Source organism: Telopea speciosissima, chromosome 7 (assembly GCF_018873765.1).
Source record: "Telopea speciosissima isolate NSW1024214 ecotype Mountain lineage chromosome 7, Tspe_v1, whole genome shotgun sequence".
In the NCBI taxonomy this organism is placed as follows: domain Eukaryota; kingdom Viridiplantae; phylum Streptophyta; class Magnoliopsida; order Proteales; family Proteaceae; genus Telopea; species Telopea speciosissima.
In genome coordinates, this window is record NC_057922.1 from 64,130,991 (window position 1) to 64,261,272 (window position 130,282).

General features: G+C 39.9%; 4 protein-coding genes and 1 long non-coding RNA gene across 10 annotated transcripts; 2 read left to right on the top strand and 3 right to left on the bottom strand.

Moving 5' to 3' along the window:
• Window positions 1-3,304: 3,304 nt before the first annotated feature.
• LOC122669140 (E3 ubiquitin ligase PQT3-like) lies at window positions 3,305-42,821 on the bottom strand. Of its 4 annotated transcripts, XR_006333968.1 has the most exons (16): window positions 42,526-42,821; window positions 42,340-42,433; window positions 32,996-33,074; window positions 15,715-15,851; window positions 9,756-9,826; window positions 9,258-9,333; window positions 9,034-9,164; window positions 8,154-8,324; window positions 7,697-8,068; window positions 7,519-7,569; window positions 7,380-7,420; window positions 6,075-6,165; window positions 5,768-5,969; window positions 5,516-5,641; window positions 3,768-4,549; window positions 3,305-3,532 (listed from the first exon to the last, which is right to left on the bottom strand). XR_006333968.1 is itself a non-coding variant. In XM_043865822.1 (15 exons), the coding sequence occupies exons 1-15, from the start codon at window positions 42,692-42,694 to the stop codon at window positions 3,877-3,879; spliced, it is 2,460 nt and encodes an 819-aa protein (XP_043721757.1). In that variant the 5' UTR covers window positions 42,695-42,821; the 3' UTR covers window positions 3,536-3,876. The 4 variants fall into 4 exon arrangements, 3 of the variants coding, with proteins under 3 accessions (XP_043721757.1, XP_043721756.1, XP_043721755.1); XM_043865822.1 differs by lacking the exon at window positions 3,305-3,532 and having other exon boundaries at window positions 3,536-4,549; window positions 9,258-9,309; XM_043865821.1 differs by lacking the exon at window positions 3,305-3,532 and having other exon boundaries at window positions 3,536-4,546.
• Window positions 42,822-50,906: 8,085 nt separating this feature from the next.
• LOC122666621 (protein ELF4-LIKE 4-like) lies at window positions 50,907-52,706 on the bottom strand. 3 transcript variants are annotated; one of them, XM_043862652.1, is made up of 3 exons: window positions 52,469-52,706; window positions 51,112-51,487; window positions 50,907-51,076 (listed from the first exon to the last, which is right to left on the bottom strand). In XM_043862652.1, the coding sequence occupies exon 2, from the start codon at window positions 51,449-51,451 to the stop codon at window positions 51,116-51,118; it is 336 nt and encodes a 111-aa protein (XP_043718587.1). In that variant the 5' UTR covers window positions 51,452-51,487; window positions 52,469-52,706; the 3' UTR covers window positions 50,907-51,076; window positions 51,112-51,115. The 3 variants fall into 3 exon arrangements, with proteins under 3 accessions (XP_043718587.1, XP_043718588.1, XP_043718586.1); XM_043862653.1 differs by having other exon boundaries at window positions 50,907-51,472; XM_043862651.1 differs by having other exon boundaries at window positions 50,907-51,487.
• Window positions 52,707-64,734: 12,028 nt separating this feature from the next.
• On the bottom strand, window positions 64,735-86,264 carry LOC122669920. The gene is made up of 3 exons (XR_006334099.1): window positions 86,252-86,264; window positions 77,073-77,076; window positions 64,735-64,928 (listed from the first exon to the last, which is right to left on the bottom strand). It is a non-coding gene; the product is annotated as an uncharacterized LOC122669920 (long non-coding RNA).
• LOC122669918 (transcription factor MYB1-like) lies at window positions 78,388-79,749 on the top strand. Its single transcript, XM_043866834.1, has 3 exons — window positions 78,388-78,547; window positions 78,630-78,759; window positions 79,121-79,749. The coding sequence occupies exons 1-3, from the start codon at window positions 78,415-78,417 to the stop codon at window positions 79,743-79,745; spliced, it is 888 nt and encodes a 295-aa protein (XP_043722769.1). The 5' UTR covers window positions 78,388-78,414; the 3' UTR covers window positions 79,746-79,749.
• A 16,583-nt stretch (window positions 86,265-102,847) lies between the features above and the next one.
• LOC122669919 (transcription factor MYB123-like) lies at window positions 102,848-104,075 on the top strand. The gene is made up of 3 exons (XM_043866835.1): window positions 102,848-102,992; window positions 103,075-103,204; window positions 103,428-104,075. Exons 1-3 carry the CDS (start codon window positions 102,860-102,862, stop codon window positions 104,047-104,049), a joined length of 885 nt encoding a protein of 294 aa, XP_043722770.1. The 5' UTR covers window positions 102,848-102,859; the 3' UTR covers window positions 104,050-104,075.
• Window positions 104,076-130,282: the final 26,207 nt, after the last annotated feature.

Here is a 130,282-nt window from a genome sequence, read left to right on the forward strand (position 1 = left end):
AAGAGAGAATTGCTCACCAAAAGGGGAAAAAGTTCAAAAAATTTTATACCTATGGCCAAGCATTTGTTTGTCTAAATATTTTTACCAGTATCCTATTACTGGAGGACGAGTCTCTACTCTATGCTACAAGGGCGCAGGCCCCTTGAACCATTGTAATGTTGAACAAATTTTTATACAAGTAGGCATGCTGTCTTATTATTATTTTTTTTAAATGGAGGGAGGGGGAGAAATGAAGACAATAGGTTTTTTTATTTTTTTTTGGGGTAAAAAAGCCAATAGATCAAACATTAAAGAAAAAGAACAGATATAATCTCCCCCCAATTTTTCTACCCTAGCTTTGTTTTGCTAACCTATGGGCAATTTTTCATCTCATGCTTAAACAAGACTGTAAAATTGAGGACATGAAGACTGAAAATCTCTCGTTAGAGTGTGTGTGTGCAGACATGATAAGTTTCAACCCAACCTTGGTTTGCCATATGACAACACAAGATATTGAAAAATCTGAGACTACCAATAGAATGCAGGGGGGACTACTGCGAGTTGCATGAATTCATGGAAAGATATGCCTATTCTGTTTGGAATTTGACACGAGAGCAATCAACATCACTCCCTAAGACATCTAATAATCAGACGTACCACATCACTCTTCCAAGCAGCAAAGACATTGTAAATGCTAATATGGAAATTATATCGGGGCATGCAAACCTACTTTTTTTTTAAATAACAATGATAAGAAGATGAGATATAGTTGACTATGGTACAAAACAGGACTCTAGGCACGCATACCTTACCTATTTCTACAGCTATAGCAATTTCAACCATCAGATACCCAAGAAAATTGTCTGAATGGCTTACGGGATAAATTTTAAAAAACAAATGGACTCCAAAACTAATCATTAAGTTTCGCAGTCAGTCCCCATTTATAACATTCTTATAGTGCTTAAGAAAACAAGTGCACAATAAGCCCCAGATTAATGGATAGGTCACTGTAAAGTTAGATCCCAAACATTACCACTCAACCCAACCTCCCCCCCACCCCCAATTTTTTTTCTTTATTTACAAGGAAAATTGAAGAAAGGAAATTTAATTTAAAAAATAAGTAAAAATTTATTACGACATAGTAAGTTAATGATTATAAGAGTTCTAAACAAAAATAGAATAAATTTCCTTCTCATTAGCAACATTGATAAATTATGTTTATGACGTTTCTACTTCACTTTTCACGGAGGTGGTAAGACATACAACGCTGTAAAATATTGTGAATCATTAAGAAGAAAAGAACAATGTTTTAATATTTTCTCTGGTTCTAGATAATCAGAATGGTTTCATTACTGGTTCCGGTCCCAAAGACCCAACCCCAGAATCCTCCCGTTTACTGCGGTCCAGATCCATTTAATAATAAGACAGATAGTTCTGGCTCTCAAAGTCTTCAACACTCAAATAAGTTCATCAGATTAATGATTTAATCCTCAATCCATCAATTCTCATTATTATTTAGTAATAACAATTAGCAACATAACTAATACCCCTCTATTTTTCCTTGTAATTACAATAAAAATTTTATATAGGAGATAACCATTATGTATTAATTAACCCTAAATAAGTAATATATGACTGTTAAAAGGAACTTAGTAGTTCCAGTTTTAGTCAGTTCTTTATTAGGCTTTCGGTTCTGGACCCATTAGGAAACTCATCCGAAAACCATCCCATCTCTCAAAACCAGCTCCCTAAACCATCCCATTTAGTAATGAGATCAGTCTCACAAGTCGGTTCAAGGACTGTTCCTTACCCAAATTGACACCCTCAGTAACACTGATGGTTGTTGAAAGCAAAAGTACAATGTTTCTTGTTGAATAAATCAAAAAAAAATCTGAATAATTTAGTTGGAATTTTTAGTTAATATATTTAATGAAGTTTTCCAGTTAGCCATGCAAATATTATTATTATTATTAGTAGTATTTTTATTTGGAATTCAATTTATTATCTTTTTCTAAGTTTCTCAGAGTTGCATGTTCCAAAACATAATAAAGAATGGGATACAACAAATAAATTGCATAGAAAATTTCAAGAGAACCACCTTCAAATGGAAATGTAAAGTAACCGAGGTGTCATAGTTTGGGATGTTTTCTGACTTTTCCTTGTGAGTTAGAAAGTTTCTATGTTTTAGTAGGCTCCATCCGGTTGCCGGGGTGAAATAAAGGGAAGGGAAGAGAAATAAAATCAATACTAAAGTGAGCACTTATAATAATTACCTCACATGATTGTGTAACTAACTCTAACATATTCCAAATATGGTTATTAAATTTTACTTTTACTTTGCAATCCAATCCCTTTGATTTTTTTATTTGACAAGTAAATAAATATTCTCTCTGAAAAATATAATTGCCAAATATGGAAAGAGTATTAGGTAGGTTACACAATCAATGATTCCAAAACTTACCCTTTTTTAATGAGAACAAAACTTTCCTTTTCTTTTTAAAACTGATTTCCCTTCCCTTCCCTTTACTTGCAACCAGACGGAGACATAATTTATTTTATTTCCCCAAAAGGCCAAAACAAACAAATTCTATGCAGTAGCAAAGTTTGGAGTAAACCCAGAATCACTTCCCAGCACTTAAACTAAAACATATCTGTTGCCAGTCAAAAATTCCAAATATTAGGTTTCAAGAACGGACTAGCATTAACCAAATACTTGGTGGTAATGATGAAGTCAGGCTGATCTGGCCAACATGATATCAATGCCAAAAAACCATGGCAAATGTCATAAAAATGCCAAATTGACAGTGTTGCATTATTTTATCATTATCCCTGGCAATTTTATACTGAAATAAAATGTTCCATGCTAGCTTCCTCCAAACCAAACCAACCCCCCCCCCCCCCCCCAAAAGAGAAAACTTCCAATCAAACCAAACATGCAACCTAGAAGAAATGGAAAAGAATAAATTTCATTTTCCTTCATTTTGCACAAATTCCTTGCAATCAGACAGATATAGCCCAGGTATTTTCTCTATTTTTGTGGGTACTAGTATAAGTAGAATAAAGTGTGGGTCCTGTAGTAAAACAAGACAAAAGTTTTCTCTGGATAGATGAGTCTAGGTGTATAAAAGATTAGGGGACAATTTTGATTTCTAAAAATGGTTTTCTACCTCATTCTGTAATATGCATTTCTCTCAAGGAGATATCTCCTTTTTCACTTTATTTTACATCACCTTACCATTTTCTTACCTGCCCAAGCGGATAGGTTCTGCCTGTAAGCGTTAGGTGTTTGGTTGGGCTCATTTACTTGAGGGGTAAAAGGAGTCGTGATCATATCCATAAAGCATTTGGTTGAGTAATAATAGCGGAAAACATACCTCAACTGGCTTCAGAAATCTCACAAACTGGTTCAGAGCTAAAATTCATCCCATTCCTGTGCCATGTTCCCAGGTAAATCTCAATCTTCCTATCCTTCACAGAAAAATATTAGAATGGCAGAAATCAATAAAATGTCAAACATGATATTACTGTCCAAATGCCGACCACTGTACAAGATCTGTATCAACAAAACCAACAGACAGTTACATTAGATGAAAATAACCGCTGTGTGTTTAAAACAGTTAAGACATCTTAACAAATCCATGAATTCTATGTAAACAAGATGAAGCAGAACTAATCAAAATCAACTTCATACAATTTCTTGACATCAAATAAAAAATGATGGGAAACGGTAATACTACCACAAGGACTGACCAAGTGGAGCACTCTTATGGTCTTATGTACATGTTTACCTCATAAGCCATGTTTGCTGTAGCTGTCTCTGCATCTTCAGCAGTCTGGTACACCCTGCTGCTATAATTCCTAGTATATCCACATGGAAGAACATCAGTTTTCTACGCTTTAATGTATTCTCTTGCGCTTGTGGTGATGATGACCATCTTCTCTGTAGCCCTCATCCAAGCCTTCGACCATTTCCCATCTGTCATGACCCAATTGATCTTCTGATGGCTTCAACTTGCGATTGGAATGCCTGGAACTGTGACTGCATTCTTTATCCCTTCGCTGTCTTTTCCGGTCTCCAGATGAACTTGGTTCCAAACCTAATTCTGAGCGGCTATGATTTTTATGCTTGCATCTCTTGGCATCACTCACATTCCTCTGTCTGTTTATTTCTTTTTGGCTTCCATGGTGATTCCTGTGACTGGTATTGCTCCCACATTCTCCCCTTCTTTCAGTATGCTGCTTCGAACTTCTTTTATTGTGTTTGTGTCTCTTTTTCCTATGCCAGTTAGAGCTATCAGAGCTATCCTGCATTTCTGAACTTGACCTATCTGAGTTGTGTGGCTTGTGATCTCTTCCAGAAGAACTGTGAACCAAATCATCTCTCCGAACAAGTACATGGACGTCTTCATCTGGACATTTATCACCAGCACTTTTCTGTTTCGATCTTCGAGTTACGGTATCCACAGAGAAGTTCCCATCGTATTCCCTGTCTATTTTTTGTTTGCAGTCGAGTGATCTTTCTGGTCGATTGTACAGGTAGTGGTCATCACCATCATACGAGCGATCCCTGTTGAAAATAGAATGAAAATACACAAATTGCACATCACTGTGACTGCATAACCAGCAATTTTACAATATCAAAGTAATGGAAAAAGTGGTGTATCAGGCAGCATCAATCATTTATGGTTAAAAGTTAAAACTAATTCTAGCTATAATGTCAGGTATTGCAAGGATATGAGTCGGGTACGGTTTTGTACCAAAAAGAGTGCTCATACAGGTAAATCTCCTTTTTACTGTGTTCAGGTAGCACAGATTTAGCATATTCACAAAATACAAATTTAAACTGAACTCATCAACTATCATATTAGAATTTTCAAGCTACCTTGTCATGAGAACTACAAAGTAAAATTCATCAAATGATAAAACACAGGTTTGAATATCATGCATACACATTCAACACAATTTTGAGGTTCAAATAACACTGATCCCAGCACAAGGGATGTTTAAATCTCTGATTATTACAGTGTGGCTTAAAGCCACATTTGCAGGCCTAGGACAACATAGCACATTTCTTCAAGCCATGCATTTTAAATTCTTATCGGCCAAACTCATTACTAAGTCCAAACAGAGTGCAAATTATGCCCATAACTTCAAAAAAATTGTCAACCACTGGAAAACATAAACCCTGCAATGAACATTGAAAGTAACATAATCCATGAGTAAAAAGGTACAGAAAATCTAACCAATGCTCCATTCCTCATCAAGTATATGAAGATGAGGGCAACAGGAATTGCAGAAACTTTTCTTTTGTAATATATATTATATTTAAAATGAGATGAAAGCTAGAAATCAGGCCTTCATGTTTTAATTTGGCATGTCCAAAGAGCAGCACCATTGAAAGCATGTTTAAAAAAATTAATGTTATTACTTCCCATTCTAAATTCATTTTGAACACATATTATTTGAAAACTGACATTATCCAAAAATATATGCATTTATAACTTATTGAAAAATATGTATAAATATGCATATATACCTTTGTTGTTGCTTAAGTTTTTGTCTCTGTTCAGAATCCTGAAGCTCCATAAATTCTGAATGGCTCAAAGCACACTCTGCTCCCGACATAACTGGAGGCACCAGCCCTACCATCCTCATAGGTCCACTGCAAAGTACTTCTATATGAATTCACTAAAACAAATACTACATAAAGCAAAAAAAAAATGATTTGGAGAATATTTATTAAGTGCATTATATTAGGTGCAATAAAATAAAAATAAAATGAACTTACTAGGGGACTGCCAACCCAGAATACATGGATGGCATATAAGAAGACATAGCAAAAGGGGTTACAGGGACCATGGCTGGATCAAAGGGCATCAGCCCTGCATTGCCATATATGTTTGTGAAGGGCCTAATATGAGGGGACAACGAAGACCCCTGCCAGTAAGATGGTCCATAAGTCGACATGCCTCCCGGGAATACAGCATCCCCTGAAATCAGAATGCAAAGAAAAGTGTCACTCATTTAGAGAACTTTCTGCAATATAAGTACCTCTATAAAATGGATGTGCGGCACAAACCCACATTTGCATTTACCTGTCTGAAGCATAGGATGTGGACTAGAAGCAGCGGGGCAGTTCCGTATGAAATGATCAGGAGAACCACACATGTAACAGGTACGGTCCCCCTGTTTATAAACAACATAGAGCAGGATTTAGATGGCTAATCATTACAATGTCACTTGAAAAGGAAACAAAAAATTTGCAAACTCATTATGATGCCAAGTTTTGAACTTGAGGAGACGGAAGAAAAAGAGGGGAGACTCAATAGAATTCCACAAAACTCAGTCTAATGTACCCAAGGATTGTTCAAAGTACACTGGAATTTTAGGTAATGTATCAAAGGCGACGAAAAAAGTATTTACACTTGCAGTAAATTCAACTCAACATATCCATATCCATATCCATATCCAAACTAGAGCAGAGATACACAATATGTTCAACAAAAATAGGTAATAAGATATTTAGGGTAAAACAAAAATGATAAACGTGGTAGCAATAGGATATCAATGTTGAAGTAATATTTCTGACAATTTCTGAGCCTATGACTACTCCCTCCCTCCCTCCCTCCCTCCCTCCCCGGGGCAGTACTTTGGCATAGGACATTGTAGTCATAGGCTCATAGCAGTAGACATTACGTTTCAACAAGAATAAGTTCCAACATATTTAAGGTGACAAAAAGTTGATAACCAATTCAGCAAATCAAATGCTGGGATAATATTTTACACTACTCTAGCACTAATAATAGCATGGGTTAGTAGCAGTATTGAGAACATGAAATGCAGAAAAGCGATATCTTTAACAGTCAAAATGCTGGAACTTGAGTACAACACAATGGGAAGAATGTACAGTCGATTATACTTAACTGAAATAGGCATCTCCCCAGCTAAAGTATATAAAATCAATATGTTCAATAGAAAGAAGTATCATCTTATTTTTATACCACCAAAAAAAATTGATAGACTAGTAATAGTAGTAGTAGTAGTAGTAATTTGAATAGCAAATGAAGTTATTTTCCCCTCTATAGCCTGAGGAATCATATAATACTGGAACTTGAACTACCCCCCCCCCTACAAAAAAAAGGTGGGGAAAGGGAAGTGTAAACATGGAACTAAATCTCGGTTGAAACTGATCGAAATCTCCAAGTTATCTTGGTTCGGGCCTAGCCGAAACAAAACCCAGTGTCAAAACCTCAAACAAGATCCCAGCACATCTTGGTTTCGAGCCTGACCGAAACCAGCCTTGAAACCAAGATTTAGACCCTTGAGTGTAAACACACCAAAAATTAGTATCGAGATACTTTGGATGAAAAAAATCAAGATTTTTTGTATAAAAGATTTACCTTTCTGTGTCTGCTTGTAGCCATAAAACTTCCAATCCCATCTGAAAAGCCAAATGACATTCTTAGTAAGGATATACTCGATATCTGGTAAACTATCCACAACAGACCTCAGGTAACATTATAGAGATTAGAGCATTACCTGTGGTATTAACCCAAAATCCTTTTTCTTTCATGTTTGTGGTACTACCTGCTATGTCATCAGAACAGAATAGAAATATTACAATACCAGAAAATAGAATGGAAACTGATAAAGACAAAAAACATCAATATAAAGCAATGCTCAGAACAGGGATTGCTTTATATTACAGAAACCATACCTTCCTTCTCTCTAAAAGTTTGCCGCAATTTAACGGGCTGGTTTTCCCCTTGAAACTCAGTTACAGACTTCATGCCTTCTGGTCCATATTCAAAATTTACAGCACAACCAGGTGCACCATTTTCTCCATTCACCTGTTTTATATTTTGCAGTGGAACTGATTTCCCAGATTTACTAGCACCTAAGTTGATATGTCGAGAACTGGTTCCAGCAGCAGATGCATTGCTTTTGATGACCGACTCAGATGCATATTCCGCCATTACTATATTTGATCCTTTCCCTGTTCCAGATGGTGAATGGGGCATAACTGGTTCTCTTTGGCATATTGACATAGCACAAGAAAGTTCCTTTGCTTGGATTCCAGATTCTCCATCTGATTATACAAAACTTTTAAGTGCTATGATTCATTCCAAGATAAAGCATCTTTGGTATGCAGTTGAATCAATTTATGATCTTACCAGGGGCATATTGAGGAAGAATATTGTCTGAACCACTGAGAAGCATTTGAGACTCAAGAAAATGATCAATTGCATGCCTAAGAGAAACATTTGGCAACAAATCTTCTACACCACATCTGGTGGAAGAACACTTCGGGCACCTTGCCTTCTCAATCAACACCAGACGAATACCTGTAGCCAGAATCTACATTGGAATTGTGCAGATGACAGAAACATGGGGAAATAAGCTAGTTAATCATATCTCACTAAAACTAAATTAGAGGATATTATTAAATTTCTTAGTTGCTGAATGCACTTTACTCTCTGCTTTTATGTTGTAAATTTGATTGGACTCATGCCATTAACAGTGTTGTCAAGGCAACACCTAGATATCACCTGGGCCCTAGGAAACCAGGCGGTCCAGGAAGGGCTAACCAACAAAGGACTAGGCAAGATCTGAAAAGATACCTAGGTAACTCTCTGGCAATTCACCTAGGCAACTGCCTAGTTAATACAAATATCTGTAGATACTCTGTCATTTCTATTAGTTGTGCTGCATATAAGAAGTGTGAAAAACATAAGCCGGATACTCTTTTCATTGGTTTTTTATCTATTGTTATACACATTACACATACTATATATGTATCATACATTCATACTAAATAATATGTTATTTGGGATTCTTAAGGAGGGGCCTCCAAGCATTTGCCAAAGTTTCATCTGTTAAGGTACTGGGGTGTTTCCTAGGCCTGACTCAGCCTATAAAATTACTATCAGTCGGTCACAAGAGCTGAGGGTTCTCTTATATTTTGAGCCTGAGAACGTTTTTACTTCAAATTAGAAAATGCAAATAATTATACTCAAATTCAGGGGAAAGATTTTTCTTAACGAAGAACTTTACATTTTTCACAAAAACTATGCTGGCAACATCGAATCATCACAGCCTCCTTGAATATGGTGTTGCAAAGGGAACATTTAAGCTCCGATGGTAAATCAACATTCAGTAACGCAGGAGAATTGGCCTTCACCGCTCTATAAGATTCCATAATAACAGTAAGTAATAAATGTGTGACATCAAATGACCATTAGAAGAATGATGCAAAATGACCAAGCAAGAAATCTTACTCTTCCAGCTTCTTAGGTTCTTCCATTTTATGCCTTAAGTTCATCTGTGAACCTTCAATACCAAAAGAAGTAACACCTGATATTCACGCACATACACAAAGAAGGGAAAATGTAAAGACTAGCATTTCGGACTTGATCAGGGATTGGGGATATCAGTATAGGAATCGGTATCGGTCTCTGCTGATGCCGATCTGGACCAGCCAGTATCGGCACGGATCAAACAATTTTACCTGTAATTTTCGTTAGAAATTGGGTTTTTTTTTTACAATTTTACCCTTGATCCAATACTGATATCCAATCTAGCATCGGCCAAGCACTGGTATCAGCCTCAAACGATACGATCCGGCCGATCAGATACTGCTACCTCATTCCATGGGCATGATTGCCCGAATACCCCCTCCCCCCCCCCCCAGCCAGCCACCCACACACCCCAAGAAAGAGGGGGGATTTGCTTGGATCATTCAATAAAGATTCAACAAAGAAAATAACACCACATACCTTTAGGATTAGCCTGAATGATATCACCAGGTACAATGTTTTGACATCTTGCTGTGGATGGTTCAGAGCTTCTGATTATACAGCAATTGCATTAATCTTGTGAACAACAGCACTTTGACAAAAAAGAAAAAGAAAGATGCACCAAAGTTATTTTCCAAAATCATTATTCTACATTTCAGACAATACTTTTTGATACCACACCAAATCTTAAAAAGATACTTTGCCATGCCTTCTATACTTTATTCAACCTTCAAAATTAAGAGAAAGGACCAAGGCATTGCACCAGTACAACTTCTCTAAATGGGCTCCGAATACAGGTCAAAAACCAACGAATACTAGGAAACAAAAGTAAGGAACAATAAGACCTTCACTTCAGTCACAAGCAATTAAGCTTCTATCCTGAAAAGTGGAAACCAAAGTCCAGAAATAATAAAAGATGTCGCCACGAATGAACTTTGACTGTACAATTCAAAAGCATCACACAATTCTTGTTACTGTTAGATATAGAATAAGAGAACTCATGTAAAAACATGGGAATAGCTCTACATTTCTCTATCTTTTCTTTCTTCTTTATTTTCCTCAGCAGACTTAGGCCCTGAAATTGTATCGAACTGCCTAATACTGTCCATATGGCACTAAGGAGGGTTTCACAGGCGGACATGATGCAATAAGAAGTGAAGAAAAGAGCCTGTTTTCTAGGCTGATAATTTTTGTAGATTTATTTGCAATGAACCAAAATATAAGCTCCAAATACGGGGTGTTAAGGGGGAATACAAATTTTTCTTTTATTTTAGGAGTTATAATTAGTGGGGCCCAGTTGGACAAGTTGTTAGGTTAAAATAGTAGTCTTAATAAGTTTAGTTTGAGTTGGTTGCTTAGTGTCCATTTCAGTCTTATGAGATCTTGCTATTATTTCTTACATAGAGATTAGTCTAAGAGACCAAGTGCTTTAGTTCAAATAGTCCTTTATGTTTGTGACGCAGATCCAAGCATCCGCAAGAAGAAGAAGCCCTAAGATTAGGGCCTAGTGTTTGGAGCCTTAGTTTACTTTCATACTTAGGAGTTATTTTCTATACTTAGTTTTTTTCAGTTTAATTGTAAACTTGAATTGAACAGGTTCAGACCATGGTTCAATTTAAGTGAATTAATCTTATTCGTTGTTAGGTTCTTATTTCCTATTGGTAGATAGGGAATCTTTTAAGTTTTAGCTTTTAATTTAAGTGTCCCACCCCCTCCACGATTTTAGAAGGGGAATGATTCATATTTGTAATAGGAATTGGGCCTTGGGCCATATTATACATTAATAAAATCATGGGAGGCTCCCCCACAGTTCAGATTTTAAAAAAACAAAAACTCTTTTGTTTGCTGCTGCTGTTTAGCTCCACGTGAGTATGCCTTGTGGGTAATATCAAGGTGAAGGGATTGGTGAACTCCGATCGACTCCTTGCATCTTGTAGATCGGGAGGTCCTTCTTCTAGTTCTTCGAAGCTGCTGCCATTGAAGAACCTGTATTCAAGTAATTTACAATTACAGCATTTACCTTTCTTCTTCTAATCCTCCAGCCTAAGCCTACTTATTACCAATCGATCCCCATTAAACCCTAGAATCCCTGTCCAGCCTTCTTCCACCATCAAAATCCCATCAAATTTGGATCACAACCCGCTCTCACCTCACCCTACACTCAATCCAGGTTGCTGCCCCAAAACATCAACCAAACCCTAATCCCCCCTCATCTCCATTAAACCTAGAAACCTTAAAAGCTACTCAGAACAATCCAGCCATGGAAATTTGTCCAAATTACAGCCGAACCTCACTGATATTACCCGTAACACTCGACCTTAAGCCCTCTCCCAAATTCCAACTCTAAACCCTAAAACTCACACTCTCCTCTTTCCCAAAACCCGAAACCCTAACACTAATTTTTCTAAATTTTAATTCTTCACTTAAACCGTACCAACCCTACATCATTAGGTTCCTAAAAACCTGCCTAGTTTATTCAAATAAGATTCAACCTTTTTTACCCTAAACCTAACCCTAATTCTGCCCTGATTTCCCAATTCTGTCCCAATCGGCCAGCAAGTTGTGAGATCCTGATTTACTTGGCTCCTAGTAGACCCTTGTCTATCTAGGACTACATTAGTTTGTTATATCTTTGTATACCAACTGTTTGTGTGGCCACATGAAGGCTCTCTCTCTCTCTCTCTCTCTCTCTAAGAGACCAACGCTTTAGTTCAAATAGTCCTTTATGTTTGTTATATCTTTGTATACTAACTGTTTGTATGGCCACATGGAGGCTCTCTTATCTTATTTTTATTTTCTATCTTCTTCCTCTACCATCAAATCTCACCCGCTTCTTCATCTTTCCTTCCAGATTCTGGTTTCTCCTTCTATAAAACCTGATTTCATTCCAGCTGTGTATCAGACCTTATCTGCAGGAGCAAAATTATGGTCTTCGAAGTCAGTGATTAAAATAAAATTGTTATACTGTTTGATCTGTTATTTGTTTAAAGTTACTGCTCATGGGTACATGATACATTTTATTCCTACCTTCATTTCTCCTACTTTCAACCCTAATCTGCCCTAACCCTTTCCAATATCCCTAGTAGTTCAACCCCACAAATCTAAATCCTAGACTATAACCTGCATCAGGCCATAATGGCTCCATTAGAACACGTTGAGTCAGCCATGAAATGGGATAGAACCATTATCACAGTTATAGGTCATTCTAGACTAGAATTAAGGGATGTAGCACACAACCAGGCAGTAACACAAAACTGATACTAGATCTTGGAACTATTAAGAAAATCATGAAGCTCTTATAATAAACAAAAAAAGATGGTATTGATTTGGCAAAAGTATCTCTGTAATGGCACGTCTATAGAGTTTTCTGAACAAGCATGTTAATTTTGCCATGTGGAAGGGTGATTTGGGGATTCTGACAATTGGATATGTAGGAAATGGTCTAGATTGTCCATGTGTAAAATTCAGACTGAAATTAATTCATTCATCCCCTAGTAATGGGATACCCTCACGTGTATGTCCATCCATCTCCTTGGTGGTCCTTAATTTTCCATGCTTTATTTTTCTACTTGGCAATGAGCAGGTGACATAGGGGTCTACCCATCCACAAAATTTGGGTCTCATCCAACTTGGCTAGGGCCTAGGTGGACATAAAGAGGTGCTCGTCCAGAGAAACCGGACTCTATTTTTTTTTTTTTTTTGGGTGAATAAAAATTTCATTACTGAAGAAGGAGAGAGAATATACAAGGCCCCCAAAAGGGGAAGAAACAAAACAGCCCACTCAAAAAGGAGGGCTAGAAGGAACTAAAGAGACAGAAGAGAGACCCCAGGATATAACAATGTGCCTGTTCCTTGGGGAATCAATACAAGAAGAAGGGGGAGCAAAAGACAACTTGGCTTTAATTTCGAAGGAAATGGATTCCCAAATCTGGTTGTAGGACCGAGATTTGGAGGTCCATTTCCTGATATTACGCTCCATCCAAATATGGTTGAGGGCTGCACAGAAAGCCATCTTGCCAACAAAGTCACAGATAAAGGAGCCTCCGAAAGTCATATCAATCCATATCCACTCACGCGAAAAAGGGAGGATGCTTCTTGGAGAAGGCCAGCATTTGGCAAGGATGCCTTTCCAAATAGCAGAAGTTGTAGGGCATCCAAAGAAGAGGTGATCCAGATCTTCCATATTGTTCCAACAGAGGCAGCAGTTGGGAGGGACTGAAATCTGACGGCTTCTGAGGAAGGCTTGAGTGGGAAGGCAATTCGAGAAGATCCTCTAGGCAGTAAAGCAGTGACGGGGGATATGATGTTTGAACCAAAGAAGCTTCCTCCAAGGGGCTAAGGAGCCTCTCATGCGGACTAAGTTCCAGACTCCTTTGGCGGAGAAGGTGGTGGAAGTGTTTGAGGACCAACTGATGCAATCACCTCTGTTCGGAGGCCTTCTGGTGATGAGATGAAGGTCATTCCAAAGGAGGTTCAGCTCAGGAATGGAAGTAGAAGGAAGAGCCCAACCAGCTTGACCAATGATATCAGCAACCAGGGAGAGCCTGTGGAGACCCGAGGCATAGATGATTCTTGGAGTGACAGAGTGGAGGAGAACCCCTCTTGGGTGCTAGTGATCTAACCAAAGGAAAGAACAGAGACCATCGCCAATCTGAGAGCGAATGGGGAGAATCACCAAGTGACGATTGGCAAGGATCTTACGCCAAACCCAAGAGGAGTCAGACAGAGCTGAAGCAATCCAAATAGAATCTTGGCGAAGAGGCCCAGAGTAAATCCAATCAACCCAAATGCTCTTCTTTTTTGTGACTAGCTTCTAGATTAGCTTGATGATACCTGCAGTGTTCACATCTTTGATCCTGCTGATTCCCAAACCACCTTCCTTCTTGGGTAAGCAAACCGAAGCCCAGCTTAGAGGATGGAGGAATCTAGAAGAGTCGTTGCCCTTCTAAAGAAAGGAGGCAAGGAGGGATTCCAAAGACTTGATAGTAGAGCGCGGGAGGCCATAGATACCAGACTAGTAGATGTAAGAGGCCTCCAAGACTGATTTGATAAGAACCAACCTGCCTGCATAAGATAGTAACTTGCCTTTCCACAACTGAAGTCTTTTCCTGATAAGGTCCAGCATAAGGGTGCAATGGTGAGTTGAAAGCCTGGCTGGAATCAAAGGCAGCCCCAGATATTTGGCAGGCAGATGACCCTCAAGGAAGCCTGATTTGAAAATTTGCTTTGTCTGAGGCAGGGACACTAGCAAAAAATAAGAGAGACTTGGCCGGATTGCTGCAGAGGCCAGAAAGCTCATGAAATTGCTGCAGGCAAAGCAATATAGACTCAAGCGAACTAATGGAGGCCTTAGAGAAGATCATAAGGTCGTCAGCAAAAGCCAAGTGAGTCAGCTTGAGAGCCCTACACTTTGGCATAGGAGAGATGAGCTGCTGGTCAGTGCACAGTTGGATTTTCCGAGAGAGAACCTCCAAAGCCAAAGCGAACAAATAAGGAGATAGGGGGCAGCCTTGCCTAATGCCCACCGTAGCCCCAAAATACCCCGCCGGGCTACCATTAACCAAAACAGAGAACACTGGGGAGGAAATGCAATAGTGGAACATTGGAGAAACCGGACTCTTAAAACTCCTAAATCAAGTTTTCCCCTTATTTTAGAAATTGAAACATAGAAGACAATGCTTTAGAACTCTTCTGGGTTGATCATGGAGCACTTTTTTTGGGGAAGGAGGGGATTGGAGGAGGTTTCTGGAATGCAGGATTTAGATGGCACATTTCGTGTACCAAGGGACTAACCGACCGGACCTGCTCCCAAGGCTACAAGTCAAAATTCTTCTGAAATACCTACACCAATTACAGGAAATAAAAATGGTGCCTCCCCTGCCCTCTCCCAATCACATCTGGACTTCATATTGCTATAAAAATGAAAATATTTGAGAGAATTTGTGGTGGAAATATGAAAATTTTTTTAAAGCGCAAGTGGACCACACTAATTTCTAGAGCATGAAATCTGTCATGAGAGTTTGGACGTCCACTGGATCTTACAGATGGGTTATTAAATTTTACCCCTTTTTGAGGTTGCTAAGGTATTTTCAATACAAAGTCCACATTATCACAGAACTGTGTCTGCTTTGCAAAGAGACACAGAGAATGCTATCCTTCATTGATGCATTGCTCTTCACTCAAGAGGTCTGTGCATCTAGTGGATTTTGCAATTATCTTGAAAATGCACAATATGGTTAGAGATCTTTTCAAGTTGCTTGTATACAAATTAATTGGATGTCCATAAGTAAAAAAGTGGGAAATTATAGGTAGTTGACATCGTTGGAACATCTGGTTAGAAAGAAACTAGAGGAAGCACAGTAAGAATGACATTATAAGCAAAACTAAATGAACTGAAAGTGCAGCTGTAACTGTTGGAAAGTCCGGAGAAATGCAATACCTTTGAAAAGCATTATCAGCCTTTTCGCTACTGATGCAATTCATTTTATCAACATCAAGATCCGAGTCCAATAAAGCTTCCTCAGGAGCGGAATACAAATCAATTCCAAAGTCATCAAAATTATCCACATCAACATTCTGCAAAATAGGTAAAAAAATGTCAATAACTAAAATTTAAAACAGAAAAATGAACAAAATAACAAAGCTCTTGAGAGTATATGCATACTTCATAGCTACAAAAGCATATAGTGCTTACCAAACAGCAGAGCAGGTAAACTCTACAGTATCAATCAGGGTCAGTTCGAGGCAGAAGTCGCTTCATTTTCTGCCTTCGAGTTCCCCATAAGAATAGTTTACCCAGGGGCTACCTCTGAATTCAGTTTACTTTCTTTTTATAGTTTAATGGACAAATTTTTTGCTTCTTTTTTTCCTCCTGGTGGGAAGAGGAGGAGGAAGTGTGGGAAGTTTCAATGCCTATTAGTTTAGTGCCAAAAAGAACTAAGGTCGTTTATAACTACAACTAAAAAATTCTGAAATGGATTCTACAGAAATTCTGGAAACTAGGAATTTTGCCCATTAGTCATCAAAGTTTAAGACTTCAATTGCATATGAATTCTACAGAAATTCTGGAAACTAGGAACTTTGCCCATTAGTCATCAAAGTTTAAGACTTCAATTGCATATGGATGGGTACCCTTGTCAATGCTGTGATGTGTGTTAGAGTTTTGGTAATAAGGGTACTCTAGGTACTGAGATATTATGTTGTATTTTGTTTTTACTTTTTACCTTCATCCCTCCCTTAGCTACCTTATGTTAGTATGGGGTGTAGGTACCTCCTACTCTCACCTTCTCCCTTCTCTATTGTTCTCTTACAACCTTTGGATTCCAACTTGATATCAGAGCCCACGGTTTTGGTTTGAGAGTCGTACTTCAAGCTCTTTGCTACCATTCTATCTTTGGAACCCTAGGTTACAAAGGGGTTCTAGGGCAGAGGTACCATGTGAAAAGTTTGAAGAAATCATGAGATAAGTCTTGAATGAAGACTATAGAAGCACCAATGGATCTCACATGAAGAAGTGGCTGATTGGAGCTCAAGGCAGAATATACAAGGGTACCGCCAGCTTTACACTCTCTCTCTCTCTCATATCTGACATTTGTTGGAGTTGGAACAAGGCTTATTTGAATCGCCCAAGGGTCCCTTCCAACCCTCCCATGGTCTCAGTTAGTGAAGAACTGAATTGTTGGAGCACAACTCACTTTTTTTTATGGGTTGACAAGCATGGTTGTCAAGGTGTCCAGGCGCCTTGGTCGCCTAATTGGTGTCGCCTGGAATTTGGACCCTCTCCAGCGCCCTGGGTCGCCGAGACGCCGTGACAACTATGTTGACTAGTATCACAGACTCGCTGTTTTTTGCTCTTTCTTATATTTGAAATGCTATGTGTGATGCTTCCGGCCGCATTGCGTTGGTAAGATACTTTGTTTGGATTTCTTGAGTTGTCATGAGATTATGCTACACTTTGAAGGGTGTATTTCAGTTGGGTTTCTTCAAGTTGTGTGGTTTTCTTTCTTGCTGGGTTTTTTCTGAGCACTGAAAATTTGTATTTGGGTTGAGTGTGTACTCTCCTTTTGGTTTGGGTATCATCCCCACACTTCTAAGTGTATTTTTACATTATGTCCGAGGTCAGTGGACCTGCGGAAGCTTCGGCTAGTGGTTTGAGTGGTTCCCACCCTACTCAGATTGCCTTTGAGAACCCCAATACTCAGATCTCCATTGTCAAGTTGGACATCACCAACTATTTGAATTGGGGCCATTCAGTGAAGTTCTCCTTGCGAAGTACCATTCAGACTCCTAACTCAAGTAGTCCAACATATTAGAGATGGAAGACCAACAACACCACTGTTATGACCTGGTTGATTTTCTTTATGAAACCTGGGAGGAGGTTTATGAGGGCTACTGTCTCTAAAACTTTAACCGAGTGGGTGACTCAGAAAAGGTCTACCAACTCCTCCAGAACGTCATCAAAATGAAGCAAGGTGACTAGACCATTTCTGGGTCCTATAACACAATTATTGGCCTCTAGGAGGAGTATGATCACTATAGGGACCTCCAATTGTCCAACTTCGAGGATGAAGCAAAGGTATATAGAACACTTGAGAAGGAACGTGTCTTGATTCTCCTTGGTGGACTGAACACCTCTTCCCTCTCTAGATGAAGTATATAGCTACTTGCAAAGAGAGGACACTCGAAAAGTGGCCATGAAAACTGTACCATACCTGGTGTGATCTGCTCTTACCTCTAACACCCACAAAGACTGGCAAGGTGGAGGAATAGGCCAAGGGCCAAACAGAGTCAGACTCAATATGATCACTATCTGAAATCTGGGCACACTAGAGAGAGGTGTTAGGTTGCTCCATGGTCGTCCCCTTGGTATACGTGGTGGACCTACTAGTATGTGTGGTGGCAAGAGAGGGGGCGCCAGAGCACACACCGTGACAGCTGAGACTGAGCTTATAAGGTACTCATCTGGACTACAGGCTGATCACAATTTCCACAAGAGGATATTGCATCATTTCAATGGGTTGTCACAGTTGGGTAGCTCTTCTTCCACAGTGTCAGATCCTTCCTTTCAGCCTTGTAGGTCTCTACATTTGCTCCTTCCACTACCTCTTCTTAGGTCATTGACTGTGGCGCCACCGATAATATGATATTTTGTCTACTCTGGTAGGGTAAGATTAGGGAAGCTAATGGTAACCTTTCCTTTATTTCTGGTAAGAGTAGTGTTCATGTCACTTCTTCTATTTCTCTCAACTCTGTTTTCATGTTCCTAACTTTGCCATTAATTTCTTATTTGTGAGTCACCTAACCAAATCCTTGAATTGTTGTGTCACCTTCTTTCCTTTTCATTATCTTTTCAGGTCTTGGTGATGAAGAAGATTAAAATGAGCTCTGAAATCAAGAACTGAAGAAGGGGACTGAGAACCACATTGGTCACTGAATCGGATTCATTGGATCATGTCCATGGTTTTAAAAATTCAGATCCGAATCAATGGAACCAGTTGATTCAAATAGGAAATTGACTGACCATGATTTCTCAATCCCTCTTTTTCATTGGCCATGAATGCACCCATATCTTCAACTTTTTTTTTTTTATTAATTTTACTTTATTTTAATTAGTAAAATAGTAGAAAATTAATATAACATATATGTTGTAGCAAGATTAAAAAAAAAAAACTCAAAAAATTACATGTTTATGAAAATTTCTGTTTCTTCTTTCTGATTCCATTTTCTAGGATTTCGGTTGATTTTGAACTAATTTGAATCATACTCGATGGAGATCACCGATCCCATTTCCAATTCTAGATTTTAAAACCTTGATGATGTCCACTCAATAAGATTGTTGTCCTTTTTTCATTCAATTTGATCTTATTATTATCTTTATTTATTTATTTATAGGTAAATCAATTTCATTAAGCAAAGAGGAGGTCAACAAATACAGAAATTTCAAGGCTTTCTAAGGAGGAGAAGATAAAAGAACAAGAGATCCTTAACCCAAATTTACTTACAGCTCAGTCCTCTGTGTGTGAACGTAGTGACAGCAACATTGTTGATTTTGTGATGCTTTGGCATCAACGTTTAGGCCATCGTTCTTTTGTTGTTATGAAAAAACAGTTGCCACACTTTTTCTTCTTCCCATGTTTTTTCCAGTGTGAACCATATATGTTTGCTAAACATTGTCATTTCTCTTATCCCTATCATAGTAATAGATCTATTGTTCCTTTTCATATAATATATTCTAATATTTGGGGACCCGCTCCCACTAGTTCTTTATTTGGCTATCGTTATTTTGTTTCACTTGTTGATGATTTTTCCAGCACAACCTGGACTTTTTTAATGAAACACAAGAGTGATGCCTAGGATCCTTCCAAAATTTCTATCAAATGATTTATACTCAATTTGTACTAGAATTAAAATTGTTCATTTTGATAAGGGGGATTCCAATACTTTGATAAAGGGAGTACATGTATGGTAGACTTCAAAACTTTATTACTAATAATAGCATTATCTATCAACTTGCTTGTGTTGACACACCCCAACAGAATGGGGTAGCTAAGAGGAAAATTTGCCATTTCTTGGAAGTCACTCGGAGTCTGCTATTTGGCATGTATGTCCCTAAGACTTCTATGTTTGATGCCTTTCTTACTACTGCCTTCTTAATCAACTGTATGCCCACCAAACTCCTTGATTCCAAATCCCCTTTAGAAATTCTATCCACTCGGGTTTCTGCTTTCTATCTTCACCCCAAGGTGTTTGGGTGTGTATGTTATGTTCATATTAATAAGTTTGCTCGGACTAAGCTTGACCCTAAGGCCCTCAAATGTCTTTTACTTGGGTATTCCCACTCTACTAAAGGCTATAAGTAATCATCCCTCTTCTCGAGGGTGACTTCTCTCCAAAAATATCATCTTCTTTGAATTTGCACCTTTCTTTACTTATCAGAATCCTCATTAGAAGGAGAATAATAAGAGTGAAAAGGCTGCTGACGTCACCTCCTTTCTTCCACCCAGGCCTATTCCTCCATTTCTTTTTGATGTGGGGAAACACAAAGAAGTGGATGTTGTTAATCATTCTGAGGGTTTTGATAATGAGGAGTTACTTGTGTATAAAAGAAAGGGAAAGAAGACCTGTCAGGAGTCCTCTTTGGCTCCACGGCCTGAGACCGACCTTCCTCAGTCAAGTAACATTCCTTCCCCTCCTTTTGAGTTAGATCTTCCCATTACTATTCGAAAGGGAAAGAGAACTTACACTAATCCTATAGGTAAGTTTGTTTCCTATGATACTATCTCTCCTATAGGTATTGCTTTTTTTGTTTCTCTTTCCTCCATTTCCATTCCCAAGAATGTCACTGAGGCCATGTCTAACCCAAAGTGGAAGGAAGTCATGTCTGAGGAAATGACAGCACTTAAGAATTGTACTTGGAAGCTGGTTGGCCTTCCCAAAGGGAGAGTTCCAATTAGATGTAGATGGGTCTTTTCAATCAAGTACCAATCAGATGGCACTATTGAGAGGTATAAGGCTTCAAGTTTCTCTCTCCTAAAGTGAAAGAGTGTAAGGGTGTACCAAGTGCACAAGGCTCCAGCCACTGCGAGGTCTAGGAGGGTTATAATATACGTAGCCTTACCCCTGCTTTCGCAGAGAGGCTGTTTCCAGACTCAAATCTGTGACTACTTTGTCACAATGGAGCAACATTTACCGTTGCACCAAGGCCTGCTAAAGGGAAAGAGTGTCTTCTCAAGAAAGCCTTATATGGCCTCAAACAGTCCCTGAAGGCTTGGTTAAGAGATTTAGACAGGCTATTCTGAAAATCAGATACACCCAGAGTGAAGTTAACCATACTCTATATACCCGGCGAGGTAATGGCTATCATAATCCTAATTGTCTATGTGGATGATATTGTTGTGACTGGAAATGATAGGGTTGAGATAAACAAACTAAAGTCCTACTTAGCTCAACAATTTGAAATCATGGACCTTGGACCCTTGAAATACTTCTTGGGGATTGAAGCGTCATGCTCATAGAAGGGAATAAATATCTATTAAATGAAGTTTGAGCTGGATTTGTTAGAAGAGACAAGACTGTTGGGCTTAAAACCAGCAAACTCTCCTATTGAGCAAAATCAAAAAATTGGGAAAAGACTGTCTCATCCCTTATAGATGCAGGGAAGTACCAGAGACTAGTGGGGAAGCTGATCTATCTCCCTTTGACTCACCCAAATATCATGCAACTGGGGTAGTGAGTCAGTTTATGCATGCCCCCAAGAGTGGGCACATGGATGTTGTAAATCGCATCCTCAGGTACTTGATGTCCACACAAGGAAAATGGTTATTATATACCAGGCACAACCATTTGCAGATAGAAGGCTACACTGATGTTTATTGGGCTAGTTCAGTTTCGGACAAAGGGTCTACATCAGACTATTGAACAATTACGGTTGGTAACCTGCTCACATGGAGGAGCAAAAAACAACTTGTAGCTCGATCGAGTGCAGAAACAGAATTTAGTGCTATGGCTCATGGAGTATGTGAACTCCTAGGGTTAAGAAGGCTGGTCCGGATTTGACATTGAGGTACCTATGAGGCTTTATTGTGATAACAAAGCTGCTATAAGTATAGTCCATAATCCTGTGCAATGACCAGACAAAGCATATTGAGGTGGACTGACCCTTCATTAAAGAAAAGATTGATGTTAGCCACATATGCAGCCCTTTTGTGAGGACATGTGACTAGTTGGCTGAAATCTCCACCAAAGGGCTCATCTCTCATCAGTTTAGTACCCTTTTATGCAAGCTAGGAATGTATGACATTTATTCTCCAACTTGAAGTGTAGTGTTAAAAGTTCATGTAATTAGGGTACTTTGGAACTTGGGATATTATCAAAGATATGTATGATGGTGTAGTGACTAGCATAAGAATTGTTGGGGGGTCAAGGTAGTGAATTCCCAATTACAATTGGGTTACACCCATGGTATAAAATCTTACGAAATTTCGGCGATATATCGCCACATTTCGTATATCTCGACATGTCCGAAATACGAAACACATCCGAAACCAAAAAATACAATATCTCGTCGATATATCGTGAGATATCAACGAAATATCGTGGATCTCACGATATATCGCGAGATATTGAAAAAATGACAAATAGTGTGACACTAGGGGCCATTTTATACCATATTTCGCAGCTCTTGGTCGATATTTCGACTGAGAGCTACTAAAACTCTATTTTTCTCTCTTCTTCCTCATTTTTTGCTCTTCTTCCTCCCTTCCAAGCCTCATCCAAGCATTGTTGAAGCTCCTTGTCGCCGGGAAGACGTCGGAGGGTCATCTAAGCTCATCATCCAAGCCTATTTTCATTATTTAAGGTAAATTCTATTTCTCTAAAACTTTTTTTTTTAAAAATACTTTATACAAATGTTGTTGGATGTTGATGATATTAATATATGTTCGACACCGGAGGCCGATCTACAGCCTCACGGTGTCGAAATTTTTTTCCCATATGTATTTTTTTTATTTTTTTCTGGTTTTAAAAATTTATTTTCCTACAACTAAAATAGGAAATAATTAGGGGTAATATGACTTAGATGGTAATGAATTAAATATATGTTAGACACCAATGGCCAATCTACGGCTTCACAGTGTCGGATTTATTTTTCTGCTCTTAAATAATTCTTTTAATTTTCGAAAATTAAGAAAAATATATAAAAAATTAAAAAAATAGAACTAAATAAGGAAAAATATGAGTTTTAAGTTTAAAAAATATGAAAGCTATTTCTATATGTTTTGAGATGCATTACATGTATATTATGTTTACTAATTTTTGGTTTTGTTGTGTTAGGTCAATACTTATATTAACATTATATATAAAAAATTGGTTTTAATTATGTGAAAAATATAAGGGTTAGGGAAAAAATATTAAATAACTATACAAGTGTATTAGTAATCTAAAAGTGTCAATTGAAGTGCATCTACATTAAGTTTTTTAATTATTTGTGTTACTTACATTCATATAAACAAGTATCATTATGGCGGATCGTGATAGACAACGTACGAAGGGCAAGCAAAAGGTGGGGGAAAGTAGTCAACAAAGGGGGCGGAGGGAACAAAGAGAACAGAGGGAACAAGAGAGACCAACCAGCCAGCATAGGGGTGACATTGCATGGTTACATGGTACTCCCATTGATGGGGATAAGAGAAAATCTATATGTAACTATTGTCACATGCAATTTATGGGAGGTGGGTCCAGTAGACTTAAACAACATCTGACTGGAGGATCTAAAGATGTTGTAGGTTGTCATATGGTCCCTACTGAAGTAGCCAGGGAGATTGGTGATAGTTTGAGGGGAAGAAAGAAGAGGAAGGCTGACAAGCAAAGGATAAGAGAACAACTTGAGGATACAGTGAGGAGTTCGATGGGAGGAGGAAGACGATACAATGATGAGATGATGATGATAATGATGATGATGATAAGCAGTAGAGGAGGTTAGGGATTTTAGGCGGACTGTTTCAAGGAGTAGAGTAAGTTTTCAAGATGATCAGCAGAGACAAAGAGTAGAGGGTAGTGGAGGAGCTGGTAGTTCTGGAGGTCCTAGAACTTTGAATCCTTTCAAAAGATCACAAAGTGTGAGGCAGCCCCAACACCTCTATCAGTACCAGTACCACCATCAACATTTGATCCTAAATTGCATAAGAAGAAAGGAAGCAGTCAACCCAGAATCAAAGGAGCATGGAAGGTGATGAAGGGATTAGTTAAAGAATCAATAGCTAAGTGGATGCTATACCATACCATCCCAGCAAACACTGCACAAGGCCCCCATTATGATACCATAATAGATACCATTGCAGAGGCTGGCCCAGGATTCAAGGGCCCCACCCCATATGAGGTAATGAATGTTTATCTACCTCAACAAAAGAGTGAGATTGATGAGTACATTAGTGAGATGAGGAATATGTGGGAGACATATGGGGTGATTATAATGGCAGATGGATGGACTGGGCCTACAAGAAAGTCCATCATCAATTTCATGGTTTATTGTGATGGGAGGACGGTGTTCCTCAAATCGTGGATGCATCCAAAGAGATAAAGGATGCAAAATATATTTCTGATTGTTAAAGGAAGTAGTGGAAAAAGATGTGGGTATTGAGAATGTTGTCAGTTAGTAACAGACAATGGAAGTAACTAAGTGGCGGTGAGAAGATGATGAACAATAGTAAGTACCGGCTCTTCTGGACTCCTTGTGCAGCCCATTGCATTGACTTAATGCTAAAAGATATGGGAAAGTTAAAGTTGGTGAAGACGTGGTTGAAAGTGCGAAGACAAGTCACCAACTTTGTATACAACCACTCCTATGCACTCAATCTATTGAGGAAAAAAAGTGGGGGTGACTTGGTTAGGCCTGGCATCACAAGATTTGCCACCAACTACATTACCCTCAAAAGCATTGAGACAAAGAAGGCGGGTGAGAAGCATGTTTGCTTCCGAGGAGTGGTTTGAATGGAAGGGTTCCAAGATCGCAAATGGGAGGGAAGCACAAGCAACGATGTCATCGAGGACTTGGACCAAACTAAGCAAAGTGGCGAAAGTTTTGGAGCCGAGAGTTAAAGTTCTACATGTTGCGACTCTCGCTCGAAGGACCCAACCATGCCAGTCCTATATCCAATAGACTTGATGAAAGATAGTGTCTATAGTGTGACTCCTCGCAGTAGCAAACACTTCTTAGATATCATAAATGCTCGCTGGGAGAATCAACTTATACATCCACTGCATAAGGCTGGTGAGTAAATTTGTTTTATGTTTACTAATTCATAGTATTATTATTTACCAATTACCTATGCATTTGACAATACATCTATTATATATGTCATATTTCAGCATACTACTTGAACCCTAAGTATCAATATAACAATAGGCTTGGGTTGGAAACTCAACTTATTGATGTTGTGAAACAAGTAGTGAAGAAGTTGGAGCCAGATGGTGCACTACAAGCAATTTGCAACAATGAGGTGAGTTCATTTGGAAACTCAACTTGTTGATGCTTTCAAATAAGTAGTGAAGAAGTACTTACTAATTTTCCACATGGGTGTAGATCAAGGTATTTAGGGATGCATTGGGAAGTTTTGGAACTGAGGCTGCGATACAAGGCAGAGCACGTGGTGATGTTGGTAATTCTTTTAAGTTTTAAATTACATATGTATTGAAATTTGAAAGTTGAAAGTAGAAACAACATTTGACACATGTCTTTTTTGTTGTAAACTTGTAATGCAGCTGAATGGTAGGTGTTGTATGGGAATCGGTGAAAACTTAAGAAGAATAGCAATTAAAGTCCTTGCCCAAACATGTTCTCGCATCCGGTTGTGAGAGGAACTGAGTACCTTTCGCACTCATCCACTCCAAGAGGCGCAATGATTGGGGTCTTAACGTTTATCGACATGGTGTATGCACTACAACTTGAGGCAAACCGCAACACATACGCATGGGACATGAGGGGCACCATTGATCTAGTGACATCTTTCAAGTTGACTCAGACGATGAGGACCCTATTGTGGATTGGGTGAGGGATAGAGGTGAGCCAGTGTTGGATGAGGAGGGAGGTAAGCCCGACCCCATGATAGCTTCTGAGATTGGTGCTGATGTGGACGAGTATATGGCTAACGAGGGTCAGATACATGCAAGGGAAGCCTCACCATACCATTCCAGCCCACTGGTGGCAATGTTGCTGATGATGAAGACTGGTCTAAGTCCTCAAATGATGATGATGGTGATGCTGGTGGTGGTGATGTTGGTGGTGGTGATGCTGGTGAAGAATTTGACAGCATGCGAGAGCGTTATGTGGTAGGCCAGGAGGCCCAGGATACGGCACTCTGTAGAGCCACTCCGATTCACCTGAGAGACAGGCTGATCATGCCACACAAGATACGGACCACTTGAGCACGTGCCCCGCACCCCCACTCCTCAAGAGGCCCCCTACATACATACAACAGAAGAGTGGGTCGACAAACACACTAAAGCTTGCAACCTCGATCACATGGACATTGAGTAACCTATCTAGCTCTATTGGTGGTTTGAGTATGGGTGATAGGGAGGGAGGACCGACTGGACATTGGCGTGCCCCATCTTTTGACGCACATACTACTCCATTGGCATCGGATTATGGTGCATCACAACCTTACGGTTGATATGGATATGGATCATCATCATATGGGCAGTTTAGTGGGGTAGGGGACTATGACTACCAATCCCAGTCCCAGGGACATACTGAATCATCTTTTGTAGATAACATCTTTGCATACCCTAGCGGACCTAGCTACCAACCTCACTACCCATACATGCACCAATGCCATCGCCTTCTGCGCAGGGGCCAACATCATATCACAAGTGGATCATCTTCTTCACTGATGGATCGATTGGTAACCTTAGTTTATATCCTAGGATAGGTTACCTACGAGTATGTTGATGATTCCATTTACGTGACACTTGTGGATGACTACACTCGTTTCTTCTCCGATTCTATACCGTGGTCCACATATGTCCTTCAAACAGAGAGCAATGGACGTTGACTCCAGCGAGGCATGAGTGGGATTGATCCAAGGAGGCACAGCAACTACTATTAGCAGTTTAGCACTTGTAATTTGTAACTTAAGTTCTGATTTCATTGATCTATGAACTTGTGAGTTGTGACTTGCGAGTTGCGAGTCTTGTGACTTACTAACTTTGACACTTAGTGTAATGCCTTTAAGGCTTTAAGCGAGTTATTGAATATTATGGAGTTTATGAGAACATAGTACTATATCTCGCGATATATCGGTATCTCGGGCCTACCGAGATATCCGAAATATCCGAGATATCGCGAAATATGCCCAAGATATTGCATTTTTTCTCGCAATATTTCGGGGTCCATCTCGGGGGTATTTGGCCATATCTAGGCCCTGAAACTTCATGGACAGCCTTATTTAAGCTTAATAAACACATTTAAACCATAAAATTGTAAAAATGTGAATTCAAATTGGTGTTTGGGCTAGCACCCTTGATTGACATACTGGTACCGACCCTAATGTATAAATAGTTAAATACACATGGATTCATGAAATCACAACTTAAGTTACAAATTACAAGTGCTAAGCTGCTAATAGTAGTTGTTGTGCCTCCCCTGATCAATCCCACTCATGCCTCATTTGCCGAGTCGACGCCCATTCGCTCTCTGTTTGAAGGACATATGTGGACCACGGTATAGAATCGGAGAAGAAACGAGTGTAATCATCCCTGAGTGCCACGTAAATGGAATCAACATACTCGTAGGTAACCTATCCTAGGATATAAACTAGGGTTACCAATCGATCCGATCCGTGAAGAAGATGATCCACTATGATATGATGTTGCGCCGTACAAGTAGCAGGCGATGGCATCAAGCGCATGCTATGGCTGTAAGGTTGGTAGCAGTCCGCTAGGGTATGCAAAGATGTTATCTACAAAAAGATGATCCAAGATGTCCCCGGGACAGGGACTGTAGTCATAGTCCCCTACCCCACTAAACGCCTATATGATGATGATCCATATCCATATCCACCGTGAAGGTTGTGGATGCACCATAATCCGATGCCAATGGAGCGGCATGTGCGTCAAAAGATGGGGCACGCCAATGTCCGCCGGTCCTCCCTCCCTATCACCCATACTCAAACCACCAACAGAGCTAGATAGGTTATCAATGTCCATGTGATCGTTTCAGAATCGGCTTCGGCATTACCTTCCCTACGCTTCTCGTTGTACGGTATGTAGGGGCCTCCGAGGGGCGGGGGCGCGCGGGCACGTGCCCGCGGGTCCGTGATCTCAGGTGGTGGCGATCAAACGTGTCTCTCCAAATAATCAGAGCCGCTCTCCACCGATCCTCGTGGGCCTCCCGCCTACCACATAACGCCTCGCACGTCACAAATTCTTCATCAAAGATCACCACCACCAACATCACCACCACCAAAGATTACCACCACCAAGATCACCATCACCACCACCAAAGATCACCATCATCACCATCCTCATCATCATCATTCTCGAGGACTTGCACTCAGCCTTCATCAAGAACATTGCCACCGCTGGGCCGAATGGTACGAGCGAGGCTTCCTCGCATGTATCTCGGACCCCTCGCTCGCCCATATACCGCCCACATCCACCAATCTCAGTGGTTATCACGGGTCGGGCCTACCTCCCTCCTCATCCAACACTGCTCACCTCTATCCTCACCCAATCCACAATAAAGGTCCTCTACTGCCTGAGTCAACTCTGAATGATGTCACTAGATCAATGGCGCTTCTCCGTCCCACATGTCCCACGCGATGTGGTTGCAGCTTCAAATTTCAAGTCAGAGCGCATATACACCATGTCGGATAAACGCTGAGACCCCAACTGCTTGCGCTACTTTGGAGTGGATGAGCAGCAAAGGTACTCCGCTTCCTCTCACAACCGGATGCGTAACATGTTCGGGGCAAGGACTTTAATTGCTATTCTTCTTAAGTTTTCACCGATTCCCATCTACAACACCCACCATTCACCGCATTACAAGTTTACAACAAAAAAAGACATGTGCCAAATGTTGCTTTCTACTTTCAACTTTCAAATTTCAATACATATGTAATTTAAAACTTAAAAGAATTACCAAGATCACCACGCGTCGCCTCAGACGCAACCCCGGGCCTCCAAAACTTTCCAATGCATCCCTAAATACCTTGATCTACACCCATATGGAAAATTAATAAGTACTTCTTCACTACTTATTTGAAAGCATCAACAAGTCGAGTTTCCAAATGAACTCACCACCATCAATTGCAAATTGCTCAGTAGCCGACCATCTGGCCCAACTTCTTCACTACTGTTTCACAACATCAATAAGTCGAGTTTCCAACCCAAGCCTATTGTTATATCGATACTTAGGTTCAAGTAGTATGCTGAAATATGACATATAGAATAGAGGTATTGTCAAATGCATAAGTAATTAGTAAATAATAATACTAATTCATTAGTAAACATAAAACAAATTTACTCACCAAAGCCTTTACGCAGCTGGATGCATAAGTCGATTCTCCCAAAGCATTTATGATATCTAAGAAGTGTTTGCATCATGCGAGGAGCCACACTATGTACACTATCTTTCATCAAGTCTACTTCAAAGATATAAGACTCGGCATGGTTGGGCCCTTCAGAGCGGAGTCGAACGTGTAGAACTTTAACTACTCGGCTCTAAAACTTTCACCACTTTGCTTAGTTTGGTCCAAGTAAGTCCTCGCATGACATCGTTGTTTCAGGCTTCCTCCCATTTCGTAGTCTTGGAACCCTTCCATTCAAACCACCTCAAAGCAAACACGCTTCACCCCCGCCTTCTTCATGTCAATGCTTTTGAGAGCAATGAAGTTGCGGCAACATGATGCCAAGCATCCACTTAGCTATTGATTGTTTAACCAATCCCTTCATCCTTTCCATGCTCCTTCGATTGGGTCGATCGCTTCCTTTCTTCTTATGCAATTTAGATCGATGTTGATGGTGCTTGGAAATCTTTGCACGTAGAGGTGTTGGGTTGCCCTCACGCTTTGTGATCTTTTAAAAGGATTCAAAGTTCTAGACCTCCAAAGCGCCGACTCCTCCACTCCCCTACTCTTTCTCTCGCGATCATCTTGAAACTTACTCTTGCTCAAAGCAGTCCGCCTAAAATCCCTAGCCTCCTCTGTTTGTATGTCATCGCACTGTAATGTCATCATCATCGGAGGAGTCATCATCATCATTGTATAACGCCTTCCTCCTCCCATCGAACTCCTCACTTTGTATCCTCAGTTGTTCTCTTATCCTTTCGCTTTCAGCCTTCCTCTTCTTTCTTCCCCTCAAACTATCTCCAATCTCCTGGCTACTTCAGAGAGGGACCATATGACAACCTAGAACATCTTTAGATCCTCCAGTCGATGTTGTTTAAGTCCACTGGACCCACCTCCCATAAATTGCATGTGACAATAGTTACATATAGATTTTCTCTTATCCCCATCAATGGGAGTACCATGTAACCACGCAATGTCACTCCCTATGCTGGCCGGGGGTCTCTCTTTGCTCCCTCTGTTCTCTTTGTTCCTCCGCCCCTTTGTTGACTACTTTCCCCACCTTTCGCTTGCCCTTCGCACGTTGTCTATCACGATCCGCCATAATGATACTTGTTTACCGCAATGTAAGTAACACAAATAATTAAAAAAACTTAATGTAGATGCACTTCAATCGACACTTTTAGATTACTAATACACTTGTATAGTTTTTTAATATTTTTCCCCAACCCTTATATTTTTCACATAATTAAAACCAATTTTTTATATATAATGTTAATATAAGTATTGACCTAACACAACAAAACCAAAAATTAGTAAACATAATATACATGTAATGCATCTCAAAACATATAGAAATAACTTTCAAATTTTTTCATTATTTTTAAACTTAAAACTCATATTTTTCCTGATTTATTTCTATTTTTTTAATTTTTTATATATTTTTCTTAATTTTCAAAAATTAAAAGAATTATTTAAGAGCAGAAAAATAAACCAACAATCGAAGCCGTAGATTCGCCATTGTGTCTAACATATATTTAATTCATTACCATCTAAGTCATATTACCCCTAATTATTTTCTATTTTAGTTGTAGGAAAATGAATTTTTAAAACCAGGAAAAAAATAAAAAATTTCGACACCGTGAGGTGTAGATCGGCCTCGTTGTCTAACATATATTAATATCATCAACATCCAACAACATTTGTACAAAGTATTTTTAAAAAATAGTTTTAGAGAAATAGAATTTACCTTAAATAATGAAAATAGGTTGGATGATGAGCTTAGATGACCCTCCGACGCTTCCCGGCGACAAGGAGCTTCAACAATGCTTGGATGAGGCTTCGAAGGGAGGAAGTTGAGAGAAAATTTGATTAGCAGCTCGGTCGAAATATCGACCAAGAGCTGCGAAATATGGAATTATAAGGCTCTTAATGTGACACTATTTGTCACTTTTACAATATCTCGCGATATATCGTGAGATCTCGCAATATAATGTGAGATCCACGATATATCGGAGATATTGTATTTTTATGTTTCGAAGTGTTTCGTATCTGGGACATATCTAGATTCACGAAATATGGCGATATATCGCTGATATTTCGCGAGATTTTATACCATGTATGAGAATCATGGTACTCATCAATGTGTATTGGCTTTAACTTGATATGTGATGAAGTTAAATACTATTATTAAATATTAACTGTCTAATCTATGTGTATTTAACTATTTATACATTAGGGTCGACGATCGTATGTCAATCAAGGGTGCAAGCCCAAAACACCAATTTGAATTCACATTTTTACAATTTTATGGTTTAAATGTGTTTATTAAGCTTAAATAAGGCTGTCCATGAAGTTTCAGGCCTAGATATGGCCAAATACCCCCCGAGATGGACCCCCGAAATATTGCAAAAAAATTTCAATATTTCGGTCATATTTCGGGTATCTCGGATATCTCGGTAGGCCCGAGATACCGAGATATCGCGAATTATTAAACCTTGGTTACACCAAGGGTCAGCCTTAAGCCCTTATTTGTTTGCGCTTGTCATGGATGATTTAACCAAACATATAAGATGAAGTTCCCTGGTGTATGCTTTTTGCCGATGATATTGTTCTGGTGGATGAGACAAAGGCAGGGATTAATGCCAAGTTGGAGTTATGGAGATCTACCAAGGAATCAAAAGATACTAAGATAAGCAGAACAAAGATAGAGTATATGATGTGTAATTTTAACCACACTAGACCGGTTAATGAGGTAGTGAATATTGTTGAGAAGGAGATCCCACAAAGTAACTATTTTAGATGATTGGGTTCAATTGTACATAAAGAAGGGGATATAGAGGATGATGTTGCCCAGAGGAATAAAATAGGATAGATGAAGTGGCGAGATGCGTCTAGAGTATTGTGTGATCGGCATATTCCTTTAAAGCTCAGGGGAAATTTTATAGAACTATCATATGACCGGCTATAATATATGGTGCAGAATGTTGGCTAGTTAAGAAGCGCCATATAGATAAGCTAAGTGTTCCGGAGATGCGGATGTTGAGATGGATGTGTGGCAAAACTATGAAGGATAAAATAAGAAATGATCGTATTAGAGCTGATTTGGGAGTTAACCCGATTCAAGATAAGCTTCAAGAGTGTCGTCTGAGGTGGCATTGTTGAAGGCACTAAAAGAGCTAGGGGCAGGCCTAAAATGACCCTGGAAGAAGTGGTGAGGCTCAAGTATGATCTCGAATAGAGCTGATTGGAGGGCAAGGATCTATGTAGCTGATCCCATTTAGTTAGGTTTATGCTGAGTTGTGTCATTACTGCTGTAATGTTCTTTTCTTTTTACTTTTATCAATCTTTTGTCGTTGTAAGGTTCCATGTACCCGACCCCATTTAGTTGGGATAAGGCTGAGTAGTTGTTGTTGTTGTTGTTTGGAACCTGGGAAATTATGTTGTATTGTATTTTTACTTTTTTACCTCTCCCTTCTCCTCTTGTTCTCTTACAACCTTTGGATTCCAACTTTCTGAGGTACCATCCAATGTGAATTCATGCATCACAACCATGATGCATGATTCACTCTTGTTATAAAATTATTGATAGTTGCACGAATGCTTACATGTACAAAGAGAAAGATTCATGCTTCAACAAGCTAGTATCTTGAGACATACCATAGAAGGAGAAGATCCAGCATTACCAATAAAATTTGTCGATTTGGCCACCCAATTCTCAACTGAATTAATACACGGCCTGAAACAAAATTTCATTACATAAGCCAAACTACAAAGCAAAATGACAACATATATTCAAAGTTTTGGTTATCAGCAAGTATAATCATATATAGCAGGTCTTGTTCCACCATTGTACAGAAAAGTAGTTAAAAGATACACAATGTCACAAACAATTCACAACTCCATAGTTTAATCATCAGATATTGTGGGCAACAATATTCTTCTTGCAATAACCAAGCTGAAGTTTGCTTTTCTATGCGATATGTCAACTACTACATTCTGAATAATTCAAACAGAGAGAGAGAATACCTATTAAACTATTGAAATAGATGAATGATGCTAAAAGCATATCATGATAACCAGTGAGACAAGTCTTTAAGGACAAATTGATATCATTACATGTTAGTAAAAATCGATATGGTACAATATCGATTGTACCATAGTATCCTCTGCAAGGAGATTCATCTAACTTAGTTCAGTAGTATCCTCTGCAAGAAGGTTCATCCAACACAAAAAAAAAAAGGGCGTTACCCAGTGTACGAGGCTCCCGCCACTGGGGTCTGAGGAGGGTCATAATGTACGTAGCCTTACCCCCGCTTTGGGAGAGGCTGTATCCTGAGTCCTGACTCGAACCCATGACCACTAGGTCACAATGGAGCAATCTTACTGTTGCACCAAGCCCCCCCCCCCCTCCCCTCTCTAGATTCATCTAACACAATTTATGAAAAAAAAATTAAGGAACAAAAGTTTCAGCTGCGACTTGTTTGATGGGGAAATGTTTCCTAGTCAGCCCACCAAAAAAGGGCTCCCTTGACAACTCAATATCTCTCATACAACATGTCAGCTGCATGCCAAATTTTGTGGAAAGGTAGACCCCAGGGTCCCCTGTATGCATCTCAGCCTAAATGATGTTCGGCAAGTGGCTAATTAAACCTTCAAAAAACACTCAGGGACCAAGGGATGGTGCATCCATTTACATGGGCGATGAAAGATACATGGGCGATGAGACATAAATGTGAGAGAATTTGATTGAATTTGGAAGTGAAACTTAACACATTGCCAATTTGGACCTTGACCTGTCTATCCAATAGTCAGAATTCATCCCGACACATGCCATCAAGGGAAGCTTCCGTTGTCTCTATTTTATTGAACCTTTCTCCAGATTCAAGATCTGTTCTTGGGTTCTGAATTGATTCTTTAATGGTTCCTGCTAACTAGTATTGATCTTGAACTGTAATTGAATCTTGGATCAGTTCTTCAAGGTATGGTGATATCAATACCGTGCAGAATAGAAGATGGAGGAAAGAAGAGTTCACACAATCTGATTCATTCATACCATTCTGGTAACAAACAACTCAAAATTCCATTCATCAAACATCTGAAAATAAACGTTGATTATAAGAGTATTTAAAGATAAAATAAGACACTCCTAACCCAAATAATCGTAATCCTTAACTAAAACTGGACTCTAACTTGGACTCTTAACTCTTTTAATGCTTAGTCAACTAAAACTAAAACAAAAATAACAAGATAAACCCAATGAATAAATCTAAAATAAATAAATAATTAAATATCCTATTAAACCCAAAAGCCCAATTGGACCTGGTTCATCTTCACATGGATTACCCAACGGGTTTGGGCCGGTCCAAGGAATTGCTCTAGCATCAACAGCCAACAGGGCCGTGCGAAATGACCGCCGCGCCCTCAAGAATTTTCGCCTTTTCATGGGGTACAGCGGTAATTTCGTGCGGCCCTGTGTCTGGGCACAGGGGCCACACCCGACCAGATAGAGTTCTTTCTCCCTACAAATTTTTTTTTTTTTTTTTTGAAATGACATAATGTAAGTGTAAGGTGATACAAGACAAAGGAGATGCAAAAATTAACTAAGCAGTGAGAAGAGATGCTATAGTTCGTGATTCAACTGAAGAAATGGGCATAGAGCGGAATGGACCAAAAAAAATTGTCTAACCAACCAAGGAGAACAGGAGAGAAAATATAGTGGTTGAACTTATTAGACACTGAAATTCTAACTTTAAATGTGATCCAATTGAATCTCATACTATTTTGATACAGATATTGATGGAATGCAGGGTTCCAAAAAAACCCGATTCAGATCGCTCATGTCCCCCCTTCCTGTAATTCTGTAAATATCTCCAAGTTTTAATGGGAGGTAGAAAATCTGTAATTAACCAGAAATTGAAAGAGGCTGCTAGGTAGGCTAAGCAGAAAGACACAAAAGGGAGTTGTATTTATTGATCAGGGGCAATCTTAAAATGAAAGATAAACTAAAGACAAGAGAGATTAAAGGAATAATGGAGGGGCAATACGGGAAGAAGGGAGCTATGGTGCTAAAAAAACCCACACAAGGTTGCCTTCTACCTTGCGATGGCTTGTTCCAGCGACAAACCAGAATTCGTTTCAGATATAAGAAATCTTACAATACACCTCCAATCAACTTCCAATTTCAAGCACAAGTTGTCATCTCGAGGAATTACTAGAATCAATCAATCAATCGACAACCAAGATAATCAAGTCAAAAACACCCAAGAGAGCAGGCTGATCAGTTGGCAAAGACCAACACCTCACAATTAAGAGGCTATGAGTTCAACTCTCCTTGGGGCCAACTTATCATAAAAAAAACTTCAAAAACAAGTTTTAACTGCTGAACCAGAGAAGGGCTGAAGTTGCATATCCAGGTTTGAAGTTCTGTTTAGATCTTACATACTAGGTGGTATTTCAGTCTCAAGTTTGGTAGTCTGGGTCGCGTAAGGGTTTTTGAACACCCCACAAAATACCAAGATGGGAGCATAGTTGTCAAGGCGTCCAGGTGCCTTGGTCGACTTGGGCGCCTAGTTGGTGTCGCCTTGATTTTGGACCCTCTCCAACGTCTTGAGTTGCCTAGACACACTGACAACTATGGATGGGAGGTCAAGGTAGGAGGGAGATCAATTCCAAACCTTAGGGCGATTAGTATAGCCCAGAACAGGGTATGGGAAACAGTAACAGTAAATAACAGCAAAGAAGAACGGAATAGGGAAGAATAACAAAGAGAAATAAAAAGCAAATAAAGAAGAATAAGGAAAGAAAGGGAGAGGAGGAGGGGACGACACCCAAGCTGCCCAGGCCACACAGGCACACATTCAAACCAAAGAACTCAATTTCAATCTTCAATATGTCCTTTATGTTGGGTTGCTTACATATTTATAAAAAGAAATTGCACCCAAACAAGGAAACTTGAAGTCAACTTAAACAAGAAAACTGGAAAGCTAAAATCTCCTACATATTTAACTCCTACCAAAATAAAACAAAATAAAAGATTACAATATTAACTTAAATTAATGCCTAAATACCCCACCAGACCAAAATCAGATTTGGACCTGGTTTTTGGTCTAGGTTTCCAAAAGAGTTTGGGCCAGTCCACAAATGCGCTATTGCATCAATTCCTCTGGTGTTGAGAAAAACTCGCCTATGACTTTTGTAGAACAGTAGGAATAAGAACGCTTTAACAGGTGCTTGCAGCTCTGTCTGTAACTCAAACAAAATCCAAAATATGAAGCTTATGTTGCATTTATGTCTTGAAATATATGGGAAATAACAAATTCAACATATAGAACATCTGTCTCTGCAATAGAGTCCATTGTTGCCTCACTTGGAATGATCATCTTGCTCCCCTTTATCGTTACTTTCTGACCTACATCAGAGCAGTCTTCCTCGTGTGTTGATTCTTTTGGTTCTGAGGGATACTTCATCAATCAATCCTTGAAGAAAAAATATTTGATGCATATGAGAATACTGTAAGGTACGCAAATTTTTGTCACGATCAACGATGCCCTTCATGCTTCCAACCACTCTCGACTCACTTTAATAGTGTGTTTAGAAAAAAATGAAAACTTAACAATAAGCACCATCAGAATAAGGAGAAATTGAAAATTCAACGAAAATGTCATCCGTAGATTCAATGTTAATTCCGTTGGTCTTTGATAACATTTCCACCACAGGCCGCAAGATGTAATTTTCTCTTTGCCATTCATCGACAAATAAAATAGAAGTTTTTCCATTGGGCAAACTAAATTGGTCTTGAGCATGTAGGTTCCTGTTGAAAACGAATCCTAACAAGATGCAGAAAAGAATGGAAATCACAAACAACAATCACACAATGAACACAAGGATTTACGTGGTTCGTCAAGATTGCCTACGTCCACAGTGAGATGAGAACTGTTTCACTATCAATGGAGAACAGGGTTACAGACGCTTGTCCTCACACCTCTCTCAGATTTCGTTGCAGAAAAAGATCCCTCGCTACATATTTATAGTGAAACCCTATACAAGAATTTTACCCATATAGTCCTTAAAAAATTCGCCACAGTCCCACCAGAAAAGTAGATTAACGCGCAAGTGGACCGTTTCCTCCGGGCCTCGAAGCCTACGACCTCTTAACGGCCCTTTGGAATCAACCCACAAACCAAGCAACGGAATACAAGACATCATACCCCCAACAGGTTCCGTGGCCAGGTTGGGCTCCGATACCAAATTGGTAGAATCTGGGGTTCCAAAAATGTTTGTTCGGATCAATTATGGGCCCACCCAAGTGTACAATATCCAAAGCACAAAGAAATGGCAATTTCTATAAATATCTCCAAGTTTATAAGGGGAGTGACAAATCTTAATTAACCAGAAATTGAAAGGGGCTGCTAGGTAGGCTACAAGGAAAAAGTACACAAAAGGGATTTGTGTTTATTGATCGAGGGTATTCTTGGAATGAATGATAAACTAAGGACAAGAGAGGTTAAAGGAAGAAGGGAGGGGTAATACTGGAAGAAGGGAAATATGGTGATAAATAAAAGGGCAAATTTCACGGACACCCCCTGTAAGTATATAAAATATCACGGACATACCAAACTTTGGAAAAATATCACAGACTACCCTTATTTTATATTTTTATTTCAACTTAATCTACTGTGCAGTTAAGTTGGTGTTAATTCTTTTATAATGACGAAATAACCATTTCCACAGGGTGAACTCCCTATAATACCCTTACATCTAAATGCAAAACTGAAACACACTTCCCTCTTCCATCTCTCAATCTCTCACCTTACTCTCTCTGTGTCTCTTCTGTTGTGTTCTCTTCAATTCCTCTCGCTCTCTTTCGTTCGCTTAGAGACTCACTACCCGTTACCCCCACAGAGACTCTTGAAGTCCGTGGGATTCTGATTCTAGAAAAGGAAAGGATTTCCACCCTGACACATCAAACTCAAAGAAGGTGTGGGTCTCCTCCTCTCACCCCCTTCCTTCATGTGAGATGAGCGCCCGGTTCCGTTAAAGCCCTCCCAATTTTTCCTGCCATCCAAGAAGGAAGGAATAAGGTTGGAAATTGACGAACATCGAAGATCGATACTTGTACAGACAGATTTACGATTCTTTATGTTTTTCTTCTTCTCTGTTTTTTGAAATTGTAGATTTTTTTTTTCTCTTTTTTCCCTCTTTTGTTCCGACGGAGGAAGCGAATTGGTCATGGCAATTTTACTGTAACAGTTGCCGATCTGAGAAGAAAGATTTATTGGAGACGTTAAGAGAGTATGTTTCTGAAATCAGAATCGATCCCATTAATTAATCTGGTTTTCGTCTCTTTAATTACATCCTTTCCCCCAAATCGTTTGGTAAGATTTGGATTCCTGGTTTTGTTTCTCTTCTTTTGTTTGGCCTTACGATCTATTGGCGCGATGGATCTGTCAAAATTCAAGAGAGGAAGTGAGAGAAAGAGAGAGAGAGATTCCTCTGCAAAAGTCCGAGGTTTGAAACTTTGAAGGCTTCAATGGCTGCAACTGTCTGGTGTTGCTAGTTGGAATCCGGTGTGCTTGGCTCGGCTGACGAAGTTGTATATTATTTAATATAAGTTTGCAAAAAAAAATTTCCATTTGAAAATCTGGAAATCTGATAATAGATTGGATTAGAAAAATGGAAGGCATATGGGTTTGGGATGGAATCAACGTGGCTGAGGAAGGCTGAGGAAGGCCGCTGTAATGGTCGCCGGAGTTGGAATTGCCTCTGGCAATAGTCGCCGGAGCCGGAGAGGTGATGGTCGCCCAAAATGGATTTGCAGCAGTTCTCCAAAACGTCAAGAATATGGAAGAAGAGGGAAGAAGATGAAATGACAATTTTTTTATATAAATAACTAAGGGGTAAAATGGGTATTTCACCTTTAGGTACTAACTGTGCTTAACGTCAGGGGGAAGGTTGCCATTTTGACCAAGTTTGGGAAGTCCGTGACATATTGAATACTTACAGGGAGTGTCCGTGAAATTTTCCCTAAATAAAATAAGAAAACTACACAGGATTGTCTTCTACCTTGGGATGGTTTGTTCCAGCGACAAACCAGAATTCGTTTCAGATGTGAGAACTCTTTCAATACACCTCCAATCAACTTCCAATTTCAAGCATAAGTTATCAACTTGAGGGGCTACTAGAATCAATCGACCAACACTAGAGATAATCAAAATCAAAAACAAGTTTTAACTGCTGACAGAGAAGGGCGGAAGTTGCAGATCCAGGTTTGAATTTCTGTTTAGATCTCACAGACCAGGTGGTATTTTAGTATCAAGTTTGGTAGTTTGGAACCCTTTGGGTTGCCTAAGGGGTTGTGAACACCCCACAAAATATCAAGATGGGAGGTCAAGGTAGGACGGAGATCAACTTCAAACCTTGGGGCTGCTTGTAATAGTATCACCCAGAACAGGGTTGGGGAACAGTAACAGTAAACAACAGCAAAGAAAAAGAATGGAATAGGGATGAATAACGAAGACAAAGAAGAAAGAAAGGAGGAGATGATAGCCAAGCTGCCCCGGCCACGCAGGCACACACTCAAACCGAAAACTCAATTTCAATCTTTAATATTTCGTCTATCCATTACATTGGGTTGCTTATATATTTATTAAAAAAATTACACTAAAACAAGGTAATTTTAAGAAAACTTAAACAAGGAAACTGGAAAACTAGAGTCTCCTACATATCTAATTCCTACCAAAATAAAACATTTCAATATCAACCTAAACTCGTTAGGACCCAGTTCTCGGTCTGGGTTTCCAAACGAGTTTGGGCCAGTTCATGGAAGCACTACTGCATCAGATATTTTGAAAATCCATAATCTGGAAACAGCAAGCTGAATGATTCACTACTTTGATGGAAAGAGAGGACGGAGAGGTTTCCTAACCAAACAGGAGATTTCCTTTTGTAAGATCATAGTTGCAAAAGTATGAACCCGAATCAAGAGACAACATCAAACTGAGAAGCAGGAAGCAGAACCTAGTAAATCTAGATTGAGAAACAAGAGACGGAAGAAACGTAAGATGGAAATGGATGGCACATATTAGAGGAGCCAAAAGAAAATCACCACAAAGCTTTGGAGAAACAAAATGAAACAACTAAGCAAAAGCTCCATTCTTCCATTCGTCATCTCTTCCCCTTTCTTTGTGAGATTTTCCTCTTTTTGTGGGATTTCATCAGTTGGATACTCACGGCAGAAGTTGGGAACTTCAACAAATTGATAACCAAAGGAAACCTGAAATAAGATGCATCATTTTATGTCATGGTGAAACCTTCATGAAACAGAGGGATGGAACCCATTTCTATTTTAATCTCCTACTACCTTCCATATCTTTCTCCAGTGAACTCAACTCGAAAACTGCTTCATATCATCTTGGACAATATTTCCATTAAAATCTTAGATTAAGGAATGATGGTTATTGGTTACATAATTCATCAAAAAAGGGAAGGTGAAGGATAGGTAGAATAACAAAAGAAAAAGAAGCATCTCAAGACTCAAGAGTCATGGAGGCATCAATGGAAGAGGGCAATGCGACTCTTGAATGGATGTAAAAAACAAAAGTTGAAGAGTGAGAACTTTGTAATTAGTTTTGCCCCCACACTCAGCCCACCACTTAAACAAATTCGCCAATCCTGTACTTTTGCTTCCAGTTGTAGTTGTCAAGGCGTCGCCTGGTCGCCTTGCTTCCAGGCACCCTCCAACGTCTTGGATCACTTAGACGCCATCACAACTATGCTTCAAATATAAGTAAATACTCTTTCATCACTTCTAATTTGAGATTAGATCTTTCAAACATCTGCGAACTCTCAGCTGCAATGGCTGGTTCACAGATACAATAAATTGAATAAAATTGCATTCTTCTTTTCTTATTTTTTCCTTTTCTAGCAGGATGGGGTAAATGTGAAAGTGCAAGTTGAACAGCAGAACAGAATTCATTAAGTTAATCCTGAATAATTGCGAAGTTCAAGTGGGAAAAATAGTAAAATCTAGAAAGGTGATTCCCACCGCAGAAAAGGTCCACACTTTATTTTTTTTCTTCTCCTGCTTTTCCCTATCATTTTGAGAACTCTATATATGAATCATACTGTTTACAGAAATCAAATACAGGTCCATAACAAATAGATGATTCCTACTGAATCCTGATTTGAATTACCTTATTTATTTCCATACATGAGACCCGAGTTGCACCCTTAGACAGAATAAACACTAACAATAAAATAACAAGGTATTTTAATACTGAATATGACTCATAATGATTTCAAATTAATATGGATACCATATCACAGGGAATTATAAACAAATTCATTAAATAAAATCATATAATCTAACCAATTGCGCATCATATAAGTTTTATTTCTCAAATTCAAAGTTGAAGAATAAAATAAAGATATCTTCTGTAAGTCTAACATGTTCTTATATGTAGGTTACCACAAACAAGTGGATTAGAAGTAATAAGAGAGAGATAAGAGAGGGAAGGTACTTGTGGTTTCACAAAATAGCCCATGAGATCCTTAAAAAGTGTATCAACCACTGGACACAAACATAAATTGATTTTTTTTCTCGTGAACTATTAAGTAGCAGTAAGGGTCTGTCAAGCATGGCATCTAAAATTCCTACTTTTCCTCTAAAACTACATTCCTATGGACCTTATAGGATCTTATATAACTTATGCACATTAAATTTTCAAATATAGAGTAATATTGCCATTAACAAACTTATGCACATTAAATTCTCAAATATAGAGTTATATAACAATTAACAACCATTGAGATAGGTATCATTGCATTCACGTCGTCATAAGTACTGGACATTGGGATAAAGTAATGAATTAATCTATCGAAGGCCTTGGAAGCTTAATCTATCCATCCAATACTCATATAAACCCAGGATAATAATAAATGCAAATTTCTTAGCTTCCACATGTTTATTTTCCAAAGAAAGAAGACTAATGAAGAAATCTTACAAAGCCGAATGCACCGATCTTCCAGCACCAGCAGGCACTCGCTTAATAACTATACTCGAACCGCTTGGAACGAGAAAATCTTCATCATCGTACTCTAAATTAAAAAACGCAATCAACTAAGAAAATATTTTCATACGATTACAAAGGCAAAAAACGTCGTAGAAAACATTGAATATTAAGAGTAACCTTCCCCAGTTTTGGCGTCTGATATGACGAGATCGAAATTTTGGCAGATCTTCAAATTCTTCTGTTGCAGAATCTTGGACCTTAGGTCTCGAACGGAGATGGAGGGACGACCGTCGATGTCGATGGAATCGAAGTCGACGGAGCTCCTGAACTTGAAACGGACCGCCATGATCTTGAACAAATCGACAGCGAGGGAATATCACTTCAAGAAAACAGAGACAACGCCGAGGATTTACAGAGACCGAGAAATTGGCGCAAAGAAGAGCCGAACCATTTGACAATTGATGAAATCGAATATCGAATATCGAATATCGAAGCTACAGTAAAGAATCCTTCTTTTCTATTCTTCTCGTTTCCCCTTTACTGTTCCGGAGAGTTTTTAAAATCTCTGGAATGTGGAGATCTAATAAAGACTAAAACTCTAAACCGGGATTACGTTCGTAGGGGAAGACACGCGAAGACCCGACCCAAAAAAAAAAGGTTTTTTACAATTACCACCCCAAAAACTTTGATATCTATTATTACCCACCTAAAAACTTTCAAACAACTATTACCCTCCCCTGTTGCATACTAATAACTAACTGACCCCCACCGTTACATTTCTGTAATGGAGAGGGTTAGTCGTGACAGTGTGTCGTTGTCACGGATTTTTTAAGATCAAAATGTCTTTTTGGGGTGGTAATTGTAAAAGAAAAACCCCACCCCATCACCGTCCTTTCTCCTCCTCCTCCTCCTCCTCCTTCTTCTTCTTCCTCCTCTGCAACCCCAAACCTTGTTTTCTCCACTTGAGGTCCTAACTCCAAACCATGATATCAAGAATCATTGCACCAACCATCACCCATTCATTTCTTGTGACAGGATCCATCTACTCCAACTTCTTTGTAGCCATGGCAGGGGCTTCTGGTGTGTCCTTAGTTTCAGGAGGATAGAGGTTATACAGGATATATGGAGTGGCTAGAAGAGAAACAAATGCATTGATTTTGGAGATGGTTACTAACCTGAGCTTCTTCATGCTCCCTAGAATGATCGACGGTCTGTGGGATTTTGACTATCACTTGGGAGATCGTTAGATCGGTGAGATTCCTTAGACGGCTGAGCCATGCATCGGTTAACTTACAGAGACTGGTGACGCAGGTGAAGGAGCGGAGACTAGCGATGAGTTCGTCTGGGAATTGAACAGGTGGGATGGGGCAATTGAGGAACTCGAGATTTTGCAATGTGGTTAAGGATTTCAAGGATTTTTACTGTATTCAACATGATAGTTAAAACAAGGTTTGGAGTACAATGATACTCCATAATGGAAGCTCTCTTTTCTCTGCGGGTTTTTAGGGATTTCGCTCTTTGTGGTTTTCAAGCTCAGAATATGCTCTAATGGCGGCTCGAAATCTCTTGTAAGTCGACACTTTTACTGACTTCACTGCTTTACTTGAGAGATCTGGTTTACTCCTTCCCTCGTATTCTGAGATTCTCTTATTTTAAATTTGTTTACTTCATTTGGAGTTTGATTCTTCATGTGTCTGTAAATTTCCTGGAAGTAGCGATGGCCTTCCTCTTACATTTCAAAATTTTTTTCCCTTTCTTCTGCTTAGGAGTTATTGTTATGAAGAGGTTTCGTTCAAGTGATCTCTTCTCTCGATTTTTACCGTATTCAACATCGGTACAATGATTATTGCTGTCATGGTTTGGAGTTAGGACCTCAAGTGGAGAAAACAAGGTTTGGGGTTGCAGAGGAGGAAGAAAAAGAAGGAAAAGGGACGATGATGGGGTGGGGTTTTTTTTTTTACAATTATCACCCCAAAAGGACATTTTGGTCTTAGAAAATCCGTGACAACGGTACATTGTCACGACTAACCCTCTCCGTTATGGAAATGTAACGATGGGGGTCAGTTAGTTATTAGTATACATCAGGGGAGAGTAATAGTTGTTTGAAAATTTTTAGGGAAGGAATAATAGATATCAAAGTTTTTGGGATGATAATTATAAAAAACCCAAAACACAAATACTGTGACGTGTCAGTCACGTGAAGATGGGTTGCCGATCATGCTGCAAGAGGACTAAGAGTCTCTCTCTCTCTCGTATAAAGAAAAAGAAGGAAGCTCTCTAGTACCACGAACATGAAAGAAAAAGGATTTTCGGTTAAGACGTCTCTCGTATAAAGAAGGAAGGTAGTACCACAAACACCCTATTTCCTTGCGGTTAGGACTTTGATTGAGAATTTAAAGGCCGGTTTCCAAATTTTAGTTTAATTTCTTGTTGAATTCGATGCGCCTGATGTGTTCTGTCCCTTTTTATTTTTTCTTCTTGTTTTTTTAATACAATAATACACATTAAATACATCAAATAAATAAATAAATAAAGGATAATTTACACATACCTAAGGTTTAACAAAAGTATGATTTTATCCCCTAGTTTCGAAAAATTCTACGTACAGAGGTGTACAAATGTTAATAAATAAATTCATTATGTCAGCTCATGACTAACAGTGTTAAAATCAAAGGATAAAATTACAAAAATACCCCTTCGATAAAAAAGAAAAAAAAACACCATGCGACTCATCTTTCCCCAAATTGAGTCTTGGATGTGCTAGTGGAGCTTTGTTCCTTCTTTGTCGGATCAAGATTATCATCATCGTTAGTTGCCATCGATTCCAAATAAGAATCGGCTTAAAGCCCTACTCACACCGGATTTGAATCGACTAGATTCGAAATGCATATATTACACGCCCTAATTCGAATTACGTAGCCTCCAAAAAGTCCAAGTGAAGTTCGGCCAATAACATGCCTCGAAAGATAATCTTTAATTCCAATATAAGTCATTATCAACCGTAAGCGTGAGGGTGCACTTAAGCAAGTGACATTCTTCTTGTCACGAACCAAGGGCAATCATGACTTCTTACACACCATTCTACAAGACAAATTCAAGAACAAATCTGTGCCTTCCAATTGATTCATCAAATAACAAGATGTACGAATCAAATTACTTCCCAACTAAATACACCAACACCATTTGATTAGAAACACGATCCGGCGGCTATTGAAACACTAATCAGCCCATGGGCATTAAGACTCCTCCAGGTGCTCGATGAAAGTCCAATAAGGACTTGTCTTCATAAGCAGTATCACACACTGCCTATGCGCCAAGCCTGTGTGCCAAGGGCCACACCCAGCACCTCCAACATCAACAATGCTGCTTGACCGAGCATCAATACTGTTGTATTTTATTTGTTTTAAAATTACCATTTGAAAGTTTCAAAAATCACTTTTTATTTTTCCTCTAATATTTGAATTTGCAATTTGGTAATGTAAAATTTTTAGTCCCATATTGGAGGTGTAAGAATGATTTTCCAAACTAATAAGTGGGGATTGAAACCTTAAATTCGAAGTTCTAGAGAGGGGTATCCCTTGTTTAAGGTGACGGGTTAGACCCCCTATTTGACGAATCAATGGGGGTGGGGTGCTATTCATGAACCTCCTCATCTGAAAAATTGGGTCAGTTGGGGTAGAGCGGCCGATTATATCCGATTCTTGCCAACCCGGAATGGAGCTGTCCATGCAAATATCAGAAAGCCGGCCATCCACCCATCTTTATGCCATAATAAATCAAATAAACTTTTACCAAAAAAAAAATAAAATAAAATAAACTCTTTCTTCTGAGCAGGACCCTACATTTTTCCTAATTATTAAGATCAATCACCTAACATTGATTTATCATTTTCCCTTTCTTTTATGATGGTTACACCCCCCCCCCCCCCCCAACCAGAAAAAAAAAAAAAGAAGCCTGTATACCACACAGCAGAGCTGAAAAGATAAGCTCAAAGAAGTGTATTTTATATCAGAGATTCAAAACACAGAATCGGGATCCATGTCGTCCATTTTGATCCGGATTCGATACCGATATGAAGTGGCTGTATCAGGTTAGATCGACCATTTGGTCCCTCAAAATAATGATACTTTTTTTGTTTTACCATTTTACCCTTTCTTGTAGGGATGCCAAACCCTAGATTGAAGCGACGAAAATGGAGCGAATAGACCGAAAAAACCCAAATCGAACCGATGCTTTATTGGTTTGGTTTTGGACTGGGTATTGTAAAATCGATTGAAAATAGGACTGCACCGAAACCATAACAGAGCATGAAAAATGGATTGAAATCTAACCCAAACCAAGGATGTTAAGATGGATGTGAGGAAAAATTAGGAAAGATAAAGTAATGAATGAGAGCATTAGAGCCGACTTAGGAGGTGCTCTTATCAATGACAAGCTCCGAGAGAGTTGGTTGAGGTGGTATGATCAAGAGGCCTAGGGAAGCTCAGTAAGGAGGAGTGATATGATCCCGATTCAAAGAATTAAAAGAGCTAAGGGCAAGCCTAAAATTACCATAGGAGAAGTTGTGAGGAATGACATGCATAGTATAGGTCTTGTCCCAAGTATAACTTCAAATAGAGCCTATTGGAGGGCAATGATCCATGTATTAGACCCTATGTAGGTGAGATTCTCCTAACATGTTGGGTTGGCCCTAGTTCTTATTACTCCAATTTTTCATTCTTTTTTTTTTTTTTTTTTTTTTTTTTCATCTTTCTTTTCCAATAGCATTTCTAGAGGTGTCAAAAAAAAAAAAACCGGCTAGCCTGAACCCACCCAAATCCACCCTAAGCCCGGACAGGGTTGGGCCAGGCCTGGGAATAAGTAAGAGCTGGGCTGGGTTTGATATTTGTATGGCCCTGATAAGGCTGGGCCTGGGTTGAGGCCTCGACCCTAGCAAGGCCACCTCGGCCCTATATTTTTTAATATAAATATTTATACAATATATAGAGTTTGTGCTTGGTGCAATGGTCAAGTTTGCTTTATTGTGATCAAGTGTCACAGGTTTTAGTCTTGAAAAAATAATAATAATAATAGTACCACAATTCAATGGGCCAAGATAATCATGGTCAATCAGGGTCAGGGCCGGGCTTGGGAAAACCCTACCAGGGTCAAGCTAGGTTGAAGGTATGCTTGGCCCTGGCAAGGCTGGGCTGGGTTTGGCCTGGCTTTGTTAGTACCACAACTCAATGGGCCAAGATATTCATGGTCAATCAGGGTTGGGCCGGGCTTTGGAAAACCCTGCCAAGGTCGGGCTAGGTTAAGGGTATGCTTGGCCCTAGCAAGGCCGGATTGGGCTTGGGTTTAGGTTAAGTCTCCTATGGTTGGGCTAGGGTTTAGGACAAGTATAACAAATCCAAACTGGACTAAACCCGATATCAAAATGATAACACTAACCGAATTGGAATTGGAATCGAAATTGAAATCGAAATCGAAACTGAACCTTATTGGTTTGGTTTCAAATTCACCCATTCTCACACCAAAACTGATTCAACTCGATCGATTGACACACCTACTCTCCTGTTCCGGTATCACTAATTTTGTATCGATCAGGTATAAATATCACCCATGACCAATATCACGATATAGATTGGCCGATACGATCCTAACACCTAAAACTATGGGCATATCTGATACCGACACCGATACAGATTATTGAAACCGTGTTTTATATCGATGCGGTCTGCTTATAGTATAACCTCGGTCAGTGACCCATTCTGCCATAGATCTGATAATGTACCTGATTGATATTTTATGCAGCAACAACAACTGGAGTTTCCACACTTAGAAAATATCTGACATCAGAAACTAACTATTTCCAGCAGAAACGCATGTGGCCTTTGCCCTATGAGATGATGAACCTATCAGCAATGCTTCTTAAGTGGGGGGAATAATATATAAAAATAAAAAAGAGAAAACGATTACCTTGTCCACTAAAGAAGACACCTTTGAAGTGGGGTACAGAGGAATCATCAAAACATGAGCCTAGTTTAATAGGGCCAAAGAAGTTGAATACGGATTGGAGAGGAGGAAAAGTAAGGAGAATCTTAGTAGAAGTAAGGATAAGCATAATGAAATTCAGTTCCCATCCCTCAAAAGAACCATTGCGGCCCTTTGTCCTTTTGCTGCTGGGCCCCATTGTTACTGAAATGTGTCTCTCTTTTCTTACTGTACTCTTTTGTTTTAAGTCACCTAAAAGCTGTTTTTTCTTATTATGATTTTGTCGTTTATCCTGCCTTAATTTTATGAGTCAGTTTTTTTCTATAAGATTACGTACAGAGTCCACTTGTGGACTGGCACATTATTCACCGTATGATTTGGAATCTTAGATTTGAACCCTCAACTGAAAATGTAGTTCTTTTTTTTTTGGAAGTGTATTCTGTATAGCTTGAAATACGTTTTTGGATAATTACTGGGCACGCCGGTGTTGTGCCCAGCCTGAGTTTGTCTCTCTTCGATCTCCTACGGAAATGACTTTCAGATGAACCTAAACACATGCCAAGATATAGGTAAAATCTTAGATAATCAATATGAGACTATACCTCTATAACTTTCAATACTTATGGTAAGTTGTCGATAGTAAAACTTACAATTGCATCAATATAAAAAATGGATAAATTACATGTCACCCCCTGATTTTCAAATGAAACTCAGATCATCCCTTGATTTTTGAAAAAACTCAAATCACCCCCTGATTTAAACCCCAATATAACAAATTAGTCACTATCGTTAATTTTTTATTGTTAGGTGATGATATTAGCAAGTTAAATAAATTTAAATCCTTAAACTACCCTTGACCAATATTAAAGATGAAGGAAGGGTAGTATTGTAAATTTAATTCTAATGTTTTAGTTTAAAGGTAAAATAGTCCTTTCACTCCAATAACTAACAGTAGAATAACACTGTTAGTATAGAGGGGGTGATTTGAGTTTTTTCAAAAACCAAGAGGTGATCTGAGTTTCATTTGAAAACCAGGGGGTGACGTATAATTTACCCTAAAAAAAAACTGCATTGTATGTGTATTTAGTCCCACATTGGGTGTGTGTAAGCGTGATGTATGTTGTGTATATCCATCATTCCATGGTCCCAAAAATTGGTTAATCTTTGGGTTTGATGTGTGATTTGTGTGTGTACAATATCAAAAAAGCAAAAAAAAAAAAAAAAACCTGCATATTACAGGGATACCTTCATAGACAATTCTTAAATTTAACGATCGAGGGAACAATGAGGCTGAAGGAAATGATAAGAGAGAAAGGCAGTGTTTGGTATACATTCTCAAAATAGATTATGGTTCTAGACTACATTCAGACCTAGACTCTATTCCGTAAATGTATATCAAACACAGCCCAAGTGAACAATAAAGTCTATAGGTATATGTATCCAATTCAAAACTACTAGCTTACCCAAAAGAAAATTTCTAAACTACCGTAGAGTAGTATCTTTCAACAGATAGGTACAGTTGTAGACGTTACTAACTGGGAACTGTATTGCTATACTATTCAATGGACGTGATTGACCCAAATAGAAATGGACAGTGGATAACTTTTTTTTTTGCTCACCCAGATTTCACTAGGTGCTGGTACAGAGAACTTTTTCCAAAGGGTGTCAAAATCAAATTGAACCGTAAAACCGTTTAATAAATGATTCAATTATGATTTCAAAATTGAAACCGTTTAATTAAACGGTTTAAATTGAATTGAACCGTTTAACTAAAATAGACTGTTTAACACTCTTAGATTTACATAATTATATTAAAATCAAGTAAAAACCGTTTATCAAAATTGAACCAAACGTATAAACCGAAACCATGAAACCATTTAATAAATGATTTGATTATAATTTTAAAATTAAGATTGTTTTAATTAAACGATTTAATCAAAATCGGACCGTTTAACACCCTAATCTTTTCCTTTTATTTGTTTTTTTAAGCACAAAACAGAGGTCAAAAGTCTCATCACTTCTAATCAAAGATTCTGGTCCTGTGGTGAGTGATTAAGAAAACAAAGATATTATCCGAAGCTACATTCTTCCAATGTACCAAAGGATCTTCACAAGACCCACCACTAGCCTTGTAGGCCATGGCAGAAATGTATTTTCTCTTCTCCCCCCCACCTTTAGGGCCGAGAAAGGGAATCAATTTAGACTGCGATGGAAAGAGAACACTAAGAAGTAAGAACTGTAAAGAGTTTCAGACAAAAAAGTGGAGAAACAAAAGAAATTCTATAAAATAGAATATGATAGGCAGACCCAGATCGGATTCCAACCTTTATAACAAAACCAAAAAGGCCATAAAAAGAAAAGAAAAAAATGGAGCTCTTATTAATCTCCTGTGATGGAGTCGAAGAAATCCAAATTGGATTCATCAAAACATGGTTGGTTACTGGTCGGTTATAATTTTCTTGCAACGAAACTAAGTAGCAAACAGGCATTTCAATATCCTATAGAATTAGTGAAGAACAGAGACCTGAAAACAAGAAACATGCTTAATTCCAATGGGATATCACAGTTAATTAAACAAAGAATTAATGATAGAGATCTCTCGAACTAATTTTATTTCTAATGAGTAACTTTGGCAAGTAAGGCGAATCAGAAATACAGATACAAGAAGAGTTACAGAATCTAATGCGATCCTACAAACGTTAATACCGAAAATGCTTCTGCCCACATTGTAACAGTATTGGTGCAGAGTTCTAGGCAGGGCTGAGACTCGTCAGTCGAGCTCAAAAACTATTTACCCAGGCCTAATTCTTTTCTGACCAAGCTTACCGTCTGATTTCAATGTTCCTCCAGAATCTCCCTCGGATGAAGCTTCCATGGATTTAGTGAAAGAGCTTGAAAGGTCTCCGTAAAGATCAACAACTCTCCTGATGTTGTTGTTAAGTTCCCTAATGAGACCCACATTTCGACCCAAGTTGTCAGGGATCTTCGACTCATGATTCTGATTAATCTCGTTAATAAGCAACCTGTTCTGATCTAAGATGTGTTGGACTTGGACAAAACTCTTTTGAAATGTCTGTAAAACCTTGTTATCAACTTGGGTACCATTGCCTGAAAATGTATCCTCCATTTCCAGTCACAAATTCAAATCCTATCAAAACCAATCCTGCAACAACAGTAATTACAAGAGAAAAAAGAAGAAAGACTAAGAAGCAAGAACCCCATTACAAACAACAATCTTATCTGCTCTTTAAAATCTTTAAACTTGCTAGGGACAAAATTTCAGAAATCTCTGGACTTAATTGAAGGGATTTTGCACATCACAGACAAAAGGTCTGGATTGAGAAATCATGGCAACCATGTTTTTTTTTCTTTTAAAAAGGGACCAGAGAGATCAAGTTACAAACACGGGTTTTAATGATAAGATGTAAAAGTAGATCCCATATCCATAAAACTATAAAAAGGAATCTTTTTTTTCTCACTCTAAAAGCTCTCATATTCACTGGACGATCGCAACATTCAAAGACCCCCAAAAAAATAATCAAATGTCACTTAACAGAGAAGAGAAAAGGGTACAACTGCAAATGAGAAGATTTTTTCAGATGGAATGGAGGGATAACAGGAAAAAGGGGTCAGGGGAAGAAAAGAAAAACCTTAAAATGCAAACATTTATCTGAGCTTTTGATCCCGTGTTGTTGCAGAGAACAAGGACGGATTTGTAAACCTAAATGTTCAAGACTTATATGAAAAACCTTACCGCTGCAGAATAAAATTTTCTGAAATAGAAAAAAAAAAAGAAAAAAAAAAGGGGAAAATCAGTAAAAGAGTTTAAAAAAATAGAAATTCAGAGACCCCTTTGTGTCGAACAAAATACGGAGAGATCTGCCTGGAAAGAACCCAAAAGAAGCTCCAGATAAATCGGAATTCAACCTGAGGTGGGAGAAGAAGAAGATGAACTAATCGATTCAGGCGAAAAATAAAGCCGGCGACAACCTTCAATCATTGAACCCCCAAAAAAATTTAAAGACAAACAATGAAATCAATCCACAAACCTTATAAAAGCACCATTTATTTCGTAAAAATGAAGAATTAAAAAAAAAAAAAAAGACTTGTATTGATATCTTCTGCTTGCGTTGTTTCTCCTTACCTGGGAAATCCGGGACATTTTGCCCGATAAAATAGCAAAGTGACTGTAGAGACGAGTAATTTCCGGCGCAGGATAGAAAAGATTGGTGCTTTGCTCGAGTCCACCGGGGATTGTACAGTGAGAGACCTGAATTCACCTCAGAAAACTATATAGAAAGAGAATATGTAGATTTGACAGTCACGCTCCGACCTCCTCTGTGTCTATAAAAGATCTCTCACTTTCTCTCTATCTCTCTCTCCTCGACCTCGTTTCCTAACACTTGGATCTTTATAAATTATTGTTGTTCCATTTATTCATTTTTATTGACTTTTTCCTCCCTCCTGGTTTAAGTCTCTCAAGCGTTTCTTTTTGTAATAAATATAAACTATTACCAAAATTTGCCCCTATATTCGAAAGGAACTACAAGATAGCCCTTATGAGCTGAAACTGGGTCCAAGGTTTATTATGAAATTACCATATCACTCCAATAATTGTGCATTGCTGGCTGGTTGGGGAATAAGGGGATTGTCCTTTTTAATATGAATAACTAATGATCATTTTTGCCTTTGGTACAATTGTACTAGGTTAAAGTATTTGGCAATCACTTGTAAGTAAGTAGGTCATTGGTCCTTTTGTCCTTATCAATGACCTAAGAGATTGGGTTGATGGTGGTGGATTACTTGTTTATGTTTGTTAGTGATTGTAAAGTGTGGCTACGCTACACATACGTGCACGCTACAGGTATGCTCCACATGTTATTTTTGTTTTCGAAAATATTCATTTTAGGATCGAGTTTTCCTCTACCCATGGTGAATGGGATGGTAGGAGAAGACGGGAATGGGTATCTGGAGGGTATTTTGGAACATACAAAAACCCTAAGAAGGTGAGAGAACCTAACGTGCTGCAGAACTGAACTCGTGATTCTATGGCCAACTTGGATATAAATAGATTTTGTTTAGAGTGTCACAATGACACCTCTATGGGTGTGTTTAGAATTTATACTTTCTATCTTATTTTCAAAAACATTTAATGTAATTTCATTGAAAGTAAATCTTTCAAAGGAATTGCATTAAAATTGTGTGATCTTCAATTTTTGAAAATTTATTTTTTACCCCTATATTAAATAATATATTAAATAAAACAAGAGACAAAAAAAAAAAGAGATTAGATATCAGTTGATACCTCAGGAGTATCAATAAGAAAATCCCTTCGTTTATATCCTTTGATTGGTAATCTTCTATGGGAGAGAGAGAGATATGTTTGTTAATTGTTAAACAACTAATAAAACAAGTGATAGCCATTTGAAATTCACGGCACTTCCTCTTTTGGTTTGTTTCAACCCTTCTTAAAATTTTCTAAGGACCAAGCCATTGGAGGAACCCTATCCAACATACCTTCTGTAACTATCACATGGCCTAAGGTTTTTTGGTCCATATAATTTAGAGGGATGAGGATTGTCTCTAGGGAGCCCAGCGCCCAGGGTGCTGCCAAGGGGCATCCAGCGGCTGAGTTGTGTCACACATATCTCAGTGCACGCCTAGGGATGTGTGTGGTACAATCCAATGGCAGACAATACTCTGGATGTGTTGGGCTCCTTGGAGACGAGCTAAATTCATATCTAGATTGCATCCTATTTTGTCAAGTGGAATGGTGAACACAAACACAAACACACCAAAAAAAAGAATATATAGGAAATGGTTTAGGCTAGTTATGTGGAAAATAAATCGTCTCCAAATGCAGTGCAATGCAATTCAGGGTGGAGACGTCGACACTTGCCAAACTTGAGAAGAAAGGAAAAAAAAAAAACTAGGGTAATGCAGCTCAAATCATTGGATGTTGCGTCTGCCAGGTGTTGACCTCTCCACCCCGAATTGCACCACACTGCACCATTGGAGAATTGGAGAGGATTTAAATCCCTAGTTATGTAGTCTCCTTTTAGCTCGTACGAATCACACTCCTAGATCTTCACGGCACCTCTTCCTCCACCATTAGTGTGAGCTGGGAGCAGCTCCGAGAATCTAGGCCTACAAATGTAGATGGAAATTCAATCATATTCACTTATATATTGACATGCATGATCCTTTCAATAATTTGTGCATCATAATTTTGATATATTTTTATGGGAGAGAGAATGGTAATTGGTGCTGTAGTGCGGCGTGCACCTGCGCCCAGGTATTGCCACTCACAAAATGATCGATGCACCCTTGGCCCTTTTATCTTTCCAGGGGGTGCATCGGTCATTTCATGAGCGGTTGTGCTTGGTGCAGGTACATGCTACACTGCAGCACCGGTTACCATTCATTTCCTTATTTCTATACAGGGAGAAAGAATGTTTGGTCACGCCCCCGGCCTACATGTTCTCACACAGACACCTGAAAAACCATCCGGCCCTTTCTGGTTGATGCCCATGCGTGTTGGGCCATTGGCCTAACCTCCGGCACAGTGGCCATATTCCCTTTTACATATTTTGTTTTGCCATGTGAGAAACTTTATTTGGGCTGAACTTTTTTTTTTTTTTTTTTGATAAATGGAGAAGATAATATTAATAGAGAAGAGCAATTTCAGACAAATACATAGAATTCTTAGTTGATCGAGCCTTGATCGCCAAATCATGAGCAAGCTGAACAAAACATCTATGTTGTTTAGATATACAGAAATTAGGAAAAGCTTTCAAAAGGTTTTTTATATCCCACAAAACCGTAAAGACTTCCCACGGCCATTGCAACGTCTGTTGACTAATCCAATGAATCAGGTCCACACAGTCAGTCCAGACTCCAAATGTTGTGTTGCAGTATTCAAGCATATTCCAAAGACATATATATCCTTTAGAAATCTAGACCACCAAAAAAAAATATGTAACCATTTATAACAAAAGGAAAAGTAGCACATAAACCATACAAACAAGCCGATATGTAGATACATATAATAATTTTTATAGACTATGCAATCCTAGCCAAGACTTCTGTAGTTTCATTGAAAGATCTAAAAGCCACAATATTACCATCTACAAATAAGCACTTAATAGGAAAACCAGGAATCGTTATCCTCTTCTATTCCTGGACGGTGCAGATCTGTATCGTGCGGTGTAGCAGAGACCATGTGGCATAGTGGACCCCACATGGTACACATGGTCTCTGCAACCACCGCACGATGCAGCAATGCACTGTGCAATAACTGCATAGAATAAAAATTCCGAAAACCAGCTACTAACTAATATGAATACCTAGCTTTAACCCATATCACCTGCTCTCTTGATGTTATAACAACCCAATGTAGATACACTTTTTGAGTGAGCTAAGGTTTGTCCGACAGTCTCTAGCCTTGATTATGACAAAGTTGTTATTATATTTAGAATAAATAATAAAAGGCATATGCCTACAAAAGGACAATATGCCTATTCATATATGTATAAATTATAGATAAAATACATGTATAATATAAATAAAAATGTGTTTTGAATCAATTCTATATGCTTGGGTATGAAAAAAAATTGTTTTTCAACATCTATGGATTCAAGATTGGAGACATAATTTAGTTTACCATTTTGTGCTCGAAAAATTGTAATTAAATAAAGGAAGGAGCAATGCTAGAAGGATTTGGTGGTATCTCTTTTTAATAATGTTTCTTAACAATTAATAAATGTAAGGGTTCTCATGGTGGCTTTGAAATGCGTTTACTCATATTGTTATGTGTCTTACAGGAATGATTTCTATTCAATCTAAAATTTAATATAATTCCATCAAAAAAAAAAAATCTAAAATTTAATATAAGGCTGAGATTAAGTCTACTAAGGCTGATCTCATCCGCAAAAAACGCTATCCCTTGTAACAATCTAAAAGCACTATAAATACAATCCAATCGTCACTTTAAGACAAGGGTGTCAATTTGGTATCGGAATCGTTTACCAAACTGGTGTCGTTCCGCATCGTATCGAATATAATTCAATATGATAATGGTATGAAAAAATAGTATCACACTCGGTATGGTACGGTATTAGTATGGAGGTTGATATCGATGGTACATACCGATATCGTACCGAATATCAGTATCATATCATATTATCATAATATATACTAATTTATATATAATAAATAATATATATAAGTATGTATGTATTAAATATATATAATATTTTATTTATATAAGAATATAACATACTATATATATAGTATAAGAAACCATACAATAAATACCGTTAACCGTATCATATATATACCAAATATAACCGTATGCCAAATTGATACCGTATGGTACAATATCGGTGTGGAAAAATTATATCGTACTCAATTTGGTTCGATATCGGTATGGGTGTTTGGCTTCGATGTCGTACCGATACTATACCAAATACCGGATACTATAGCAATTGACACCCTTACTGTAAGTGATAGGTGGGAATTACCAATTCAATATTCAAATCTTACATGGTATCAATTAGCCACGTCACTCACATCAATTGAAGGACCCCTTATCTCTTGGTCGATCTACATCTCCGTCCGTCTAAATCTCTCTAGCTTTATGCATTTTTTCGTAAGAGCTTTATGCTTACACTGATGGCAATTGGGCTGGTTGCCCAGATAATTGTCGTTCCACTAGCGGGTTTTGCATCTACCTAGGCCCCAATCTCATTTCTTGGAGCTCTAAGAAGTAGAATAACACTACACGTAGGGATGTAAACAGATCGGATTCGGATAGTGCTAAATAGATACGGACACGGATACGAATCGGACATTTTATCCATTTACATGTAAATGTAGTTTTTCGGATAGCTATAGTCTATTCGTATCCGTATCCATTTAGTTTCGGATGGATTCGGATAGTGCTAAACGGATACGGACACGGATACGAATATGGATTTCGACTATTCATTTACATCCCTAATTGCACGATCCTCCGTTGAGTCAGAATACAAGGGTCTTGCTAAGACATTAGCCGAATTTCTCTGGCTACGTCAACTCCTCTTCGACTTAGGTGTTACCTCCCCCTACCCATGCTATACTATGATAATATTGGCGTCATATACTTGGCCGCTAATCAACTATTCCATGCTCACACGAAGCACATCGAAATTGATTTTCACTTTGTTCGTGAACAAGTTGCCACTGGTCGTCTCTGCGGTTCGCTTTATTGTAAGCTCTATCCAAATTGCTGATATCATGATCAAGGGACTTCCTGCTCCACGCTTTTGGACTGTTTGAAATCAACCGCTTCGCTTGCGGGGGCGTATTATGGATATGAGTTTTACTTAAACTCAAACTGAAGAGAAGACTGAGTCAGCCGCTATCCCTAGCATTCTCGTTCATAATTTGTTACTCAGCTAAGGCTAATCTTATCTGTAACAAAGTCTATTCCTTGTACCAATCTCAAAGCACTATAAATTCAATCCAATCACCACCGTAACTCCGTAAGTGATACATGGGATTTACCAACTCAATATTCAAATCTTACACTACCTAACAAAATAAATCTCCCAACTAATGCTTCATTTTTCCTTGTAAAATAGCGATACAACATTTCTGACATGGTAAATCTAAGAATTGATGTGGTTTGCCGTCATGTCAAAGTTTAAGTCAATCAAATATTCTTTTGTGTATTGGCATGGATCCCTATGTATATTCATAGACGCCTACACTACTTCAACCACTAATATGCATTCTCCCATATTTTTAGATTTTTAAAACTTTATTTTTTAGAGACCAATTTTGTTTTATGTATGTGTTGGAATTTTAATTGTTTTTAAAATTAAAGATTCAAAATACGTTTTGTTTTTGTTGAGTGTGTTAGAGAGTTGAGTCTTTTCTTAATCGACACATAAATAGTCAATGAGTATGTCTTATTGGAACACTTATTTGAGTGGTTAACAAACAAGTCTTATGGAAAAAGACATGATTTGGGGCATATTTGTTGGAGACATCCTTTAGTGGTGTCTTTTCCTCTCATATATAAAGAGGGGAGGTCTTGCTCATTCTCTAATAATTGTTTTTATAAACATCTTTACAAACAATTTTTGTTTATGTTTTCTTCTCCACCATAGTTGGTATTGGCCAAACAACGGTTCAGGAATAAAACCATGGTTCCCTAGAGAAACCAATATACAGAAAAATTAGGGTTTTGCATGCCCAGGATTATCAGGTCTTGCTCATTCTCTAACAATTGTTTTTAAAAACATCTTTAGAAACAATTTTTGTTTATGTTTTCGTCTCCACCATAGTTGGTATTGGCCAAACAATGGTCCAAGAATAAAACCATGGTTCCCTAGAGAAACCAATATACAGAAAAATTAGGATTTTACATGCTCTGGGTTATCCCATGGTGTCTCATGGGTGCCCTATTAAATTTTAGGGTTTCCCATGGTCGCCCATGAGAACCCTAGTGCATCCCTATTAGGGTTTCTCCTTCCCTATTGCGTCCCATAAAATTAATTATCACAATAGGGACGGAGAAATTCATCTCTAGTCCATCACATGGCAAAAGGGATCCATCCCATACTTGAATGCGCAGCGAAAATTAATTGATTCGAGTTTTTCGCATCCCATAAATATTAATAATCAATCAACTGAAGAAATGAATAAAAAACTGCTAACCTGGTGAGCCTCAAGTGTTGCTCCTCCAATAGACAGTGGTTATTCCTCCAGTAAGTGCTCCAAGCAAACAGATCTGAACCTCCAATAGTACTACCAAGGTTCTTCAAGCCAATCCCAGATGCTCTCGAACTCTTCAGCACAGATCTAGGGTTTCTCAAACCCTAACTCTCAAACACAGATGAGAGAAGCAAGAAGAAGAAGAGAGATTAGAAGAGGGAGAGAAAGAAACCAAAAACGTAGGAGAGAGAGTGTCTGCTAAAAAACGTGGAGAGCTATCCCTCCCTCCTGCATGTTGGTCCCCTATTTATAATAATAGGGTTTAATTAAATCCTAGATAGATTTAATAGAGCCCTAGTGAGAGTCTGACTCTCTCTCTCTCAGTCTTGAAGTTCTGTTTAAACTTAGAGTGCTCTAAAGGTGAAGAAACAGAATCTAATAGGGAAAGTTTTAATTAGATTCTTTATTTAATTATTAATGGATAATTACAATTAGCATTAAATCCATTAATTAAATAAAGAGCCAATTAAATTAGTAAATTCTAAATAACTATCTATATGATAACAATTATCACATACACCCCCCACTAATTAACACCATCATTATGGAATCTAGGGCATGTACACATGTACTGCCAAACCCCAATCCATAGTACATGTCCATATAAGAGCATCTGTGCATCTGATCGGGTCCCGCAAAACTCAATTAAACACTTTATTTAAAATAACTATAAATAATGTATCATTTTATGTAAAATAAATTTTGCAAAACCATTTCCAAAACGGTACTAGATCCAGATTCTGAACCGACCATGCACAGACAGTCTCTATCTTGGTGTTTCCCAATCGAGCAGTGGCGACCGTGTTGGATAACTCCTTCACTCACAAAGGGTTCACGCATTCCCAGAACACCGGCTTTGACTCGCTTGAGTCTCAGTCATTGATGAATCATAGAACGCGATCACATTTTGCAGTGACAGGGTTCCCTCAGGTACAGGGTGTTGGTGACACATGTCTATCCCTTTCTACATCTGGCAGTAATACATGAGGGAATGGACGAAGTAGATTCTTTGCCAATGCACACATCAAACATGTGAGCACTCACATTCGTACCCTGACATCACATGTCTAGGCATACCCAATGCGACGACCATATGATAAGGGTGCCCAGCCCAAACCCTAGTCGTGACTACCATTTTAAGTAAATCTTAGGAACACATAATGCTCAAAAAGTTTATATTGCATGTGACAATATCAAACTAATTTGTATAACTGTTCAATACAAAGGTGAACCGGACCGAATTGGATTTGATGGACACAAACTTGTCCAACAGTTGGTCAGTGTCGATGAATTAGTGGATATAACCTTTGGACTCCCTTTGTAATTACATTTGGAATTGCAACCTATGTGATTAGATCGAGAGTTGTTTTTATCTTGAAGGTATAGATGCATGGTCAACCCAGATTACAGAATTGAGGCATCTAAACACCTTAAGAAGAGCATCGTTTGATTCGACTCAACTCTACTAATTACTGTTTGGATCACACAAGAAAACGTATATTGATGTACTTCTTTCTACACGGTGTCATACTATTTGCCATACCGATCAGATAAATCTTGTATCTAGTATTTATTTACTATATTTTTAGTCTTGTACTTGTAGCCCATTTTATTTTATTCTTTCAATATGTGCACGCTAGACATACGAACAATATGCAACATCTGTCTCACTCACATAGGTGCATTTCTGGTCTATTTTACTGCTTGGGCTGAAAATGTAGGTAGGTACATTCGGATAAGTATCTGATCATCCTTATACATATATATTCATATTGCATGCATACAAGACATTCCATAGCCATTACAATACTATTTTTGTGTTATTCTACAGAAGTGGTGCCCATGTGCTTTTATACGTTTAAACAGAAGGTGCTGAGGTGCATGCACAGAGGCTCGGATTGGCTATTGCCGGCCTTGTCTCCTAACAGACTGGCCTTTGCTCGGGCTACTTTTAGTCTATTACTGGTCATGGTTGGTAGGTAGTGTTGTTTTCCACTTCTGTGGATTCTGTCTCTTAAGTGGATTATGTTTTCTCTCTTTTCCGACCAGCAAAACAGAGACCTACCACAGTAGTACTCTGATGTGTCTATCTCTCTCCTCCTTAAAATATACGGTCAAAAATATCTTTTCATATAAGAAAGAGAGAGATAGATTCTTGGGAGTGTTGGCGTAGGCCACAGTCCTGAACAAAGTTTTTTTTTCTTTTTATCCTATCTATCATTTCAATGGGATTTTATTACTTTAACTACAATTACAATATAGAGAACATGGTTTTAGCTATCGGGTATTCGGGGATCTGTATAGGGTATCGGTATCGGATCAAATATGGGAACGATATTGATCGATATCAGATGTATTAGACAATTTTACTTTAAAAAAAAATACCAATATCGTAAGGTGTTTTGATCATCGTACACTTGTGTCCATATCATACACGGATCCAATATCGACTAGTTATCAGTATTGCTTTCCACTTCTGTGGATTCTGTCTCTTAAGTCGATTATTAATTTATTTCTTCTCTATCCTGACCAGCGAAACAAAGATTGGAGAATACTCTATATGATAGGAGTACCATGGCCTACGTCAGCATTCTGATGTGTGTATCTCTCTCCTCCTCAAAATAAGGGGACAAAAATATCCTTTCATATAAGAAAGAGAGAGATAGACTCATGGGAGTGCTAACGTAGGCTACACTCTCAAAAAGAGTTATTTTCCCTCTTTTTACGCTATCTATCTGTTCAGTGGGACTTTATTACTTTAACTACAATTACATTATAGAGAATGTGGTTTTAGCTATCGGGTTTTCGGGGATCTATATAAGGTATTGGTATTAGATCAAATATGGGAATGATATCGATCGATATTGAATGTATTAAACAATTTTACTTTAAAAAAATACCAATATCATAAGATGTTTTGACCATCGCACCCTTGTGTCTGTATCATACACTAATCCAATATCGACTAGTTATCAATATTGGTGTCAATTGATACCAATACGATAAAACCAATAGGCTCATCCAGGCCGATACCAATACGGAACGGCCGATCCAAGATTAATACCAAAGAGAGAGTGAGAGACCAATTGAGCAAGCAACTGTCTCCGTCAAGTGGACTTTAACTTAAGTGGCATCTAATCCCAATATTTCTCTCTCAATAAATTTATTTAAATGGTGAAATGACCATTCTACCCTTGAAATGAGAAGTAGCGATCCCCCTCTCCTTCTTAAAGTGCCGAAAAGTGCGTAATCTGCATTAAAAAGAAATAAATTAACAATATCCAAAGGTATTTAGCGGAAAAGACGTCGTCATTGTTTTTTTTTATTTTTCGTAATTTCTTCCAGATTTAAATCTCTCTATCAGAGTTTCAGGAAGAAATAAAAAAATCAACCAATAATATTCGTTGCAAGTTCCAATTGGTTTGAAACCAATGATGGATGAACGCGTGTCGAGGAGGTTTGGCAGATGTACCGGACTCGGACAAAAGCCTCTTACATATTCTGGAGCCTACCAAAAAGAGCTGCAGCTTTTGTTCCTTATATTGGGGCCCACAATCACGCCTCCAGGCCGGTTGCGGACAGCCTATCTAATTCGACCCTGATAGTGATGGAACGTACGGACAGTGGGACACACCACATTTACATATATGTCCTCCACGATATTTCAATTCATGATATCACCTCAATTCGAAGTTACAGTAATAACCTCGAACTGCTCCTTCAATTACAAAAACTGTCCTTTGCGACTACAAGCCAGCCGTGCCACCTGCTTAAATTACAATAATAACCTCCAACTGCTCCTTCAAATATAAAAACTGTCCCTTGCGACTCCGAGTCAGCCGTGTCACCTCACCAGGTCTGTGGTTCTGAGAAAAAAAAGAAATTAGGCACAAACCGAATTCAATCTGTTTAAAAAAATCCGATATCGAATCAAATCGAAATCACTATCAATCTGTTATCATAAACTGAAATCGACACGAAATCAAACTGCAACGAAATCAAAATTGAGTCAAAACTGAAAATTTCTTATTGATTCGGTTTCAATTTCCCTAAAAGTCACATCGAAATTAAAAAAACCTACCCAAACCGACTGATTGATACCCCTAGTTTTGGGCATGTGGTGACGCAGTTGGATGGACCCAAGTCTGAGAACTCATCCGGTTTTTATTAGTTGGTTCAGTTTTAACTCGGTCAGATTTTAAAAGGTATAAATCAGAATTGAACCTCCTATTAAACGGTTTGAATATTATTTTTAATTGATTTAGTACGTATAATCGATTCAGTAGCATATCGGTAATAATCGATTTAAAACCAATGGTTTATCGATTCAAATCGAACCAAATCATTTAATATATATGCTTTTTATTTTTAAACACCATATCAAACCGAACCAGTTTCTTGCCTGGCCCAGTTCCCCAATGCCTATAATAAAGGGGGGGCACAAGGACCATCCTACCCTTGCCCGGGTGGAGTCCACCCCCCTTATTACAAGCACGGGGGAACTAGATCGGGTAGGGAATTGGAAGAGATACATTTCTAGAAAAGACATGGATGAGGCTAATGAATATCTTTATGGCGCCAATCTATTGTGTATCTTTCTATATAACATGTATTGACCTTCGCCAATTCTAAATGGTCAGTCTAGCACTTAGTTAGTAAATACGCGTACCCGAATTTTTGAACATATAATACTCCACTCCCGTCCCTGTATTTTCCCATATTTTTATAAAAAAATATGTTTTGAATCGATCGAGTATTATACTTGTATAATACGTGTATTATATTTTTTTTTTAAAAAAAAAAAAATACCCAAAAGATTAGAATTTAGGGAAACGATTTCACTTTCCCTTTCGTCCCTTTCGATTTGCGTTGAACATCCAACCGTAGTAGGCAACAGTAGCCGCCCTCCATCTCCAATCATCCTCCCCATCTCCGTTCAACAAAGCGGCACTTAAGTCTTGTACTCTCCTCTTGTTTCTCTGATCTTTGAACTTTAATGGTGGTAGTGAAGCAAATGAATCTGGTGTCATATTGGCGAGAACGGCTCAATCTCTATTCTATTTTATTCTTGTTTTTCTGTCTCTTGTAGCTAATGTGTACAGTGAAGAACTCTCCCTCTTGTCTTGTGTTGGTTAATTAGTGGGAACTCATCCCCCTTCACAAGAACACATCTGGTTAAAAATATATGGTTATTTCATTGTAGATAGAAAGAAATGAAATGTTGGAAGAATGATTTAATGATAAGATAATCAACTTGCTTATCTCATTTTCAAACAATCTACATTCATTTCTTGTAGATTATTGATATTTTGGTATGTTAAATGATAATCTTAGAGATGTTATATAGCATATTATATTATTGTGTTTATTTTAGTTCATAAAATCATGATATTATTTTGTTTATTAGGTGGTGAATGCATGTTATATAATGAATATATGTCCGTTTTTTTAAAAGTATTATTGCCGTCTATGTCGTATTAAACGCGTACCGTATTATTACCGTATGCGTTTTATGAAGCCGGATTTTTGAAAAGTATTATTATCGTCTAGTCCGTTTAATTGCCGTACGTATCCGTAAGGTCTAGCATCGGTTTTCGGTTCCAAATTGACAACTGGGAATTCATTACCAGTTTTTATTGGCCCGTGGCTCCCCGGTTCAACGCTGTAATGCGGGTGACGATCTTGAAGTTGAAGGAGGGTTTGGGGGATGCAGAGAAGGGATGGTCTTGGGATTTATTGGGAGTATAAAGGATAGTTTTTCTTTGGTTGATCAGATTAGCTTTGGGGAGAATTTCTCACCGGTAAGGGCGAAAGGGTTTTCGATTGCTTCACTTGCGGTCTTTCTTCGATTAGTCGAATTGGACGCTCTGGATTCGAATGAGATGGTGAAAACATAGAAGGAGAAGATTTGCTAACCTTTATAATGAGCTTTCGTTGAGGTTGTATTGTTTAGTCCGTGAGCGGGGGTAAGGCAGTATTTTTCACCTTGCTGTGTGTGGGGTGCACGACAGTACTAGGCAGGCAGAAGTAGAGGATCCGGATCCATTAAAATCGCCTTCGATTATGAATGTCTTTGATGAATATTTGATGGTTAGTATAATGATGCATGTTCATGCTGTCATGCATTGCTAACTACCGCTAGACAATCTCCGGTTTCTTAGTCGTGGTTCGAATCGGGAAACAGCCTCTCCGCAAAGCGGGACTAAGGTTATGTACATTATCACCCTCCCTAGACCCCATGGTGGAGGGACGGAGCCTCAGGATTGATATCTTGGGGGCTTGAGTTCAGGTTGGCTGGGTTACGGTTGAGTGGTTAGTGCCCTAGGTTGAGTTGGTGTATGTCCAAACGTGACTCAAAATTATCCTGATTGCGCTTGGGCTAAGTTTGGCACAAAATGTAGGATTTTCTATCATGGGCTGATAATGCTTAGGCTCAAGCCCATCCTTGAGGGATATTTGTTTTCACTGTGTTAAGCAAAGGCCCAGTTTGGAGAAATCTAATTTATGAGCACGGAGCTAAGAAAAAGCCCAAGCCCCCCTGACTGGCACATATTGAAACTTGAAAATAAATTAAATTTTATGGGAAAGAGAATGCCACCAAGTTGCGTAGGGCACGCTGCCCTACACCCTGACATAGGGGAGCACAAAATGACCGCCACACCTCCTGAAACTCCAGAAATGACCAGGGGTGTGGCAGTCATTTCGCACCCCCTTGTGTCAGGGCTCAAGGGCGGGTGGCATTCTTTTTCTCAAATTTTATTTTTATGAGTGTTGTGGACTTTGTGGGCCTGTGGCTGGTAGTGGGAAGGAACGTTTAAGGTGTCTGTTTCTGGTTTTTTACCAAATAGGGGTCCCGTCGAGAAACTTGAAATTTTTAGTAGCCAATTGTGGCCTAACTTGGTTCAACCGACCAGTCTAAACAGGTTTTTAAAATAATATTCTGCCAATAATTCTTAGGAAAATTGCTACTTCACAATTTCACATTAGAATATAGATATGCTTATTTTAGTAGCCAATCAAATTCTATCACATGGCAAAACAATGTAGTAATGCTGATCGTTCGATAGACAATGGACCGTGTGGATATGCCACTTTCCAAGTTTCAAATTCAAATTGGACCATAAACTTCCCCACCCCCCCACCCCCAAAAAAATAAAATAAAAAAATAAACATTGACAAATCATTTGTATACTTTAGACATTTGTTTGATATATTTAATAGACGGGAAAAAAGTTTCCCACACTACCAGTGTACTATCGCCCTCAGATCACATGCTTCCTTCTATGTTTTTTTCTCTCCTGGTCCAACGATGTTGGTCTCATGTAGATGATATAATTTTTATCATCGCCATTGGTGTTGTATGGGAGATTTTTCTCTCTATTAATTGAATTCAAATAGAAATATATTAAGAAATGTGAATTCAGATGCTAGTATATCCTCTTGTGGCATGAGAGCCCATTTTGATATCAATATCTATCGCGCTTTCTTATCATTAAAGTTTGTTGGAGAGAGGATGAGAAAACCGATCACCATGGTCGAAAAACAAAAAAAAATATAGTCCCATGTAACTTTATGAAATTGTACTCAGATCACCTACTCGTACATGTATGCTTCACGTATGATCAGGTAATGACATGTGTTTTTTTTGCTTCTATAAATGCCCTTCCATGCTACCATTAAGAGTTCATGAAAAGACATTTATGAAAACAAAAAGACGCATGACATCACCTAAAAAATACATGAAGTGTACACATACGGGAAGGTGATCTTGACTCCATGAAATTGGGGGTGAAGCTCCCTAATGTCATTGGTTGACATGCATAGTAACTTCGGGTGCGACAATAATACATTTTAAAAAATTCGGTGCAATAAAATGCATATGACAATAATACGGTACATGTTTTAATAAGGTTGCTTTGTAAAAGTCCGGGAGCATAAATACAGGTTTATCCTAGTAAAAATCAAGGAGCAAACTGATTTTTTTGCAACTAAATTCTAGTCTCTCGTGCCTTCCTGAACACTTAAAACCAATATGGCTTTCCAATTTGAAATCATTTCTTATTCTTTTGGATCAAGAGGAGGAGCTTTAGATTAATAAACTCCTACAGTCTTGATAACCTAGTGAATTGGGTATGCTTTTTTTTATCTGGATTGGAGATCAACGGGTATTTGATAGGGTAAGCAGGGGATTTTGGAGATCTAAAACCCCTTCTAGAGCTAAATAGACTGCATTCATTTCTACAAGTCAAGAACCAATCCACTTCTTATTGACTATACTACATAACCAAACAATTGACTACAAACTGAGGCGATTTGGAAGAGCCAAGGTAGGTATTGGTGCCAGCCAGTAAATATCCACCATAATCATAGATCAGGCACTAGGGTCAGAATCCAGAGTTTTTTTTTGGGTAAAAGAATGCATAAAGTTATAGCTAGCACTTGAACGACCTAACAGCCTATGCTCTCTCTCACGGTGAGTCTAGGTTTGGTTTCAAAATTCTAATCGGAGTGCAGTAGAACCCAAGATAAAGAGGATTAGATTGTTTGTTAGGTGCAATGGTGGAAGTCCAAACCTTGTTGGACTCTCGGTATTCTCCAGTACAGATTTGAAATAAGCTCTTACGATTCCTTAGGATGATACACTCTTAGGGAATACCAGATCGAGAAGGAAATGACGGAGTTTGATTCAATTAGGAAGTTGGGATTCCATGTTTTTGTGTAACCCTCCAATAAAAAATGATAAAATCATGAATTGAAAACAACTAACACAAATAAAAAACAACCTAATTCGTGGAGAATTGATGGATATCTATATAAATCTTATGAACCAAAATGCTTTCCCTGACTGTGAGAGTAGATAGGTTGCTAGAACTAGAGTCTTCGGGTTTCAGGTTTGCCGGTTTTCTCACCATCTCTTGGGCTTTTAGGTTTTATTTTTTTATTTTTATTTTTTTTATGTTGTTTAATTAATCCTCATAAATTTGTATTAATATGCGATTAATACGATAATGAATACGCGCATAGTATGGTATTTCTACAAAGTTGCGTATAAAATTAGACCACTTGATAAAATACAGTAACAGTCGGCTTATTGATTCATATGGTCGGATATGCGTTTATATAGCAATTAATACACGAACTTACTAACTATGGTGACGTAATAGCATGGAAGGGTATTTATGAAAACAAAAAAGCACATATCATCACCTTGCTTGCTATTACCGACTGCGAAAATCAATTCAAATGAAGAGTTGTAGAGGATATAAATATATATAAATTTATATATTTACTTTAAACAACTAACCGTTAAACAGTGAAGTAGACGAAGGCTATTTTACCTCACACCCCAAAGATTCTATCATGCATTTCTTGCAATAGACTTCACTGGACCGAGAATGGGCATCATATTACTTGCTCCTCTCTTGACATGATATTGTCCATTTTGGCCCAATGGGTTTTACGATTTTAAAAGTCCTCATAATAAGGTAGGGTACTTGGGATTATCAATTGTCTATGAACTTTCCCCATAGGCAATGTGAGACTAAAATTTACACTCGCTTATCGATCTCCCATAATCCTTGGTACTATGCCTTTTCTTGGTGGAGATCGATCCTTTAACGATCTCCCAAACTAATCGATATTATGCTGTCTCTTGGGTGTCACATTTCCCCCCTTGCAGGCACATCATTCTGACTGTGACCGCACCATTGGTGTCGAAAGTTAGCTAGAGTGATCAGCAAACAACCGGGTGACCGGCAAACCACATTTGTTCCTATTTCGATTGGAGAAAGACTTTGGAATTGGAACAAATGTGGTTTGCCCGTCACCCGGTTGTTTGCTGATCCGATTTCGATTGGAGAAAGACATTTGTTCCAATTCCAAAGTCTTTCTCTAATCGATTTCGGATCTAATGCAAATATTCGATTTTTCAGAGTAAGCGTTTGGTTACCGATGAAGTAGCTTTAACTTGTCTTTTGGGTTGACCTTGAAGTAAGCTCTAACAGAACATGAAACATACACGTACAGGTAGGTGATCTGAACTCCATGAAATTGGGGGTTTCACCCCCTAATGTTAGTTGGTGATATTTAAGTTCTCTAGTTCATTCTGGCAGTGGTACCATAGGAGATGAAACATTGAAACCAGACTGTGGGCCTGGGCTAGCTACTAATAATGCCAAGTTGCAGTTAAGTGTAGGCCAAGTCAATAATATCAACTACTCTTCCAGTTTCTAGGCTGGGAAAGTTCCAAGTTACATGAGATGGTTAGAGAAGAAGCACGTGAGTTGAAGGGCAGAGCAGAGTGAGATGGATCTGTGTGAGATCATCTGATAGCAACTTCAACGGTCGTGTATGCATCGATCTTTGTTCCCCACCGCTAACAAAAATGATTGATTAATTTTTGAAGAAACATTTTTTTGTATCGAAATTTTTGTACAATCATGCATCGTATCATTATTTAGAATTAGATTCCTTTTCTTTCTTTTCCTTTCCCTTGCCTTCCCTTTCCTTGTGTCCTTGTGCCATTCTCATTCAAGAACTTAAAAGACAACATGATTACAAATTAGGAACCATAGACGCACTAGAGACTACTTAAACAATTGAGCTTGTCTCCAGGGAGCCCAGTACGCTCAGGGTGTATTTAGTTGCTGAATTGTGCCACACATATCCCTAGATATGCACCGAGATGTGAATAATACAGCCCAACCCTTGGATGCCCCTTGGGCACTCCCTGGGCGCTGAGCTCCTTGGAGAAATACTGGATCCAAAAGAGTCTAAAAATCCTTCACGTTACCCATTTTTTAATCAGTAACATGTAATGGGTCTATAAGATGTGGGCCCTATCTACATTGCATTTTTGTAATTTCTCCCCATTTGAAGTTTAAACCATGTCCACATAGATACATGGATTGTTGGTGGGTCCAACGTTTAGAATTATTAATTTTTAAGTGAAACAATTTTTTTTTTTGTTTGGTTTGGTTCTCCTCCTTCATCTCTTGGAGTCTTTCGAAGACGATGTGGGTAACTAGACCACAATTTTGGTGACAGAGGTAAAAGGGGAATTAAAATATGGGCTGAAGTTTCCCACGAAGTTAAAGTGAGAAATTGCACCAATAAGAAGAAGAAAGATGGATTCATTCAACAAGGGACTCACATTTAGTTTGAGGACAGAGCGTTAGTGAGGCTAGATGCTCATTATATGAGGTGTCAACTTTCGTATCTTTTCTCGACGGATTTATAAGGGACCATCATCCTAAGGACGAACATATACCTACATATATTTCATTAATGGCCAAATGTTCTCTGTACTGAGAGCGTAAACTGCGCTCATAAACATGAAGGTGGGCAAAACAACCACCCCATCCCCTGAATGACCAACCCATGTGTTTGGGCCCACCCTACGTTACGGCCTAGAGAACATCAGTCCTTCATTAATTTATGTGTAACACCAACTTTTCCCTCACATTCCATTGGTGGAGCAATCCCTCACCGTGGTCATTAATGGTTTTGTCATAAAAAAAAGAAGAAGGAAAACAACCTACCCTTGAATTTATTTCATTTGTTTCTTTCAAGATATTTTCATTTAGTTGCCCTTATTTTGTTTCCCTTCACTCCACAAATCCACACATATGTGAAGGAGAATGGGCGGACAGGTGATCATCTCAATATTTTACCCAAATTTTGGCCCGACCTGCACTCAGACCATTGATGTGAGACAAAATTTTGTGTAGCTTTGGAAATCTAGCTCCGTTGGAGCTTGCTCTCAATTTTATATTTTTATATCGGCTCAATTAAATACAATGTTCCTCGTATCAAAAAAATAAAAAAATTATTACAATATCCTGAAAAATTTTTCTTTGATGGCAACTCCTCTAATTAATTTTGTTTTTTACGAATTTCCCAACCCATGGGAACTGAGAGGCCCCCCACATGAGATTCTTACTTCATATCATCATATATGTTCCAATAATATTGGCATCTTGAGCAAAGGAATTTGATATCTTTCACCCTTTTGTGTGGGACAGAGAGTTTTAAATGGAAAAACACGAGTACAGTGTTACAGAGAAATTGTTTTTAAATAACACGTGACTTGCATAAATTTAACCACCCTATATATCACAAGTATGGAAATCTAGTATAGAACTCATAGGAGGAGTAGATTCAATGTAAGTGACCCTAGAGGGCCTTGGATGGTTCTTGTACCCATGATCTGGTCCCATGCATCGGACCACTAAAAGCATGAACGAGAAACACCGTAATTGCACAAGGGAAATGATTCAGAACAGCCAAGGAACACGGTGGTCTAGAGTTTTTTGAACAGTCGCATTCCGATTCTCATCCAATTGATGGAAGAGTTCGGTGACCCCCGCTCACGTTCTTACAAGAAGATTCCTTTATACTAAATTTCATTCTAAATGTCCAGAAAAAACACCTTTTCCTATACAATATAATGTACCATTTCCAGCTCATTGGAATTGATTTTTTTGTTTGTGTCAAAAGAAGGCCGAAATTTATTGAAACAAACATGAGAAGTTCCTGCTCATTGGAATTGATAACAACAACTTTGGAAGCAGAAAAAAAAAGAAAAGGAATTGATAACAACATTTTTCTAACGGAATTAATATTGGATGTCATATCAGTCAATAAAACTCGTATCCTCCAATTTGACATTGAAATGAGATTTGATTTAAGGTCTCATGTTCTCTGTGCTGCAACGCAGGCTGTGTGGGTCTACCACTATGGGGGCAGGGTGGTTATTGTGCCCACTCCCATGTGTCTGGGTGTAGCCTGCGCCCTGGCACAGAGAACATTCTCCCATTAAAAAGGTATTTGTCAAATTCCCCCCTCAAAATACCCATTTGTCCAAATGCACTCTTACAACTTTATAATTTACACGTGTCTCCCTACTTTCAAAACATTGTAACACTTGAGTCCAATCCGTTAGTCTGAGACGTTAGACGTTAGTTTTAAGGAATCTAATAACCAAAATGCCCTTGTGACAAAAATCCACCAAAATTAAAATTTAAAGTGACCAAATTACCCTCTTCTTCCCCAAATTGCTTAGGGTTTGAAACTGAAAATCAAACACTAAACCATTTAGGGAATTGAAGATGAACCCTAAAATCAATGGAGTATTTCACATTTGTGTGTGTTCCCGTTATGGTTCTAGGGAACACACACAAATGTGAAATACTCCATTGATTTTAGGATTCATCTTCAATTCCCTAAATGGTTTAGGGTTTCATTTTCAGTTTCAAACCCTAAGCAATTTGGGGAAGATGAGGGCAATTTGTTCATTTTACTCCACTGGTTGATCTGCGATCATCGGGGCACCCTACCTAGTCTGCATCAGTGAACGCAATGATGTCAACCTTTTGAGCATGTCTAAGTGAGAGTCCATAGTTGATTGTGCCTTTGATATATCGAAGAATACACTTGACTGCCATCCAATGATCTGATGTTGGGTTGTGCATGAACTGGCACACCTTATTGACTGAAAATGACAGATCTAGCTTTGTCAAGGTAAGGTATTGAAGGGCACCAACCGTGCTCCTGTACAAGGTTGCATCCTCAAATTTAGACCCTGTGTCCTTTGTGAGCTTCGAACCCGATGGAGCCATAGGCGTGGAGCATGGCTTAGAGTCCATCATGCTGGTTCGGTTGAGCAAATTTGCTTGAGTCAAGTGAATACCAGTGCTGGAGTGACTCACTTCAATGCCAAGAAAGTAATTCAACCGCCCAAGATCTTTGATAGCAAATTCAACTCCCAATTTTGAGCTTAGAGAAGAGATGTTAGCTGAATTGTTTCCTGTGACTATTATATCATCAACATAGACGAGTACCAACAATATGTGACCAGCCTCTCTTTGAATAAACAGTGATGAGTCGGCTTGTGTAGCTTGAAAACCGACTGACATTAGATATGAGCTTAACCGATGATACCAGGCCCTTGGTGCCTTTTTAAGCCCATATAACGCCTTACGCAAGTAACAAACATGATTAGGGTGCCGGCTATCAACGAACCCTTGGGGTTGTACCATAAACACCTTCTCAGTTAGGTTGCCATTTAAAAAGGCATTTTGAACATCTAATTGCCGAATGTCCCAACTGTATGTGACCGCAAGAGAGAGAACAAGTCGTATAGTAGTGGGTTTAACCACAGGGCTGAATGTTTCATCGTAGTCAAAACCAGGCTCTTGGGTGAACCCTCTAGCAACCAAACGTGCTTTATATCGGTCAATAGTACCATCAGACTTGGTCTTGATCCGATAAATCCACTTGCACCCAACTACATTCATTGAAGGTTGATATGGTACTAATTCCCACGTCCCATTTCTAACCAATGCATTGAATTCTGCGACCATAGTTGCTCGCCATTGTGGATCCTTATTGGCTGTGGTGAAACACGTTGGTTCAGAGGGTGTAGTATTGGGTGATATAGGTGGACAAATAGTTTGTAACTCAGAGTTGAAGGCTCTCGATTTTCTAATATTATTTTTGGACCAAGTTTGCATTGGATGAGTAGAGATAGGATTTGGCTGATGAGCTTCCACGGTTGTAGTTTGTGGTGATGGTTGATTAATGATGGAAGTGGTGGGTTCAATTTGGGGTGATGGTGAAGAAGGAATAATTGCCGACTGTACCGGTTGGGTTGATGGTGAATTTGATTGTGGGTGGGCTGGTAGTGGTATTATGGTAGGAGATTGGTTAGGTAAAATAGATAATGGTGAAGAGGTTGTTGTTTGCACCCCCTGAGTCACAATGGGTACAGGCAATGGTAAAATGACTGGTGAGTATGGTTTTGAGGTGGAAGTGGGTAATGGAGAAGGATCCACAAATGGGTACTTATTCTCATTAAACATTACATGGCGCGAAATATATATATCCGGCCAGTGGGACGATGAAGACATTTATAACCCTTGTGTTGGATGGAATAACCAAGGAACACACATTGCAATGAGCGATTATCCAACTTGTGATGTTGATATGGGCGCAGCCAAGGGTAACATGTAGATCCAACATGGGCCGAGGGATGTCAATAGGTTGAACCCTGTTGGTTTCAGTCCGGCTTAATCAGTTTTCACTAACTAAAGGCTTTGCATTGTTTCTGTTCATTTAATTAAGGGAAAGGTATTCGTACACGAGAGATTCTCCCATCAACTACATCAAACAAGGGGTACAGGGGCTTTTATGTCATTTCAGTCTAACTGCATTTAATGCAGGCCGTGCATGAAAACTTTTGTCTTTAATTAATCAGACCTCTTAGGTTAACGGATAGACACGTTTTTATTCAATCGACCAGTTACCGGTCTATAATCAAGTTAAAGTATTTGGATTAATCAGGTTTTAAACGGGTAATTTAGTAATCGAGCTATAATCAGTCCTTAAATGGGTTAAATTTGGTTTAATCAAGCTAATCGATCTATAAAAGGTTGGTGATTGGTCGGTCATAGTATTTGATCGGTCCCAGTCAGGCGACCGTCGGACCACTACCTTGCACTGGGAAAACCCGGTTATTAACCGATCGGTGCTCGAGCCTCATACATTTAGTAACCGATTGGACCAGTTTGAAGCCTAAACCGGTCAATCCAAGTCAGGCCTACCTGTGCAGGCTAACTTTTGACAAACCTACATGGGCCTATGAGATGTGGAGGCTGCCGACTATTATGTAGTTCTGTGTGATTATGTCTGGTCCTGCACTGAAAGTGAGTCCACATGGCAACTTTTTTTATGTCCACTGAAACCATGTCCACATAGATATAGGTGTAGATGGGTCCACGTCAGACAAATTTTGTTTTGTTTGGTTCTCTGTATCTCAATCTCTGGAGGACCACCTGGATAACTAGACAACATCCTATTGGAGAAGAGGGGTGAAAGGGAAGTTAATCAATGGGCAGAGTTTTTCCATGAGGCGAGAGTGGGAAACCACACAAACAAGATGAATTCATTCATTCAATAAGGGATTGGCATTTTGCTTGGAGAGAGAGAGAGAGAGAGAGTGTGTGTCATTATAGACCTCATGACTCATTATGTTAAATATAGCATGAAAAGAAATCCCCACTCCAACATCATGAGGATCTTTTTCTCTTTAACATATTTATGAGACCCAAATGGTAGGAAGCGTTGGATAGGAATCTTGGATATCCTTATATGCAATGGATGATCAATTTTATCAAATTTGATGGGTACAAATTAGAAATGAAGATCGATAACCATCAATGGGTTTTGCTTCTATTTTGCTCTGTTTCTTTAAAGATATTCCATTTTGTTCTCCCCTATTTACTTTCCTTTCCTCCACTCCACAAGCCCACATGTGAATGACAATTTTTGGCCCGACTTTGCACCCTGACATCCCAATCCCACATCCCACGTGATAGAAAACTTTCCTTCGCTCTAATTGAATTAAAAAACATAAAAAGAGGTCTCACGTGAGATTCTTTACTTTAAATAACGTAACTCATATATAAAACAAAAGAATATATATGTTCCATATATTGGCAGTTAGGGCAAAAGAAATTGCCGTTCAAAAAAAAAACATTGTGACATGTATGTGTGTGTGTGTGTGAGAGAGACAGAGAAAGAACCCATGACCTTCGGAGGGGCGATGTTATCATCTGGCATGTCATCAACCATCTGAGCAAGCGACTATTCACACATATTTAGAAGTGAGGAAGGCTCACTTGCTGAACGGTTGATCACGGGGTTCAAGTCTTGGAAACAGCCTCTTTGAAAACAAAGGGTAAAGCTGCGTACATTCCTCCACAAGCCCACATGTGAATGACAATTTTTGGCCCAACTTTGCACCCTGACATCCCACATCCCACGGTATTCGTACACGAGAGATTCGCCACCCGGTTGGTTTAAGTTCGGCTTATCAATTTTTCCCTTTTTTTTTAATCAGTATATTAATGAAAATCTATTAAATTTACTTCTTATATAAAGACCATAGTTGGAAAACCAGGTTTTGACTTGGACGAGTCACCCGAGTCGAGTTAAAATATCATAAAACCTGATCAAGAGTCATGTAGACTCGTCAGGCTTAGAAAATGACCAGACTCGGTCTTGATCAGTCAGAATTTTCCAAGAATGCTAATTATGTCCGAATCAAGAAAAAACCAACGAGTTGTGTCATTTATCCCCCTCCCATCGATCTTGCCAAAATTGAAGATCGTCTCGAGATACAAAAAACCGTAGTTGATTTTTGGGGACTGGAATGACTATAACACTATCTTTATGGGAGGAGTGGGCTACGGGTCAAAGGAGATTAATTACAAAATAACTAACTACCATGAGGAGTGAGTTATGGGTTTAAGTAGATTGATTACAAAATAACTAACTACGGTGATAAGTGGATTATGGGTCAAAGAGATTAATTACAAATTGAGTAATTAAGTATATTAACTATGAAGGTGAGGAGTGGGTTCATTGTGTGAGACTATTAACTTATTGTTTCAAAAATTTTTTAGGGAAAAAGTTTCATGCACCAGTGTGTATGAGAGGAATCTTTTATACTGGGTTTTAGTAACTGTTAGATTCAAAGGTTTTAATCAGAACCGTCTAAGGATAAAGTATGGTTATACAGTTAATTTTCAAATATGTGTAAACGACTTGTCAATAATGATTAACAAAAAATTTTACCAAAAAAAAAAAAAAAAAAAAATTTCCATTTTTTGTTAGTTCTCTGCTGTGCAATACATTGCAACCCAACCCCTGTCTGTACCCACGGAACCCATACTCAGCCGTTTTAGGAGAAGAGATTAACCACGTACCATGGGGGAGGTATCCATGAGACTAAGTACTTAGCTGTAATTTGGCTGAAGAGTATATTTTGCGGCACGAGCCAGGGACCCAAGCTTCATTGATATATTCAAGCCATCAATTGTCCTTAAATAAATCTTATTTCGCACTTCTGCAGCTAAAGGTTCATTTTTTATGGTAGAATATATTTTAAGAGATTCGTTGTGCATCACTACCAGTCCCTGTGACACCCTGCTAGCCACCATTAGGACCACCAAGCACTTTCCCCCACCGCCAGCATCTGAAACTCCATCGTGTGCAAATCCCTTTCTAAACCCCTGTTGTTGAAAGCCCCTTCCAAGCACTTTCCCCTCTGCTTGAAACCCATATTACCGAAGCCCCTCAATCCTTCCTCTCCTCTGCAAACCCTTGCTCTCCCGCTCCCGGAACCCATCTCGATTGAGAGTTGAGATCAAAATGAAGAAACCGTGTTTTGCGGAAAAGAGGAAGAGAGAAAAGGTTTTTTTTTTTCCCAGAAAAGGGAGTTGCAGAGAACCAAAAAAAAATGGAAGTTGTTTCGTTTTTTTTTTATTAAAAAAAAAAAAAATTTCGTTTTCAAAAAATCAATATTGATAATATCAAAAGGCAATCTTTTACACGTTTTTGAAAATGTAACCGTATAAGAAGAGGAGTTATCAAACTTTATCCTTGGATGGTTCAGATTAAAACCCTTGAATCTGACAATTACTAAAAATTAGTATAAAAGATTCTTTTCATATACGACCGTGCATGAAAACCAAGTCCAGTTTTTTATTTGGGTCATTGTTAATAATTATTGTAATTAAGATTTTATTTGGATCATTATTAATATTTATTGTAATTAAGAAAAAAAAAAAAGCATGACTCGTCTTGACTGGATCTGAGCAAATTTATTGAATAAAAAAACTCCAAAAAATTATAGATTTTGTGAAAATCTTTGTTTCTTTTTCTCAATTCAGATGTTTATGGTTCCAGCCAATTGCAATCGATTATTTGATTTGGATTTTTATGGACCATTAATTTAATCAATATAAAAACCATGATAAAGAAATCCTCATGTTGAATCTTTATAGGGCATTAAAGTCTAGTTGCCATATATCAGATTAAGCGCTGGCCTCAACCATGTACTTTCTTTTATTTATCAAAAAATAAAAAATAAAAAAAATCCAATTTTCAAATGAAAGGGTGATCCAAATAGTTTGTAGCTAAGCTAAAACTGCAATTTTTTTAAGGCCCTAAGCTAATTGAAAGTTAATAATCATAGTAGATGATCACATGATCAGGTCTATTAAAATCTTTTAGGTTGGCCAATCACCGAGCTACATTTTTCCCCCTCTCTGTTGTTGTTGGCTAGAAACTTGATTAATTAGAGCGTAGTAAGGGTTAAACAGTAAGTAGAGCAATATAAATAGGAGAGGGGAGAGTCTTCCTTCTGTGTCCATTACTGAGAGAACCCAAAGCCACACATCCCTTGGAAGGGAAGGGTTCTCTCCCCTTTATGTATGGAACAGAGTAGCTATCAGATAGAGAGTGATCGAGAAGAAGAAAGAATAAATGGGTAGGAGCCCATGTTGTGCCAAAGAGGGACTCAACAGAGGAGCATGGTCAGCTTACGAAGATCGGATACTTACTTCCTACATTAACACTCATGGAGAAGGGAAATGGAGAGACCTCCCTCAAAAAGCAGGTTTAATTTTACTATTTTCTGTTCTGTTCTGTTCTGTTCTGTTGTGTTGCACTTCTTTAATCTTTCATCACTACATATATAGGTTTGAAGCGATGTGGGAAGAGTTGCAGGCTGCGATGGTTGAACTACCTGAGGCCAGACATCAAGAGAGGCAACATTTCCAAAGAAGAAGAAGAGCTCATCATCAGACTTCATAAGCTGCTCGGTAACAGGTGACTTAATTAATTAATTACCTCTCTCTTTCTCTCCTTCTGTTTGTTGTTTTTTTGTCCCCAATTTCCACAAATGTTAAAGTTCAAGCTTTTCTGAGAAAAGCAAAATGTGCTACAAATGGATGAAACGTGGCAGAAAAAGGACCAAAATAGAAAAAAAGTTTATATCTTATTACATCCACCCAAAAAGCTGATTAATCACAAGGATTACTCCTATTTGCAAATTTCTTGTTTGTTTTGAAAGAGATCTTGACTCTTGATTCTTGACTTCAAATTTCTTTGTATATTATTTCTATTTTTTTTGGGGGGGAGGAGAATTTGATGGAATTTGAGAATTTTAATTAGGTAATGGTTATTGCAGATGGTCTCTAATAGCGGGAAGACTACCGGGGCGAACAGACAATGAAGTCAAGAACTACTGGAACACCAATCTGAGCAAGAAACTTCAAAGCAAGACTTCTTCACAAAAACAACTTAACAAAACTGAAGATTCTAAGAACCCATCATCATCAGAAGGTAATCCTAATCCCTCAGTGGAAGTTCCCCAAGAGAAAGCACAAATAAACAGTATTCCCCACGTCATTAGAACCAGAGCTGTAAGGTGTACAAAGGTTGTTCTACCAGAGCAACAAGGGAATCATCAGATGAACACCCATAATTATCTTGAGTTTGCTTCACCTTCGACCCAAGGAGTCATGGATGACAACACTTCAACAAATTATATGATGGATTTTGACATTGGCGACCTTTTCATCTCTGATCTTCTCAACTCAGATTTCTTGCAACTTCAATGTGATGGAATTCAGTCTGCAGCAGATCATGAATGTGAGAATAATTCGCCTTCCACCACTGAGTATCCTTTCTCGGCTCATGAATTGCTTGAAAATTCACCAAAAAAAGCAATGTTTGAACCAAATGAAGCATTGGAGCTCAAGAAGCTCTGTTCTTTTCTTGATTCTGAAGAAGAATGGATTGAAACTCAATAAAAAACAACTATTTTTATCATTTGAGAAAGCAAAATCGACTTAGAATGTATTCCCAAGTATGCATACCAAACACATCTGAAGACTACAGTACTGTAACGAAGGTTACTCCATGTACCCTTATCTTATGCTACAAATACATATTAACTTTGAAACAGATGAACTCAAATTTTTTTTTTGGGGTAAACACTGATGAACTCAATTCATGGAGCCTATTGAACAACTATAAATCGTAAAACATGGGTCCCTTTCGAGGAGGCTAATCACGCTTCTTCTACGTGAACTTTCTCCATATTCTAATTAAGCTGTGCTCCACGTAGGGTGGGGTGGTCATTTCACCCCGCCACTATGTTTGGATGTGGTCCTTATGTTCCTCTTTTGTTGTTGGAAGGGTACTGCTAACACTTTTTTTTTTATTTGTCTTCTCCTTACATGAAATGACCTCGCTACCCTCCTATATATGAAATCATTCAGTTATATCTTATTTGTGTCCTCGATCTTCTATGCCACTTACTTAGAGAACCCTCTCCTATATATTATTGACCAATATAGCCGTTACCATTCTAGTAACGCGCTATATTGGATCTCCCTAGTGTCCTTATATGTATAGATCTCTTACCATTATCAACTACATATGATAATAGAAACCTTCCATCATTATCACATGTAGGACATCTCATATAGGATTCCAACCCTACTAGGGTTCTCTTGTATTTATATGCCCATCACTGTAACCCATTCTCTTAAGGAATAATAAACAACATTCTATGTTAACATGGTAATTAGAGCCGTATAAGCTCAAATGAGCGATTTTTTTTTTCCTTGCCCTTTCTTTCTTCTTCGTCTGGTTTCCTGCAATCATGCTTGACGATGGTGCTCTTGAGGACGTGTCCTCTGGCAATGTTCTGCCTCCTTCCTCAACCCCACCTATTGGATCCCCCTCTTTGCACCATGTGCACCACTACATCTCGGTGAAACTCACCTCAAAGAATTACCTATTTTGGCGCACACAACTTGAACCGTTCCTTGATGGTCAGGGGCTATTTGCATACCTTGATGACTCCAACCCTTGTCCGACAGATCCAAATGCTGCTCTTCAATGGCATCGCGAAGACTCTTTAATCCACAACTTGCTTATCACCTCTCTCTCTGAAGAGGTATTCCCACTGGTCCTTGGTAAACGCACGAGTAGGGAAATCTGGGAATCCCTACATACCGCCTACTCCTCTCCTTCCGAGAGTCGCCTTATGTCCCTCACCATGGCAATGCAAGATCTCCAATAGCAGTCGGATGAATCTGTCTCTGCTTTTCTCAGTTGTGCCAAGTCCATCTCTGAAGAATTAAGGGCTGCAGGCCAACCTCTTCGCCCCAGTGCCTTCAACATGCATGTTTACCGTGGTCTCAAGAGTGAATTCACTGATATTGTATCCTCTCTTCTCACACGCATTACACCCATCACCTATGATGACTTGCATTCGATGCTATTAAGCCATGAGTTCCTTCAAAGCACCCGGCTTACCAAGCTCTCCATTGCCGATTCTTCAAAGACAATCGGATCTCCATCAACAAACACTATGCAACATACTAGTCCCACTCCTGACTCACGGTCTTCTTCTAACCGTGGGGGTGGGGTTCCTTACCGTGGTCGTGGAGGCCGTGGACGCTTTACCTGTGGTGGTGGATGCTTTACCTGTGGTGGTGGCCACTACTACAGTAACCGCCTGTGGTGTCATTGGTGCAACCGTGACACCCATAACACCTCTCAGCTCAATGCTTCTCCAAACCTAAACCCCCTGGCCAACAGCCCTATCGCCCCCAGCCTCCATTCTCTCCTGGAGAATAATAAACAACATTCTATGTTAACATATATATTATTGATGTACCACACATTTTTTACCCCCACAACAAAGGGTCAAAAACAGTATTCATGGACGGTATATTTGACTTTTTTGCAGTAGAAATTAACAACATCATAAAAGTCGTATTTTACTTTGAAAACATTACAGGGTGTTTAAGGAATTTTAAAACCTAGGACAAGCTGCACAGAGTGGATTAGGTTTTGGAATCCAAGAATATTCCTATGCTCGAACCAATAGATGAGCTTCATGGTAATTTGTCGTTCCAATTTTGAACTTATCTTTTGAATAATTCAAATAGAAGTTATAAATACAAAGTTCTTATGTATTATTGTTGGGGGCAGTTTTATCCGATTATTCCTGGTTTTTTTGGAAAGTGGCGATTCAAGCATCTTCATGGATTGGATCTTAATGTTTTTCAATGATAAAATGTTCCAAAAGAGGAGATATAAGTCCCTTTACTTGGCGTCATTGACCCGTTATTGAGAGTAGAACATATATACAAAAAAGTGTTGTAAATCAAAATTTTTTTTTGCCAGATTTAAAAAAAAAAAAAACCTAAGGGATTTAGTTGAAAATTGTGGCTGCTATATATAATCATTTCTTGAGTTAATTATAATATTATGATGGGTTAATTACCCAAAAATACTAGGGGTGCAAGATTAGCCCTGTTGGTCCGAACCTGCCCTGAGCCCAAACAACGCCTAGACTGAGATAAATGGCCCTGAGGGTTGGTTAGGATTGGAATTTTGGCCTTGAGTCAGGGTCAGGTTAGGCCAGGGTTGAGGCCTTGGGTTGATCCCAGCCCGGGCCAGCCCAATCATGTTTTAAGTTCTATTGTAAAATATATGTCGAAATACTATATATATTATAAAAACTTAAAATGATACACATATTGAGGTAGGGACACTCGAAGAGACGAGAGAGGTTATATCATCCGCCAGTGAGACGAGAAAGGTTATATCATCTGCCAGTGAAGCTTGCCCATGAGCAACGAGCCAACCCTTTCAAAGCCTGGTGCCCTAGGAAGGCGCATTATCATCGCAAGTCACTTTGTCTTGAGAGGCAAATCATGTATCCCTAGCACCAATATCCACTGAATTTTCTTATCGATCTATCTATATTTTCTTTTTTGGGAGGTAGTTTTCTGTTCGGAAGTGTGACCTATACCAACCCCCCCCCCCATGTGTTTATGTTTCTCCTCTTAAAACAAGGGGATAGAGATGTCTTTTCACATAGAGATGAGAGCCACCACTCCCGGACAGAGTTGTTTTACCCTTATTTTTTCTTTAGGGTATGTTCCCTCTTATTTAAGAAAGATGCTATATATAGATGTATGTTTAGGGACTTTAAAATTTTTTTAATTTTCAGGTAACGTTTGAGAATTGAGAGTTGGGACTTGAAAAGCTTGGTAAAGGTTACAAATGAGGTTGTAACCTAAACCATTTGAAAAGCTTGGGAAGAGAGAGACAGAGAGAGACAGAGAGAGATGAATAATTGGAAGGGGGAGGAGGGGGAGGAGGGAGGGAAAAGACAAAGACCATTTAGATTTTGATGTGAACAGCAACGGCTCCGACTGCCGAACTCCATCCGTCTTTCACTGCATCATCAATCTCCAGTCATTCGTCGTACGATACACGTACGACTCAAACAATAATGGCTTGTTCCGCTTACGGCTTGCCTGCTGCTTTCCTGCACTCTTCTCAGCTCTACTGTTCCTCTAATAAAGCAATTTTATAGTTTGTCTCTCCTATTTTGTTTATTTCGTGAAGGGAGAGGCTGAGGGGGACCGAGGGAGGCCTGGGCTGATCAGGAAATAAATATAAATAGACTCCAAATATAGACATAAAGTGAGACAGACAGAGTAAAAGAGAAATCCAAATAAATCACTTGGTAGTTAGCCTGGTAGGGGGGGCACATTATAATCAACGCCCATGTGTTGATTTTGTCTTTGAGCCTATGGAGTGTCCAATTCCACTCACAATATATATATAGAGTGGACAATAGAGTGGACAATGGTTCGGACTCCCGGATCGGATCGGATCAGTATCAATCATGATCGAAATCGAGATATGGTCAATCTTATCCAAGTTTAATGGAAAGGTGGTTGGATTGGATAACTCATTGGGATCGGGCGATCCGGTCCGATACGCATGACTAAAATGGTTGTAAAACTTGTTTCCTTATTCTACGTCCCGAGTCTTTCAAGCTACAATTCACAGATTTGGGAGTTTTAAATCCACAGGAAATAAGGGGGAACCTGACCAGGGGAATCGATTGAGGTTCATTCAAAATAAACATTGACTTGATCCCAGATTTGGAGATTTCATTACATAACGTGATAAGGGTTTTAAAACCTAGATTTGCATTTGAAATATTACCATTTTTATTGGAGAATCGATTAAAGGAGAATTTAATTCTGTAAAAACATAAGTTAGATAAGGATAAGATGGCGATAATGATGGTAGTGGATGAGGTTAAGGAATCAAGAAAGATAAATTAAACAAAGAAACAGGGATTAGAGAATAAGAAGGCAATAATGGTGCTTAATCGTTCACTAGGGGTCACCTACCCTAGTCGAGTTCAGATCTGCTACTCACATGCGGATGGGTGGGGACAGATCTAAACCCTCCATAAGGATGTGGGACCCATGCCCCATGGAGGGGTCAGATGTGTCCCCACCATTTCCCATGTGGGTAACTGATCCGGATTCCATGCAGCATTCCCCTCTCGACTCTAGGGGCGGGTCTCCACTCTCCACCCATGCATGGCCAGGGGGCCAGACCTTATCATTAATTGTAAATAATATGGATAGAGATGCATGGATTGATTGGCTTTGGTGGTGCTTATCTTTCAAAATTCCAAATTCATTCTCTCCAACCATTTTTTCCATATCTCTCTGATACATCCAATATTCATCGGGCCAATCAGTGGCCGCCACGTGTCACAGGGCGACCCGCTCCAGAACCAAGGGAAACGAACCAGGGTCCCAATACCCGGGCGCGGCCAGCACCAAGGCGTGGCCTCCACTCGGGCGCAGCCTCACCTAGGCGTGGCCACAACCAGGAGGCCTCTCACCCAGCGCGGCCACACCCGAGCGCCACACCCAGAGCACGGCTTGCACCCAGCGCGGCTTTGCACCCAGCGCGGCACCCAGCGCGGCTTGCACCCAGCGCGGCACTGAGCGCGGCCCGCACCAGCGCGGCTTCGCACCCAGCGCGGCCACCACTCGAGGCGCAGCCTCACCAAGGCGTGGCCACACCCAGGCGCGGCCACACCCAGGCGCGGCCACCACTCAGGCGCGGCCTCACCTAGGTGCGGCCACATCCAGGCGCGGCCACATCCAGGAGCGGCCTCTCACCCAGGCGCGGCCTCACCCGCGCGCGACCACATCCAGGAGCGGCCTCTCACCCAGGCACGGCCACACCCAGGCGCGGCCTCACCCAGGGGCGGCCACCACTCAGGCGCGTCCTCACCTAGGCGCGGCTACACATCCGGGCGCGGCCTCACCCAGGCACAGCATCGTGGGCACAAACGTGAGGTGGGGGCCACTCACCTATGACCCGATCGTATTGCTACAAGACTCATGTCACCACCAGGACTCTATACCACCGCTTAGAAGTCACGTCATCCAGACGGATTCAAGCACCAAGGACGTTATCACCATACGCGGGTATCTATCCACCAAGGATCCTGATGCCACCAGGACACTCCCTCCCACGGGGAGATGGCCAATCAGGATAGAGCCCCGCTACCCAGGGCCTCTATCCACTCAACGACACAATCGCCATCAAACTAGGACTCTCCACACCGCCATATGCTACTATAAAAGGCAAGGTACACAACCCCATCGGGGACATCAAAACTCATACTGAATAATCACTATTCATCTATTTGCGCCAGGAGATCTAACTTTGGCATCGGAGAGCCCTAGGCCGGGACCACACCGGTTCTCTCTGTTGACCCCTTTGGTCCACTTGCGGTGACGGCACTCCGAGACCGCCGACGATTTCTTGACGCAACAGCATTGGCGCCGTCTGCGTGGGAACGACGCTAGCCATTACTGACTACTAGCTCGCTTCCATACTCATTCAATGGCACGAAGAAAGACTACCACCACCAACAACGGAGCAAGGAATGGATCACCACCCCCAGAGTGCTCTCGCCACAGAGCCAACGACCAGGACCATGTCCCTCTGGAAGAGGAGATCCCCCTTAATGACCAGTTCGTGATCACCGAGCCCAACAATGACGAGGCCAACGATGTGGTGGTGGAGGTGACACCTGACCCCAATGCTCCAGCCACTGAGGGTCAGATCAACGACCTGCAACGACAGATCCTCGATGAACAACGACTCTTTCGAGAATACCTGACGCAGCGTGCGACATCTCACCGTCGGAGGACTTCACCAGCAGCAAGGGTGGAGTCCATACCTCAACAAGAGCCAAACCCTAGGAGATCATCTCCCAGGGGCGCGAGATCAGAGAGACTTGCGCGACAGGCAACCCCCACTCCGCAGCGGGGGGAGCCTTCCCAGCATCCCAGGAGAACAAGAGACCTCTCGCCACGGTCAGAACGTGGGAGGACGCCAACACCCAAGGCGAGGGTGTCTAGCCCGCAGAGATCGGTCCGGAGGTCCGTGTTTGACGGACGACTGGAAGAAAGTCACATACCACGACGAAGCCGGACCTACAGAGAAGAAAGCCCCTCACCTTCACGACAGGGTTCATCACGGCCTGACCATTCACCATCCCGCCAACACTCAAGGTGGGAGGGGACATCCAGGAGAGAGCGTGAACGGGGCCGCAACGAACGTCCGGCTAGGCGTGGGGGGCAGACAAGGGACGAGGAGCTCGATCAAAGACTCGCGACCTGGATGAGAAGTCGGAAGGGTTGAAGAAGCGGACCAAAGGCGAGACACATTCCATACCTGGACAACACCCATTCTCGGCAGAGATCATGTCACCACACTACCTTCCAGGTTTCGACTACCCACCTTTGAACTCTACATGGTACCACCGACCCTAATGACCACATCAACTACTTTAATGGCATGATGACGCCGTATGGGGGCCGGACGTGGTATCTGTCGGGCATTCCTGCGTCCCTTAAGGGCAGCCACATCATGGTTCTCCAGGCTACGACCGAGATCTATATGCTCGTTTGCAGAGCTATGTGAACAGTTCGTCACCCGTTTCCAAAGCAGCGTCAAGCAGAAGAAGACCACCGTCAATCTACTAAACGTGGTACAAAACCCTGGGGAATCTCTCGGGGAATACGTTACCAGTTCACCAAGGAGTCCCTGGAGGTTCGAGACTTGGATGACCAGACACGACATGCAGCCCTAGCAGGAGGTATTAGGGACCTGGACTTGATCAAGGACCTGGCACGTCATGAGACCAGGACTATGAAAGAGCTCCTGGAGCGGTGCAACAAGTTTGCAAATATGGCCGAGGTACTACAAGCTAGAACAAAAATAATCGAGGCCAAGCCACGGGACAACAAGAGGTCGCACTGATGATCGCAACGAGGGTAAGAGGTCGAGGACAGAGCGCCAACAAGAGAAGAGCGACCGCCCATCTAGAAGGACAGACCGCCGCCCAGAGAGAAGCGAGAGGGCAAGCACCCCCGAGTTCACACCATGAACACCACCAGTCCCGGATACTCATGCGAGATCCAGGACCGTGACCTACTCCATTGGCCACGACCCATGCTAGCGGCGCCGAGAGAAGCGAAACCCTAACAAATATTGTCTCTTCCACAAAGAGAATGGGCACGACACAGAGGAGTGCTATCAATTGAAGAGAGAGATAGAACAACTGGTAAAAGCAGGAAGCTTGAACAAGTATGTGAAGGGGAGACGTGACAACCGCTCAGGCCAAGGAGATAGAGGTCGCGACGGAGACAGAGTGGAGCCGAGACGAGAAGAAAGAAGAACAGATCGAGAGAGAGACCGCCCAGAAGAGCGGAGAGATGCCACAGAACCTAGTGGCACCAAGGGACCTCCTATCCTCACCATACTTGGAGGACCAGGGCAAGAGTCCACCAGAAAAGCTAAAGCTCATGCCAGGTTCGTGGGAGTGGCAGAGAAGCCCAGCAAGATAGCCAGGACCGAGGCCGTGATCTCCTTCTCGGATGAAGACCTGGAAGGACTAAACTTCCCGCATGAAGATGCCCTGGTAGTACAGGTGGAGGTAGCCAATCGACCAGTACACGAGGTGATAGACACGGGCGTCCGTTGGCGTACTCTCCTTGGACGCCTATCGGACGTTCGGGTTCGGGGACGACCAGCTCAAACCAGAGCCCACTTATCTCCATGGATTCTCGGGTGCCACCGCCTCCATCAGAGGTACCATAGAGCTACCCGTCACCTTCGGGGTACACCCTCAACAAGTAACCATCATGGTAAATTTCATGGTAGTCAAGTCCGTGGTGTCCTTCAACGGCCTCTTAGGGCGACCATCATGACTGTGACCCTTAGAGGAGTCATATCACCACTTCACCTGAAGATGAAGTTCCCCACCGAGAATGGGGTAGGCGAAGTCCGAGGAGATCGAGGAAGAAAGCAAGGGAGTGCTACGCCACCTTCATGAAAAAGAATAATGGCAACACCGTGGAATGGCACTCGCCTAGAGAGCATGATCAGTGACCGAGAGATGAACCGACAGAGAGAAGGGGAAGGCCGGTGGAAGACCTCATCCCATGGCCCCTCGGCCCAGGATGACCCCTCCAAGGTCGTTCGGTCGGCTCTGCTAAGCAAGGCAGAAAGAAGGGCTTGGACACCTCCTCCAGCGAACATGGATGTCTTCGCATGGTCGACCTCCGACATGCCAGAATACCACGTTCCATAGTGGAACACCGACTACATGTCGACCCAACCAGGAAGCCCATTCAACGAGCGGCGTAACTTCGCCCTTGACCGGCAAGCTGCAATCAAGGAGGAGGTTGAGAAGTTAAGCCGATCGGGTTCATCGAGAAAGGAGAAGTTCCCAACATGGCTCGCCAACGTGGTCATGGTACCAAAGCCAAGTGGGAAGTGGAGGATGTGTGTCGACTACACCGACCGAACAAGGCATGCCCAAAAGATGAGTACCCACTTGCCCGGATCGACCCTCGATCGACGCCACCGCGGCCATGAGATCTGAGTTTCATGGACGCCTACTCCGGATACAACCAGATCCTCATGTATGAGGATGACGAGTCTTACACCGCATTCCAGGACGGACAAAGAGAACTACTGCTACAACGTCATGCCGTTCGGGTTAAAGAATGCAGGGGCCACCTACCTGAAGAATGGTCAACAAGATGTTCGAGGAGCAGATCGGGCGCAACATGGAGGTATATGTGGATGACATGCTTGTGAAAAGCGTCCACACCAACCAACACCTGACCGACCTAGAGGAAGCCTTCGCGATGCGAGGAGGAACCGGATGAAGCTAAACCCGCAAAGTGCGCCTTGGTGTAGCGTCGGGAAAACTCCTGGGGTTCATGGTCTCGGTCCGTGGAATAGAAGCTAACCCATCCAAGATCAAGGCCATCCAAGAGATGGCACCTCCTCGAACGGTCAGGGAAGTGCAGAGGTTGAATGGGAGGGTCGCCGCCCTTTCCAGGTTCGTGTCACGATCAGGTGATAAGTGCTTACCATTCTTCAAAACATTGAAGAACCTCCGAAGCCCTAAGGACTTCACATGGACGGAAGAGTGCCAAAAGGCGTTCGGAGAATTGAAGGAGTACCTAGAGAGCCCACCCCTGCAGGCGAGGAACCTAACGAAGGGTTGCGGCTATACAGCCGCCACCCCTGTCGCGGTCGCAGCGATCTTGAAGGAAGAAGACAAAGTCCGGAGGCCCATCTACTACGTCAGCCATGTCCTGATCGATGCAGAGACCAGGTACACTAGGATCGAGAAGGTAGCCTATGCATTGGTAATGGCAGCCAGGAAGCTACGACCATACTTCCAAGAAGACAAAGTCCAGAGGCCCATCTACTACGTCAGCCATGTCCTGATCGATGCAGAGACCAGGTACACTAGGATCGAGAAGGTAGCCTATGCATTGGTAATGACAGCCAGGAAGCTACGACCATACTTCCAAGCCCATACCATCACAGTCCTCACAGACCTACCCTTGAAGAAGATATTGCACAAGCCGGACGTCTCCGGACGATTGATAGCATGGGCAGTGGAGTTAAGTGAGCATGACATCAAGTTCCAACCAAGGACAGCCATCAAAGGCCAGGCTCTTGCAGATTTCATTGCAAAGTGTACCCAGTCTGAGATCGAGTCACAAACAGGGGAGCCCGAAGAGAAGGATCACGGATCGTGGGACATGTTCGTGGACGGGTCGAGCAATGCGGCGGGAAGCGGCCCGGGCTCATATTAACCAGCCCCAGGGATTTCGTATCCAATATGCTCTGCGGTTCACCTTCCAAGCATCCAATAATGAAGCAGATACGAGGCATTACTATTGGACTCACGGGTGGCCAAAGCCATCCAAGTCACACACCTATCCACCGGAGCGACTCCGGCTCGTGGTGAACCAGGTGAATGGAGAGTATGAGGCAAAAGATGAGAGGATGGCATCATACCTAGCACGCGCTCAAGCATTGATCGAGGGTTTCGAGAAGTTTGAGATGGTTCGAGTTCCCGGGAGGAGAACGCGCGCCGATGCCCTATCCGGGCTAGCCAATGAGGAACTCCGAAATTTGGCTAGCGCGATCTATGTTGAGATCTGCATGAGCCAACGTATAAGGAAAAGTAGGTTAACGAGATCACGGGGGACCTAGTGGATGGACCCTCTACTCAACTACCTCGAACGATGTCTTACCAGGAAGACAAGGCCGAAGCAAGGAAGGTCGGGATGAGAGCTGCAAAGTACACCGTCCTAGACGGAGGTGCTGACAAGCGGGGGCAACAACACCACTACTCCGGTGCCTAGGACCCAAGGGGGCAGAGTACGCCCTAGCCGAAGTCCATGAGGGGATATGTGGAAGCCACATGGGGGGACGAGCCCTAGCCTACAAAATCCTCCGCCAGGGACTATATTGGCCACGAATGCAAGAGGAGGCCATCCAATATGCCAAGAAGTGCGAGCAATGTCAGTTGTTCGCCCCAGTACCCCATCTACCCGCCACCAAGCTGACATCAATCCTCAACCCCATACCTTTTGCCATGTGGGGACTAGACATCTTAGGCAACTTCACCGCAGCACCAGGAAATAGAAAGTACCTGGTCGTCGCGATCGACTACTTCACCAAGTGGGTTGAAGCTAAACCCTTGGCCAAGATAACAGAGACAGAGATGGAGAAGTTCGTCGACGACGCGTCATCTGAGTTCGGGTACCACGGATCCTCGTCTCGGACAATGGGAAACAATTCAACAACCCTAAATTCCAAGCATTACATCACGGCTACAACATCGACTATCGGCTGTGTCGGTAGCATACCCACAGGCCAATGGTCGGTGGAGGTCACCAACATGAACGCTATCTGGAAGGAGTCAAGAAAAGGCTAGAAGGAGCCAAAGGCAAGTGGGTAGAAGAGCTACCAAGCGCCCTGTGGGCATACCGAACTACAGTGCGGACGCCCACAGGAGAGAGCCCATTCCGCCTAGCATATGGCATGAAGCATTGGCGCCGGTAGAGGTCTGCGCTATGTCCCATAGGGTTCGCACTTCAATGAACGCACTTATGTCGACGGACTGCGGGCGAACCTAGACTTTATAGATGAGGTCCGCGAAAGAGCACTACTAAGGAACGTCGCCTACCAGCAACGTACTGCCAGGTACTATAACGCCAGGGTCAAGGAAAGGCTATTCCACCAGGGAGATTTAGTACTACGGAGGGCAAGCGCATCGCAGCCACAGAAGGCGGGGAAGCTGTCACCCAACTGGGAAGGACCCTACATAGTCTCCAAGCAGATACGCCCAGGGACTTACCGCTTGAAGACTCCAGGGGGCAAGAAGGTAGACCGTACCTGGAACTCACTATACTTGAAGAAGTACTATCAGCAGAAGTAACAACAGCGGAGTTTGGCACCACCAACAGTAGCAGTAGATGGCATTACAGTTTCAAAGATGAATTGAAAAAAATTCGGGAATACTCGGCTTCTTCTACTACTCAACTGAGGCTTCATGCCTAAGGCGATATGCCAACACTGAGGCTTCGTGCCTAAGGCGATATGCCAACACTGAGGCTTCGTGCCTAAGGCGATATGCCAACATTGAGGCTTCGTGCCTAAGGCGACATGCCAATATTGAGGCTTTATGCCTAAGGCGATATGCCAACATTGAGGCTTTATGCCTAAGGCGATATGCCAACACTGAGGCTTCATGCCTAAGGCGATATGCCAACATCGAGGCTTCGTGCCTAAGGCGACATGCCAATATTGAGGCTTTATGCCTAAGGCGATATGCCAACACTGAGGCTTCATGCCTAAGGCGATATGCCAACACTGAGGCTTCGTGCCTAAGGCAATATGCCAACACTGAGGCTTCGTGCCTAAGGCGACATGCCAATATTGAGGCTTTTTGCCTAAGGCGATATGCCAACACTGAGGCTTTATGCCTAAGGCGATATGCCAACACTGAGGCTTCATGCCTAAGGCGATATGCCAACATCGAGGCTTCGTGCCTAAGGCGACATGCCAATATTGAGGCTTTATGCCTAAGGCGATATGCCAATATTGAGGCTTCGTGCCTAAGGCGATATGCCAACACTGAGGCTTTGTGCCTAAGGCGACATGCCAATATTGAGGCTTTATGCCTAAGGCGATATGCCAACACTGAGGCTTCATGCCTAAGGCGACATGCCAATATTGAGGCTTTATGCCTAAGGCAACATGCCAACACTGAGGCTTCATGCCTAAGGCGACATGCCAACACCAAGGCTTCATGCCTAAGGCGACGTGCCACCACTGAGGCTGTATGCCTAAGGCGTCATGCCAACACTGAGGCTCTACGCCTAAGGCGTTAACCCACCAAGGTCCAAGGATCACCAAGGCATGACGCCACTACCAAAATCCTATGACTATCAAGGGTCAGAAAGCATCAACGCGCAAACGATCACCAGGAGACAATGCAATCAATATCAAAGCGACAAGGATCAAATCATATCAACATCTAAAGAAAGAGTCAAGTACATACAAAAGCAAGCATCACAATCCAAAAGTTATCATCAAAAAAGTCAACATCCAGAAAGAACATCTATAAAATCAGGGGGCATCTAGTGGAGGAGCAGCCTCTGATCCAGAAGGAGACATCATATCAGCCTCAGCCGGACAAGCAACACTCTCCTCTGGTAAGACCGCACCCTCCTCTGTCACTACAACATCATCCTCAGGAGAGACACGAGCCACTATAGCAGTCTCAGGTAGCAGCGTAGTGACCTTAGGGAACCTTGAGAAGTCATAATCACGGGTCTTCTCCAGGATGCGAACCGCCGAGTCCGAAGAAGTCAAGACGCTAGGAATGAAAGCCAACTTACTCCTAAGGTCACCAACAGAAATAGAAGCTCTGGAGGCCCTACGACCCCTACTAGGGGTGGAATCTCCAGAAACCTCCTCCTCCCCTTCACTACCAACAGGGGAAGGTAAAGAAGAAAAAGTATCCGCGGGGGAAGAAGACTCCTCAAGGGATCCAACTACGACCGCAGTCAGATCAGAGTCATTAGGTGATGACATGGATAAAATAATGAAGCAGACTAGCTACTTGCTCAGAGCAACGATCTCCCAGATAAGAAGCCAGCAAGAAAAATGAAATGAAGACCACCTGCAAAGTATAAACAGCAGATCCATCACAGACAAGAAGAAGGGGAGTGGACAAGCATGAGGGTCCATCACACCCACGCCGTGGCCACCATAGGCGCGACCTCACACCACTGGGGCACGATCAAGTAACAGAGATCACAAGAGGGAAGGCACTCAAGCCAAGCACCACTCAAGCTTTCCAAGCAAACCAAGGCACCAAGACAACACAACCTCAACACAAGGACCCAAAATCAAACAAAATGGATACTAGTGGAGGTGACCCAAAAACAAGCACATGGTGGGCACCAAAGAGAAGACAAAAGACAAAAAATGGGAATTAAAGGAGAGCAAAAGGGGAGACAAGAAGTAAGAAAGAGAAATGAGAAGTGAAAGAAGAAGGGAGAGGAAGGAACATATACCTACAAAAAACAAAAAGAAAAAGTGTAGGAGGTAAGGTTTGAACCCCCAACCTCTCCTACCTCATTACTAGAGTTACAGGCAAGCCCTGCAAGGAAAGTCTGTTTGCAGCGGACCCCTCACTATATAAAGGCATGTACTCTCTTGGACATCCTATCCCAAGAGAGTGGGGGGCAAATGATACATCCAATATTCATCGGGCCAATCAGTGGCCGCCACGTGTCACAGGGCGACCCGCTCCAGAACCAAGGGAAACGAACCAGGGTCCCAATACTCGGGCGCGGCCAGCACCAAGGCGTGGCCTCCACTCGGGCGCAGCCTCACCTAGGCGTGGCCACAACCAGGAGGCCTCTCACCCAGGCGCGCCACACCCAGCGCGGCTGCACCCAGCGCGGCCGCACCAGCGCGCCGCACCCGGCGCGGCTGCACCAGCGCGCTCGCACCCAGTGCGGCTTTGCACCCAGCGCGGCTGCACCCAGCGCGGCTGCACCAGCGCGGCTTGCACCCAGCGCGGCCACCACTTAGGCGCAGCCTCACCAAGGCGTGGCCACACCCAGGCGCGGCCACACCCAGGCGCGGCCACCACTCAGGCGCGGCCTCACCTAGGTGCGGCCACATCCAGGCACGGCCACATCCAGGAGCGGCCTCTCACCCAGGCGCGGCCTCACCCGCGCGCGACCACATCCAGGAGCGGCCTCTCACCCAGGCACGGCCACACCCAGGCGCGGCCTCACCCAGGCGCGGCCACCACTCAGGCGCATCCTCACCTAGGCGCGGCTACACATCCGGGCGTGGCCTCACCCAGGCACAGCATCGTGGGCACAAACGTGAGGTGGGGGCCACTCACCTATGACCCGATCGTATTGCTACAAGACTCATGTCACCACCAGGACTCTATACCACCGCTTAGAAGTCACGTCATCCAGATGGATTCAAGCACCAAGGACGTTATCACCATACGCGGGTATCTATCCACCAAGGATCCTGATGCCACCAGGACACTCCCTCCCACGGGGAGATGGCCAATCAGGATAGAGCCCCGTTACCCAGGGCCTCTATCCACTCAACGGCACAATCGCCATCAAACTAGGACTCTCCACACCGCCATATGCTACTATAAAAGGCAAGGTACACAACCCCATCGGGGACATCAAAACTCATACTGAATAATCACTATTCATCTATTTGCGCCAGGAGATCTAACTTTGGCATCGGAGAGCCCTAGGCCGGGACCACACCGGTTCTCTCTGTTGACCCCTTTGGTCCACTTGCAGGTGACGGCACTCGCAGGACCGCTCGACGATTTCTTGACGCAACACTCTCCATGTGATTTCTGGTTATTATCACTTCACCTCACTTCACAACCAATGAATTAAAAATGATACTGATCATACCACTCTTCATGTCAAGACAAAGCCTAGATGGACTTCTTGGACTTACCTCTCTTTTGTAAGTCTGGGTTGTTTTCAGGAGTGGATCGATGATGCACTAGCACCAGCTGTGAATGACTATATGTAGGCATGTAGCCAAAGTTCGTTTGCTCCTTCTCTTAATATGTTAAATCACTAAATTCACTAACTAATTACTACTCAGGCTCTGCACATCACTTTCTTGGTTCTAGTTCAATTCAATTCGGTTGAAAATGATATATTCCATTCATCACAACTCAACTCAAACTGTGATTACAACAAACTCAGTCACATGGATCCAAACAAAAACAAAGGAAAAACGAGTTCTAGTACCCAAAAAAAAAAAAAAAAAACCTCTACCACTAACCCATTTTGACTCAATAACTTAATCTTAATTAATCGTATTTAAGAATAAAATAACATGGACAGAAAGTATAACACTAGAAATATAATAAATGAACAAAGTCTTATCTGATTAGTATGGCAAGTAGTATGGTTCTGAATATCCTTGCAAAAGAAGTACACCAATACATGTCCTCTTGTGTAACCTGAACAGTAAATGGTAGAGTTAAGTTGCATCAAACAATACTCTCCTTATGATTTTTAGGTGTTTATTAGGAAAAGGCTCAATCATCTAACACACCCAACAAAAACGTATTTTGAATCTTTAATTTTAAAAACAATAAAAAATCTAACAATCCCCCATAGATTCAAAATACTAATAAAACAAACACTGAACTAGTGAATATATTAAACATACTTATGTAAAACGTTTCTCATCTTTAGCACATGCCAGATTAAATCACTAGGAACTCTATCATAAGCTTTCTCTAGATCAATAAAGGCCATGTGAAGTTCATTTTTGTTCTCTCTAAATCTTTCCATGACTCTCCTAAGTAGATAGGTAACTCCTGTCGGCATAAAATCAAATTGGTTCTCCCAAATAGTGGTATATTTCCTCAGGTGTATTTCAATAACCTTCTCCCATAATTGCATAATATGACTCATCTGGCATTTTCCTAGTGCTCATAATCTTATTAAACAACTTCTTAGTTTTAACCAAGATAAACCAAAGTTTCCTAAGCGCTTCCATACTTCTTGACTATTTTCATCCTTTTTAGTGCTTTTTTACTTCAAAATGGTTTCATTAACTAAGCTGTAGAAGTAACGATTCTATCTCTCCTCAATGTCCTCATCCCCAGCTTACTAGGACTCTACTACCACCATCACTCTATGGTGGGGACAAGAAGGCTATCCACAGTAGAAAGGCTTTTGCTTTTATGGAAACAGAAAAGACATTGATAATAGTTTAGATATTCATTTCACTAAAATTTTAAAATATTTTCATTTTGAAAAATTGGCAAATTTAAAACATTGATAAAATCATCGTTTTTATCATCAAATGAAAGAGAAAAAAAATACTTTCATGTGATTGGTTATTAAGAGCATTAGACAGCCTAAAAGCCTAAAATTTTCAATCTAGATATCAACATAGATCTCTTTTTCATCATTAAACTTTTATTGGAAAAAGAAAGGGAATATCAATCACCAAAATCCAATATAGCCTCATGGAAATTGGGGCTAAAGTCCCCCTAATATAGCCTCATGGGTAATTTAGGTCATGGTTTTAAATATCAACCGGTTTTGCATCTTGTCGATCCCAATAACGAGTCGGTGACACAGTACTGATAAGGGTAAATCGGTCAAAAAATCTATTTTTAAAGGAGGATCAGAGGCAAATTTATCTGATACGATCGATCCTTGCCGATACCAATCTGATACCGTATCGGTTTACGAGTTAAGTGATACCTGTTCCGATATCGTGCACTAAAACCATGATGTAGGTTCTATTATCTCCTCCAGTTTTTTGCCTGACCCAGTTCCTCGGTTCCTCTAATAGGGGGTGATGGATTACACTTGGGCAGAGTATTTGGGCAAGGGTAGGGTGGTCATTCCAATCCCTTTATTAGAGGATTTGGAGAACTTGTCCGGACAAGAACTGAAGGTTATAAAGGTCCTTCTTGTTGTTCAATCTGATTGGGACCATTGAAGATGAGATATTTTCTTAGGACCTGGTTTTCATGCACGTTCGTGTATAAGGAATCTTTTACACTGGTTTTGAGTAATCGTCGAATTCAAAGGTTTTAATCTGAACCATCCAAGGATAGAGTATGGTAGACACTCCTCCTATACAATTACATTTTCAAATACGTGTAAAAGACTGCCTTTTTATTTATCAATAATGATTAAAAAACGAAACTCACTTCCATTTTTTCCGTTCTCTGCAACTCCCTTTTCTCTTGCAAAAAAAAAAACCTTTTCTCTCTTCCGCGAAAGATTCTCTCCCACTAAACACCAGTTAATCTTTTCACCCTTTTTTTCCTCATCTCAACGTCGGCCTGGATTCTTGTACTATCTTCTCGTTTAGATGAAAGCTATTTGGATCCATTGCTTAGGGCTTTCTCACGATACAGGTAGGCTATCAAAAAGCAATTGGGAGTGGAGAATGATATCCTACCCTCATCCGATTTTTTTCTTTCTTGTTCTCTCATCCCGTATTTCTCTCCCTCTCTTGTTCGCTCATCCCGCAACTCTCTATCTCTCTCTTCGATCAGCAGGTATCTCTCTCTCTCTCTCATTATTGCCATCGATGGCAGAGGAGAGCAAGGGTTGGATGGGGTTCAAGATATAGACTTGTAATAGAGGTTGGGTGCTACTTGCAAGGGAGATGGGTTCCAGGAGCGGGAGCGCAAGGGTTTGTAGCGGAGGGTGTGAAGGGCTTTGGCAATACGGGTTTCGGGAGGGCTTTCGGAAGGGGCTTTCGGCAACAAGGGTTTAGAGAGGGATTTGCACACGGTGGAGGTTCAGCTGCTGGCGGTGGGGGAAAGTGCTTGGTGGTGCTAATGGGCGGGCAAGGGTTTGCAGCGGAGGGTGTGAAGGGATTTGCACACGGTGGAGGTTCAGCTGCTGGCGGTGGGGGAAGTGCTTGGTGGTGCTAATGGTGGCTAGCGGGGTGATACAGTGACGATGGTTGCTGGGCTTTGATGATGGAGGTTGCAAGGAAAGTGTGGGGTTGCAGCAATGGAGCTTGATGCGGTGCACAGACGTAGCAACGGTTGTTGGCAATGGGTTGGCGTGATGCACAACGGCTGGGTATGGGTTGGGTGGGTACAAGGGTTGGGTTGCAGGGTAATGAACAGCGACCTGTGCTTGCGGGTTGCAGAGAACAAAAAAAATGGAAAATGTTTCATTTTTTTAATCATTTTTGATAAATAGAAAAGACAGTCTTTTACACGTATTTGAAAATGTAACTGTATAAGAGGGGTGTCTATCATACTTTATCTTTAAACGGTTCAAATTAAAACCTTTGAATCTAACGGTTACTAAAAATCAGTGTAAAAGATACCTCTTATACATGACCCGTACATGAAAATTTTCCCCATTTTTATTATTTATTATTATTTTTTGGTAATTAAAGATGAGATTGGTAGACTGTGGGCCTGGGCTAGCAATGATTAAAAGCAAAAAGTTGCAGAAAAATGTAGCCCAAGTCAAGTAAATCACAACTAACTTTCCACTTCTCAATAAAATAAAAAATAAAAAGAAAAAGAAAAATGAGCGACCAACTACTCTTCCAGTTTCCGGCTGGGAAAGTTACATGTGAGGTGATTAGAGAAGCATCACGTGAGTTGAAGGGCAGAGCCGCACAGGGGACCAAGGGGTTGGATTTGGTTTGAGATTTTCAGATAGCAACTCAACGGTCGTGTGGGCATCGAACTTTGTTGCCCACGCATACATTGATTGTGTGGATTAAACCATTTTGGAAATTTTTTTTATTCATTTATGGAAATTGTTTTCAACAACCATGTATCGTAAGATCAGGATCGTCGCTAGGGAGCCCAGCGCCTAGGATGCTGTCAGGGGGCATCCAATGACTGAGTTGTGCCGTACACATCTCGGTATATGTCTAGGAATGTGTGCGACATCGTCCAACGGCTGACAGCACCCTGAAAGTGTTGGGCTCTTTGGAGACGAGCTAAATTCGGTATCGTATCATTGTTGAGAATTAGATTCCATTCCTTCCACTTATTTACGTCACTCATTCCAAAACTCAAAAGACAATGTGTGCACGTATGATTAGAAACCAAATATGCCAAAGACTTGGAGGAAGATATATATATATATATATATCTTCCCCTGTTTTTTGTAGAAAATAATCCTCTTCAATTCCTAAAAGTGTGCAGTGCTACAGTACTAGGTGGAGATATGCAGTGCCACAGTACTAGGTGGAGATGTCGACACCTGGCAACTCGGATAGCCAACGGTCTGAGCTCATTGTTGTCTTTTTTTATTTTTCTTTCTTCTCTAACTAGACCACATCCTATTAAAGAAGAGGGGGTGAAAGGGGAGTTAATCAATGGGTAGGGGTTTTCCATGAGACGAGAGAGGGAAATCACACCAATGAAATGAATTCGTTCAATAAGGGATTGGCATTTTGCATGAGGAAAGAGAGTGTATCACTATAGGCCTCATGAATCATTATGTTAAACGGTGATTAGAAAGAATACCCACTTCAGCATCATGAGGATCTTTTTCTCTTAACATATTTACGAGATCCATATATGTTTTTTCTTAGACCTTGGCTGTGTCTTCGTATATCATTGGATTATCTCTACCTAATAACTTAAGCTTTTGATTGAAAATTTAGACCTCCGAAGTGATATTTCATGGGATAACCCATTTTATTTAATAGATGAACATTCATGGGTTTGGCATCGATTTCGTCGTCTAATTCTTTCAAGATATTTCATTTTGTTCTCCTCTTCACTTCCCTCCACTCCACAACCCCACATGTAAACATGTGAAGCACAATTTTGGCCCGACTTTCACCCTGGCCATCCCATATGATAGAAAATTTTGCTTCGCTCCAATTAATTTTTATGTTTACAACATATGGGAACCAAGAGGTCCCACATGAGATTCTTTACTTCAAACAATGTAACTCATTTATGTTCCATATTGGCATTTAGGGCAAAGGAATTTGCCCTTTAAAAAAAAAAAAAAAACCCATTGTGATATGTATGTATGAGTGTGTGTGAGAGAGACAAAGAGAGAGAGAGAGAGAATCCATGACATCCAAAATGACGATCCTATCAACTGGCATGTCACCAACCAATCGAACAAGCGACTGTTCACACTTACTTAAAAGATAACTCCTCTAAATATTCTTTTGGTATAGTTTTAAATGTCGACAAAAAATTCTTTTTGTTTTTTAAATTTTGACAAAAAATAATTTTCTTATACAAAATAATGTACCATTTTCCATTTCATCATTGGAATTAATAACAACATTCTACCCATGGAGTTAGTTACTATTGGATGCCATATCTGTCAATGAAAAACTCGTATCCTTAAATTGGACATTTGATTTAACACGAGCACTCACATCACTGGTCATTGGCAATGATGGTCCATTGAAATTTAGTTTCACTCCATAATATATAATATATATATTTTTAAAGAGTAAATCTCCATGTAACCAAGAGTGGTGACAATTAATGGTGGATATGTGTCCAATGTGATGATACACAAGAATCAAAACTCATTTTCATGTAAGACTTGACTTATTAACGAGGGTAACATTTTTATTACCCAAAATATCCATTATTGAACAGGTATTTTCGAGTTGACTATTTTGCCCTGGCCTGTCTTAGTGCCTATTGCTTAGCTTGATTAACCAACTATGGTTACACTAACAAGAGCCTTTTATTATTTTTTTATTGGAAAGAGGTTTACTTGTAGTTGTAGGCTGCATGTCCTTTTTCAACACGGGGACCAATTGGATTATATGCACGAGCATCTAAGGGGAGGGTTGGGATGATCATTTCACTATCCCATGTGAGAGGGTGCAGCAAGGCACTGTTTTACTCTATTTTATCTTAATTAGGGAAGTAGTTTTCTGTTCGGGAGTGTGGCTTACACTAGCACTCCCATGTGTCTATCTCCCTTCTCCTCGAATCAAGGGGGCAAAGATGTCTTTTCATATAAGGAAGAAAAGAGATAAACTCATGGGAATGTTGGCGTAGGCCACATTCCTGGACATAATTCTTTTTTCCTCTTATCTTATTAAAGTTCTAGCAACATTTTAGGGTCAACCATTTCAAAAGCTAACTTAATGAATTGGAGGCAACCCCTTATATGGCAACTCCTTTTTGTTCACTGCAGGTCCCATAAGAGGACCGTGACAAACAAGAGAGGGCTGAAGCTAAAAGAAGTCTGGTGCTCGAATATTTTGTTGCCTAGACTTCTTCCAACTCCATCCTGTTCTCCTTATCCTTTTGAATTGCTAACTCATTTTTTGCAAATTTCTGACCTAACCAAGGATTTGGTTTTTAGACATTTTGATGACAATATTTTGCTATCTCATCTTACATTTTTAGCCCACAAGGCCTGTGGTACAAATCACCCTTATGTGTATGATCATTGTACATATTTGCCTTATAATTAATATATTTCTTTTCTTTTCTCATAAAAAAAAAAAATTTGTAAGGTCAAGAATGGTTTAGGTCCTAAAATCTTAAAAAATTAAAAATTTTTTTATTATCAAAAAATGATAATTTAATTTTCGAATTGGATTGCACAAACTGATTATACCGATATGTATGAAACCAATTTCAATTGACTCCAGCAACCTTCTTTTGAATCAGCTCGTTTGATTTTTATTTTTCGTTATCGTTTCCTTCTTTTAATTAGTATCTTAAAGAAATTCTACCAAAAAAAAAAAAGAGTATCTTAAAGAAATTCACCTAAATTTACTTTTTGTATGAACATCCTCAAATTTATTGAATAAAAAACTCCAAAAAATTATAGATTTTGTGAAAATCTTAGTTTCTTTTTCCTAATACAGTTTTTTATGGTTCCACGCAATAATGATCGAATATTTGATTTGGATTCGGAAAGGTTGATACAATTTCGATTGAAGACAAACTATGGACCATTAATTTAATCAATATAAAAGCCATGATAAAGACATCCTCATATTGAATCTTGAGAGGGCATTAAATTGTAGTTACCATATATATCCATGGTTTTAGTGCACGGTATCGGAATGGGTATCGATAACATGCAAAACCGATATGATATCGATCCAATATCAGCCTGGATCTGCTGTATCAGATAAAACTACCTTTAAATTTCCTTAAAAAATGATTTTTTTGGACCATTTTACCCCTTGTCCGTACCTTGCTATCGATAAGTATCGACACGGTATCAATATTGCTGACTAGTCAAATCGGTATGTATTGCCCGATATAGACAATATGATACCGATACTTAGAACCATGCATATATCAGATTAAGCGGCTGGCTCCAACCATCTACTTTTTTTATTTACCACCAAAAAAAAAAAAAAAAAAATCCAATTTTCAAATGAAAAGGTGTTCCAAATAGTTTGTAGCTAAGCTAAAAGTGCATTTTTTTAATTAAGGCCCTAACCTAATTGAAAGTTAATAAGCATAGTAGATGATCACATGAATCATGATCTGGTCTATTAAAATCTTTTAGGTTGGACGCAGTGTGTAAGTAGAGCAATATAAATAGGAGAGGGGAGAGTCTTTCTTGTGTGTCCATTACTGAGAGAACCCAAAGCCACACATCCCTTGGAAGGGGAGGGTTCTCTGCCTTTATGAGAATAAATGGGTAGGAGCCCATGTTGTGCCAAAGAGGGACTCAACAGAGGAGCATGGTCAGCTTACGAAGATCGGATACTTACTTCCTACATTAACACTCATGGAGAAGGGAAATGGAGAGACCTCCCTCAAAAAGCAGGTTTAATTATACTATTTTCTGTTCTGTTCTGTTCTGTTCTGTTGTGTTGCACTTCTTTAATCTTTCATCACTACATATATAGGTTTGAAGCGATGTGGGAAGAGTTGCAGGCTGCGATGGTTGAACTACCTGAGGCCAGACATCAAGAGAGGCAACATTTCCAAAGAAGAAGAAGAGCTCATCATCAGACTTCATAAGTTGCTCGGTAACAGGTGACTCCTCTAGCTTTTCTGAGAAAAGTAAAAAAAGGTGTTATAAAAAATAAAAAACCCAAAACAGAGAAAAGCAAAAAGGGCTACAAGTTGAGGAAATGTGGCCAAAAAAGGTACAGACCAGACAAAGTTTCCTATTTGCAAATTTGTGGTATGGTGTGGGAGAGATCTTGACTCTTGATTTTTGACTTCAAATTTCTTTCTTTTATCATTTTATGTGCAGATGGTCTCTAATAGCGGGAAGACTACCGGGGCGAACAGACAATGAAGTCAAGAACTACTGGAACACAAATCTGAGCAAGAAACTTCAAGGCAAGACTTCTTCACAAAACCAGCTTAACAAAACTAAAGATTCTAAGAACCCATCATCATCAGAAGGTAATCCTAATCCCTCAGTGGAAGTTCCCCAAGAGAAAGCACAAATAAACAGTATTCCCCACGTCATTAGAACCAGAGCTGTAAGGTGTACTAAGGTTGTTCTACCAGAGCAACAAGGGAATCATCAGATGAAGAACACCCATAATTATGTTGAGTTTGCTTCACCTTCGAACCGAGGAGTCATGGATGATGACACTTCAACAAATTATATGATGGATTTTGACATTGGCGACCTTTTCATCTCTGATCTTCTCAACTCAGATTTCTTGCAAGTTCGATTTGATGGGATTCAGTCTGCAGCAGTTCATGAATGTGAGAATAATTCGCCTCCCGGCAGCACTGATCAATGTCCCTACTCGGCTCATGAAATGCTTCAAAATTCACCCAAAAAAGCAATGTTCGAACCAAATGAAGCAGCATTGGAGCTCAAGAAGCTCTGTTCTTTTCTTGATTCTGAAGAAGAATAGATTGGATTGGAACTCAATATATAAATGATCGATGACTACAGAGTACAGATGAACTCAATTCATGGAGTCTCTATTAAACAGTTACTATAAACCATAAAACGAGGCTCGGATATATCAATGTATATCTATCTATCAACATTTAAGGTGGTGTTAATTTGATGTGCTCCGTGCAATTTCTCCTCTCTATTCCCAACCTTCTATACATAATAAGTAATTGATGTTGTTGCATTGAACTTCTTACCACCACAACAAAGACTAACAAAAGCACCAAAATTCCATCCGTATGCTGGCCATTCTGTCGAAAAATGGCACGAAAATTCAAGAAATATATAGAATCGATGTTTCACACCAATTGAGGTCCAAACAATTACCACGAAATTTTATGTGTGAGCTTAAAAATGATCAAAAGAGATTGTTTGGAGAGTTTCGACCCAAATGTGGAGGGTTAAGATACCGAGAAAAAAAAATGTCAGGGGCAAAATGATCATTTTCACAAATGGTGCCGAATTTAGATGAAACTTCATGCACGGATCAAAGATGTTCAAATAAGGTTGTCTTAGGGGTGTCCGCTCTATTGGGACAGTGTGGGTGTAGAAATAGGTCAGGGGTAAAATAGTAAATTTCACCATTTGGTCACCTTGTTATTTAATTGGGCTTTGATCATCATCGCGAAAACACTCTGCCAAGGTGTCAAAATACATTTTCCACACTAGGGAAACATAATTAATAGAAAAACATTAATTATCGAAAAAAAAATACCATAAAAAAAAAAAAACACGTTACCACCCACATATGTGTACACAAGATCAGAGGAAAAGACTCCGACAAAAGAAATCACTCAAAGGAATTCGAGAGAGCTCACTTATAGATCACTCCCAAAGGAAAGGGAAGGGAGTTCAAATTTAGAATTGAGCAGACAGACAAATGTAGTCTATATTCAAACATTATGATATATTCCAATTATTTAGAGTGTAGGCAGCCTCAATTTTATGCGCCCTTTATTTAAAAAATGTAAATAGATGGTTTGAGAGACTAGTACAATAGTAGACCAACCAAAATAGTTGAAGTACTCATTGATGGCTTGTAATACAATCGAACTTAGACTGCAACTTGATAATGCAACACGATCCACAAGAAGTAATTAATGGTGGGGCTGAGTCATGCGACTAGTCACTATCGTTAAGATTGTCTTCACCCTCAAAGGTTCAAATGGTTCTTTTAAACCAATTCTCAAGATGAAACAAACCCTAGAAGGACCCTCCAGTTTTCTTGCACTCAAAAACTAGACATCATTAGCATTTATAGGGTTTTCCCCAACAACAATGGTAGAGCTCCTTTGAAAGAAAGCAAAGAGAGTAAAAGATAACTTAAACAAGGAGAAAGAGGGCTTGAGAGCATAAAAGAGAAAGAGAGATGTTCAAGAGTTGTCTCCAACAATCAAATTTATCCTCTATATATGGGGTGAAGGTGTCCCTTGAACATACTTGATTAAAACAAACCTAGGGAGATGACTCCCGCCGTTAAAGTTTACAACTTGGCCGTAGTCAGTCAACTGAGAACCATAACATATAGAAACTGAAACCTATACATGATACAAAAAACACAATGAAACATAAAGAAGAAACAATTACACAATGCAAGGATATACATGGTTCGGCAAGGTGGCTATATCCACGGAGTGATGAGAGCAGTTTCACTAGCAATGGATAAAGAGATACAACCACTATTCTTCACCCCTTTTTTTGTTTACAAAGAATTCCCAGTGATCCTTATAATCTCCATTGCAACAATTTAAAGGGAACACCCTCCGTGCTTTTAATGGCTCTTCGATGCAGTCTACAACCCAAACTACATAATAAAAAGGCCAAAGAGTTCATGCATGGCCATGCATGCTTACACGGTCGTGTCTCCTTTCACAAGAAGTCCGAAAAGACATATCCCTTATTTAAGCCTCAAAACTTCCACTTCTCACATGTACGGCTTGCACATAAAAAAAAAAAAATCAACCCTCAACACAACGGTAAGAAAATAGACATATCGCATAAAGAAGCATCGATTGGTACATACCAGTAACCGAGAAACTGAAAAAAACGAATGTAAAAGAAAAACATCAATGCATCAAGTAGGAATTTGAAAACAAGATAAAATAATAGGCGTTTTAAATCATATATTATTGGGAGAGAGTTTCCTACATTGTCCGAGTGCAGTTTTAGGTGAATGAGGGGAACCCTTTTTAGAATCTGACAACAAGGAGAGGGGCATTTATGTCATATCACCCCCTCACATGAATAATGATATATGTGAGAGGTGTGTAATTTCATTTTTATGCTTTTTAAATTAATTTAAACTTCTCTAACATATATAACAGTTGGATTTGTCTTGTGCTTAGAGATTTTTAGTAAATACGTGGGTTGATGTTGAGTGTTTTGGCATCTCTGTTTGTAGAGGTTGAGAGCGGGCCTTTAGTCTTTTCCCTTTCTTTCATTTGGCCACGTTTGAGACTTTTGGCCACAGCTAACTTGCCATGTGGCAGACAAAATTGAGTTTTGTGATGAAAAGCAACACCTCTGGTTCTGCTTTCCACTTTTCCTTGTGGTTATTGATTTTTGATTTTCTTCCACCAATTAAAGCTCCCCGTTACTGTCCCCCAATCTCACACACATGATACACGACAGTTCGAATAAAAGGAAATTAACCCTTTAATTCATACAATATTTTGGTCCACCACAACCCAGGATTTTGGAGTTTTTGATCAATGAAATTGCTTTTAACCCGAAAAAGAAAACATATTTTGGCTCCCGCAGAGTGGGTCTTCAATTTTCTTGAGGTTTAAAAAAACATAGGTTGTCAATTTCGAAACATCTTTTAAAAAACAAGGAACAAGGAGAGGAAGCGAAAGAAATCAAAACCAAAACCAGCTGTTAAAGTGGAAAAAACTAAAAAGTTCTGTTCTGAATTCTAATTTTGGAAATTGAAATTTAATTTGTTTTGATTTGTATCGAACCGAACTGCTGAGCCAAATAAAATTGAACAAGAACTGAACCAAAACAAAGTCAAATCGTAAAACCAAAATGAACCAATCGAACGCACTTATCATAGAAGACCCAATGATGTGGGCTGGCCGGGCCCGGCTTTGCTCAATTAGTCGAAGTTTCTTTTCTTTTATGGCTCCGTCACTCTCGAGACTAGTGCAAATCTATAAAAGGGATTACCGTATCACCATATCCTTAACAATTGGAAAGAGATCTGATAATGATGTATTACTATTTTTGGTTGTATCTACCAACTTAAGACTGCATCTCAATCTATAAATAGTGAACCTTTTAAATATCGGATCTTTATCCTCTCAGGTTCCCGGCCCAGTACATTTCGCATGGTTTCTATCATAGGGGATAGAAATGACCACATCATCCCCTGTGCAAACATATTGCCTGGGTGGGATCCACCCCCCTATTATTTGAGGCACTAGGGAACGTACCGGGCAGGGCACCTGAGAGGATAATTTTCCTCGTAGTACCATAGACATAATGGTAGGTATTACAACATGGAATCAGAGTGGGAAGTAATTCTTCTTTTGAAGATCAAGATCAAGGTCCCCTTGATAACATTCCCAGAAACAGTTTCTGGTGTTCTTTTATGCTGAGAAACACACCAGAGCATAAAAACTGCTTGATAATTCTTTATAAATTGTTTTCTGGAGCATAAATCAGAATTTCTACTCTCCAGAAGACATTTTACAGAACATGTAAGGCACCGCTTGATAACCTTACCTGGTGTTTCTGTTCTGGAAGTGTGCTGCGCAACAAGAAAACATTTTTTTTATTGTGTAGCACATTTTTTTTCATTTTCTTTGCTGAGAAACTGTTTTTTACCTGCTTGGTAAACCTGTTTTGGAAACATTTCCAGAACACAAATGAGCACCATCAGTGAAATACCTTGGGGTTTGTGGGATTAGTGAAATATCATCTCCTTCGGATTTAGGGTTTCTGCAAAATGTAAAATACAACATTAGATTAGAGGAAAGGGTAGAACTGAAGGTAGATCAGAGGAAGAAAACGAAGAAAACGATGAGCAGAGGAAGAAGAAGAAGACGAGCAAAGGAAGAAGAAGAAGACGATAAGCATAGGAAGAAGAAGAAGACGATAAGCATAGGAAGAAGAAGAAAACGAGCAGAGGAAGAAGAAGAAGACGAAGATTCACAAACCTATGGGTTGCAGAGTACTTCTGTCGCAGGAAGAAGACCAACCTCTTCAGATCCACCGTAGGAGAGCCTCTGAGCGAAATACCAAGAGAAATCGATAGATCTGTAGGAGAACCCACAGCGAACGAGAGATTGACAGATCCAGAGAGCGAGAGATCGAGAGAGCGAAAGATCGAGAGAGCCGAGAGAGCGAGAGAGCAGAGCGAGAAAAGAGTTCTTTCTTCGTTATGTTTTAGGTTTTGGGGGGGGATTGGGGTTAAAATTATCGCGCACAGTTTGTGTTTAATTTGTGCTGAGCAAGCAGAACATGTCTTACCTGTTCTATAAAATGTCTTCTGGGGAGTAGAAATTCTGATTTATGCTCCAGAAAACAATTTATAAAGAACAGTGGTTATCAAGCAATTTTTGTGCTTTGGTGCGTTTCTCAGCATAAAAGAACACCAGAAACTGTTTCTGGGAATGTTATCAAGCGGGGCCTAAGACATGTTCTGCTTGCTCAGCACAAATTAAACACAAACTGTGCCTGATAATTTTAACCCCAATCCCACCCCAAAACCTAAAACATAATGAAGAAAGAACTCTTCTCTCGCTCTGCTCTCTCACTGTTATACCTGCACCCCGGATCATAATTAATTATTATTTCTTCCCTGTGATGTGTAGTTATCACTGCCACGTATGCTGGTGAGCTGTTCTCACTGGTGGTCAAACCCAACTACAAAATTATTGACCACAGTACGGGTTTGCCTGTGGAGGAAACTATTTGGGGTCATAGAGGACAAACCATGACAAGAAAATAGTAAGTTCTAGCCCTTAATTTTACTTATTTACCCTTTCCCTCGATGCCCTTGAAGTACGGGTCAAGATTTGGAACGCCCGGGCTATTTTAGTTGAGTTGGGAATAATTCACTTATGGGCCCCATTTGCCTTGGGGAAACATGTGAAGAGCAATTACACCCATATCATGTGAGCTCATCTTTAATTAGGTTCTTTCCTAATTATAACTAGTGGGCAAGCCCATTAGCTTAAGAGGCTCATTGGGCTTAAGTGGCAATTTAACCTAAGGGTCCATCTAATTCTATTTGACCCAAGGTTGGGTATTCCTTTCTGTTACCCAAATAGAACTAATGAGTCAACCCATTAAGCCCTCTTGACCCATTTAACTTAAAGTACCTATTTGGCCTAATGACCCATTTATCTTGGATCCACCCATTTAACCCTTGACCCAAGTCACTTTCTATAAATAAGACAAAAGGGGGGGGGGGGAGAAGCATTCTTTCTCTTTACTTCTCCCATCTAACCTAAATCGTGGAGGAGAGAAAGGAGAAAGAAGAAAGAAGAAAGAAGGAAGGAGAAAAGGAGGAAGAAGGGTGGAAAAGCTTGGCTGAAGGCTTGGAACCTCACCTTGTGGAGCCCTCTACGTGGAGCTTTTATATATTGGAGGTAGGTAAGCCATTAAATCCCACATCTCTTCTTCTATTTTGGATTTTGGGGTTTGGGAAATGGGAGAGATTCGACCTAGGGTTCTCTTGGAACCCAAGGAATCGATGGAACCTCTAAACCTAGACTATGGTGGAGTTATTTCACTCCATTACAAGCTCTAAGCCTAAGCAATCTCTTTCCATTTGAGAAATTTAAGGTTTCTAGCCTATTATGTCCTAAATTAGGTTCTCTTTGCTTTCCCTCTTAAATCCTTGGGATTACATAGACCTAATGAGGTCTTAGAACCCTAATGGACCCAGGAGGAAGCTTCCTTGAAGCCTCCTTACCTTTAAACCCCTTGGGAAAGGAACCCCTGATGAGAAACCTTTCAAATTTCAATTCTGCAGGTATGTGGTTTTACATGCGGTTTCAAGACCTACGAGAAACCACCTTTGCAACCAACCCCTGAATAAGCCCCTGTTAAAGTCGGTTTTAGGTGCGGTTTCATGTTCTGAGACAAACCACCTGTAAAACCACCCTTGGCAGAGACCTTCCTAAGCCACTGGTTAGCTAGGATTTACATGTGGTTGCAGGAATTGGGCATGACACCACCCATAAAACCACCCTGCCTCTGAAACCTTATACTTAAATGATTTGTGGGATACCTTTTTGGGGATCCATCCCTTTATTTAATTAACCATATTTTCACTCTTTATTTAAGTTTAAAGTTTTTGTCTTGCGACGTGTTACTTAATTGCGGCGACAACTCATAACATCGGAATATAACTTATATGTGAGTGGGTTTGGTTGTTTAGGCTTGATATTATTATTGCATTGTATATTATGTCATCATTATAAATTATTAAGCATGCTTGCGCATATTGCATACTTTTATATATGATTGTTATGATGTTAATTGGAGATGCTTTACTTTGATGGGTCTCGGGGCCGGTGGGTGCCGGTGCCGGAACCCCGGATACTATATACATTTATGAAGTAATTATGTTGAATGTCATGTTGAACTGTATGCGCTGTGCCATGCCGATAATCGGACACTAAACCAGATGAAAAGTTGATGCGCCCGGATTACCTCTCGGGACGATAGGACTTGCATGTAGTATATCTACGGCTAGGATTTTACACCCTTATGCTACGACCCTTATCAACAGGGGTTTAGGTGTTGGGTAATCAGTACACCAGATTCTGTGGAGGTGAGAGAGGCCAGTCATGGTAGTATTGGTTATCAGGGGTCTGCCATTAAGTGGTCTTGAAGGCTTCGATCGGCGTAGGTCCCAGGTGACAATTGAGGTTTCATTGTGGCGATAAGTTAAGTGACCCACAATGTCTCCCGAGTTGTCATAGTAGCATACACCTCTGACTTAGTTGTGATGTTAGGTGAAAATTTTATTTAACATATGCATGCATCATTGGACTATGTGAATTGTGTGTTTGTGCATCCACATCCCCTCACTAGCTCAGTGGAGCTAACCCCCTCGTGTACACAATTTTTAGATTATGATGCAGGTACGGAGGAGCCGGAAGCTGTGTTAGAGGAACATGGCAACGGGTGTCCTTGTGACGATTGTGCCTACGGGCCGTGAGAATTCAAGGGACTTGTTCCCCTTTTCTTTATTTTAGGGCATAGGCCCATGTATAAACATTTACTGTTATACCTTTGTTGATAGTTATTAGATGGTAATGAAAAATGGTTTAATTACAGTATTTATCATCTAGGCTTTGATCATCTTGTAACTATTTGATTTTATACGCTTCCGCAAAACTATTGATCTTTTGGAATGTAATATTCTCCTTTCCACACTCTGATATTATATTATTTTAATATTGATTATGACTGTGCGTTGGGACACTGTGTCAGTGATCCTGACAGCTTAGTAGGATGACACGCGTCATCCTAGTCACCCCATATAATGTATTGTATCCCTTGTTTGGGATGGGGGCGTGACACTCACTCTCTCGACTCTCTCGATCTTTCGCTCTCTCGATCTCTCGCTCTGCTCTCACGATCTCTCGCTCTCTGGATCTGTCGATCTCTCATTCGTTGTGGGTTCTCCTACAGATCTGTCGATTTCTCTTGGTATTTCGCTCAGAGGGGGCTCTCCTACGGTGGATCTGAAGAGGCTGGTCTTCTTCCTGCGACAGAAGTACTTTGCAACCCATAGGTTTGGGAATGTTCTTCTTCTTCTTCTTCCTCTGTTCATTTTCTTCTTCTTCCTCTGCTAATCGTCTTCTTCTTCTTCCTCTGCTCATCGTTTTCTTCGTTTTCTTCCTCTGATCTACCTTCAGTTCTACCCCTTCCTCTGATCTAATGTTGTATTTTACATTTTGCAGAAACCCTAAATCTGAAGGAGAGGATATTTCACTAATCCCACAAACCCCAAGGTATTTCACTGATGGTGTTCATTTGTGTTCTGGAAATGTTTCCAGAACAAGTTTGCCAAGCAGGTAAAAAACAGTTTCTCAGCAAAGAAAATGAAAAAAAATGTGCTGCACAACAAAAAAAATGTTTTCTTGTTGCGCAACACACTTCCAGAACAGAAACACCAGATAAGGTTATCAAGCGCTGCCCAAGTTTCTTGATCATTTTTAGATGCCAGCAGACCTTTGTTTGAGGACCAGACGTGGTAACCCCTAACCTGTATTCCTATTTTGTTTCCTTCAGCAATTTAGGAACTCTTTACTAAGTTAAATTTTTTTTTTGTTATCATGTTCAAATGGATGGTGATTATCATCCTGAAAAATAAAAAATATTTGTCTCTTGAAATGTCTCATTTGTGGAACAAGAACTTTAGTGCCTGCTAAATAACCTTACCAGAAACTGTTTCTGGTGTTTTTTTATTCTGAGAAACAGAAAAACACCTAAAAAGTGCTTGATAAACAGTGTTCCATAGAAATTGTTCTTGGGTGGATAAATCAAAATTTCTGCTCCCCAGAAGACTTTTGACAGAACATGTCCAACATGTTCTGTCATTTCTTAGAACAATTTTATACAACTTGTTCCCTACAAAATTAGAGACCAACCTAACATGACCACTCTTCACTCTCACAAAACTCTCACAAAGTCGTCTTCTTCAATTTAACTTTGTATCTTCATATCTTCATTTGTAATCTGTATCAATCGACTAAGGCCAGACGGCAAGGACCAGAGGAGTGACTCGCTCCTATCCCATGGCAGAGAAGGAAGAACCCATGAGTCTCAACCAGAGACATGCTCATCTTCTCAAAGACTTATGTTGTCAGAATCAATTAGCCAAACCAGATAAACCCCCGAAGGTCAGAATCGAACGTCGACGCCGCCTCTGGAAGCTCTCCTCCTGCGACGAGCCTTTCGAACCTAACTTCACGAAAATCACCGATTTCGATTCTCCTCCTATAAAGACTCACGCCGGTGCTCAGACCGTAGCCACTGCCGAAAAGCCTTTCGATCCTACCTTTTCTGGAATCACCGACTTCGATTCTTCACCTATAAAGAGTAACGTCACCGACACTCTGTCGTTGCCGGAAAGCCTTCCGAGCCTAGCTTCTCTGGAATCACTACCGATTTCGATTCTCCACCTGCGAAAGCCAATAAAAGCGTCGTCGAGGGAGGTAATGAGATTATGGACATTCTTAATGATTTGAGCTCGAGACTCAAATACTTGTCGATTGAGAAGAAACGAATCCCTAAAGCCGGTGAGAATACGCCTTTTTTGTGTGTAAATGAAGAGCCGAAGCACTATGAGGAGATTGCCGATGTGCCAGAGTATGAGAGTGCTTCTTCTTACTCTTTCTCATTCAAATCTGGCAAGTTCGATATCTCGTCGGGCTCTGCTAAGGAGTCTAGTGTTGGTGTTCCAATTTTCTTCTAGATTTCCAGAACAGGTTTACCAAGCGGGTAAAAAACGGTTTCTCAGCAAAGAAAATGAAAAAAACTGTGCTGGGAAACAAAAAAATGTTTTGATGTTTCCCAGCACATTTTCAGAATAGAAACACTTGGTAAGGTTATCAAGCGGGCCCTTACTTCTCCAAGGATCAAATTTAGGGGATGCTTACAGAGAATTTCTCTTTTACTTTTGGTTATTGAAACCATTAGAATGAAAAATATTTTTTGGAGAAGTAGTTTTCTGTCCAGGAGTGTGGCCTACACAGCACTCCCATGTGTCTATCTCTCTCCTCCTTAAAACAAGGGGGGCAGAGGTGTCTTTTCATATGGAAAGGAGGGAGATAGACTTAGGGGAGTACTGGCATAGGCCACACTCCCGAACATAGTACTTTCTCCCTATTTTTTATTTTTTTATTATCAAACTATTAAAAATACAATTGCAGTCGAATCTCTTTTAGTTTTTGAGTCACGTTCAACAGTTAATGAGTTCGAAGTAGAAGGAAACCCCATGACCCTTACTATTAGCATGTCATCTTGTATTTTAAAAACTTCATCCAAATTTCAAGATTTTTATACTTTGATAGCTTAAGCCTTGTATCAAGTATGACCTCGAATAAAGTTGATTGAAAGGCAAGGATCCATGTAGCCGATCCCATTTAATTTGGATAAGGCTGAGTTATTATTGTTGTTGAACTTATCATGCAATATAATGTCCCATTCAGGATCATGTTTGCTATGACAAAGTCTCTTCCTATCATTCTTCCTTTTTGATAGACATTGATTCTCAGATTGAGCCATCAAGTTTTAGTTATGGTGTAAGAGAGCTATGTTAGCAAATGTGCTACAGGTGGTGTTGAAGGCATAGGTAGGTGAGACCTCTCTGGTGGCCTCTCGTGGCCTCTTGAGGGAGGTTAGGAAGGATCAGAAGTTGTATGGCTGAGATTGAGCCACATTGCCACATTCGAGTGGCAGAGATGGAGCGTACTATAAGCACTAATAGGCTGCACGGGAAAGATTCCCCCACGACCTTCCTCATTGGGGAGTGCATGAAAGTTGGTGTAACCATATATAATCACCAGTTGATTTGGTGTACCGCTGACATATCGTACGCAAGGCAAATATTTCGTTTCCTCGTTTTGAATTCGCCACGCACTTGAGGTTGTTATGGTACATCAGGGCATTTGTTATGCTGCTCTGAGATGCTGATTGTACGACTACTATCGAGTCGGAGGTATGGATTATGATCCAACAGACGTAGTTGTATTCGTCAGTGCACCTTTGTACGTAGTGCCTTATCCAATAGTGCGTTGATGCAGGTCTGTGTAGCTCCACGTGTTGTAAGACGGAGATATTTTGAACCGGCGGTCCATATGTTTTCCCGCTCTAATGTAGGAAATCCAACGCCCATAAATCGGCTGTACTCACTAAGCCAATCATAGGATGAAACACATCCTAACAGGGTCAGACGCCAAAGTTCATCGTGTCACGAGATTCAGATCCAATGGACGCGAATCATCTAATGAGATCTGACGTGTGCCATTTAAAGTGCGACTGTAGATCCCGATCTGACTGACCCTATTACTCGTTCCTCTGTATGTGCGCTACACGTAATCAAGCGCTGTTCCACTGCTCTATGTGAACACTGTACACTTCCCTAAGATTCCAAAACAAGCTCTTTGGTTGGCCCAACTTTGAAGTTAACTTTCTCATCTGATGTAGAGAGATCAATTCAATGACGGATTCCTTAGCAATAAAAGCTTGTTTGTCCAAATGTTGAATATGTGGGATGTGGCTTCAAATTTTATTCCTGATGATATTTCTTGGGGTGCTTAGGAATGACCTCGATATCGGTTTGGTTGAGCCTATTGGTTAAGTTTTTGTTTTGAATTGTTCTCTTTGCTGATGATAGATTGATGGCCATATCGAAGGTGGAAGACCAATCTGAATGTTTTTTTTTTTATGTATCTGCCGTTTAAGAATGCCTAGATGTTAATCCTGTATTATTATTTCTCTTTTCTTTAATATATATTTTTGCAAAGACAGGAAAACAAAAACAAAAAACATAGAGTTTGACTATCATTTTGTACAACATTTTTACTAAAACCTTGTTGAGAAATATATATATAAATCAATGTCCAAGTTGAGTTCTCTATATATCTTTGTCCCAGCTTGAGGGGGAGTGTTAAGAGAAAATTCATCGTATCTCTAGATCCTCTACAATTGGAAATAGACTCGGCGATTTGGTATAATCAGTAGGTGATTGTTGCATTACTATATATCTTGGGTTGTATATCTACCCTCTTGAGGTTGTATCTCAACCTATATATTATTATTCATCTATTTGCTCAAAGATATCTAACTTAGGCATCGGAGAGTCATAGGCCAGAACCACATCGATTCTTCTTTGTCATCCAAGGTCTTTTGCAGGTTACGGCACTCGAAGGACCACAGAGCGACTTCTTGACGCAACAGGTTGTACATTTACCCTCTTGAGGTTGTATCTCAACCTATATATATATACAAGCAGTGAACTTCCATTGTCCCTAAACATTACATTAGTGAATGTAGGCATTGAAACCAAACCATAAATCGTTGTCTCTTTTTTGCAATAATAGAAATTATTCACATGCATCAGAACAAAACAATCGATAGATCACCAATTAAAAAATAATCTATAAGGTTAAAACTTACGCAGACTGAAAACCTTGTCTCTCCCTGTAAATAATTAATGGAAGACCTCTAAGCATGTTTATTGATTCATCACCTCAATCATTGATTGTTAAATGAGGTGGTAAATGAATGGCCTTCATCGAGTCCTATCGCCGCCACTTGCAGGTCATAGAAAGAAAATGGAAAATGTGGGTGATGAAGAGAGTGAATTAATTGGAAGATTGAAAGATAACCACTACCAAAGCTAATCAATCCATGCATCCATCCATCCTATTAACTATTGGTAGGGGTTAAGCTACCAAAGATAACCCCACACATTGGCAGGTAGGTGGCCCTGGCTTTTTTCCGTTCACGACCAAATGGTGTGGACTCGAAGTTGTACCATCTCTGGTGTTTTGTTGTTTCACTTCATAGGCTCATCAAAGAGAAGAACAACACATGGGCGTTCATTATAAGCTTTGGATTCATGTTGACTCTAAAGGGAATTGAGTGTGGCCCTATCAGGCTTCGCCCTATTTCTCTGTTCGTCTCACTCTATGTCTATTTATATTGTTAAAGGGGCTCATTATTCATTCGTGTCACTCAGCAAGCCCAGGCCTTAGGGCCCCCCCTGACCCATCCCTTCACGGAATAAACAAAAACTAATTAATTTAGAGGAACAGAAGAGAAAGGTGCAGGCAAGCAGAATCCACCCTGCCATTATTGCATATAAGTTTGATTGATTGGAATTTGGAATGTTAAATGCAAGGGAAATTTGAGGCAGTGAAGGGAGGAGTGAGATCATGCCATGGGGGCATGGACAGACAGATTCAGTCGATCGAGGCCGTTGCTGTTCACATCAAAATGGTTCTCTGTCCTTTGCTCTCTCTCCAAGACTCCCCTCGCAATACCCAAGTGGCCAAGTCCCCCAACGAACTTTCTTGAAGCCATTTAGCAAACTTTTCAAACAGTTTATGTTTTAAATAGGAATCAGTCATTGTGTAGACTCGAATCATTCTAATCAAGTTTCCACTCAAAGACCCCCACCCACTATATATATTGCATTCAGTTGGATATTTGGATAATGGGTTGTTATTGTTGGTAACTTATGTGGCAGTGTTTAGTGGGTGATACGGAGGTGTTGTGGCAGCTCTGGCACTAATAGAAAGTGATCGAGTTTGTAGTACAAACAAGTCAATTTTGGTGGGAATAGAGTTTGACAGTGTTATTGAGGATTTGGGTATATATGGCAAATGTTTGTAGTATTTCATAATATATTATACAGTGTTTGACAGAAAGTGGAAGCATCAGGTGAAGACCCTGTTCGACAAAAGTTATTTATTTCATAGGTTCATGCAGTGGCAGCATATTTGGATCTATTTTAGGAGAGCTCAATGGCATAATTGAGAAAATTCATCTACATGATACATGTAATTTGTTGAGTCGTGGTTCAAACGCAACTAATTTCGCATCATTTCAATCTCAAACGGAGGAATTATGACGATTCTCGTGTGACTGTGCAAAAAACAAAAAAAAAACAAATTGAGAGAGTTTAGGCGAATTTAAGGTTGCTACTGGATTTTTTACTGATAACTTTTGTGCATTCCAGTACTTTACTTCTTTCTTAACTTTTTTATTTCTGGGAGCGGCTCGAAATTTGAGGCAGAAGGGCTCCAAATATGAGAGATTCCATGTATTGGCTTCTCATTAGCATGGTGTACCGAGTTCTGTTCACTGTCAAGCGTCAAGTCATTATTTCAGCAGTTAAGATGCAGCCATGTAGTCCGTTGTCAAATCAGTGTCCATGGGTAAAGCGTTTGTCGGCGAGTATTACACACTAACGCAATAGATTCTGTCTGCAAGAGTTCTATTGGTTGGTACATGGACCTTAAGTGTACCACATTATACCATATCATTGTTGCCTTGATTGAGTTATGGTATTTCGCGAACACACAGAATGGCCCGCCTATATGCCAATTAGTGGTTGACGATTGTCCCACATTTCACTCACAGGTGTTTGCAGTATGGCAAAGTATATTATATGTTTATACTGTTTTTGGTAGAAAGTCGAAGCACTAGGTGAAGGCCATGTTCAATAAAAGTGCTTATTTCATAGTTTCACGTAGTGGCAGCAGGAAAATTATCACCTCAATTTGCCTGTCGGTCAATTTTCTCAATTCCATCTAACAAAGGGAGGTGGACCCTATCCGGGCAGTGTGTTCGGGTAGAGGATAGGGTGGTCAATCCCGCCCCCTATTAGATGGAATTGAGGAAATTGAGGGGCAAGCAATTTGAGGGGATAAAAATCCAGTAGCAACATGCTCGGACCTGTTTTTTGGGGAAAAATATCACCTCAATTTGTCTGTTCGTCAATTTCCTCCATTCCCTCTAATAGAGGGAGGTGGATCCCACCTCGGGCAATGTGTTCGGACATGGGGTAAAGTGGTCATTTCTGTCCCCCTATTAGATGGAATTGGGGAAATTGAAGGGCACACAAATTGAGGGGATAAAGATCTGTTTTTTGGAGGGTTTAAGCGAAGAATTGAGCAAAGTGATCTACATGAAACATTTATTTTATTGAGTCATGGTTCTAACGCAACTTGTTTTACATCATTTTGATCTCGTACAAAAGAATTATTGTGATCCCCATGGGACTGCACAGAATTGGAGCAAATTGGGAGAGTTTGGACGAATTTAAGGTAGCTACTTAGATGTGTAGTCCAGTAGCCTGCCTCTTTCCTAACATTTTATTTCTGGGAGTAGCTCAAAATTCAAGGCAGAAGGGCTCGAATCGAAGAGATTCTATTTCCTGGCTTCTCATTAGGTTGGTGTATCGAGTTTTGTAAAATGTCAAGCATCAAATCATTATTTCAATGGTTAAGGCGCGGCCATGTAGTCATATGTCAAATCGGTGGCCAAGGTTTAAGGGCGTGTCGGCGCGCATTATGCTAACGCAATAGGACTTTATTTGGTTGGTGCATGGAGCATAGGTGTACCACGTTACATGATATCATTGCTAGTCTTATAATGTTCCGATGTTCTGCAGTCACACAGAATGCCACACCTAGATGCAAAATTATTGTCTCATGATTGTCCCATATTTTAGTTGATTCGAGCGATCTGACTATCCACATTTAAGGATCCCAATCTGAGCTCCATGTTTGAAGCCAATCGTGGACCTCGTGGTCCCTCTATGGTGTTGAGAACTTGTATAGTATACCGATGGAGAGATTCCAAATTGCTGGCTGATATCCTCCCCATAGTTAGCAAAAACGTGAATGGCAAGTCTTATGATACAGGTTTTAAACGGTAAAAAATTGCAAATGGGTGGTCAAATAAAATGGTCACAAAAATAGAGAATGGTAAAAAATGGAAAATGAATAGTACGAGTTTTAAATGTTTATATTTCAAAAAAAGAGAAAAAAAAAAAAAAAAAAAAAACAAAAAAAGGCACTATTCATATATAAATTGAGGAATTTTTATTTGAAATACATGCTTCTAATTTTGATATCCGTGCATTGACCTTGAGTTGAAGGTGATATCATGAGAAATGTAACCCTTCGAGTCATCTTTACGTTGGTGAAGAATTAGGTTGTCTAAAAGATAGAGAGAGAGAGAGAGAGAGAGAGAGAGAGAGAGGGGGTCAGTTAAATAAATCATTGTTCAAAAAGTCAAGGTCTTAAAAAACACCAAAAAAATAGAAACGTGTTTTAAAAGCGTTTAAAACGGGAATGCTGATCGTTTGTCCTTTTTTTGCAAAATATGTTTAAAATGGCAAAAAAAGGTAACGCTTTTTGCTAGCAGAGTATTCCTCCTTGCAATTTGTGTGGTTGAACTAGTCAAATCCAAAGATCCAGATTTTAGGCGTGGATTAGAAGTTTGATCGAATGATCAGAATTTGACGTGCCCTATGTAGTGACATGCGATGCTCACGCCATGCCTTATGAGTGACGAAATGTTACAAAATTAATAGTAAAATTACCTTTTTGCCCTTGAAATATCGTCTTTTGTTCAAATTGGCATATCTCATTTGTTTCATGTCCAAATGGGACGCGATTTTCGCCTACATTCTCAGAAAAACTATAGGAACACAGAGAAAGTATCAGAGAACACTTCCAATGTGTATAGATGCACGATTTTGGGGGAAAAAATTTGCTTTGGTGATAGTGATTTTTGCGATGGTGTTTTCAGCGTGTTCAAGGTTGCAAGTATGAATCAAGCAAGTGGTCAAATATTGGGATATATAAGCAGAGGCATTCCACAATTAAACATCCCTATTTTTTTTTGTTGTTCTAGGGTTTGTTAAATGTTGCAAAACCCTAGATCATTGATGTAATGTGAGGCATATAATTTTCAATTTTCTATTGTGAAACTAGAAAGTTGGGGCTTATCTAGGGTTTGGGATTATTGCCCTCCTGTGTTGTTGCAAAATGAAGAGAATGATCTTTTTATAGAAGTGCTCTTTTTGGATTCCTTGTTGTGAGAATACTCTCGTGAAAGAGAAACAGTGTTTGGTAAAAAACTGTTACAGAAGTGCTCCAAGAATAGAAAAAGAACAGAAACAATGTTTAGCAGACATTTTACAAAATCACTTCTTTTATAAAAAAAGATTACATAAGTACCATTATGTTCATTATTAATACATAGTAATTATGATTATATTACTTGTGGATATATCTGTGCTACTTGCGCACGTGGCATGAAATATGGAATATGGAAGCAACATCACATTAATGAAATATGGATGTCAAGAGTGAAAATTTTCAATATAAATTTGTAAACACACTAGTACCGCATTCAAGTTCAGAGTAATGGGAATCGCAAAATACATTGTAATAAACAAAACCACACTTCAAGTGTTGAAATAAAAACAGATAACAATCATAATGTAGGGTAACCATTCTGTCTTGCCATCTGATTCGCAATTCATTTTCTTAGGTCATCATTCTCTACACGTTCCCGTTGACTACCATGAGAATGTGTTGTAGAAAGACGAACAACATCCCCAACAACACATTGCAAAGAAGGGTTATGATATTCATCATTTTCATAGAATCCAAACAATGTGTCTGCTTCTTATTCATCTCGAATGTAGTTATGAATCCCACAACTAGCTATGACTATCATTGTTTGGTACCTAAGAGAGAATTGAGGCATTGAGCGAAGCATAGGGAATCTGCCTTTTAACGCTCCAAATCTATGTTCATTCACATTCCTTAGAGAGGAATATCGATAATTGAACAATTCTTTAGTAGTTGTACGTAGGTCGTCTTCTCCCTCCGTCATAATCTGGAAAATGATATCTATCTCCTTTGAAAGGTGTCAAATAGCCTTTAATTGACATCGGATAACCTAAATCTAACAAATAATTATACTTACCTATAAATTAATGAGGGAATGCAAAATATTAGATGTGAATTTCATGCAAAATAACCTGAATTTACTAATAATAGATTAACAATTGTTGAGTGATATACTTTTGGGTGGATGAGGAAATGCCAAAGTTGGGTCTTCCAAAGCTCTAGCATCCTTGTATGCCACCTTACCTTGAGTTGAGTCAATCATCCCTTTCCTACCCTCCAACAGAAGTTGAGAATTAGACTTGCGTAACTGCAACTTATTTTTTAGAAGAGTCTCTAAATCTACATTTGATGTCATCTTTGATATAGTATATTAAGAACTTTACACCTTCTTTTAACTGCCCCTTGTCTTATTCTCAAAAAATTCTTAAGACCGGGATATAAAAGTATTTTCAAAAATAAGTTGAAAATAATATCAGTGTGTCATTATCAAAAGATGTGGTTGTCATGCAAATTTTTTGAGTATGTCATGTGAAATGACACTATCAAAAATGAAAGGTTACAAAATATTTAACCACTTGCAATAATCTTTCACTCTCTTTTGCTGGTAAACTGGTTTTACTTAAAACTCATCATGGGCCTGGCGTGGTGTTATTATTTGTTGAAAAGATGTTACAATTGGGCCACTCTCATTTGCTGGTAAACTGGTTTTACTTAAATTCATCATGGGCTTTGCGTGATGTTCTTAGAGGTAGAAAGATGTTAACATTGGGCTTAAGATGGGAAGTTGGATGTGGAACAAAACATAAGGGGGCACTGTCCTCTGTGCCGCAGCGCAGGCTGTGCCCAGGCACATGGGGGTGCCCTGAGTGGCAGGCCCATGTGTCTGGGTGTAGCCTGCGCTGCGGCACAGAGAACATTCTCCCATATTTAGTCTGATAAATGGGTGGAACTTGATCCTCTACTGCCGGGGAAGGAATTGGCTGCTGCCAGGGTTGCAGCTATGTTCCTGCTGCCCCAAAGCCGATATGGAATCTAAAAGGGTATTTTGAAAAAACTAAAACCTAAGAGGGCAGCCGAGCTGCTGTTGTTTGGCCTCACACATGCAAGGGCGAAATGACCGCCCCACCAACTAACTGCCCGAGCACCCTGCCCGGGTGGGGTCCACGCCTTACATGTGTGAGGCTGCACAATGGCTACTCGGCTTCCCGGCTATAGAGGATCCAAATTGTTCCTAACAACCTACTAGATTTCTCTGATCCTCAGTGGCTTACCTAGCTTACAAGTTAACCATTCTTCTAGCTACTCGGGATCTCTCAGCTCTTCCAAGTTGATTAGACCAAAATATTAAATAATACAATAGAGCAATTCCTCTCTCATCTTTCCGAACTCAGGATAGACAAATTAGGGTTTAGACTTCATCAAGAAAATATAGGGTTATACTGTAGTGGCCTAACTTATTCTGGTCTTCCATCTGGTGTGTTCCCTGCTGCCCAAAAGTTAAATGTTGTTAATGGAACGTATGACATAATGTCTTCCCAACTCACTGTTTTTTCTATGTAAAAGAAGCCTCCCCTTTTCTTTTGCAAAAGCTACTAAGGTTTTTTTGTTAGTTTCTTCTGTCATTATTTCCTTCCTTGCCAATGCAACCTTTTCTGGGTTACTTGTTTCAATGGATCTTTACTGTTCTTTTCCCTTCTTCAACAACCTTGCAGCTTATAGACCAAACTCTTCTTGTCTATTTCAACTTCAAAGCTAAATTCAAGAATTAATTTCCACTGTTTATCAAATGAAGCAAAAATGTAGTGAATAAATGTTATTGATATGTCTTGCGCTTTAGTTCTCACAGGACAGTTTCTGGGATGGGTGGGATCGATGTAGGACCAAGAAATTAAGTTATAGAGCATGAGACAAATATAGTGTGGGGTTCTGTGGGTCCGTGGGTGTGTGCTCACTAGCCTCACCTACTCCTTCTGAAACTCACATGAGCAACCACTAACCACCACTCATCGGTCAGATATTACTGGAGAAAGGTCAAAGGTGGCCCATGTGGGCTTTACAAGTACGTACTCTTTTCTTTCTTCCTTCGGTTCAAAACCAGCTTTTACCCCGGGGTTAATGTTTCACTGTCCTTTGAAGCGCGCTGATTTACCTATTTTTAGGGTTGTAAATGGATAATCGAAAATTTGAATTCGATCCGCATCCGTATTCGTTTCGGAGTATTCGAATTCGTTTAGAGATATTCGAAAAAAATTTTGAATACTCCGACAAAAATCCGAATCCGAATACTTAATTATAAAAAATTAAATAAATAATGATCTTGAGGGTTTTTGAAGATTCAACAGGTTCTAGAATATGAGGAAAAGAGACTATAAATTGAGAGTGAATTGTATCCACTAGGGGGAGGAAGGTTTGGATTACACAAGGCAGAGGTGTAAATGGATGGTTGAAAATCCGAATTCGATCTTCATCCGAATCCATCCGAATCGGTTTAGAGGTATCCGAATTCGACTAAGAAATATCCGAATCCGATTCGTATCCGAGCCGAATCCGATCCGTTTATAGGCCTACCTATTTTTACCATTTGATGGATAGTATTGTTGCATTACCCAGTTACCTCTGTCTGAGTGGGGATAAAGCGATCATTTCATGCTTTGTTGTTTCTGTACAGCAGGGCAATAGGGGCAGCCGCGGTAGACGATCCAGATTCACATGTGTAAGCTTATAAGAGGGTGGGCCTCCTCATTTTAATAGTTAGTTTTTAGAAATGAGTTTTCCCATATCCTCCCCACCCGGATGAGAAAATTTTCACATCACCAATTTAATCGAGACTGGCTTAGATTGATGTTCCGAGCCAACCTGATGGAATTCACATACAGTACACAAACTGGGGATTCGGGTCCTTTGTAGTGCGACACAATGTGTAGCACACCACCTGTGTACTTGGGCACGTAGCCCAACACACGGCACGGTGTTGGGCTGCATATCCGAGCACACAGGGCCGTTGGATGTGTGCTACACACTGTGTCGCACTACAGAGGAGCCGAACGCCACAAAGTGGATTCCATCAGGTGGGGTGTACGAGGTCGGCTCACGATGTATGAGATGGTTTATGGTTCGCATACGTGAACCTGAGCTGCACTCACTTAATCTATTGTGTGACACATCCATGTAGAGAGAGAGAGAGAAAGAGAGGAATCACGTTGATTACCAAAAAAAAAAAAAAAAAAACAGAGAGGAATCACGTTTTCCATGTGTTGTACTGGTTCTTCAATCACGAGAAATATGCAAAATGAAAATCTAATTTGTTTGTTTAGAGCTGTGCCGTCAAAGGGATGGGGGGGGGGGGGGTTATATTTGTTGTCTTTGATTGCAACCCAAGAATCGTAGCAAACTTGATAAAATAATAGACTCACTCCCCACTTTTTTTGGTTTTATTTTAGTTTAGGTGGGAAAGGAAGGATTAATTTAAGAGAACAAAGAAATTCCTCATTAAAAAAGGAATTAGTTACCTTGATTTGTTTTATATGTTTCTTGCGGTCCCTACACCCTAGTTTTGATTAAGATTCTTGAAAAGACAAATTGAAAGAGACGTAGTTGATCTCTTCCCCTCTGATGAGCGGTCCTCATATTATACACGTAGCTCTCTCTCTCTCTCTCTCTCTCTCTCTCTCTCTCTCTCACACAAGTGTGAAGGTAGGAAAAGAAGCAGCTTCTTCTTCTACTCTGAAAGCTTTATTCGACCTAACACATGCACAAGGCGTTGAATTACAAGAGTTAAAAGAAGGATGTATAATTAAGTAGACTTCTCGCCATTTTGCCACCAAACATGCGCGGTTGGATACAATTAGGACCATGTGATAGTAGACACACCCATCTCCTTGGCAAGGAAGGCACTTTTGGTAACGTGTACAATAATTTAGCTAAATTTCGATTCATGGATTGTCCATGTTGTACATGCAACGTATAAGAAGGGTGTCAGTGTGGGTTCTTATATATATATATATATGACATGGACCCATTTAAGAGTACAACATGGCAAATGATGAGCAACTGTAAGGTTATGTTTGGATGCCAAGAAAAAAAATGAAAAAATTCAGAAAAAAAAATTGAATTTAAAAATATAAATAGATACATAAATCAATCGATCATTCTAATACCAAGAATTTTTGTAATGTCATCTATCTTTTCTATCTAGGCAAACGAAAGAAAAATGGCTTTATTTAGGTAGTAGATACGAGTGACTCTATGCAACTCATGCACATCAGCTTGTAACAATTCAAATAAAACATTTGGAGGTGGCAAAAGCTCAAAAAGAGAATGACGAGATAAAAAACATGTGAGAATCAAGCTAATCCGCAGCTTTATTTGTCTCTGGAAATCGGTGTTGAAAGTGAACCGATCTTAAAATGTCATCTACCTCTATATTTTGAATCATATATTTTCACCCATGTTTCAAGAGAGAATAACAGCTTAATTAGTTGACTCCCTAGCAAGGAAGACGCTATCGGTAACGTATACGACGATGTGGCCCATTTCCGATCTATGACTTAGTAATCTTTGTAATCTTCAACCATGAACTTTCACGTTATCCTTAATAACTATTTTTCACCCCCAAAAAAAAAAAATGGCATCTACCTGACTACCTTAATTAATGCACAACTGCCTAAAGAAAAGAATGATGATTCGGAAGAGACTTATAAAGAATAGGGGGGGTTGTATGGTTTATATAATACAAAGATGATAGACAATTTTAATTAGACACGTAACTACATTCTCATTCTATATCCTTTATTTTTCTACTAAAAAAAGAAGTGATTTTGTTTAGAAATAGATGGTTCGTATTATGGAGGCCTAATGCATCGCCATCAGCTTTTCAGTGTTGCACGCGGGGGGATTCCAACGTAATTTAATTTGGAATTTGGAAAGCCTCTCTACCATTCTCTCATCCATGGTGGACAGACACCAAACCTAAAGCATTTAATAAAGAAAGAAGAAGCCAAAAAAGCGAGGCTCGATCATATAACGTTTCAACAGTTCTTTTTTTGCTTTTTCTGAAAGAGAATTAAGTTTATTAAAATGAGTGATCAGGGGAGATGAATAATAGGATCTCAACTACGTTTCTAAATCCTCAAATCTCCATTATCACCTAATGTTCTTTTACGCTTGAACCCATCTAACTAGTTAAACCAATCAATAATATGGTTCTACTAGTTCAAACTTCGAAAAGAAATCATCTTTGATCAAGTGGGTCAATGAAACCTAAAACATAAGTGAATATTAGTTTTTTTATTTTATTTTATTTGGAAGAAAATATGTTATTCATTTATATTAATATCTTACACGTTAAGTCAATAGTAAAAAATAAAATAATATATTTAATAAAGAGAGAAAAGGTACCACATATTTAATTATAAGAAGAGAGATAGATTGAGGACGTGGGAGAGCAGAGAGAGACTGTGTGAGGAAAGTATACGCTGACACGATGTATATTTCCTTTTCTAAATTTTTTGAGGAAAGGGAGCGATTCGACCATTCTGCTGATGTGATCACCTGATTATGCCAAAAATTACAAATTAAAAATGACTTCAACATGTTATCAAAAACAAAACAAAAAAAAAAAGACTTCAACATTCTACCACTTAAAAAAATGACTTCACCAAGTGCGTCCACCAATGAAACATCCTCCAATATTGAAATAGAAATACCTTTTTTTTTGTTTTCTTTTATGATTATTATAAATTATTTACTTTTGGTTGCCGACAAGTGCATGTCTATATCATTAGAACTGTTTAATGTGTTAAAAAATATAATAAAGTTTTAGGGAGAAAGAATGCTAGCTGGGTGAGTGCAGTGCGTTGTCCTGTGCCTATGAAAAGGTAGAATTATCTGAGGACACAACAGTCATTTCACATGCCCCTAAGTCTAAGCGCAAGGGCAGCGCACCATACGCACCCAAATAACGTTCTCTTTCCCTATATTTTATCTGCACCTCAATAGCAATGGGTTCATTAATTCAACTATTTCTTGATTGTATTTATTCCTTTTAGTTGTGCTCGGCCCTTGCAATTTGTCTTTAATAATTAACTACGATGGTTCTCTTTTACCAAAAAAATAAATATATATCTAAGGAAAAATTTATTCACATGTCATTTTAAAAATGGATGATCTTGTAGATCAAGCTTATGAGAGATAGAGCAGCCTTTGGACCATTTCTATTCGTCAAAATCTCATGATGGTCTATCTCACTCATATAGCTCACCATCAATTTACTTTCTCTTATGTGTTTTTAGACACAAAATTAATATCTTACTGATGTGATAATTCTATTTGTAAGAATACTACGGATCACGTGGATTAATCATCTATCAAATTTTGAATTGAAACCAAAATTTTTCCTATGACTGACATTATGTGACATGCAATATAATGCTTTTTGGATGAAATTGCTTACATATATGAATCAATGGGAGGTTGAGTATCTATAAAATTTGGAATCCAATAAGCAATTATGTTATAGTAGACTTTTCTAACCATGTGGTTGAACTTATTTTTTAATGTTGTAATAAATCTAGAACATGGATGAAACATTTACAAGAGTAATAAAAGACATTTTACCCACAAAATACAAGTCTTTATAACCATGCGTGAATGAGATGCTAAAGTACTCACAATTCAAAGAACCTTGTGAACTCTATGGCCCAATCACAAAGTCAAGAGAAATAATTTCTTTTAGTGTTGTTATCTACCAAGTTCGATGGAAAAGGAATAAGACACGATGGTTCAATTCTTCCCGTGCTTAATAATCAATGGATTTGGAATTTTGTCAGTTTTGGTGTTAGATAGAAGGCTCTCTCTATCCTTTTCTCATTGTAAAGATAGTGTTTGATGTAGTTTTTGTGTTTTGTTTTTGGCCATTGGTAGGCAAGGTTTGTTCTTTTTTGTTTGAGAGGTATTTAGTATAGTCTTGGCCATTGGTTGTAAGGCTTTACTGTAATTTCGTCAGTTTTGATGTTCTTTTTTTTTAAGTTCGTTTGAGATATGGAATGATTTGAAGTTAGTGATATTATCACATGCGGCAATGATTACAAAAGTTTCTTTTTTAAGTTTGAAAATTTTCTCTTCTCTTCCCTTTGATTCTCCTTGCAACTAAACGTAGCCTTCGGATTTTAATAAGTTTTTGGAGAAATGATTTGGTATATTGATAGTATGGGAATCAAATTGAATGCCCTCTTATATTGCACTGTTCACCCTAAACAATGAAATGTCATAAATAACCCCCCTATTGCAACATTTGGCTAGGGGAAACCTCTTTTGTTAGAATAATTATAAGGATGTGGGATGAAACTCAAAAAGAGTTGGGATTAGCTACCCAAATGGGGAGCAGTGGGGATAGATCTTATCTCTCCAAAGACTCTGGGTTCCATAGTCCAGTCATGCTGTTTCGATTTCAATGAGTGTTGAGGATATTGCTATTGGGGAGGCTATGGCTATCTGCTCTTGTCTGTTGGAATGCATATCGGAGGGCTATAACAATATTGTTATTACATCTAATAATAAGAAGGTTATCACTTACTTGCAAGGCGGGATATATGTGTCTCCTCTTTGCATCCGCGACATCCTGGAGGATATTGTTCATCTTTATTCCTATTTTGATACATGTACTTTCACTTATGTTCCAAGGGAGAATAGCGTACAGTTGTGCTAACTCCCTGGCAAGGAGGGTGCTATCGATAACGTATGCGATGGTGTGGCCCATTTTCGATCCATGGATGGTTAATCTATGTAATCTTCAGTCATGAGTTTTCACGTTTTCATAATAAAACTCTTTTTACCAATATATATATAAAAGGTTATACATTTGCCAATTCAGGCAGAGAGACATCCTCAGCTCACAGTAAAGTTTCTAAGGTCCAATGATGGTTTTATGTGGTGTAAAAAAACGTAAAAAGCTTCAAGAACAGTTTTGCCTTCGATTTTAAAACCGACATTGAACTGAAAAGAGGCCAGTCTCTAGTTACAAAGGAAAACCAGGTTTGAGTGCACGCATGCCCGCCAGGGCATGGGCGTGGTAAGCCGCGCAGGCCCATGTTTGCCATGGGCTATGCTCGGATCGGGTGGGCCTGGGCTGACCCGAGTTAAGTTAAGTTGACTCAAAAAACACAGTTTTTTCTTTTTTTATTTTTGTAAAAAATTCCATATTACGGGGAGCATTACAATGTTAATTTATCCCAATCCGTGTGGTCGATTTTGACGTGTTACATACCGTTGTGAAGCTTTCAATGCGTATTTTTCATCAGTATGGAAGACATGAGCAGAATTTGTTGAAAAATGGCATAGAAATCAAGAAATCCGTAGAAATGATGTTTCGTCCAATCAAGATCCGAATAATATCGAATTACACGGAATTTTACATGTAGGATTATTATGACAAAATAAGGCTATTCGAAAGGTTTTGGATCACATTGGGAGCTACAGATACTGAGAAAAGTGTCAGTGACAAAATGATCATTATACAATTAATAAAGTACCAAACGATATCAAATTTGAACGAAATTTTACGCACATGCCTAAAATAGTCATATGAGACTAAATGAAGAGTTTTGGCTCAAACTGATGTTGTTCAAATATCGAAGAAATACCAGCGATAAAATTTTCATTTTTTTGCAAAAGGTGCTAGATTTGGATGAAATTTTGAGTTGGGGCTTAAACTGGTTAAATAAGATGATCTTATGGGTTTTGGCTCTATTTGGGATACTCTGGATAAGGTGTCAAAATGCAGTA

Coding starts and splice junctions, on each gene's coding strand:
- LOC122669140 (XM_043865820.1), bottom strand. CDS start 42,694: ATGGCGGTCCGTTTCAAGTTCAGGAGCTCCGTCGACTTCGATTCCATC. Junction 8,069..8,153: donor TCTTCCTCAATATGCCCCTG/GTAAGATCATAA, acceptor TTGTATAATCAG/ATGGAGAATCTGGAATCCAA. Junction 5,970..6,074: donor ACATCCTATGCTTCAGACAG/GTAAATGCAAAT, acceptor TTCTGATTTCAG/GGGATGCTGTATTCCCGGGA.
- LOC122666621 (XM_043862653.1), bottom strand. CDS start 51,451: ATGGAGGATACATTTTCAGGCAATGGTACCCAAGTTGATAACAAGGTT.
- LOC122669918 (XM_043866834.1), top strand. CDS start 78,415: ATGGGTAGGAGCCCATGTTGTGCCAAAGAGGGACTCAACAGAGGAGCA. Junction 78,548..78,629: donor AGACCTCCCTCAAAAAGCAG/GTTTAATTTTAC, acceptor CTACATATATAG/GTTTGAAGCGATGTGGGAAG. Junction 78,760..79,120: donor CATAAGCTGCTCGGTAACAG/GTGACTTAATTA, acceptor TGGTTATTGCAG/ATGGTCTCTAATAGCGGGAA.
- LOC122669919 (XM_043866835.1), top strand. CDS start 102,860: ATGGGTAGGAGCCCATGTTGTGCCAAAGAGGGACTCAACAGAGGAGCA. Junction 102,993..103,074: donor AGACCTCCCTCAAAAAGCAG/GTTTAATTATAC, acceptor CTACATATATAG/GTTTGAAGCGATGTGGGAAG. Junction 103,205..103,427: donor CATAAGTTGCTCGGTAACAG/GTGACTCCTCTA, acceptor TTTTATGTGCAG/ATGGTCTCTAATAGCGGGAA.